Source organism: Acipenser ruthenus, chromosome 4 (genome assembly GCF_902713425.1).
Source record: "Acipenser ruthenus chromosome 4, fAciRut3.2 maternal haplotype, whole genome shotgun sequence".
Taxonomy (NCBI): domain Eukaryota; kingdom Metazoa; phylum Chordata; class Actinopteri; order Acipenseriformes; family Acipenseridae; genus Acipenser; species Acipenser ruthenus.
In genome coordinates, this window is record NC_081192.1 from 7,985,280 (window position 1) to 8,107,088 (window position 121,809).

The 121,809-nt window shown below is 39.7% G+C and overlaps 4 protein-coding genes across 10 annotated transcripts; 1 reads left to right on the top strand and 3 right to left on the bottom strand.

The window, feature by feature from the left end:
* Positions 1-1,911: 1,911 nt before the first annotated feature.
* On the bottom strand, positions 1,912-21,920 carry LOC131736422 (uncharacterized). 4 transcript variants are annotated; one of them, XM_059021912.1, is made up of 4 exons: positions 21,793-21,920; positions 8,836-8,921; positions 8,330-8,601; positions 1,912-3,955 (listed from the first exon to the last, which is right to left on the bottom strand). In XM_059021912.1, the coding sequence occupies exons 3-4, from the start codon at positions 8,415-8,417 to the stop codon at positions 3,366-3,368; spliced, it is 678 nt and encodes a 225-aa protein (XP_058877895.1). In that variant the 5' UTR covers positions 8,418-8,601; positions 8,836-8,921; positions 21,793-21,920; the 3' UTR covers positions 1,912-3,365. The 4 variants fall into 4 exon arrangements, 2 of the variants coding, with proteins under 2 accessions (XP_058877895.1, XP_058877901.1); XR_009328136.1 differs by lacking the exon at positions 1,912-3,955 and adding an exon at positions 5,398-6,780; XM_059021918.1 differs by lacking the exon at positions 21,793-21,920 and having other exon boundaries at positions 8,836-9,237.
* A 214-nt stretch (positions 21,921-22,134) lies between these two features.
* LOC117399721 (insulin-like growth factor 2 mRNA-binding protein 3) lies at positions 22,135-78,763 on the top strand. 3 transcript variants are annotated; one of them, XM_059021901.1, is made up of 16 exons: positions 22,135-22,507; positions 23,576-23,636; positions 40,646-40,694; positions 55,455-55,506; positions 55,596-55,659; positions 57,084-57,374; positions 59,434-59,568; positions 59,873-59,995; positions 60,089-60,224; positions 68,807-68,938; positions 69,598-69,636; positions 72,292-72,417; positions 73,117-73,191; positions 73,718-73,849; positions 74,242-74,355; positions 76,229-78,763. In XM_059021901.1, exons 1-16 carry the CDS (start codon positions 22,333-22,335, stop codon positions 76,325-76,327), a joined length of 1,803 nt encoding a protein of 600 aa, XP_058877884.1. In that variant the 5' UTR covers positions 22,135-22,332; the 3' UTR covers positions 76,328-78,763. The 3 variants fall into 3 exon arrangements, with proteins under 3 accessions (XP_058877884.1, XP_058877886.1, XP_058877894.1); XM_059021903.1 differs by lacking the exon at positions 69,598-69,636 and having other exon boundaries at positions 72,289-72,417; XM_059021911.1 differs by lacking the exon at positions 69,598-69,636.
* Positions 78,764-97,162: 18,399 nt separating this feature from the next.
* Positions 97,163-101,459, bottom strand: malsu1 (mitochondrial assembly of ribosomal large subunit 1). Its single transcript, XM_033999327.3, has 4 exons — positions 101,040-101,459; positions 99,708-99,889; positions 98,202-98,283; positions 97,163-98,077 (listed from the first exon to the last, which is right to left on the bottom strand). Exons 1-4 carry the CDS (start codon positions 101,350-101,352, stop codon positions 97,911-97,913), a joined length of 744 nt encoding a protein of 247 aa, XP_033855218.1. The 5' UTR covers positions 101,353-101,459; the 3' UTR covers positions 97,163-97,910.
* A 6,233-nt stretch (positions 101,460-107,692) lies between these two features.
* LOC117400777 (transmembrane glycoprotein NMB-like) lies at positions 107,693-116,438 on the bottom strand. 2 transcript variants are annotated; one of them, XM_059021922.1, is made up of 11 exons: positions 116,147-116,438; positions 115,390-115,521; positions 114,108-114,284; positions 113,813-113,974; positions 112,366-112,680; positions 111,992-112,063; positions 111,449-111,673; positions 110,846-110,948; positions 110,419-110,624; positions 110,215-110,305; positions 107,693-110,090 (listed from the first exon to the last, which is right to left on the bottom strand). In XM_059021922.1, exons 1-11 carry the CDS (start codon positions 116,214-116,216, stop codon positions 109,940-109,942), a joined length of 1,704 nt encoding a protein of 567 aa, XP_058877905.1. In that variant the 5' UTR covers positions 116,217-116,438; the 3' UTR covers positions 107,693-109,939. The 2 variants fall into 2 exon arrangements, with proteins under 2 accessions (XP_058877905.1, XP_058877906.1); XM_059021923.1 differs by lacking the exon at positions 116,147-116,438 and adding an exon at positions 114,490-114,635 and having other exon boundaries at positions 107,696-110,090; positions 115,390-115,524.
* Between the last annotated feature and the right edge of the window lie 5,371 nt (positions 116,439-121,809).

A 121,809-nucleotide genomic window follows, 5' to 3' on the forward strand; every position in this document is an offset into this window, starting at 1 on the left:
AGCAGACAGAGTATTAAAGTCCTGCTCATCCCGAATTTCAAGATATAGCTGTGTCATCAGCATACTGGTGGAAAGAAAGGCCATGTGCCCTGATCAGTTCCCCCAGCGGCTTAACCTAGATGTTAAACAGTAGGGGAGATAATACAAATCCCTGTGGGACTCCACAAGTGACTGGCCTGGCTGAAGAGGAATAGCGACCCATTGTTATTTTTGGGGAGCGATCAGTCAGAAACAACCTGATCCAGTCGATTACGGCCCCGCAGATGCCCATATCCTACTAATTTTATGTTTAGATTTCTAGTAGGTTCAATTATATTTTTTAACGTGTTTTTTTTTTGGTTTTTTTTACTGTGTTTCACTAAAAAATCAGCCCTTACCGCTTCATCTCTCCAGGAGGGAGTTTTAGAGGAGGGAGTTACAAGAGTAGGGAGCACATAATGACTTATTTTTGCCTAATGTACTTAAAGATGTTCTAATATGGACATCGTACATTTGGAAGGAGTTTGTGTTTTTTAATGGAGCTGATTTGGAGAAGATACGTTTTAAAGAAACTCGCACTTTGATTTTATCATTGGCAGTTCCACTCCTGCCCAACAGATGGTACTACACTCTGCACTCGATCAGGACACATGCTTTTGTAAAGAAAAGAAAAGCGCATGGGACTCTTGGAAGGATCCAATGTTTAAACCTGCCAGAGCCTGAGCAGGATTTTAAGAGCATTTTACAGAACAAAGGCAATCCCCAGAATTTGCAGCAACCATTTATTTGTAGTGCTTACACCTGAATGACCATGAATACTTGTAGCAGGCTATGGTTGCTAAAGTCAACCAACCTGTCACTGGTGTGAGCACTCAAATATGGTGGTTTTACAGTATCACTTTATTTTGGTCAATACCTTTTTTGTGGGGAGGGTTGGACATACATTTTTAAACATTTACATTGAAAATGAAGGATCTGTGAACATCAAGCCACTCTGTCCTGGAACTAATATTTACAGTCAAGAGACTGCAGATGCATGGACAGGGTGGCACTGTTGTGACTGTTTGATACTTCAGGAGTGGCAGTTATGCCTTTGAAACAATTTACCCATATGTAAATTAAACCCTGCAACCCATAGCTGCTGTTTCTCTGGTATGGCTTCAAAGTAACAGCGTGTGCACAAACCCAGACGGTTACACAGGATTGCAGGCAGCCACAAACTCTACCCACCCCAGAATTAAGCAGTTGACCAAGGCTTTGGTAGAGTCAGGAGCTATCTGTCATAAGGTGGATAAAATGAAATGCAGATGTAATGCCACTGACTATAAGTATTACAAAAAGAATAGTTTTAAAAAATAAACTTTGTTCTGTAGCAGAACTTTTGAAAATATGCTGTAACCATTTATTCTAAGGAGGGCTTGTTTTGGGAATATGCAATTAGTGTAATATTGTTGAATACGGCTATACATTTTGAAATATAAAGTTCTGTTGAATTGAATTAGAACAATGTTGGTTCTAATCAAAAGAGAATAAAGGGCTTTACTGCTAACAACATAAATGATGATGGTATAAAGGGAGATTTGCTGCTAGTTTTACAGAACGTGGGTGACACTAGTTATTAAAGAAGGACTAAAATAAAAGTTCAGCAAGACCATTGATTGAAACAACGAGGAAGGGCTCACAATCAAATTTACAAGAAAGATCTTTAAATGAAACAGGGAGGAAGCAAGATCATCTCCATAAAAATGTACAAATTCTAGATCTAACTCGGCTCTTTGTACATGTGAAATGTTTTAGACAGATAACACTGCTTTTTGTGTTGTTATTTTGCATATTCAAAAATGGTAAGTGTAGCAATATAGCTTCACGGCCCAGGCTGTTAGCCAACAGGAAGAAGACCCAGAAGCAGAAAGCTGCAGTTTAAACGCTGTCACACACTTTAATTAACACAAACAAACAGGGACCAAAATAAACAGAGGAGCAAACAAAACACAAGAACAAAAGCAAGGTTCAAATAAAAGGTTTAAACAAAAACAAATCATCGAAACAAAAACATTTAAACTCTTAACCCCATCCCTGCCAAACTTAAGTTCAAAATAATGAAATTTTATTTACACAATACACCAAAACCACATTATTTACATTACTTAACCAATGAACAATTGTTTTTTTACAGTGATGCATGTTAGTAACCTCAGCCTGAGCCCCGAAAATGATGAAGGTGGATACCTTGGTGGATAGACGTTTGATGAAGGTGGATACCTTGCTTACTGATTTTTTTATGATACTAATAATAGAAAGGTTGCTGCTGTGGTTGACCTGTGTGAGCTGAAAGCTTATTGGGACGAAGGTTTAGTTATTTTTAACTGACTAATTAGGAGCTAGCATGTTGTTACATTAAAATGCAGAAAGCAGCTAGCCTGCAACTGTACATATTTATAAATATGAATATATTAATGGATACACTTTCAAATACATTACTTCCCTTGATTTGTGTTGAATTTAAATCAAGGGAAGTAATGTTAAAACTTTACAATGGATTAGTAAGACCTCACCTAGAATATTGTGTTCAGTTCTGGTCACCTCGTTACAAAAAGGATATTGCTGCTCTAGAAAGAGTGCAAAGAAGAGCGACCAGAATTACCCCGGGTTAAAATACATGTCGTATGCAGACAGGCTCAAAGAACTGAATCTGTTCAGCCTTGAACAAAGAAGACTTATGAGGTGATCTGATTCAAACATTCAGAATTCTAAAAGGTATTGACAATGTTGACCCAGGGGACTTTTTCGACCTGAAAAAAGAAACAAGGACCAGGAGTCACAAATGGAGATTAGATAAAGGGGCATTCCAAACAGAAAACAGGAGGCACTTTTTTACACAGAGAATTGTGAGGGTCTGGAACCAACTCCCCAGTAATGTTGTTGAAGCCGACACCCTGGGATCCTTCAAGAAGCTGCTTGATGAGATTCTGGGATCAATAAGCTACTAACAACCAAACAAGCAAGATGGGCCGAATGGCCTCCTCTCATTTGTGAACTTTCTTATGTTCTTACAGTTCGACAACTTTTCGCAACTTTGTAACATATTTGTTTGAAGTATAAAAGGACAAATAACATACACAATAAAATCTGTTCTCTCTCATATCGTATTCTGTACGTCACCAGCTCAGTCGGCTACTCTGGATAAGTTGGCAAATGTGATATTGTTTATCAATATGTTTATTAGCGCTATTATATATTTATTAAAAATACACAACTCCATACCCATTTTCAAAAGATCTGGTGTCTCTGAATCTACAATTACATTGATAATACTATCTCCGTACAAGACAAGAAGCAAGTGCATTAAAGGCAGAAAGTTTTATTTAGAAGAGAAGAGTTGAGTTTTACAGGTGTTGTCTGAAGAGGTGCTTGAGGAGGCGCTGGAAGGTGGTCAGGGACTGGGCAGTCCTGACATTCGTAGAAAGGTCGTTCCACCACTGCCGGGCGAGGGTGGAGAAGGAGCGGGCTCTGGAGGCAGGGGAGTGTAGAGGAGGTACAGCCAGTCTTCTAGTGCAGGAGGAGCGGAGAGGTCGGGTGGGGGTGTAGGGAGAGATGAGCGTCTGGAGGTAGCTGGGTGCAGTCTGGTCAAGGCATCGGTAGGCAAGTACAAGAGTCTTGAACTGGATGCGAGCGGTGATCGGGAGCCAGTGGAGTGAGCGGAGCAGTGGAGTAGCGTGGGAGAAGCGAAGCAGAGAGAACAGCAGGCGAGCAGCGGAGTTCTGGATGAGCTGGAGCAGAAGGGTGGCGGACGCAGGGAGGCCGGCCAGGAGGGAGTTGCAGTAGTCTAGGTGGGCGAGGAGTTGCGTGGAGTAGTTGGTGAGGAAGGGTTGGATTCTTCGTATGTTGCTCAGGAAGAATCGGCAGGTGCGTGCTAGAGTGAAGATGTGCTGGGAGTAGGAGAGGCAGGGGTCCAGGGTTAATTCAAGGTTCATGGCTGAGGAGGAGGGAGAGAGCGTGGTAAATTACAGAGGAATGGAGATAGAGAGATCAGAGAAGGGGGAAGATGAGGAGGGGAAGAAAAGGAGGTCAGATTTAGAGAGGTTGAGTTTGTGGTGATGCGAGTGCATACAGGAGGAGATAGCAAACAGACAGGTAGAGATACAGGAGGGGATGGTGGGTCAGAGAGGGGGAAGGAGAGGAAGATCTGAGCATCATCAACATAGAAATGGTATGAGAAACCATAGGATGTGATGATGGGGCCCAGGGAGCAGGTGTAGAGAGAGAACAGGAGAGGACCCAAGACTGATCCTTGGGGGACTCCTGTTGAGAGAGGGTGAGGTGTGGAGGTTGAGCCACGCCAGGTTACCTGGCAGGTGCGGTCGGAGAGGTATACGCACAGGTGGCAGTAGTTTTAAAAATATATTTAATTCCTTTGGAAATCGTATACATTATCAATGTTTTTAACAGGGGCGTTTTGCCCCATCCACCTCGTGAATCTTTGTTCTTGTAACTTGTAAGGTATGAATAGTTGACAAACAGTGTTATTCGACATTGCCACGCTCTAATAAATAAAACTGTTAAGCTTTATTTAAACCAATGATTATAGTTTTCAATCTGGATGTTTTCAGGAAAAAATTAAATAATACAACTGGTTAATGGATATCCTAAAATTATAGGTGATGCAAAACTTTTGCCCATAGCTGTACTTAAAACTGAATCAGAACAAGAACACTTAGCAAAAATTGAGTTTCTAGAGATATTTGTATTTTTGCCCCAATGGCAAAAATGTTCTGGCTACGCCTTGCTCATGATATAGGCCTACTAGTATATCATCGACTCCATTGGTCTGGGGCAGGTACATTTCACATACTTGGCACATCAATTTGTATGTATTTAGTTATTTTGGTGCCTAAGGATGCAGGAACTGGGAGTGCTGTCTGTGCGGCCGAACACAACTGTACTCTTGTTAAGAAGTGTATGGATGATCTGCACTGGCTGTAATATTGTCATGAATCGGCTGTGTGTGGGCTGGTGTTTAGTGTTTCAACCAATTAGCACTAATCATTGCAATGTGAGGGCGTGTGCTTATGGTTTCAACCTATCAGCACCAAGGATTGTCCTGCAATAGAGTGTTTACTTTCCAAAAGTCTCGTAGCAGCTGGTTTTGCTGTGATAATTGAGCTCAGCAATGTCTGATGACAAAATGTGAAAAACATTCTCTAGCATCCAGCACTACATTTAAAACAAAGCTAAGCAAGTAATATTTTAAGTGTTAACATACACATGGCAATATATCTATCAATAAACAAGCCATATTATAACATGCTGTACATGTTATTGTTTGTGTTTGTTTAGCACTTCCCTTTAATAAGCTGCATGTTGGAATTCTAGGTACTGTACAGCATGCAGATATGTCACTGGAACTGGTTCTGCCATTTGGTGCTACTTGTGTTTGTACTTAATAAATGCTCAGTTAGTAGATATTCTATATTTTATGCTGAAACACCTGTCCAATTTTGTGGGTTTACTTCAAAAACTGTAACTTGAAAAAGATTGAACAGTAAAAATGAGGTTTACCAGAGCTTCTTAGCAAAGAAAATAATTATTTGCATCGCTACGCTCGGCAGTTCCTTACCTTTGCCCCCCACTATTAAACAAAGTTAGGTGCCCCTGATTGCTAGGCCATTGAGCCACCCATCAATGCAATGCAAAAACCTGTAAATCTGAGAGATACTCTGTCCTGTATCATACAAATCTTCACACCAGGACTAGTAAAGACAAACTTGCAAGACAGTAGAAACAGAAGCCAAAGACGCTGTGCTTTCTTTCCTAGGTAAATAAAAACAAAAAAGCAAGAAAGTACTGTCGTGAATATAGGTTGTCAACCAGTGGCAAAGCAAAATTTATTAAAGAAAAAAAAACTTGAGGATCTGATTAACCTTTCATGTCAGGATGATTTGGAATAAAAGATGAGTTTGGGATTCTTGCATGTTTGATTAAGATTTGGTGCACTTTGAAACAATTCGTGTCAGATTGATTTTGAATAAATGTTCAGCTTCAATTTGAGATTTGTGCTTTCTGCACTGCATTTTAATTTTTTAACGAATAGGATAAAGCAAAGGCAGAATACTGCATACATAATACAATTCTACTTGTAGTCACAATCTCATCTCATTACCTTACTCCAACAGTTTATCGTTCATTTTGATTGTCCTTTTGGTATAACAAACCCCTCGATATAACAAACAAAAGGCTTGGACCCCAACATGTTCGTTATAGCGAGGCTGTACTGTATTTCAAAAAAGAGCAATTACAAAAAATGTGAATACGGTTACCTTTCAGAGTAAAATCAAGTACATGATACAGAATTAATATAATTATGATTGAGAGTAGTAGTAAAATATAGCAAAGTGTGAAGCAGTTAAGTGCAAGTACAAGATGATGAAGGTACTGATACAGTTGGGTGGCTGTGGCAAAGTGGTTTGCAGTGCGCAGGTGTAGGGGTGATGCAGTGCTCAAGACAATGACAAGCAACACAGTACTGGTGAAATGATGGTTTATTTATAAACCAAAGTCTGATGACAACAGTAAACAATAAAGAGAACAGGCAATACACAACGATGTGTATTGCTCCATTTAAATCCACGGGTTCAGTCCCGAAATAATAAACACTGTATTAAAATAAACACAATAAACACAAACACGGTCACAAGTCCAAAGTGAGTGCTGTAGTGCTTGTGCTGAAAATACAATTAATCGTGAACAAGTGTAGTCCGGGTTTAGTGCTGGCCCGCGACAGCTCCGGATCGTGTTAGCCGTCTAATAAGAACAAACAAGTAGATTTTAGACATCACAAAACAAACAAAACACTCACGATAACAATACGATTCTCGTTCCGGTTCAGCGTAACCATAACAAATGAACAGATAACCTTGCTGCGTCCCCTTATATACCGTCAATCATGAGCCCTTGGTTAACGATTGCAACCACTCCCCCAGTCTGTGACTCACCATGCAGCCACCCAAAAGCTACAGCGTCAGAGGACAACGCAGCTCTCAGGCAGCTTACAGGCAAGCCCGCAGGCGCCCGGACAGACTACAGGGGTCGCTGGCCAGACTACAGGGGTCACTGGTGCGCGGTGAGCCGAGGTCACCCTGGCCGACCTAACCCTCCCTCCCCCCAGGTGACGCTCGGCCAATTGTGCGCCGCCCCCTGGGAGCTCCTGTCCACGGTCGACTGTGGAATAGCCTGGACTCGAACCGGCGACGTCCTGGCTATAGAGCGCATCCTGGAGCGCCTTTACTGGATGCGCCACTCGGGAGCCCTGCTGTATCACTTTTACAACATTATTATTTACAGGTTTTCGCAATAAGGCTCTGGACACTGAAACCTCAATAAACACCCTTGCATCTGAATATCATTGTCTGTCTGTTTTATTCTGCGCTGCTGCATTGCATTCACCTGTGTTCACTCACCACTTTGCTACACTGATAAAAAGATGTCCTGATGAGATGTATTTTTAATATTTTGTATACTTGCTGTAACGTATTAGACAGTAACTTAGTTTCATGATCACTCAATATCTCTTTGGGGATCCCTACACTAGACATAATCTGCACTAGTTCCTTGGCTATCGCAGCTGCACTAGTGGACCACAATGGAACCGCTTTCGGGTATCGCGTTGCATAATATACCATTTATTTTATTTATTTATTTATTTCTTAGCAGATGCCCTTATCCAGGGCGACTTACAATTGTTACCAGATATCACATTATTTTTACATACAATTACCCATTTATACAGTTTTTTTTTTTTTTTTTTTACTAGAGCACTCTAGGTAAAGTACCTTGCTCAAAGGTACAGCAGCAGTGTCCCCTACCTGGGATTGAACCCACGACCCTCCGGTCAAGAGTCCAGAGCCCTAACCACTACTCCACACTGCTACCACTACCACTAATATATGGGTATACCCGGAATCAGAAGGTAGCAAAAGGCCCACTACGTCCATTGCAATGCATTCAAAGGGAGTGGAAATAATCAACAGTGGGACCAAAGGGGTGGGGCGCACTCGACCTGGCGCTACTCTCTGGCAGTCTGGGCATGTGGCTGCATATTCTGACACTTCCTTATGAAGCCATATGCAATAAAATCAAGCCAATATTGGTTCCCTTGTTTTGTCAGCTCTGAGGTGCCCCGCAAAAGGGATATCATGCGCCAGCCTCATGACCTCGAGCCGACAAGACGGGGGAACCATCAATTGTGTTACAGGCTGTCCTGTGCCCGTGGCAAGGTTTACCCTATATAATATTTGCCCCTTGATAATGAAGTGTGGAAATACTTGAGGCCAAGCGCCGTTAACATCCTTACCTTCAATAGACCGGGCCTGTTCCCAAGCGTGCACCAGCGAGGGGTTGTTGCTTTGGCCCCATGCTAGGTCTGTGCTTGAGGTCCACATGTCTGGTATATTGAGAGGGGCTGGAGTAGCCTCAACCTGGATGGCCCAGTAACCTCGGCTTCTCGGTCACACTGCGTACCAACTCCCTTTGATTGTCGTTTGTTACCATCCGGGCATTCTCCCACCAGATCCCAGCCTCATCTCGTTGATGCTCCCTCCCATTTTTCGATATGTCTTTTTTTTTCTAGGACGAAACATAGGGGAAATAAATATACTTTTAACGTGGGGTACGCCGCCGTGTCTCCTTGGATACAGGAGATGGTCACCTGACCTCGTGGCTGCCACAACACACTGCCCAAGAGAGTTGTCCGAATTAAGGTCTGCTCACACCCTGTGTCCACTAATGCGTGGGTTTTCACATTCCCTAAAATCACATCAACCAGACAAGGTCCCTCCCGACCATTTTCCCCTTGCTTACCCGCTTCTGATGGCCAATTGCAAGGCACCACATCACACTCCATCACAGATGGGCGTTACCTGGCCTGGTGTCCCGGTTGGTGGCATCTAAAACAGGTAGGGGAGACAGAGGGAGCAGTGGTTAAATATCTGTCCTGTTGCTGTTGTGGCAACGGGGCAGGGGAAGCAAATCTACCCCAGCTGGGGGCCAACCTTGGCCTCCATGAAGAGGAGGTAAGATTGCCCATTGGGGTCGGCGGTCTGGATGGTCTTGATCCAGGTCCCGGGGCTAGTGGAGTGGAGAGAGGAGGTGGTGCTCGGCTGCTCCATTGGACTGGAACAGTAAGTAGGCTGGTTTTGGCAGGGACCAGGGAGTCTTCGAAATCCTCAGCCAGTTTCACAGCTTCTTCCAGGGTGTTGGGGTTGTGGCACCGTATCCATGCTTGTGTTTTGGCGCCAACCACATGGCAAAACTGCTCCACTACTATAGCCTCGCCCACCTGTAAGCTCATCTTCTGGGCAGTATTTAGCCAGTGGTCACACAACTTCTGAGCGTCAACCCTGGGGCATGTATCTGGGGATCTCTGGTACTCCCGGAACCATACCCGGTGTGTTTCCCACATATACAATGCTGATTTACGGTTATCTGGCTTGTGGGTAAAAATCGGATGGCACAGATTTAAAAAAAAAACAACAACTTTTTCAATTTATTTTTTTTATGAGGCGGGGGGGTAAGCTATCTATTCTATATTGGTCGGAATTTATTTTCTGTTATTTTCGGTTGGAATTTATCTACTTTTGTATGTATTTTAGTATGTACGATTTTAGGCTATAAATAAATACGTTTGAAGTGTCATTTGTGTTTGTAGTGGTTAGTTATTTTTTTGGGCTACACAGTATAGGTTACCTTCATTGTAAATAAAAAACGTGATTTGGTATAATTTAATGATAACACTATTGATAATAAATGAACCATGATTATAGACGCATAATATTCTATAAATATTTCGTCTAATACTTAAAAAGTATAATGTAGGGCTGTCAGATCTTGTTTTCAAAAAGTATTGGGACAGACATTATATGCAAACCAATGGAATACCGTGTGGATATGTATGTATGTGTGTGTGTGTGTGTGTGTGTTTAATAAAAAGAGAGAATACATGCATGTCCCCAGTCATATGTGGTTTTCATGATCACGTCGCCTTAAGTTCTAGTCAAATTGTAGATATTTGCCCCATTGTCACTGTACTTTATGCATCCATGCATCCCTTCCTGCAATGTCATTGGGCAGTGTGTTCCGGGCTTAAGGTTTTCTTGTCCAAAAACAAGCAATGGTAAGGTTTCTAAACTCGCTAAAGTCACAACATTTAGATTCAACATTTACTGGTGGTACAACATGAAACCCCCCAGGTAGCCCTTAGTTGACGTGATGAATATGGTGAATCTAACCCTTTTAGTCCTGAATATATTTTTATTTTTTTGTCGAGCTGAAGAATGCGAAATTAAGTTATATAATTGAAAAAGGAACTTCTTTATTTATACATGAAGACAGGACAAAGATGTTTTTTAACGTATATTTTGGTGAATGAGACTGTAAAGTCCTGTCAGTAGTCTACTCTCAACCCCTTGTGTAATTACAGCTGAGGATTCTTTGGCCTTAAACGTCAAAACAGGTTTGCACTCAACAAATATTATACAGCTGATATAATATTTTTCTTACTTGCCTTATTTATTTTTCTTGCCTTCTATCACTCCAATACAGAAACCTTCCTTCTCGCAGGCCATTGAATTCAAACAGTTAACAGGGAGATAACTAATGGCTTAAAAAGCATTTTTGTTACATTTGGATTGTCATTTTTAAGATTTTTTTTTTTTTTAATTAGCTGAAGACCATCTATCCTGACATCACATAGTAGATTCAATCCTCGTGCAGCAGGTATTAGGATCCAACCTGAAATTACTTACAATCCAATGTACAGCAAAGGGACTTTCATGTTTAGTTGTGGTCCCAAAGCTTGTTATTAGTCTATTTAACAGTGCGCTGGTAAATAGACTTCACCAGAGTTGAAATGAAAATAAAGTCTGGAAAACTACAGAAGCATGATAAGGGAACTCACAAGACAGAGTTTTTGCTAACGGGAGCTAAGCAAATGTTTCTAAAGATCTTGTTGTTCCAGTTATTTTTTTGGTCTGTCTGTTAATTGCAATACAATTGCTGTTTGTTTAGCATGTAAGGTTTTTTTTTCAGTTTCATGTTCATTTTTGTTCAGATACATGCCCACCTCAGGTAAACATGGGAATAGTGTATATTGCCAACATCGATGCTAATTCTTATGTTGGTCACCAAATCCAACTACATATCACACCCTCAATACCAGGCTAGGGATTATATATTCATTTTGATCAGAAAGCAGATGTGGTAATTAGGTCTTTAACTAATCTCTCATACAATTGAGGGGTATTATTATTTGGTGCTCAAGCATTTGAATCTGCAACACATTTATGTATCACATACATTAATTTTGTTTCTACTCTTTGGATAATGAAGGCTATGAATTATAACCACAACATACAAAAATGCATTGAAAACATTTCAAGTAATTCAACCAAATACCACTTAATCTATACGGTCAACATTTTAAGCCCAACAATCTCAAGTTTTTTTTGTTTTGTTTTTCTACGTCACGATCTATAAAATAACTAAAAGAAATGTCAAACAGAGTGTTTCTTGTCACGTAAAGTGGCATAAGGAATCTAATCTATGTTCATTACATCACAATGGAAGGGCCACCTGGTTAAATATAGGAAGGCTCTGGTGTTGGCTAGATCATCATATTATTCTAATTTAATTGAAACAAATGAAAATAATAGATTAATTAGCCCTTCCCCTAATAGTCCTACCCTTGACATTGGCTCCTCTCAGAGTTGCAATGACTTCTTACATTTCTTTAAAAATAAAATACTAGACATTAGAAATGAGATTCCACAGACACTTTCTATTAAGGAGGACTCCAGGACAATTTTACCAACTAGATCTATAATAAGGCAACTATGGGGGCTTTTTCTTTGATTACCTTACAGGAACTGACAGAGCTAATTCAACATATGAGAGCTACTGCATGCTCTCTTGATCCTATCCCTACAAAACTATTAAAATATGTTCTTGGTGTTATTAATACCCACATTTTAAAAATTATAAATGGTTCACTTTCCTCCGGTACAGTTCCCTCAGCACTGTGGTAAAACCTATGCTTAAGAAACACAATTTGGACCCTAAAGTCCTCATTAACTATAGGCCAATCTCCAACCTACCATTCTTAGATAAGGCTCTAGAGAGTTGTTGCAGTTCAATTACAAAAACTCTTAATGGTACATTCAACAAGTTTCAGTCTGGTTTTCGTGCTGCACACAGCACCGAGACGACCCTTATCAGAGTTGTGAATGATCTGCTGATAAGCTCTGACTCTGGCTTTCCATCAGTATTAATTCTTCTAGATCTAAGTGCTGCTTTTGATACTGTAGACCATTCTATCCTACTGAATCATCTTGAAAACACAGCAGGACTGTCTGGCCTTGTCCTATTCAAATCTTATCTTTCAAATCAGTTTGTCTTTATTGTGAGGTAAAATCGACATTATTGGAAGTTGTCTGTGGTGTTCCACAGGGCTCCATTCTAGGTCCCTTGCTGTTTTCATTATATATGCTAACGTTAGGTGACATTATTCATGGACACGGAGTGAACTTCCATTGCTATATTTATCCCTAAAACCAGGAATTTCTTCTGTCTGGGTGTTATTAGCTTCTTGCCTCACAGACATCAAGCATGGGCTGTCACAGAATTTTCATTGAATTCAGATAAAACAGAGGTTATGCTAGTGGGCTCACAGAATCAACTTAAAGGAATACATGAGCTCAACCCTTGCAGTCTCTCAGCAAAACTTAAACTAGAAATTAAGAGTTTGGGGGTCATCTTTGATCCTGATCTATCATTTGAGACTCATATTAGGGAAGTTACTAAAGTATATTTTTACCATTTGAAAAATATGGTTCTCAAGGTACTTCATTGATGCTTTATTTGAATTTGTCTGCAAGAACCCTTTTAAGTCCTACTTGGCAGCACACATTCTGCTATAGAGGTGGGGAAGAGGCCGTAACGTAAAAATGATTTTTTCAGAGAGGCAGTTTTATTTATTTTTAAAATAATTTTCTAGAAATTGATAAACACGTATGTATGTTAGTACTGATACATCCTCCGCCAGGTCTGTAAGTAAAAGCTACAGTATCATGAAAAAGTACAACTATGGCCAGAAGTTTTGCATCACCCTATAGAATGGACTAATTTTACTTCATAAAGTTGAATGAAACCTGCTGTATAATGTTACTTTAACATATTGAATTACATACCACTTTGTAGTTTTTTTATATACTTAAAGAAAAACTGACAGAAATTAAAAATGTGACATTTCAAAATCTAACATGAAATACTGTTCTACTATTATGGCTTCCGGAAGATTTTTGCAATATCATTTTGTAGTTTCTTTGATTACATGATGTTAACAAAATATCTAAATTATGTTCATATAGTTTTTTTAAAAAAATTATGTCTCAATCCTAAAATTCTAGGGGATGCTAAACTTTTGTCCATAGCTGTACCTCCACTGTATGTACATGTACAAATTTAAAGACAAATGGACAGCTTTCTCCATACATCCCCAGATTATGATGCTCTCATTAATTTGTGGTAAAGAATTTTGCAACCAAGTTTTATTTCAATTGGACAAGCAGTTCTCTACATAGAAGTAAAAATGTAAGTGTGACATCCAGCCGTCATGTCTTTGTATCAGGGTTATATGATACACAGTAACACAGAGAGTAGGGCACAGAATTAGACATCTGCTAAATTAACACGGATCGACAGAAGAGGAACACACATAGAGGCAGAAATAGGAAAGCATCAACCACTACATGCTTTCAATGGGAGCAGTCTTGGTGTGCGGATTGTTGATGTTTGTTATCTGTTGTCCTTACTTTAAACGTGGAAGGTATAAAAACCACCAATGGTGATTTTTGTATTTTCTTCTTTACTTTAACCTTCAATATGGCTGTATGACATTTGGAAACCATCTAAGTGGAGTAACTAATACCACAATTGCTCCAAAAAGGCAAATTCATTATTTATTTATTTTTTTATTGAGTGTGATTATCCAAATGTCCTCCTCTCATTTGTAATTGTTCTTATATTGGTGCACTGAAGATTGTTTTGGAGATGATCATATTAAAGGTGACTAACTAGTCTTTTTTTATGTATTTGGCAGATGGGCTTATCATTTTGTACCCTACTGTTTAGTAAGAATTCAATCATTTTCATTGGTTCAACTAAAAAAAAACCCTTTGCACTGCTCAATATAGATCTTTCTTTCATTAAAAAATGACTTTAGCGAAAAATTCTATTTTTAGATACAGATTTAATACGCCCAACTTCACAGCTTTAAAAGTTTAATTATTTAATTGTACTGCAGTTTTTAAATGCAAAACAAATTAATGAGGTACGACTTACTATCGATTTCTGAGTCTGTACAAGTTATTTGTTTTTGCACCACCGAAATTGTTCTAGTTTGTGCAGAATGTGTAATATCAAATATATACGCAATATGGTTCTGTAGACAAGTGATTTTCTTGACACATCAACCATAAACACACACCCATATATATATATATATATATATATATATATATATATATATATATATATATATATATATATATAATGGTTGTTATACTGTATATATTAACCATTTTATTAACAAGTGAAAATGTACCTTCATACACTTTTGTATGAATAGAAGAATGTTTTTGTTTTTTTTTTACTGCTGAACCACATCTTCTTGTGAAGGAAAAGAGGCTAAATAAGACAAGCAGGATCCTCGGCTGTCACAGTATTTGACAAAGCATTCACCTTTCACATACATTATGATCATGAAATCTCTGGTTAGGTGACTGGTGGCAAGAGGAATTGGTGCTTTTCTCTAGAGATCCTCAAACTGATGAGTTTATATTATTAAAACATACAAGGTATTTATTTTTCAACACAAAATTAGCCATCATCAATTTAAGCTGTGAAGGACAAACAGCAGCTGTTGTATTGCGTAGAATAAAGTACATTGTGCAATATGGACATTGCACAATAATAGCTAGAATAATGACGTGCAAATAAAAGGGTTCTTACAGTATTCATGAGCTTTCAGACAAGTCACATACCAAACCATAGGAATCCATGTCAAGTTCTTCCATGGACTAAATATGTGATACAAATGGAAATTTTGTTAAATGTAGTTTTGCTGAAAACCTGACATTGATACAAATTTAGAATTGCCGGGTATCTGGCAAAGTGTTATGGCAGAGGCTAATCCTCAAAAACCATACAAGCTTTGCAAACATTATTTTTGTTCTGCCAAACGTAAACAAGTAGGGAGTCATAAAGCAGTAGTGTATGTTATATTTATGCTAGTTAGGAAATATTTCTTCTAGAAAAGCAGTGGTGTGCCCAACTGAGTTGATAATCCAGAGGTTCTTTTCAAGGCATAACTGAAGTCTTCAATTGCACAGATGTTTGAGCCATTATCTAAAATGTAGATAACCTGTACAAAATGGTGCATCATTGCACTGGGAATTTTAAACCACACTCTACTTAGAATAATATAAAAATAAATCTGTAACCATTAAGTGAATACAAATACTTCTAATTATTGATCCAGACGCTTCCTTTCTTTAGAGAACAGGTTCCAATGCTTTCTATTTGGATGAAACCATTTTATAGGCTTAGAGTTAGCACTGTAAGTACATAGATTTCATGAAGTAACTTTTGATATACTCACTTTATTGCTCGAAAGTTACACAAAATGCTATTCAACTTTAAAAGAACAATTTACACTTTAAACTGTCCTTTTTTAATTAAATATAAAGTGCTTTAAACCAGTAGTTCTGTCCAAACATACACTTACATTTTTAATATAAAAAGTTTAAAAGGCACCAAGTAATTTCAGTAGGAATTTTTGGATTTTATGAGATCACTGAGGTACTGGGCAAGTAAAAATCAAATGCAGGATTACGGTGCTTATACCCGTTTTTAGATAAAAGAAACATAGTTAGATACAGGTTTCAATGAAAATGCAATTGACACATCTTTGTAAAAGAATACATATTAATGGTACAAAACTAAGAAAACAGTTTTGGCACACCTGAATTCTTAAATTAAAGTTACTTTTTATTTTTATTTTTTTTTAAACTGGTGCAAATAGCCTTTTGAAGCAGAGACCCCTAAAAATATGTCATAATGTTTTCAGGGGTGGAATGAATAAATTGTGATGCCATTTCAAATCTAGCAAAAGTTTCTTGTAAGCTATTTCTGGTTCTCTTGTGTAAGGCTACCTCATCAACATGTATTGCTTATTGCCAGCATTGCTCATACAGATTAGGTACAGTACAAATAATTAAAATACAAGACAGGTTTACAGAGATGTGTCACTCCGGTATTGTGTATTCTGTAAACTCTAGTAAACTGACCAGCAATTAGAATTATACAAAAGGTTAAATGAAGGTACATTGCTATAACTGAGAACTCTCGTCAGAATACTGTAGAACAGACAAAAGAGGTGTACATAACTTCATATGTGGACAAGAAATTTTATTTAGAAATACGTTTGTAAATCACTGTTCAAGAAACTTAAGAAATGGATATTAGTTAAAATTCTGTTTTATTAAAACATAGAAAGTTCAAATACAGCATGCTGATTCAACAGAAAATGTGCTTCCAAAGTGAGTCTGTAAAAGATATTTCTCTAAATGACATGTATGTTCTGTTTAAATTATCACATTTGAATCAAACTTTTTTCAGTTCTGTACTGCCATTATCATTGTTGTTTGACAGAAATGTAGTTTTTTTCTTCAATATGACTGTGCAAGAAATGCATATTAACCATGAAAATGCATACTTTTTTCAGCTTGTTTATTTTTAGGGCCAGGTTAACAAAGCTTTTTCTCCAGTGCAAAGCTTTCACTTTTTTCTCAATAGAAAATAAACCAGCCAGTATGTAATGTGAAGACCCCAAACTGCACCAAAACAGATCATTTTACTTAAGAATGGTGCAGACTTGGCAATGGAGGAAAACACAAGTATCAACACATAGACATCATGCTGTGTTAACATATGTATTCAGTTTTGTTTTGGGTGAAACTACCAATATAAATCTATATGCTGGCATTAAAAAAATAATGTGCTGAACCTGTGTGGCAAAAGTGTTAATTACATCTTATTTCATAAGTTTGTTATATAAAAATAATAATAATAATAATAATTTAGAGAGATCTGTAAAGTTAAAAATCCCCATTGCTTGCTGTCAACCTTCTTAAGTGCACTGTATTAACCAATTTTGCATGTGGTTTTATTAGACAAAGCATAGTTCACATATAATCAGGACTGAAAGTGTTTAAATCCATGTGAGCAGGGTGGTAGCAAATGACTTCACTAAATGTGAAATGTAAAAGTGCAAACACAGGTATTTGCAAAGTGTACAGATGTATTTGTCAATTTGCATAAACAAGACCAATATTTTGACACAATACATTACTAGTTACACACACACACACACACACATACATACATATATATATATATATATATAAAATACACACACACACAAAACACACATAAACACATTTTAGAATATTGCAATTATTTTAATTTAATGGGTTGCCTATAGGCTACATTATTTGTGATATTCAATAAACCAATGTGTTATGATCCTTACGACAGGCAGGAAGTTGACTCGCATTCACACTAGAAAGTTTATTGTTAGTTATATACATGTATATTTAGATTAATAGCCTACATTGACGTTTGAATGCTCGAGAATGTACTTTGTCATTTTTATCTAAGCAACCATTTTACAACGTAAAGTTCACAGCGCTATACGCATCAGAGCTGCTCTACCATGTTTCCTCTCAGTGTTTCTTCTATACAATATGGCTATGGATTTTGTCTCTCCTGGTAGCAGGGGATGAGGAAGTTACTTTAAATCTACTGTATATTGTGATGCATAATAATTCGTTATTAGAATATTAATACAAACAACAGCAACAAATACCTAAGATTGCACGTTTACATACACAGCGGCGACCACTTCCACTGCCTAGTACTTTGTGCAGCTGTTCGTCTTTGCATTGTTTTCGTTAAAAAAATGAATTATATATATACATATATACATATATATATATATATATACACACACATATACATATATATATATATATATATATATATATATATATATATATACACGTGTGTGTGTGTGTGTGTGTGTGTGTGTGTGTGTGTGTGTGTGTAAAATAGAAACGAATATTTGTTTCCCTAGTTTTTTTTTACATATATGAAAAGTGGTTGGTTTTAAGAGAACATAACGTTGAGTACTTTTTCACCTGTCCATGAAACGATTTTAGTGTAGAATAGAAAACATCTAAAACAATAACACAGTATTTACCATGATACCAACCAACACGAATAATATATTTGAGATGATCCCGCGATACGTTTTATATAACGCATTATTAAAAACGACCGTTTGTGTTTATAACACTAAAAGAAGATGTTCTTTCTAATTAAATCTGTAAAACAATTAAATGGTATACCTGTATTTTCCCAGCTCCGTCGCCATCGGTTAAAGACACTTCAACTAATTTTTGTACAAAGCGCTGTGTTTTTAAATACCGTATATTTTCGTTTTTTTTTTTTTCTAAAAACTTCGTTTGTAACCATATTAGTTCAAATAAATAAAACAAATACCCTTTCGCGCCGTTAGACGTTAAGAACTGAATTTGTATGGAAAGCAAGTAAATGGGTCGAGCACAAAACAGAATCACTGAGTGGAGAGAACCGAAGTGAGGCTGCAGAGATCTGATAGGAGCACGCCTTTCACCAATCTGAGGGCTCCAAACAGCAAGAGCACTCACAAAAGCCAAGAAATACTAGTACTGAAAGCATTTGTCACTGGTTCTGTTGGGTAGAAAATGTAACTTGCTGTTTTAAACGTTCGCCTTTAAATGTGCTGGTTTGTGCACCAAAACAGATTAATAAAGATTTCTAATAAAGCTTTTTTTAATTTTTTTTTTATTTTATGATGTGGACAGGGGCGTTTACATAAAAATGTACATAGCAAAACAGGAAACTGAACGCAATATCCCCTTTACTAATAAAATATAATTTTCAAATGTTTACATTCAGACCCTAAATAATAATTCCTATATTTTTACATTATAATGTCTGCTTGGTTTGTCCACAATCAAAAAAGAATGATAACATTGTTAACGTAAACCTATTAAGGTAAGCTAGTTGAAATACTTAACGTGCGAGAACAAACATTACGTAAAATGTATATCTAGCCTTCCCCTTCACTTTTTAACCCCAAAAGGCATACGAAGATTTTAGTCTTTAGTTCATTGGTTCTGTCAAGTAATGTTTTGTATTAATAATTCCAAATTAAAATACAATGTTTATTTGTTATTTGTATTATCGTTGTTACTTTAATATTTTAATTTACAAATGGAAGCTGTGTTGGTTACTTTAGTAACTGGAAGATTTTATCATGCAAAGAGCACAACGTGTAAATAGCTTATACTCTGGTATAGAATGCAATGTACCTCAATTAACCTATTTTACAGCATTGATCATCAGGCATGTTTATAAACGTATTGTGTTATCTGCCCCTTCACTGTAAAAAAAAAATAGCATGTGCTGTTCATAATCACTTATAACAAATGTGTGTGTGTGTGTGTATATATATATATATATATATATATATATATATATATATATATATATATATATATATATATATATCCCACAGTAATCTAGTAGAAATGTAACATTTAAGAAAAGTAATTTAACTAACATTTGACTTTTTATGCAAAATATTTTGATATATTGCTTATAATATGAGGTTCAAAATTACAATCAGTCTTGTATGGCATTGCACACATTTTTAAAATGTACCTTATCAGGATACTTCCTAAGAAACCCATCTCTTGCAGTCTGAACAGATGTTTTAATAAACCGGAATCCAGCTAGTCTTCACATTCTGTGTAGCATTATGCTAAATAGAGGCCCAAAACAATAATACATCAGATGATTTTGTTAATTTATAATATATTTTTTTTAATCTCTGGAGTTTTATTTTACTCTGAATTAAGTTCTGGTTATACTCACTGTTTTTATCGTTTTAGCACGTCATCTTTTAAACTGAAAATACATTTTCCTCTGTGGGTAAATGCATGTAACCATTTCCCTCACTAACAAATCTATAGTGTGGATCTATGAATTTGCACTTGAAAATTGTCTATCCCAAAGAACCTCCCAATAGCAAATGACACTCCCAGTTTAAAAGTACCATGTCTTCAAAATGGATGAATGACCCGATTGGCTGTGCCTCAGAGTTTAAATCATCTGGTTAGTGAACAAATGTGGTCATAGCTATAGTCTGGATTGTGTGGGACTGACTGGAGGCCAAAGGGAAGTTCAGGTTTGTTCTACATAAATCTCAAGTTAAATAAACTTATGCAATGTGTATTATGTTTATTTTTTTGTTCAATGACTAAACAGACTTAAGATTGTCACCAAAAGCTTTAGTCAAAATGAGCGGAACTAAAAAAATAAATAAAACGTGTGGCACATGAAACTTAATTTCTAAAGATATTTCAAAACTGAAATATTACAAATAAACTGACATGATACTTCGCTGGTGGGGAAATTTTCAAAACATTCTAAATTATAATTAAAAAACACTGATGGAACAATTCACAAATATGTAAAATTACTGTTCATTCTTAAATACATAATTAAAACTCAAACTTAAAAAAAATGAATACCTATTTACAACTGGAAACCTGCATGTTTTTAGCAATTAAATGCAACTATGATTTGATTTTCTTATTACAAAAACAACAACAGTTTTACAACTAATGTGATTTCAGAAGCTGGTTCTGATTATAAAACATCAAATGAATTATTACATCAACAACAGTATTTTTAATATGCATTTTTCCTATACCCACTGGTTTTACTGGTGTGTGTGTGTGTGTGTGTGTGTGTGTGTGTGTGTGTGTGTATACAATTTCAGCAGTTTAAAATGAAAAATAATGCTGAAAAATAATTTAATAGGCAAAAGTGCAACTTAATTATCAACCAAATGTAGGGTTACTATTTGGATTTATTTGAAGCATCCTACTGGGTAGTTTAGTATTATAATTAAGAGTTAACTTAATTAAGGTCTGAAACAAACTACTGCAATCAATTTCATGGTTTACACCATTAAGGGATCTTCATAAATTACTAATCAATAATGTTGCTATGTATTGTTGACCCCTTTAGCTCGTGTGTTTGTGTGGGGTGAAGGGATTGCACGTTTAACCACACACTTGAGCTTGTTTGTAAAGCCAGAGAACAGCCCCCACCCCTCCCCCAACAGCACAAGGCAGCCTTTACATTGTGGACATTTCTAGTGTAAAGGGATCCCCCAATGATTGAGAAAAAAAAAATGCAAGGATTCTATTTAACAATGTAACACAAAGACACAGTAACTGCAGTCTTGTCTTCTTAGTATTACACTACCAATCAAACGCAAGAAGATGGATACCAGTGGAAGTTAAGAAACATGAACTGTCTGTACATCTCATTCATTCTCACTTGCCTGAACATATGCAGTATAGTGCGGCTATTTCCCGTCTCTTCACTCGAGATGTATGTGTGTATCTATAGCTATTCCCCATCTCGTGTGTGTGTGTGCCTCTACATGGGATCATATTATACACTCACTTCTATTTCATAACATTTATGAATGATGCCTCTTCCACCGTTATGTAGCCTCCTACCCAGAACCCCGCAGTCACATTTGCATAAACCCCTTACCCGCAATATCTTGCCACTGCTTACCTGCAATAACGTTTTACTATTCCAGCATACAGCCAATGAGAAGCAAGACATAATAAGACAGGCACACTCAAATCAGACCAAAGAGATAGCACGTAGGTTTCCAGCACAAGATACTCCACTTCCGAATCCTCTCTTGTCCCCATGCACTTCGCGTACCATTTTACCAATCTAGTATATAATTGAGGAACTGCGATTCCTCACGTGAGAAGTTGATTTGTAGTTTGAACACGTGGCTCATTCAAAAAGCCGGACTAGTCAAGTGATTTTTTTTTCCCTATCGAATTTATGTAGAGGCGGCGCCTAGCTAAGCGTAGTGTGACATTTTCACAGTCTAAAAAGTCATTTTTACTCTTGTTTTTTTTTTTTTTTTTTTTTTTTTTTTTTGCGCGAAGCCCGCCATCCTTGGTAAAGGCTGTTCTAAAATATTGTAGGCTAACTTATTTTCCGGGACTGGAAAAAAAAAAAAAAAACACTCTCATCAGAATTTGAGAGTATACTGCTTTTTTTTCTAAAAGGGTTGCATTTTCAGGGCTAAACACAATGAATAAGCTTTATATCGGCAACTTGAGTGAAGACGCGAGCCCCGTGGAGTTAGAAAGTCTCTTCAAGGAGTGGAAGATACCTTTCAGTGGCCAGTTTCTTGTTAAAACTGGTTACGCGTTTGTAGATTGCCCAGATGACAACTGGGCAATGAAGGCCATCGACACACTCTCAGGTAAGAGAAAATAACAGAATGACGTGTGGCTATAAAGCATTGGTTTTTGTTGTACGTAAAAAATAAATAAATAAATAAATAAAAATTGCTGCACCAAACACGTTTAAAAAAAACAAAACAAACAATGGGTTCATTTCAAGGGAGGGAGGAGAGGCTAGCTTGTTATCTTTACAAAACAGATCACAACTGAGGCCGAGCACGCTGTCCGATATACAGTCACGATCTTTAAATCAGAAAACAAACATTTTAATGTACATGTCGTCTGCGCAGCAAGTTATATTTAACCACTTTATTAAGAGCGCAAGACGTCCGTTTTATTTTCTTTTTTCACCCCTAACCTAACTGGCACAAAGGCCAGTTAACGGTGGCCGTGTATATTTTAACCTGTGACGGATATATTCAGTCAATCACTTGATGACTATACGAGGCGTTTAAAAGAATTCTGTACACACGGGCATTTCAAACTGTATTATTATTGTTATTATGATTGTCCTTTAAAAAGCATAAAGGAAACGGCAAATGGTTCGACACCAGTACACATGGCAGTATGCTGTTGGTTACACTACTAAACGTTATGAGTGTAGTCTATTGTATTTGATACATTGTACTGTTGGGTCATTGTAATAAAGTACGGCACGATACATTATTTGTATTTAAAACAGAGAAATGCTGTACTAAATTAAAAAATGGGTACAATTTAAATTTGTATGTTAAGTGCCCCTTTTGAGTGAATTGTATCTTTATAATTCTGGTCACTAGTAGGTTTTGTGTGGGGCAATTGTTTCGGCCGTATCTGCTGCGCTTTTACAAAACATGGCTGCAAGCGGACAGCACATACCGATATTTAATTTTATATTGTGGGATATGTTTTTACAGTAGGTTGCTACAATACACATTTTTACCATATAAAAAGTATTACGGTTTTTGCAATGCTGATTATATTTTTACAAAAAAAAAAAAGTTCCTCAAAGTTTTCTTAAACAGGGAACATAAAAAGGGTTTTTTTTTTTTTTTTTTTTTTTAGACTAAACATAGATTGACTGGAAAGGTATATATTTCTATTTACAGGTAAAGTAGAACTCCATGGAAAACTTCTAGAGGTGGAACACTCGGTCCCCAAAAGACAAAGGTAAACATTTGCTTTAACTCAAAACATGCTGGTTGAACAAGAATGTGCGTGCAGTAATGTATTGGTTAAAATAGTAGTATAGCCTTGCGAGTAAACTTTAAAAAACAAACAACAAAAAAAAAAACCTTTCACCGTAATTCGGACTTCACTTTTTACAAGTGCATTTATTTGTTCAACGCCTGCTGTTGACTTTTCTGGTTTTATTAAAATTGAGTTTAAGGTCGATTTTAATCATTGTAGTTCCTGAAAGAAAAGCAGATTGTCCTCACCCAACAGTTATGGGGCGTTAGCAAGAAAAGATAATGGGGTGTTTGGCATTAAGCTAAACAAGCACGTGTGCAAGCAGTTATAAATACGTGCAATAAATCATCTTTCTGGAGGTAAGTTTGTCTTCGCTAACTAACTGTCGCATTAAGTTTTTTTTTAAAAAAAAGCTTAATTGGGTTTATATATATATATATATATATATATATATATATATATATATATATATATATATATATATATATATATAATATTCCCGTAAACCTATAGATTAATTGTTGCATTGCCTAAAACGATGAAAAAGTGGTGCTGCTAATTACACAACCTACCACGGTTATTGAGCGCTTTCGTGTTGTGTGTTGATTCATTTGTTTAAATTAATTCCGTATAAAGTGTGCTATTAGACAGTGGATTTGGAGAGGGCCTACTTTGACCAATCAGTTGGGCCTGTAATCTAAATTATGAAAGCCTGATGGTACTGTAGTTTAAATACATTTTGACACGTGTGCACAATTTATAACAAGTAAGTATTACATTTAATTATAACTCCTAGTCTTGTTTTCTTGTTTCAACGATGCATGCGTAAAAGGTAGTTGGGATGTACATTTCAACATATGCAAAATATTTAGATACCGACTCCTAAAGGGCTATTTTCTTTAAGTGTGTGTGTATATGTATGTGGGTGTGGGTGTGTGTGTGTGTATATGTGTATATATATATATATATATATATATATATATATATATATATATATATATATATATATATATATATATATATTATATAATATAATATAATATAATTATATATATATATATATATATATATATATACATACACACACACACAAAATTATACACGTACCTATGTATGAAGTAATGACATTAAAACCGGCCATAACTACATCATTTGAATTTGTTATTTTTATAGTTTGACGTCCAGGGCCAAATGTGTTTTTTTTTGTTTTTGTTTTTTTTTGATTACCTGATTAATGAAATCCGATTGAAATGCCTCCATCATCCAGTGGTTGTACTCTTACTATATAAATAAACCAACGCAAAAATAAACCATTGTTTCTCATTCAGTATTTTCTAAAGTTACTCATATAGAGGACTTGAAACACTCTTGGCACAGTAGAAATTTGTATGTTTTCAGATTGCAGAGTTATGCAATTAAAGCATTTGTGTGTGTTTTTTTTGTTTGTCCTAAACTGTATAAACGTTTGTAGTTCTTTTGTTTGTGCATAGTAAGTAAACCCGCACATGCGCACACTAAAGGTCTGAAATGTGGTGATACGTTTGTGTAGTTTGTGGAGAGTCCTGTGTGCTTTGGCTGAGAGGCCCACCCAGATGGCTGGTATGTTACCATCCTTTTTACATGCACATCCCAGCTTGTATGAGATTGATTATATTTAATTAATTTGAGATATTTGGGGGGGGGGGGGGGGGTGATCAAGATATTATGTTGACTGTTCATGTATACATAAATGAAAGTGTGGAGGTGGGTGGATGAGACTGTAGTAAATTCCCCCCTTTCCTGTCTGCCTTGCTTAAATTCCACTGCTCCGCTGGGGGGTTGAAATCCGTATCCTCGTCACGTAAGAAAGGTCAGGAGGTGCTGTTGGGAGGGTTGCTGTGAAGTTGAGTTTAGACTGTTGCGCCAGTCGTGGCAGAGTGTTCTAGATTTTTCTATTCAAAGTGAATTCTTGGGCCCAGCAGTCACTACATTCCAACCCTGGTTTGGATCTGACTTGTCACGCCCACCATTGCGAGAATGACCTTTGAACCTGCTGTGAAACGCAGGTTGGGAATATGGTGCTGTAGAGCAGTGAGTGAAGCGTTAAAAGGCTGATGAGTGGGCTACATTGCTGGGGGGGGGGGGGGGTCAGTCAACCCTTTTGTAAAGTTAAAGGCGGTTTGGGAGGTGCCCCTTCTGAAGCCTGTTTTTGTTTGTTTTTAAAAAAAAAAAAAAAAAAGAAAAGTTTGCGTTGCTGATCGTGATCCTCATGCCTTTTGGAAGTCATTCCTAATGTATAATATAAATAAGACCTTTACTTCATGAGCAAGTTTTTTGGCTAATCTTTTTTCAACTGTGTAAACCAAACCAACATGTGGGAGACGACAACAAAAAACAATGACCTCACATAAATGTTAAGCTTTTGAGACCGCTACAGGTTACCCATGCTGCACTGTTGCTAATGTGAAAGAGCAGCTGGTTTTAGTGGAGTGGTTCATGTAAATGGGACAATTTGATTATGCAAGTACTCTGGCTGTCATTTGGTGGTTGTTTGGATGGGGGATGGGAGAGGAGCTGACATGGGCCACCTGGGGAGAGGGTAGGGGGAGTTTGCACACAGACTGAAACACTGCATGAATTGAGTGCATTCTTGAGCCACTGTGTAAGTGATCGGAGCCTCCTTTTAATCTCCTTGCGGCTGTCTTATTTTTCTCTTTGTTTTGTTTACTCATACAGCAGCTCCACCCCCAAGTCTGCTTTTGTTGCAGTGTTGGTGGGAGTTTTCCCTATACATTATTTAAATTAAATACACATTTATATCAGTTAAATTTAGCACTGCAAAATTCCTATATTGGTGTTTTTGTTTTTTTGTTTTTTTCTTTGCACAATAGATACAACTAGATTTAAAATAGAGAAATCATTGTGGTGTCTGTTCTAGTGTTAACTGTTTTTCCACAGAGTATATTGATCATTTTTGGGGGTAGAGAATCTGGAATCGTAACGCTCTGTGCTCTTATTTTAAGTTTCAAAATGTTGACAATATCGCCTTCTCACTAACTTGTTAGACGACCACCTCAGAGAAGGAATGCATGTTAATGGCTCCTCCTGAAGTGTACATTTCTGCAAAATCTGTGATCTGTGTGTAACTTTCTGTATACTGTAGTTTTTTGAGTAGTGCATGACCCCTGACCTTAATAACCAACACTGGCAGCTGTTGCGTTTTTGGTGAGCCTGTCTTTGTAGCAACTGTGGGCCTCCTGGTAGTAACTTGCTTAATGCTTTCAGCTAAAACTTCTAGTTTGTTCACTTTTATAAAGCATACTGGGTTGGATTTTGGCTATTTGATAGAAGTCCCTACATTGTTATTTGAGCGCCCTAACCGTGAAGAAAGCTTCAATACATGATATAATTGCATTGTTGTTTTCGGCATAATTATGTGATCCCTGAATGAAAGGTTACCTGAAGTTTAGGGAAATTATCATAATCTGTATTAAGATTTTTTTTACACCAATTAGGCACAGTAACATGGCTTTAAGGTAAGTAATTCGCATGAAGTAGATTTATCTAACTGTTCTTTTTTGGTAAAGAGACATTTTGCAGGAAACAGAAGTGGGTGCAATTTGCACTTCCAGTGAAAGAGGGAAACATTTTGATTTCAGGATATTGAATTATTACCCACTTCCTGCTAAATTTAAGTGAGTATTTAATTATGTTCTATAGGTAAGTACACTTTTTAAACATTTTTATAAATGGAGTTAATTAAAATAATTAAATTAAATTGGCAGTGCAGTTAGTTGGATAACCTGTAAATAGCGATTCCTAGTTGAAACTTGCTTCTCAAAATGCAAACTTAGGTCTTTTCACAAAATGACAGTAATGTCTCCTCCAAAACTATGCAGTGAGTGTTCAAATTAGACACTGGAAACATAGTCACTGGTGACGCAAGTATACAAGAACAGTCAATGGAATTCCTGTGCTTGCATTTTATCTGCGATATTGCATGTTATTATGCATTTGTTTGCCTTCTAACTGTTCTTTTGAAATATTTTAGTATACATCTGCACACAGTTGTGTTGCAGGACATATTTATTTGGTGTATTGACGTTTACCGTTGGTGCTGAGGTTATACCACTTAAGTTGCGGGGAGGCCACAGAATTGGTATTCCAGATTGGTATTTTATTTCTCTGCAGTGCTGTACTTGCATACATTGACAAACTGTATTCAAATAGACTGACCAACTCCTGTATACCATTGGTCACTTTATGTGAAATGCACTTGAATTTGAAATATGAAGTGAGGCTGCTTGGGGGCCCTACATCCTCGCTACAAAATCTTACTGCAAGACTTTGGAACCAATCATTTGTTTTGACTGTTCTAGCAAGGGAAACGTGGTTGTTAGAATAGGGAGGCACCCTTCCCCCACCCCTAAAGGGCACTTGAAGGCCGAATTCCTACCGATTTTTTTCCTCTGAGGCCCCGTCCCATGGAGCCGCAAAATTCAGAATTTTAGAAACCTCAAGTATTAAATAAACACTTCTAAATTTGCATATACATGTTTGTTAGTAGTCGATCTGTACACATTTAGATTTCTTTTGAGATGGAATATAAACAAATGGCTGAAATAGTGGTTTGGGGTTGTTTTTGTTTACCAGCAAGTAAAAGGAAATGGTGTGTGTGATATATATATATATATATATATATATGTATATGTGTGTGTGTGTGTGTATAATATATATATATATATATATATATATATATATGTGTGTGTATAAATATATATATGTATGTGTGTGTATGTATATATGTATATATATATATATATATATATATATATATATGTGTGTATATATGTATAAAATATATATAGTGTGTGTATATATATATATATATATGTATATATATATATATATATGTATAATATATATATATTGTGTGTGTGTGGATATATGTATAAAATATATATATTGTGTGTGGATATATGTATAAAATATATATATTGTGTGTGGATAGATGGATGGATTGATAGATAGATATACTTTTTACTTTTTGAAAACTTTATTTAACAATTAAATAAAATACACAAAATCAATATTTATAAAACATATTATCACAAAATCAATTCAGATCCACCCAAGGTGAACAAAACAATACATAAAATATTATGGACACATAAAAAGTCACATCAGATACTCCTCCAGATCACCATCCTTAACAGCACACAACACACTGTCTACACACCAGACTTCCTCAAACATTGCTATATTATGCATTGCTTTATAAAAATTAAAATCCAGTCTAACCCGTGTTAATACAAGCATTCTAAAAATGACAAAAGGATCAGTATTTAAAACGTCATTCATTTTGTTTTTTCTGCTCTTTAAAATTGCTAATTTGGCCTGTCCAATAAAAAAATTCACCAGCTGGATTGAGTACTTTCTCTTTTTACAATACTTAAAACCAAAAATAAGACACCTCAGAGAACACAAAAACCAATCCAGCAAGCAATTCCTTCAGAGCAGCAAACAAAGGTTTTAATCTGGTGCAGAACACAAAACAATGGTAAACAGTTTCCCTTTGTGAGCAAAATGGACAGGAATCTTTCACCTCAGGGTTTATGATGCTCACAAAGGAGTTAACGGCAATGATGGTATGTAAGATCCTCCACTGCAGATCCCCCGATCTTTTTGGCAGTGGTGGCTTATACAGGGTTCTCCAAGCTGGCACTATCTGTTCCGCCACCCCCAGCTTCTCTCTCCAGTGTGTGTCTGGTATTGCCCTGAGCTGCTGCTGGTAACGGCCCTTTACACACACCCTATACAGCTGTTTCCCCTCTACTGTACACAGAGGGAGATCTCTCAGACCCTCTACAGTCAGTAAATAACCCTGCTCATCAGAAGCCTGACTGATCGCTGGGGACACTAACAGTGATGGAAAGGGGGAATCCATGTGCGGAACTCTCTGTTCCCTAAACAGCTCGCTTAAGAGCTCCAGCCCCTCACCGGGGAGAGCAGCACGCACCTGGGCAAGGAAAAGCTCAGCAGTGCGGACAGACGCTAACCACTGAGGAGTCACCCAGCTGTAGGTGTTGAAATCTAAAAGGGCTTTAAGCTTTACAACACCTGCCTTCACTAACCTATGTATAAAAGTAGCAGACTGAACAATATCACACTTCAAGAAAGTATTATATATTAATGGCTCTTCTAGGAGCCAATCAAGGCTAATGTTTTCAGTGCCCCTCTGCTCAACACGCACCCACTGCCATGCCCTCAACAGGCTCCTATAATAATCTGGCAGTCGGTCCATCTCCAGTTTACCCATTTCTAACAAAAAAAGACTCCTATCCAGACCCAGCCTCCCCACCTGCTGCAGGAAGGCACAAGCAAACTGCCTCCATGGGAGGTCCTCCGTGCAATACAGCAGCCTCTGCAGGGCCTGTAACCTAAAAGCCTCTGTCCTGCTAGAAAGGTCTATGAGTCCCTGCCCCCCCCCTCAGCCAGAGGCAGGTACAGCACACTGTCTGATCCAATGCACTGCATCCCAGAAAAACTCCAGCATCACAGCCTGAACCTGTTTCACTAATGACTGTGGGGGCTCCAAGCAGATGAACCTGTGCCACAAGCTAGAGGCCACCAAGTTATTAATAACACTGTGTAACAAATTTTTATTTATTTTTGGTTCCTGGGTAGTAAGTGTTATTTCCTAATTGCTTATGCCTCAAAAGTATAGAAAATGGCTATTATTCCCCACAAACTTTGCTTTTGTGACCAGGACAGTGATATTTTGAAATGTACCTATTTCCAATGAGAAAACGGGCGAATTTGTGTCTCTTCGTTCACATAGTCAGAAAAAAACAACATATGAATCCAAATTAACATGTATTTATACTAAAGTAATACAAAAATGACTACAAAAGATTTAGAAGCGAGTAGTTTTTCGAGATTTACAATTATACTGTAAATCACTTTCACGAATCAGCCCCCAAATGTAGCCCACCCCTGCTCCACTGCAATCCAGCAGGTAAAAATGGAGGACGACAACCCTTCCAGTCACCCAGAAGCACTGCACTACTCTTATTCCAGTTTACTTTAGCAGATGACAGCTTCTCAAACAGTCTTTGACAGGTGCCTACACTGTCAACATCAGTTTGGTTTTTAACAAATGCAGCAATGTCATCTGCATAAGCTGTTACCTTCACTGGTTTACCGGGACACTGAGGAATGGACAGTCCAGTCAAAACCCTCCTCAGCTCATTTATAAAAGGCTCTATTGCTAAAGCGTAGAGCATACCAGACATGGAACACCCCTGTCTAATACCTCTCTGAACGGGGAAAGGGGCGCTTAAGCCACCATTGATTTTCAATAGACCGGAAACGTCACCATAGAGCAGCTGAACCTTCTCTAAGAAACTGGTCCCAAACCCAAAAGCTTTAAATGCCCTCCACAGGTAGAGGTGATCTACCCGGTCAAAAGCCTTTTCCTGATCCAATGACACTACACCTGCATTGAAACCAAAAAGCTTGAAGGCTGCCAGTATATCTCGGACTAGAAAGATATTATCGAAAATGGATCTGTCTGGAACGCAGTATGTTTGGTCTCCTTGCACCACCCGCCCTATCACAGTCCTGAGACGGTTTGCGAGGGCTCTGGAAAGGATTTTATAATCGGCACAGAGCAACGACACGGGTCTCCAGTTTTTAATATTACACAAATCTCCCTTTTTAGGGAGAAGAGTGATGACCGCTCTTCTGCAACTCTGAGGCAGAACTTTATCCTGCACACTCTCCCTGAAAACATCCAACAAGTCCTCTCCCAGCAGAGACCAGAACTTTTTATAAAACTCCACTGGGAGTCCAGGTGTCTTTCCATTGTTCAGCCCCTGCAGGGCATCAGAGAGTTCAGTCAGTGTCAGAGGACTTTCCAGCCCCTTGGCTTCCTCCTCAGGCAGCTGAGGGAGGTCCTGCAAGAAATGCTGTGATTCCCCAGTTTCCTCCCCCGCCTCTGCTGTAAACGGGTCCTTATAAAAACCCACAGCCAGCTTCCGGATCTCTGCGTGCTCCCTGAGCTCCTGCCCAGCCGCTGTCCTCAGGCAATGAATCACTTTGCTCTGTGCACTCTTTTTCTCCAGCCCAAAGAAAGTGAATGGGTGCATCCATCTCCACTAAGCTCTGGAAACGTGGTCTCACCAGAGCCCCCTGCACCTTTACGTCCAGCAGATCCGCTAACACCCTTTTTTTTACATTTTAGGCCCTCAATCAGCCTTTCGTTTGGGCTGGACTCCAGAGCTCTCTGGAGCTGTAGGATGACCTCCTCCAGCTCTCTCATGGTTTTATTTAAGCTCTTTGTAACGTTTCTAGTATACTGCTGACAAAAAGATCGAGTCTGCACCTTCCCTACATCCCACCATTGCCGCAATGAGGAGAAGTCTCTTTTTTTTACTTCTCCATCTCTCCCAAAAAAAAATAAAACTTTCCTAAAATGCTCGTCATTAATCAAAGCAGTATTAAAATGCCAGTATGCACTTTGTATTCTCAGAGAGGGGAGCAACACGCTGGCAGAAACTAAACTCTGATCTGACAGGCTTGTGGGGCTGATAAAACAAGATTTAAAAATGTTTAAATTATGTTTAACAGTATAAAACCGGTCCAATCTAGCCATGGAAACATCAGTGCCATGTGTTTTGACCCATGTATATTGCCTATCCTTTGCATTAATGTTTCTCCACACATCAACTAGTTCCATATAGTTTTCAATTCTAACCAGCTCCCTGGCAGACTGAGGATGTAATCTACGATTTATCAGCTGTGCAATTAAAATCCCCACCTAAAACTAACACCTCATCAGTTTTACAACCAACATACCTTCAAGCCTCTGGAGGAAGCTTACTCTCTCCCTACCATCAGTAGGTGCATACACATTAACAAAAACAAAGACTCTGCCTTCAACAACCGCTTGGACTCTGAGTAACCGTCCTTGTATGACTTCACAGGCAACTACAGAGCTCAGTTTAAACCCCTCAGAAAACAAAATGCTAACCCCAGCACTCATTAGTTCCATTACTGAAAAAAAACTCCCCTTTCCAATCCTTTTTCCAATCAACCTGATTTCTCCCATCTATGTGAGTCTCCTGCAAAAACGTAACATGCAGATTTTTCTGCAAGATAAATTCAAACAATGTGGCTCTTTTACAAGCATTTCTACAGCCATTAATATTAAGGCATCCGATATTAAAGCTAGCCATTGCAGAGTTTGAAAAGGAAACACATTGATATTCAGAAAAGAAAAACAAGCAGACAGTAAAGAGAAAGAGTATTAGGAGTGTACTGGCCATCAGGACTGACTGTGTTTAACATTGCCACGGAGTTTGCTCGATATGTATTTGAGGCGCACTAGCTCCTGAGTACTAAACGTTTCTTGAGCAGAAACAATTTGTTTTAAACCTCGTACTGAGCTCAGAAACAAATCAATATCGGGAAAAAAATCCTCAACATCAATTCCCCTTCGCCCTTTCGTCTGCTCCAGGAAATCTTTGATGCTTTGAACACTGTACCCTCCCCGGGGTTTATACGCACCCAGCGATTGCGATGCTTGAGAGGAGTCAGTGAGACTGCCTTCATCCTCACTGTCTACAGCGGGATTGTCTGTCACTGTGCTGGCAGCCTGCGCGCTGCACGTCTCTGCAGAGCTCCCAGGCTCCACACCAACACTGCTGCCGTCAGAAAAAACGCTGCGTTTTTTTTGTGACAGCACTGCCCTCTGTTTTACTCACCCTTTTTTTTTCCCGGCAATCTAAAAACCTCACTATCCTCGGCGAACTTTACCCCTTCTACCTGTATCTGAACATCACCCCACACACTAGCAACCGTCTCTGTGTCCATTTGCTCACTCGCTCCCTCCGTTCCGTGACTTTCTGTGCTCTCATTGTCTTTTGCTGTATCTTGTACTTTGGTTTGGCTTTCCGCCCCCAACACAGCATCTGCCTGCCTCCTGGGGCTCAGCTGCCCCCCCCCCGTCACTAGCCTGCTCGCCCTCAGAGCTGCCCGCAGGTACTAATCCGTGTCTCCCTTACTCCCATCCCGCTCCCTACTCTCTTTCTCGGGACAGTTTTTCACCAAGTGCCCTTCAGTCCCACATCTGAAACACTTCATTGAGTCAGAGGTTGCAGAAATGACATAATCACTGCCATCCACCTTAAATTTAAGCGTGATGTTAAGATCTTCATCAATGTTTGTTTTTTAGAATCATAAACAACTGCCTTCTGAATGACATAACATGTTTCAAATGTGGTGACTTGCAGCCTAAAGGGATTCTCTTCAGCCCAGACATGAGCTGCCCATATCTAGCCAGCTCCCTCTCTATCACTTCATTTTTCAGGAACGGGGGAACATTAGAAAGGGTGATTTTCCTAGCGGGGACAGCTAAAGGAATTACGGGGAGAAACGTATTATTGACAACAATCCCCTTTTCTACAAACATAGACACTAGCTCCACTGTACCTAAAAAAACCACGATCGATCTGCTCATGCGAGAAGCCAATTTTACGTTTTCACAACCGACTACCTCCCCAATAGCGAGCACACATTCCTCCAAAGGGATAAACTCCTCGGCGGAAACTTTAACTCCATGCCGGCGGGTTAACCTTTCAAACGAAAAGTTTGGCGGCGGCCTCCCTCCTGTGCCGGCCATCCTGCCCGCTGTCGCTGACAGAGTGTCGGCTCAGCACGTAGAACTGTTCACCAGTACACTTTAAACAAGAAATGCAAAACAATATAAAAACAAAACAAGAGGAAAACACCGACAAACCTGCCAGCAGCGCTCATGCACACACCACCACTCCACACCGCTCTCACTCCGCCAGGCAAAACAAGTCGAGATAGATAGATATTACACAGTGCCTTGCATAACTATTCACCCCCTTGGACATTTCCACATTTTGCACTGTTACAACCTGGAATTAAAATGGATTTAATTGGGATCTTTACCATTTGATTTACACAACATACTTAACACTTTGAAGGTGCAAAATATTTTTTATTGTGACACAAGTTAATTAAACAAAAAACAACATTTGTTGGTTGCATAAGTATTCACCCCCCTGAGTCAATACTTGGTAGAAGCACGTTTGGCAGCAATCGCAGCTGTAAGTCTTTTTGGGTAAGTCTCTACCAGCTTCGCACATCTGGATCCTGCAATTTTTGCCCATTCTTGGCAAAATTGCTCAAGCTCTGTCAAGTTGGATGGGGACCGTTGGTGAACAGCAATTTTCAAGTCTTGCCACAGATTCTCAATCAGATTGAGGTCTGGGCTTTGACTGGGCCATTCTAAGACATTCAGGTTCTTGTTTTTAAACCACTCGAGTGTAGCTTTGGCTGTGTGTTTTAGGGTCATTGTCCTGCTGGAAGATGAACCTCCGCCCCAGTCCCCGGTCTCTTGTAGACTGAAACAGGTTTTCTTCTAGAACTTCCCTGTATTTGGCTCCATCCATCTTGCCCTCAATCCTGACCAGTTTCCCAGTCCCTGCCGATGAAAAGCATCTCCATAACATGATGCTGCCACCACCATGCTTCACCGTGGGGATGGTGTTCTCAGGGTGATGAGCAGTGTTTGGCTTTGCGCCACACATAGCGTTTTGCGCTAAGGCCAAAAAGTTCAATTTTGGTCTCATCAGTTTCTCCCACATGCCTTTTGGCAAAATCCAAACGGGATTTGATATGGGTTTTTTTTCGCCATGCTTCCATAAAGCCCAGCTTTGTGGAGCGTCCGGATTATAGTTGTTCCATGGACGGTTTCTCCCATCTCAGCTGTGGATCTCTCCAGCTCCTTCAGTTTTACCATTGCCGTCTTGGTTGCTTCTCTGACTAATGCCCTCCTTACCTGGTCACTGAGTTTTGGTGGACGGCAGAGTCGCGGTTGTGCCATATTCTTTCCATTTTAATAATGGATTTAACGGTGCTCCGGGGGATGTTCAAAGTTTGGGATATTTTTTTAGAACCCAACCCTGATTGGTGCTTCTCCAGAACTTTATCCCGGACTTGTTTTGATAGCTCCTTGGTCTTCATGATGCTGTTTGTTTAGATATGCTCTCTAACAAACTGGGGCCTTCCAGAAACAGGTGTATTTAATCTGAGATCATGTGACACTTTTTAATTGCACACAGGTGGACTCCATTCAACTAATTATGTGACTTCTGAAGGCAACTGGTTGCACCAGAGCTTATTTAGGGGTGTCACAGCAAAGGGGGTGAATACTTATGCAATCAAGACTTTTCAGTTTTTTATTTGTTAATAATTTTGAAAAATATGTAGGTTTTATTTACCCACTTCGACATTATGGACTATTTTGTGTAGATCAGTGACAAAATCCCAATTTAAATCATTTTTAATTCTAGATTGTAACACTACAAAATGTGGAAAAGTCCAAGGGGGGTGAATACTTATGCAAGGCACTGTATATGTATGTGTGTGTTTGTGTATATATATATATATATATATATATATATATATATATATATATATATATAATATATATATATATATATATAAATTTTACTGTGAAACTTTTACGCTCTTAACAATAGTCAGTGTTGATGGCCTAATTGTGTTCATGAATTCAACTACATAATTCTGCATTAAAGCTGCATATCCTACATTGAATAGTTTATACATTAATGTCAATTTACACAAGGATTATCCTTTTAATAACAAAGGACAAAGTACACTATTTGAAATTAATTATTCAGTAACAATGTTGGTGTACAATGTGAAGCTATTGAAAATAAAGTACTTTTTTTAGGATTCATATTTTATTGGTGTTTACATGTTTTACAAAACCATTGTAACCTTGGTCTAGCACAGACCTATTAAAATGGCTGTTTACTGGTGAAGTTAGATGAATAATTTGGATTGTTTTTATAGTCATGACTTTCATCCCATTGTCTTATAAAATGTGGTTTAGTTGACTGCTATAATACTAATTGGGAATGACCAGATCTACACTATGCTAGGCACCAATAAACAAATGATTGGCAAAACAAGTTTCATGGATTTAAGTGGGGTCTCTGCAAATCTTTGAAAAACAGAACAAATATATGTTATTATTGTATTGATTTAACTTGCTTATTAATGTAGGAGGCTGTGTGGTCCAGTGGTTAAAGAAAAGGGCTTATAACCAGGAGGTCCCCGGTTCAAATCCCACCTCAACCACTGACTCACTGTGTGACCCTGAGCAAGTCACTTAACCTCCTTGTGCTCCGTCTTTCGGGTGAGACGTAATTGTAAGTGACTCTGCAGCTGATGCATAGTTCACACACCCTAGTCTCTGTAAGTCGCCTTGGATAAAGGCGTCTGCTAAATAAACAAATAAATAAAAAATAATGTGCTTTTTCAAATCCTACCCTACTCTGCTCCCTTCATTGTCTGTTGCATGCAAATGTGAAATGCTTTTTCTAGATATTTGTGGTGGAATAAATTTCAAAAGCTATTTGCATGATCAGTAAGTAGTTCAGTGTTGACTAACAAACTTATGCCTATTGTGATTTGCTGCCTTTTTTGTGTGCAAAACATATTGTACCAATCTTTGCTCGTATGCTGTTGAAACTTGATTTTAGATGGAGCCTTTTATATGCTGTAGCTAAACATTTATAGTGTTTGTTTGCAAGGTGTGTTGCAGAAAAAAAATAGGCATCACTTTCCGTTAAGTGTTTGGGAACACCAAAACCTATGCTTTTTTCATTCTTGTCTCAATTTTATTCTTTTTAAATTTACATAACTGTTCATGAATAATTCAGTGTGGTGCTGTTTCAGATCATTTCACCAAAGCTGTATACCACTTGACTTTGTATTTTAGAAGATTTAAAAAAAAAAAAAATTCTGAAATTGATTGCCAACTTGGAAGTTCTAAGATTTGTCAAAAAGGTTGTATTCATTTAATCTTGACACTTGTTTCACATAACTACATTTTTTTGGGGGAAGGGAAGGTGAAATAGGCTGTTCATCATATAAGGTGCCTACTCCTCAATGCTCAGTTACATTTTGTCCCCATCCACATTGGTCATTGTTGAGGGGTGTTCTTCAAATGGACACAATTTACTTTTGATATATGTACTTGAGTTGATTTAAAGTATTTTTTTACAGTTGAAATAGATCTGGATAATAACTGTTCCTTTCAGTGTAGTTGGGTTGGAACTATGCAGCAGGCAAGTGTTCAAATACTATCTTGCTTGAGGGGGATGAGCATTAAAAATTAAATATTCGTTCACATTAGAATTGGAAATTGGTAAAGTCCATTTTAAACTGGCCAACTACACTGTACATTCTCTAGCTGTGCATCAATTGGGTCTGAAACCAAATTCCCTTTGCCATGCTCAGCCCTTTGGGTCTTATCAGCTAGGATCATGCCTTGGGTACGACCAACTGCATGTATACAAAGTTTAGTAATCTAAATCTACAGAAAGACAAGAGATTGCAAGACGTTCTGGGTTATTTCTCCTTCACGTGAAAACCAGACTATGACTCAAACCACTAAATCTGTTGAAACCAATGCCGCAACTCTCGTGTGTGTGTGTGTGTGTTATTTAAATCCGGTTAAATCAATGTAATGGATTTCCTTGATTCAATCAGTTCATCGGTTGAATTGATGTAGAACAACCTTGCAGTATCATTGCAGTGTTTTTCTTCAACACATTCTGTTAAAGAACAAATACTTGGTGGGTTTTTTTTTTTGTGAGTTGTGTGTTCATTAATTCAATGTTTAATATCCCTTGGTAGTATTACACTTTCTGTTCTGTGTTTTTTTATTTTTATTTATTTATTTTTTTTTTTTAAGAACCATGCTTTTAAGATACAACTGCATGCAAATCGAGGTCTTGCTTTGTTCGAGTTGTAATGTGTGAGATTACAAGAATACCCATATGACTTCATGAAGAACCTATCCCCTACTAAATTGGATACAAATATACAACAGGCATTTAACAAGAATCATAATTTGCAAAATACACACAACAGAAAATACAAGCACATTAACACATTTGTAGTCTGGATTTGGGGAATGTAGATAAGTCAAATACTCAATTTACTCTAATTGTATAAACTCTGTATTTTAAAGAAAACACACATCAACTCGCATTCATGGAATAGTTTATATATTTAAAAAAAAGGGCATAACCTGCCAGTTCATATATATTTGACATGGATTTGCAGCAAGTTTCATAATGTATTTACATTAATTTCCATACTTTGTTGCAGAACACGGAGCTCTTTTATGTGAGTTGTGCTGCCCACTACCTAATATAATTTGGTGTACCATCTTGCAGATTCCTAACAATCTGTGGGGCTAAGAGGAATGTGTGGTATCTGTTTCTATTAAGCTATTGTTGCAAGTGGGGGATGATTTAAGGCTGATTTTAATGCTTGCTGTGTTTCCAGACCAGTACTTGAAGAGTCAGATAGGAACTCATGTCTGCTGCTGTTTTGATTGGGAAGCACACATGGAACAAACAGCTTTGACTTGACTGGTTTGAGATTGGCCCTTGACAGAATATTTCCTTTGTGTCTTGTAATGAATGATATTCGTTTATTTATTTCTTTATTTCTTAGCAGACGCCCTTATCCAGGGCGACTTACAATCGCAAGCAAATACATTCAAGTGTTACAATATAAGTCATACAATAAGAACAAGAAATACAATAATTCTCAAGTGTGACAAACCACAATTCAATAATACAGCAGATAATAGTGAAAGTTACATCAGGATATGATTAAATAGTGATAGTTACATCAGGATATGATTAAGTACAAAATACTACAGATTAAACACTTGGCAGATTACAGTATTCTGAGGTACAGGATTAAATGCAGTAAAATAGGGGGCGGATAAGAGCAAAATAAAGCATATTTAAATGAAGGGTGATAGTGTCCCAGGATACAACAGAGGAGTTCTACAGGTGCTGTTTGAAGAGGTGAGTCTTAAGGAGGCGCCGGAATGTGGTCAGGGACTGGGCAGTCCTGACATCTGTAGGAAGGTCGTTCCACCACTGCGGAGCAAGGGTGGAGAAGGAGCGGGCTCGGGAGGCAGGGGAGCGTAGCGGAGGTAGAGCCAGTCTTCTAGTGCAGGCGGAGCGGAGAGGTCGAGTGGGGGTGTAGGGAGAGATGAGGGTCTGGAGGTAGCTGGGTGCAGTCTGATCAAGGCATCTGTAGGCTAGTACAAGAGTCTTGAACTGGATGCGAGCGGTGATCGGGAGCCAGTGGAGCGAGCGGAGTAGTGGAGTAGCGTGGGCGAAGCGAGGTAGAGAGAACACCAGGCGAGCAGCAGAGTTCTGGATGAGCTGGAGCGGACGGGTGGCGGACGCAGGGAGGCCAGCCAGGAGGGAGTTGCAGTAGTCTAGGCGGGAGAGTACCAGGGCCTGGACCAGGAGCTGGGTAGCATAGTTGGTGAGGAAGGGTCGGATTCTTCGGATGTTGCTCAGGAAGAATCTGCAAGTGCGTGCCAGAGTGGAGATGTGCTGGGAATAAGAGAGGCAGGGGTCCAGGGTGACTCCAAGGTTCTTAGCTGAGGAAGAGGGAGAGAGTGTGGTAGATTCCAGAGGAACAGAGATAGAGAGATCAGAGGAGGGGGAGGAGGAGGGAAAGAAAAGGAGGTCAGATTTAGAGAGGTTGAGTTTGAGGTGATGCGAGTGCATCCAGGAGGAAATAGCAGACAGACAGGTAGAGATACGGGAGGATGTAATACAACTTAAAACTTGGGTCTTGCCAACTAACGGGTCCAAGTATGGCTTGTGTCCCACAAGGCAGTTATTTTGTTGCTACTGAAGTAATTACTGTTTTATACAGCATTATTTATTAACTTTGAGAGCAGCACCAACATTTAACAGATTTGTCACATTGTATTTCCTGAGTTTCCTGAGGTTCTTTTGCTAAAGAAATGTTTAAATGTCCCCCAGGGGACCCTGGTATTGCATTGCAAGGGTGGATGAGACTTGCAAATAAACTTGTTTAATGTCTGTCCTCTTTCACAGGAGTCGCAAACTCCAGATAAGGAACATCCCGCCACACCTGCAGTGGGAGGTAAGTGTGTGTCTTCATTTTGGGAATTATTTAGGGCAGGCTGTGAAAAGCAATACGTTTACAAGATTGTTCAACAAAAATAACCAGTTTTTCTAATAGAAAGAGATGAGTTTCAGAACTAAAATGTTACTGTTGGGGATTTTCAAGTTCTTAAACATTAGCAGTGGGTTTTTGTGATTTGTCTGTCTGGTCCAAATATAGTTTTTAACCTTTTAAGGCAACCTAAAAACCTGTATTGCATTTCCTGAAGGAACCAATTCTCTAAACTTGGGTGGTGAGTATCTTGCATTAAATCTTCAAACATGTAGGCAAACGCACAATTCTATAAACTTGCCTGAGATTTATTAGTAGTTTTTAAAATTAAGTTCTCCTGGAGGGATTTCCTTCCAAACCGTTCCTTTGTTACAACATGTAACCAGTTTGTTTAGAAGCTCAATGACATGGAGTTAGATGGCATATTGCAACCGAGGTCTGTAGTACATGTGGATTGGTAGGAGTTGCGTCTTTGAGACTGGTGGGTGTAGTTTTCTGAAGGGTTTGCGCTACTCCAGTATAAAGTACAGCGCTGAGCTGGCACCACGCCTCTGGCGTGTGCAGTGACTTGCTATCTTTTGATTTGCGCTCAGGAAATAAAAAAAATGTAATAGGCAAGTATCCTTTCCTACTTTGAAAATAAAGAAATATTTGTTTGAATACTTGCCAGGAAGAAATGGTTTAAAGTGTGTTATTCATAAAAATGTTGTTGCGGTTTTTTATTTATTTTTCTATTTTTTACCCACAAGCACAATCTGTTAAAGGCCTTGTTTGCTACAGGGATTATGTACTCTGTGGTTTACAGTGTAGGAGAAATTGGCAATACAAACAGAAGAGTAAAGGAGTAGATGGCTGCTTGCTTCTGAAATGCTGGGAAATTCAAGCAGCTGCTGTCCTCTCCAGACTTTTATACTCAATGTTTTGGCCAAATACAGCCAAACATTGGAACGTAAAGGAAATTCACACCTGTAATACCTATAACACAAATCCGAGTTGATGTGCTTCATCTGTGCAGAATTTAGTCGGATAATCTGTACTCCTGGCAATTTTTGTGGTAGAATTTCCTCTTTTTTTTTTTTTAGTGCTAAACCCAAAAATCATCTCCTGCATAAACCTTTTGAAAAATGGCATAGCGTACCCCCCCCCGCCCCCCTCCCCAAATAAATTGATTAAGGGGGAAATGCCTGTTCTTCTTTTGAATTGCATATTCTCTTCTGACCATTCCTATTTAGTGCACTGAGGCATCCATAGTACTACCGCTGAGCCTCGTTCTTTGCTTGGCTACTGCGTCACATTTGCGTGCTAAAACATGTAACTGAAAGTTAACTTAGTCCTCAAATATTGGTGAAATGACTGCTGTGATTTGGAGATTGATCTGACCAAAGATGGCACACTAAGTCACGGTTTCCCCAAAACGAATGAATGGTCTAGATCTTGCAGGCAGTGTTATGTTAACATGAAACTTAAAATACTGGTTTATAATAAGGGTGTGCTGAAACTCAAACACCTTTCTAAACATGTTAATTACTAAACGCCAAAACAATGCGGTCCTTCGGTTTCACACACACAACTGAGAATCCATAAATAACAATCTGACATTTGTTACTTTTAATAGTGAACCTGTCATGATCAAACGGTCATCCTTTAATATGAAATCATTTTTTCCACCTCTTTACTTAGTTTCTTAAATGTCACCTCTGCAGTGAATTTTAGTCTTGAGCAAGATGTTGTCTTTAAACTTGGCAAAAATATATATTTTTAGATTGCTAAAGGCAGCACCTTTTACCAGGATCATTGTGGATTCTTTCTATTTTGACCATAGAGTAAGTGGCTGTTTTCAGCAAAAAATAAAGGGGTCCCAGAAGAGGAACTGCTTTCTTGAGCAGTGTTTTCAGTCTGTAGGAAACTGTGACCTGTATTGCTGCAAATGCAATGGAGGTGGTTATAGTTGTCATCCACACAAACTGCCCCTTCATTCTGCCCCTCCCACTCCTTGGCTCTGAACTTGCTGCTGTTTTTATGCATGTTTGCAGATTCTCAACGGACTGTTACGCTATCCAGTGATCAAAGCTGCCCCTTATTCAGAATGCTGCAGCCGCGCTTAAATAGCCAACGAAAAGGGGTGGGGATTGGTTGCAGGCAGATGTCTGTATAGGAATGGAAGATGGCAGTTTCCTCTGCTGCTGTTGAAATGAATCCTCAAATGGAGATAGGCGGGAACTGACTGTTGTATCTGTGTTGGGTCACTATGAAGAATCCCCAATCCAATCGGTGGTCTTTAAGTTTTACAACCCACTCACACATTATTTAAGCCTCTAAATCGGCTTGATTTTATTTGGCTTGTGATTTAAGGTTTGGTTGTTGGATATTCTGATTCACAAATATTACTGTTTTTATATTATATACTTGCTGTTTTATTGGAAATATTTGTGCATTTTGTGGGTCTCTATTGTGCAGTTTTTCATTCATAATAACCAAGTTTGAATTGCACAGTTGTGCACGAAGGACTTCATTGGAGTTATTTCCAACTTTTACATGCTTGGTTCAGTTTACATTGGTTTCTCTTGATGGGCTTTTGAAGATGTACACGTTTTATGAGCTGTGCTTGGTACACTGATTCGATTTTTTGTGTGCTGGGTAATCGCAGATCCAGTAAAGAAGTCCTGCTGTAGAATGTCTGTGCTGCAGCAGTCGGGAACAAACAAGTTGACAGCAACCCAGGGACTGTCAAACTGGGAGGGTTGTTTTTATTTTTAAAATCCTTAATTATGAAATGCACCTGTAATTTTCTGTTAAGATGTATCTGACTAATCTTTTTAGTTTGGAGCCTTGTAAAAGATATCTAATTGATTTTTGGCTGCCTGATGTGTTTAATTTTCAAATGGGGATAAGTGAACTAGCAAAGTACAGATATGTGGGTCATAACTGACTGTTAAATGGTGGGTGTATTTCAACGTAGTATCCCTCCTGACTGGGATGCAGTGGAAGTTCCCATAGGTAACATTTTTAAATACATCTGGTGGAACTTCTTATCCAATTTTTATCATAACTCGATTAGGAAATTCTTTAGCAGAGCCAATACATTTTTGTATGTCCTGTATTATCGCTTGTATGGAGGAGGCTTCTAAGATTACCTTGGTGTGTACAGCACCTATTCAAGCTTACTGGCACACCAGACGACCGTATTTTATTAGATTACAGTAAAACCTGCAATGGGGAACGTATATGAAATGTTCTTTTTAAATGTGTGTTTTATTTTAAATATGCTATGCATTTGCCTTGCTTTTAAAATACTTTAAATTTGAAATGTGGTAGAGAAGCTACAGTGAGGCTTGTGTGTCTGACCTGTTCAAGATATATTGTGGTCTGTGTTTTAATAGTTGCCAATTTTTTTTTTTCCTTGGATTGATAGTGGCAAGATATGAGTTATTTTAGTAGTGTGTGGTTTATGGAATGCAAATTATTGCCATTTATACTACAATGGAAAGATTCCCTGCACTCTGATTTGCTGAGCTAGTGGGATGTCATTCCTAGTATAGCGTTGTACCAATAGCACTGTACCAGTTTTTTTTTTTTATTTTAAATGTGACATTTTAATAACATGTCAATTGAAAAATGGGCAAGTCAAAACTTCCTGGAAAATAATACAAGCACCTCTGTAAAAGGTAGAGAAGAGAAACTGAAAAATCTACTAATGTTGCAATATTTTTACATTTAAACAAATCTAAATGGGGTTTATTAATCTGGTTTAACCTAGCAAACCATTTTTTTTTTTTTTTTTTTTTTTTTTTTTTTTTTTTTTTTTAAATGGGCAAAAATTGGCTCATTTAACCAGAAGTCTGCCTTGCCTTTAGTGTGCATGTTAAACTGACTGAGTTTCAGTAAAAGCATTTTTTTTTAATCATCAAAATGAATATATTACAAGAACATAATTCAAATAAAGTGAACATGTGCTGGATTGTTTTGTTGAAATAGCAAGTTGCTGACTTGGTTGTACAATATGTGCCTCTAAACAGTCCTGCTGTAAAACGCCTTTTGAAAGTGGAAGGCACAATTGAGCCTGTACTGTAGTAATGCATAAGAGTCCTATAAAAGCAATAAGACCCTTTACATCTGGCATTACCAGACGTTATAGACTGTTTGACTTTTGTCTTGGGCCCCATTACCCAAACGGTCCATAATTTTGAAACACTTTTTAAAACCTACATTTACCTTGAAATTGTAATGATTCATTGGGTACCCTTCCTCCTGAGTTTTAGAAAAATAGCACTAAAAATATTCAAAGGATCACATACATCATTATTGGGGGGAGGGGGGACGGATGACAAATTATAAAACAAATAACTTCTTCACTTGTCAGAGTTGCTTATAGTTTCTGGACAGTGCCATATATCTGAATGGAGCAATATTACTGAATTGTCCGTGTCTTGGTTTGTTGAATGAGGCTCTGATTTTAGCTGATTTGGCAGTTGCAAGTACAGGACTGGTTGCTTTTCATCTGTGCAAAAGTATTGACTGGCAGTTTTTGGTGGATAAAATACATTTGGACCAATTTTGTCTTCAGTATTTGCTGTCCACTAGATGGATTATGTATTGATTCACAGTTGATGCGGTGATGCTGGTTGGCTGATACCGAGTTGTGTTCCAATACCCTCTGTGTCGGGTCTATTTCTTACTTGTAATCCAAGCTTTAATACAGTTGGCTATCATGAAAATTGTATTCTTAAAAGGCAGACAACCTCGGTTTGCCAAACCTATATATCGTTGAGACTTTTTGTTTTATAAAATCTATCCCTGTGGTGGTGTGATTTCTCAGTTGATTAGGACTGTAACGAAGGGTATATTTTGCCCTTTGGTCGGAAGGAAGATACATGTTATGTACACGCAATTGATGCTGCTTGCAATACTCATACAGTAGTGTTGGACCATAATGCAATGTTCTTGATTATCGGCTGAATAAATGAAATGTATAACATTACTTGTAAGGTGTCTTATTGCGAACTTGTTGTTATGAAAACGGTGTTCAAATGCTTTGCAGTTCTTGGCTGTTAAACAGTTTCACATTCCAAACACAGATCGTTATTACTGTAACCCCTAGCTGGGATCTTCATATACAGCTCTTGCTAATTTTATTTTTGAACCCAAAAAGTAGGGTTGCAACCTGTTTATAAAATTAATACTTACACTTTTTTACTTGCAACTTTTTTTTTGCACAATGCAGAGTACCCAGGTCCATCTTTTTATAACATTTACTGCTGGTCCCACCCTAGTATGTTGAAAATAAAAGCTAATTTTCTCAAATGTATCACCCCTCAACAAATACTTCAAACTGGGTAACCATCTTTTTGAAAACTGTAGATAAACGAGAAGTGTTTTATTTTCTGTATTCTGAAACCCGTTTTCTTACGCAGTCTGCCTCTGTGCTGTGACCAGCAGTTCTGCCGTTTTTTACTCGTTAGAAATACAAACTACATTTAATGTGTAAAAAATAAACATGGCAATTTTGCTGCACAGCTTGTCTGCCTCCCCTAAAACTTCCACAAACTACATCTCCGAGTATTTATTCCTTGACAGACGCCCTTGTCCAGAGTGACTTATAATTGTTACAAAATATCACATTACAAAGTAACTTGTTATAAAATATCACATTACAAGTTATCACATTATAAAATATCACATTAAAAAATATATAATCTAGATAAGAGCAGTTATGAAAGTACAACAGGCAGAGGTGTGCCATGCCAGGACAAAAGGTCTTTAGTTACTAGGAAACTACAAAAACCATCCCAAACATTATCCAGCCCTTTTGTCTTTGCAGCCAATCACAGTAAGAATAAGAAATTCAAAGCTCCACAGGCAGTGTTGCCAACTTGGCGAATTTGTCGCTAAATCTAGCGACTTTAATGGCTGACTTGGCGACAATTTTTATCATTATTATTATTATTATTTATTTCTTAGCAGACGCCCTTATCCAGGGCGACTTACAATTGTTACAAGATATCACATTATTTTTACATACAATTCCCCATTTATACAGTTGGGTTTTTACTGGAGCAATCTAGGTAAAGTACCTTGCTCAAGGGTACAGCAGCAGTGTCCCCCACCAGGGATTGAACCCACGACCCTCCGGTCAAGAGTCCAGAGCCCTAACCACTACTCCACACTGCTATCAAAAGTGTTGTTACAAATTTAAAATTGCCAAAACGCTTGTCCTGTATTAGCAACATCCTTTTTTAATCTAACTGTCCTTTAACTGTACATGCAATAAATTTGTGAAATCTTGTAATGTAATATTTTAGATGGTGCTTCTGTTTATTTTCTGTAAATTATCAGGCTACCATTTTTTTTTGTACATGAGACATGGTATGACTTTAAGAAAGCTAAAAATATTGTTGGTGGTTGTCCATGTGAAGACTATAAATGTTTCAATATTTGACGTACCTGTTTTCTGCTGTCAATTTTTATTGACTCCTTTTTGTGACGTTTTTTAGCTGGAAAAAATGGTTAAGATTTTTGTTTTTGCAGTTACAGATGTGACAATCTTTCCCATACTCTCTGGGGTTTGGAGCGCAGCTGTTATTAATTCTCTTTCAAAATGCATCCCGTAGCCTGTTATATTTGATATCAACACCAGCTAACCGTTGTACTTCCAATATAAAATAACTTATTGTTTCCCTATTTGTATGGCTTAGTTTCTTTAAACTGAGTAAGAATGTAATGTTAAAAATAAGCAATGTAATTTGCAGACAGTAGTGGTTTTAGGCACATGCAGCCAATGCAATTGCATGGGGCTCAGTTCCTATATATCTATCTAGTCTGCACCAGAATGAGTGACTTGCTATTAGACTTTACCATTTGTATCTATACGCCATAAACAGAAGCCGTGCACAAGTTTGTGGGTATGTGCCGCATAATCATGCAACCCATTATTTAAGATAAACGTCAGTGCTTTAAAAGCTAATGAACTAATTTCGACACAGTACAAACCAAGTTTGTTGCGCATGCCGTCAGTGCTGCAAATGCGAGGGGAATACATGTATAGGCGTCTCGCACATAGGGCTGCGTGTTTTTAAATGAACCTGGAAACAAATTTAAAATAAATGCTTTATCGTCCTCACCTCTTGCTGCGCTCCGCTACATCCTAAGGGAGATTTGTTGGACCTGTATCCTAACCTCAGTATTGTCTTGCATCTGTTTTGACTGCCTGTCATGTCAGGGGAGAGAAGCTTTTCATACCTGAGCATGAAATTAATCCAAAAATATTTACTTTCTACAATGTCCGAGAACAATGTGCAGCAGATTTGCCAAAAACTTAATTATTCAACTGTAATACACCTTCACGCCAGACTCAAAACGAGGCTTGGAGTGCAGCTGCTAGCTTCCGGTCGCTGATGTCTCCAACTGCAGTGGAGAGAAGTTATGGCATTGCACTAGTGCGTTCCGTTTTGTGGTTCCGATTTAAGTAACCCAGTGCACATTGCCCTTTTTAGATGTTAAAACTCCAAATTCTGTACATGTATTACACCGTGTAACAAATTTTTTTTTTTTTTGGTTCCTGGGTAGTAAGTGTTATTTCCTAATTGCTTATGCCTCAAAAGTATAGAAAATGGCTATTATTCCCCACAAACTTTGCTTTTGTGACCAGGACAGTGGTATTTTGAAATTTACCTATTTTCCAGAACATTCCAGATAGATTCAGTACTGAGTAAACTTGAACCTTCTAGAACTTTCCAGTAATATAAATAGTAGTACAAATACAGGGACCTTAAGCCCACCAGTTCAGTTTAGTTCCAGCTGCCTAAGTGGATACATATCTGCATTTTTCTGAGATGGCATCAAGGTCATAGGAGACTTCAAAATGGTGGCATTCCTGATGGGTCTCCAAGGCGGTTTTACCAAGTTTCCCTGCTATCTTTGCCTTTGGGACAGCAGGGACACCACCACAGGCGGGACTGGCCACAGCGGACCGAGTTCTCTATGGGGAGGAACTACGTCAAGTGGGAGCCACTGGTGGACCCCCGGAAGGTGCTGATGCCACCACTGCACATCAAATTGGGCCTTATGAAACAATTTGTCAGAGCTCTAGATAAGGAGTCGGTAGTCTTCAAGTACCTTCAAGACTTCTTCCCTAAGCTGTCTGAGACAAAGGTCAAAGCCGGTGTCTTCGTCGGACCACAGATAAAGAAGATCCTGGAGTGCAATGAATTCCCCAAGAAGCTCACGAGTAAGGAGAAAGCGGCTTGGAACAGCTTTGTCGCAGTGGTTCGGTGCTTCCTGGGCAATCACAAGGCCGAAAACTATGTGGAGCTGGTTGAGACTCTGGTGAAGAACTACGGCACAATGGGCTGTAGGATGTCCCTCAAAGTCCATATCCTTGATGCTCATCTTGATAAATTCAAGGAGAACATGGGAGCGTACTCGGAGGAGCAAGGCGAGCGCTTCCACCAGGATAAACTGTACAGGAATAACAGAGAGGGACGTTTGATTTCATGTTTTTAAAATATCTTTACTTGCCTTATTATACTTACACTTGTTCTACACACAAAACATTGAATGTGCTACTGGAACAGTGGATTAGTATACAACTGAACAGAATCTTAATAATGGGATTAATAACTGAACAGAACTAAGCTTGGAGAAACAAACCAAGCCTAGGTTTTTGGATATGGTGTTACCTGAACTCTGTAAAGTGACTCATTATTTTTCATTGACTGGAACGCCTTTAGCCCTAATGCTACATCCATTCTCCTGCCTCTAATTGTATTTAAAAAACAATTAACACATGCTTATACCAAACCAATAAACATGAAACAATACAGAGGCTTGATATCAACATCAATATTAATTAAAGTAAACGTTCTCTAACTAAAAGAGATCTAAACATATTACAAATCTAGTATAGGTTAGTAACATTCACTTTCCGATCACAAATACGCTTGCTAATTTACCGTCTACTTCATGAATATAACCCTCGATCTGATTTTCTGTACCCTTTCTGCTGTGTTTTTTGGAGTCCTCGCATTCTGCCCAATTATCAATTTCTTCAACTTTTATTTGAGGAACACATATTAAAGATTTCTTCCACATAGTGATATTATCAGGAGCTGTGGCGGCCATGACAGTTGCTCGCACACCAAGCCTCGTTTTCAACCAAACATGGCCGCTGTGTGAATAAGGCGTATTGCAGACTTTGCCAGTGGTTCATTTCTAACTGTTTGCGAGGTTTCTGTAGTAAAATGCAATGCAAATAGTTGTTGCCCTGTTTTGAAAGTCATGGTATACTATAGTACTGGTAAGAATAGGGAACAAGGGCCCCGGAATAGAGCTGTGCATGGGGACACCGGGGGACCAACGCTGCCACTGTGTGGTAAGTCATGCGCTGAGCCGACGAACCTTGTAGAACACACGCGTGATTGTACAGTAGTTCCTACAGATGTCAGGACTGCCCAGTCCCTGACCACATTCCGGCGCCTCCTTAAGACTCACCTCTTCGATTTTACTCATGACTTCTAGGTAATGCTGCATTTTACCCCCTGAAACTACATTAAATTAGAGGGCGAGTTACTCCCTGACCCAAAACCTTATCTTGAGCACTGGCTGTGACATTTCAATTTTTTTTTTTTGTGATCATTTTTTGAAATAGAAATGGTTAGTCTATACTTTGTTTCATACTACTACTTCTACCATAATACTATTTCTTTTTTTTTTTTTTTTTAATTGAAGCAATATTGCCACTACAGGTACTCCTCCAGTACTTTTTGTATTATATCTTGGTCCAATGTATGGCGGTGGTATTGATAAATAGGTGCTACATACAAGGATCTGGTAGTGGATTTTAACTTGTTTTAAGTAATGGGCATTATACAAATCAAAAGATCAATTTGCTTTGATTTAATGTGTAATTTTTTTTTTATGGTATTCTATTCGCACATTGTCAAACGTTATTTGTTAACAAGAAAAACATCTGACATCTGAATGCTGCCTAACCTTCAAAAGTCCAGAACTATCATAGAATTGCTGGCTAGCGAACAAACCTTTTGAACACAGCCATACAATTGATCATAGTATAGTAAGCCTGAAATAATAATGTTAAATTCAAAATAATAATTCACAATAATCCTATCAAACCTATGGGGTTGCAACTGCTGTTGCTATGACCCAGATGGCTATTTTCTGAATTAAAGATCCAAAAATCATGCTCTCAAGGTATAAATAAATGGTATCATTCAATCTATTTAAATTTTTAGCTGAGACAGCAATTTGGAGGATCGATGTCTGCAGTGGCAATAAAGATGTTGGTAGGCTCCAGACCAACTTTTTTTTTTTTTTTTTTCATGGGGACCAATGACTCCTAGGTCAAAAAAGTTGCCAAATTTTAGGTGCCCCTTCAGGTTGGGTGCCTCTTCAGGAGTGAGTTGGTTGCTACCATATTCAACTACTTAAAACAACTTTAAAACACATTTAACAAAAAAAATAACTGCCACACAAAAATTGTAGAATGGTGTATGAGGACTTTCAATAATGCATTCTGTCCTGTACTACATTTAAAAACAGCCTGAAACTTTCCAGCTGTCAAATTACTTACTCGGCGCCTCCAACATCCCCTACTAGCTGGAACCAATGGGTTTAAATGACCTTGGTTTAAATGACCTTAGTTCAAGGATATCCAAGCAGAGCAAATAGGTGGGACTATCTAACAGATACACAAATCATTCAAGATCTGAAGGTACTGTTCATATTCCAGCCAAAGCTGGGCTTGAAACACTGTAAATGTCCAGAACGGGTCACCAATAAGGTGTCCATCAGAAGCTACTGGCAAGCGAGCCATGAAGAAAGAAATAATTGGTCCTTTAGCTTTACTGGCAGTGGCACCAAATTCAAGCCGTCCTTCATCCACACTTGATATGACCCGAAGCAAAAAACTGAGAAACTCCTGTGTCTACACCAACATCTCCACTGCCCTCTTTCAGTAACATACAGCAATAAATATAGTAACACACATGGGCACAGCTCACCTGAAGTCATTTTTAAAACTGCTGAAGGACACGCCAAAGGAAATCATTAAGCGTGTATATGCCTGTGTAAGTAAAGATGATCAATGCCATTTTATAATCCAGTTGTGGTACTTCAAGATGTGGGGAAATGTTACAATGGTGTGGGTGTTATAGGCACTCTGCCCACAGCCATAATATTATATCAGAACACCCTGGTGTACTAGAATTGTTTGAACTTTAACTCCATATAAAAATAAATAAATAAAAATGAATAGAACATAGGCACTTTGGGTGTTTTAGTCCCTCCCCTTGTCGACAGGTTTGATCAGCTTTGGCACTTAACTGAATCTTGCATTTTCCCATTGGCACAGACTTCCTTCTAGATTCCGGTGTCTCACAAGTGTAACTTCCATCGCAACAATTTGTGCACTTTGCAGCTTTCTGTACTGCAGTAGTACAGGTAACAGTGGGTACTGTTGGCTGAGAATCTGAGCTGCAGAAAGTACATCTGGTAAGGGGTGTGCGTCTGCTGTATTGGCATGAAATGCAGCAAGGTGAGAATTGTCTAAAACCAGCTGATTTCTGCTTCTCTTATTTAGATTACTTTTGGGGTGTAAACAGTTAAGATTACTTGTATTGTAACGCTTGAAATGTTTTTGCTTACGATTGTAAGTCGCCCTGGATAAGGGCGTCTGCTAAGAAATAAATAATAATAATAATGTGCATTGTAATATGCAGGTTACGGGCTATTCAGTGTTTGTATGAGGTGTAACCATATTCGACTGCTTAAAATTACTAACTTTGCAAGACACTAAAGTAATCTTAATAGTAACTAAATGTCTGTACTTGTTTTGTTGCCTCATTCTGCTGAATGTAGTCATCAGCTGCATCGATTGACCAATGAACCTGGAATGTTTATCTGTCGTCTTGTGGAATTGGTAGCTGTACCTTTAGTTGTGTACATTTGTAACATGGGGAATGGCATCCGTGTTAGTTGGTAAAGTCCTGATCTGAGAGCATGTAACAAACAGCTTTTATGTTAAATTTTTTTTTTTTTTTTTTTTCCCCAGTAGAAACAAGCTTGTTTCGAGTGTTCAGTTATTTTCAATATTAAATACACCACGGCAAGCACATTGGTTTGGAAACATGACATTCTTTTCATTGCCACAATCGGAGCTACATTATTGTGACTGGCAGTGTTTCCTACTGCAGTCAAGCAGTGGCCACACGTTTGGTCACAATCACAGCTGGGGTTATTGTATTCTGCTGGTGTTAACACAGTAACTTATGGATTTCCAGGCATTTGTTCGGTCAGACCATTACCGTCTTTCATTTTAAAACGTGATATGCAGGCTTTTTCTTTACAGTCCTAGCACATTCATAAATATTGTAAGGTTGTGGTTTTATTTTGATTCTATTATCTACTATAATCAAGACTCAAGTGACTCCTGACTAAAACTTCAGCAGAATTGTACATTTTATTGATTCCAAGTTACAAAGGTTACATGTACAAACTAGAGTTGCGAGCAACTTTACAGCTTCCAAGCAGTTATCATAAAATTTAAGCGCATTGGTTATTATAGATGAAGCGTTATCACAACTGTTAATTTTGGCACAAATATTGGAATTATTGGTTAGTAGCCAATTTAAATTATTTGGATGCACACAATTCTAAATAGTGTGCATACTTTGAAAATAATGCATATGAGGCTAACATTGTTCTAAATTGGAAATCGCTCTGTTTGAGTTTGTGCATGTGGTGACCTATTCCTAATTTTGCAATATAAAGTCTACAGCATGTATTGGTTCTTGTATATTTTAATGCAACTATCATTTAATGTGCATTTTTAAAGCAATAGAAAGTGATAGTGTAACAATTGGCTATCAGGGGTGTCTGGCAAATACACAATTCACCATATTTAATTGTCACCAAACCACTACTAGGACATAACATGTGCACGATTTGAGTAACACCACTCGAATCCTATGCCGAGGAATTATAAACAGGACAAAGGAGAGAAGAAGCTGGAACAGAACCCAGAGAGACAGTATTGGTTCTTGTATATTTTAATGCCACTACTGTGTACGTCTAAATATAATCCTTTCCACTGTAATTACTGTTTTTTAAGTTACATGTGTTGGTAAAACTGTTCTTGTTAAACACCAGCGAAAAATGAGTTTTACATGTTAACAGTGGTGGGAATGTGTCATTTCAGGGTAAAATATGGGCAAACTGGCATGTCAGCCATATTGATTGGCTCATGGCGGTCATGTTTGTTGATGTAGGAACTTTTCCTGACTAATTTTTTTTAGAGGACGGTATAAAGATAACGTATAACCAAGATTCACATCAATCGGCCAAAGGGCTCATGAGGAGTTGTTTAAGTGTTTTACGCAAAATCCAACATAGCTGCCACACCATGTGACCGATCCATTTTTTAAGTAGAATCAATTGTGGACATGAGCGCACTATGTACACAATTTCACAGCTGTACTATTTACCGTTCATGAGAAGACGACTTTTGAATATGTCCAAACTTTTCATTAAATCCAAGATGGCTGCCACACCATGTGACCAAAGGCCGCCATATTGACCACGATACAACATCATAGTCCTCAACATCCGTGTCAAATTTAGTGTGTTTTGGTGCAGCCGATAAGAAGTTATACGCAGTTTTATAGCCAGTTGAGTATGTTGATGTCATGCAGCGTGGACGCCATGATTTTCACAGTAGCAACTTCCCTTGAACAAGCGTAACAGATGACCATACTGAGGTGTTTTATTCCAATTTGTTTCAATCAGATAAGCGGTTTCAGAGAAGATGTTTGAATTGATGATTTTATATTTTTATGGTAATTTTATGTCAATCAATGTGGTTGCCAAACCACAGAACCAATCGGCTTCATATTAACAACAGTTAATCATGGACTATCCCTCAACATGTATAGCAATTTTCAGAACTCTGCAGTAAGCGGTTTCCGATACATAGGAAATTCCGCAAAATCCAATATGGCTGCCGAACCATGTGACTTGCGCAAATTTGCTGAATATCACAGACTGTCATCCATAGGCATCTACCAGTGTACCGAATTTCGTGAGTTTTTGAGCATGTTTTGGCAGAAAAATAATTAATAATAATAATCCTAACAAACAATAGGCTTCCCCAGCCTACAGCTTGGAAGCCTAATAACCCATTAAAATTAGGCATGCAATGGAGCCACTAGCGTAACAGTAGTTTGAATAACCAGCCTTGTTGCCACCTGTGTCCTGGGAGTTCACGTGAGCAGAGCGCTCGGATATGCAGCGAGATGCTTGAAGGTCTTCTCTGGGCGTGTCTCAATGAGCAGCTTGCAGACTCCCCATATTTAATATATAGACCAGTTTAGCACCTCAAATCATCACAAGATTTTGAATTCATAAGCCATTGTGCACTTTCCACTCCCACCACAGTGGTGTTTCAGTTGCTTCAGGCTAATTCTTTTTAATATACTTTTGACCACACCAAAGTGTCTCTAGTCCTCACTTCTCTGTTTTTACTGCACTTGCCCTTTGTCACCCCTGCAAATAACTTTCAATATGGACACATGTTTTTAAAGTAAGAGGCAGCATTTTTCTGTTTACAGGTGGTAATGGAACCCAAAAATACAGTTGCCAATAAAATGTAGTCGCATTGGTGACTGTCAGTCTGGAGCCCTTTGCATTTGGATAAATGTTCTCTGTTTTTCTCTATAGGTGTTGGACAGCTTATTGGCTCAGTATGGCACAGTAGAAAACTGTGAACAAGGTATGTATGTGAATTTATCAAAGTTACATTCAATCGAATACAACAAGTGCCATTGTCTAACTTTGTAAATGTGGTCTTAATCTTCATAGTTAACACTGAGACAGAGACTGCAATAGTGAATGTTACATACGGTGCCAAGGACCAGGCCAGGCAGTGAGTATACCAACTAATTCTTTTTGTTTTATTTTTCCGCTTTGTATGGTTACTTTATTCATTCAGTTGAAGTTTTCTAGATAGTGCTGTAGTTTGACTTTTTTTTTTTTTCATGAAAACCTGAAAGTATTCCTGTAGAGTTTTTTTTATTTTGTTTTTTTTTCACTCTGGATTTACTTGCTACATTTCATGCATTGCATCCATTCTGTCTGCAAGCTTAACAAGAAAAGGAATTTCCCACATCCTGTTACATTTGCCGTCCTGGTTCCAATTTCTGGTTTCTAGGCGGTTTTTAAAATGTGTATGCAGAGGCATTATCGGCTGAATGTGTAAAGCTTGATCTTCATTAAGCCTCAAGTCTGGGTAAAAATCATGTCCTATCTGTCAAATAAAATAGAGGTACTTGGATTGGGTATTTGAGTTGAAGGTGCTCTACAAAAGGACCTGACAAATGATTTTGCATCTTCTGGGGTATATTGGTGCACTGGAATGTGTAGGCATAGTTAACAATGGGACATGTTAAAAATCCAGGGTCATGTTCTGACCTCGACAGCAACGAATTACGGTTTCATTTTCAGTCTATCTAGTGTAGCGCCTTTTCGCAATAAATTGCTGCAAAGTGCTTTACATGGACAAAACAGTATATTGACAGTTATAAAAGGAGTAACAAGCAATAAAAAGATAAGACAATAAAAGCAGTAAATGCAATAAAACATAAGACAATAAGTAACAAGAGAAACACTCATTTTAGGATAAATAAGGTAAATTATAAAAAGGTGTGGTGTTTTTTGTCTGGATTTAAAAGCTGCAACAGTTGGTGCTTCCCTTCCAGGCAGATCATTTGCTAGTTTAGGGACCCTGTAGCTGAACGCGCTGCCACCTGTGGGGTTGTTTTTTTTTTTTTGTTCTAGTTTTCAGGAAAGATTACAGTTTGGACATATAATATGTTCCAACAAAATGGGTTTAAAATACAAAAGTAGAGCATACAGTAGAAGCCAGAGCAGACTGATTAACAGTTGTACTCTGCATGGTGATGGGATTGGTTTGGTACCAATTGCATTTAATAAAATCTATTAAGGAATTTTGAAAACAGATGTTCAGTGGTATGTGTGGGGGTTATTGAAGGTTTCTTTTAAGGAAAGATATTTGAGAAGCGAGTCCCCAAATTTTAGAAGATCAATGCCCTTTTTAACTCTGCATGTGGGATACATGCATACTTGTCCAAAGTTTATTTATTTATTTTTTTTTGGTCCCGAACCTATGTGAATAACTGCCTCCTAGTGGCTATCAAAATACATTGAAGATTTTAAAATTGTATTTCCAAAGATGCAAGTGTCCTTGTCATTCATCATTCAGCGTGTGTGGGGTGTGTTTTTTTTTTTTTAATTTTTTAATTTATTTTTATTTATTTATTTTTAAAATAGAGCAATAGAGAAGCTCAATGGCTACCAGCTAGAGAACTATGATCTGAAGGTGACCTACATCCCAGACGAGATGACTACGGCACAGTCCCCCCAACAGCAGCCCCCTCAGGGAGGCAGACGGGGGTTTGGTCAGAGGGGTCCTCCGCGGCAAGGCTCCCCTGGTGCGGGTGCCCGGCCCAAACAGCAGTCAGATGTGCCGCTGCGTGTGCTGGTCCCCACGCAGTTTGTAGGAGCCATCATTGGCAAGGAAGGAGCAACCATTAGAAACATCACAAAACAAACACAGTCCAAGTATGTTGACTTTCACAGATCATCTTTTTTACATTGTAAACTATTCCCTTCCTGCATGGACATGCATTGTAGTGGAGCCTAATCAGTGTAACAAATTTTTTTTTTTTTTTTTTTTTGGTTCCTGGGTAGTAAGTGTTAATTCCTAATTGCTTATGCCTCAAAAGTATAGAAAATGGCTATTCCCCACAAACTTTGCTTTTGTGACCAGGACAGTGATATTTTGAAATTTACCTATTTTCCAGAACATTCCAGATAGATTCAGTGCTGAGTAAACTTGGAGTAACTTCTAGAACTTTCTAGAACTTTCCAGTAATATAAATAGCTGCTCCATAATGGTAACAAGTACCCGTCTCTTCCCCTGGCTCACTCGGTGCACCTCAAAGAGGATTACAACAGCATCAAGACCTTGCTGGACGCCTTGAAGTATGATGAGTACGGCTGGGAGGTCATAGGAGACTTCAAAATGGTGGCATGCCTGATGGGTCTCCAAGGCGGTTTTACCAAGTTTCCCTGCTATCTTTGCCTTTGGGACAGCAGGGACACAAAGGCGCACTACCACAGGCGGGACTGGCCACAGCGGACCGAGTTCTCTGTGGGGAGGAACAACATCAAGTGGGAGCCACTGGTGGACCCCCGGAAGGTGCTGATGCCACCACTGCACATCAAATTGGGCCTTATGAAACAATTTGTCAGAGCTCTAGATAAGGAGTCGGCAGCCTTCAAGTACCTTCAAGACTTCTTCCCTAAGCTGTCTCAGGCAAAGGTCAAAGCCGGTGTCTTCGTCGGACCACAGATAAAGAAGATCCTGGAGTGCAATGAATTCCCCAAGAAGCTCACTAGTAAGGAGAAAGCGGCTTGGAACAGCTTTGTCGCAGTGGTTCGGGGCTTCCTGGGCAATCACAAGGCCGAAAACTATGTGGAGCTGGTTGAGACTCCTGGTGAAGAACTACGGCACAATGGGCTGTAGGATGTCCCTCAAAGTCCATGTCCTTGATGCTCATCTTGATAAGTTCAAGGAGAACATGGGAGCATACTCGGAGGAGCAAGGCGAGCGCTTCCACCAGGATATACTGGACTTTGAACTCCGCTACCAAGGACAGTATAACAAGAACATGATGGGAGACTACATTTGGGGGCTGATTCGTGAAAGTGATTTACAGTATAATCGTAAATCTTGAAAAACTACTCACTTCTAAATCTTTTGTAGTCATTTTTGTATTACTTTAGTATAAATACATGTTAATTTGGATTCATTTGATTTTTTCTGACTTTATGTGAACGAAAAGACACACATTCACCCGTTTTCTCATTGGAAATAGGTACATTTCAAAATATCACTGTCGTGGTCACAAAAGCAAAGTTTGTGGGGAATAATAGCCATTTTCTATACTTTTGAGGCATAAGCAATTAGGAAATAACACTTACTACCCAGGAACAAAAATTGTGTTACATAGTGCTTTGCATAGAGAACAGTGGAACATTGCACTCCTCGGGAGCTAGAAGGAAACCATCATTTTATTTATTTATTTATTTATTTATTTATTTATTTATTTATTACCTTTGCATTGTAGAAGACTTGGCACTGTCAGACCAGGCAGTATGGGGAGTCAATTCAAAAAAGGCAGTGGAAGGCTTGGATTTCTATTTAAAAGGATAGAGTACACAGGGAGGATGTACTAAGGTTTTTTAATGTACTGATTTTCTGCAAAAATGACCTAGCGAATCTAGCAAAGAGCTTTAGACTAATCACATGGTTAAATGGTATAATTTAAATCAGGTTAAAAGAACTGAACCTATTTGACAAGAAGGAACATCTTTGTGTTAAAGTGCACACATCTTGGAAGCTTGTGCTGCAATGTGTCTGCCATGCCCTGCAGAGAACAGATTTATACAGAATGAAGACTGTGTTCTGGTGGCTGCAGCACCTCCTATCTGAAGACCTCCAGCAGTCTACTTGTGCATATAGTGCTGGATTATTTTTCATCCATAATCCACGGAGACACTTGGCAAAACCAGTCTGTTTTTGGTAAGGCATGGTAATTTATTTATTTTTTCCCAGGATTGACATCCATCGGAAAGAGAATGCTGGTGCGGCGGAGAAGCCGATCACAATCCACTCGACTCCTGAAGGATGTTCCTCGGCTTGTAAAACACTCATGGAGATCATGCAGAAAGAAGCTCAGGATACTAAATTGTGAGTACTGTATGACCGGACATAATGACCTGCTGTATGACTTTCAAATGCTTATAACTTTTGCCAATACCTTGATTTACAGTGCAAAACCCCATCTTAATCTGCTCTTCCAATGGTTTTGGGGTGTGGTGTGAAATGTTTCAATTTGAGGCTTGTGTATATGGAGATGCTCATCAGTCTGTGGCTGTGTAATTCTCATTTACATTTGGATACAATGAAAGTCCTGGTGTGTGTTGTATGTTTTATTGTTATGATTGCTCCAGTCAAAGTGCAGATTAGAGCATGGTCCATTTTTATTTTTCAGCACTGAAGAAATTCCTTTGAAAATTTTAGCACACAACAACTTTGTTGGAAGACTAATAGGGAAAGAAGGCAAGAATTTAAAGAAGATTGAGCAGGACACGGACACCAAAATCACCATTTCGCCGTAAGAACTTTATTTATTTTTTACATGCTGGTAGTTGCTAGGGTTTGCTGTCCCAATTTATCCATAAATTGAACAACATCTCTGTTTCATTAGCTTGCAGGATCTAACCCTTTATAATCCAGAGAGGACCATCACAGTCAAGGGCAGTATTGAAGCCTGTGCCAAGGCTGAAGAAGAAGTCATGAAGAAAGTCCGAGAATCCTATGAAAATGACATGGCTGCCATGAATGTGAGTTTTCAGTGACTTAAAGTAATTGAACGCAGCCCATTTCCTGTTTTTTGTCCAATCATATCATATATAGCCACTTTCTTTATTTATTTTTTTTTTTTTTAGTATTTTACAAAATTGGCTTCCACTACGTCCCCGATAGCAAGGGGCACACGCTAGGTGGGCTGCTAAACTTGCATAGTTGTGGAAACCTCTCCCCAAAGTCGGTTGACCTGTGTGAACCCAAATCATGCTTTTTATGGCATAGTGAGACAGCAAGCCGTAGCAGGGGTTTCAAACATGACGACTAGTACAGATGTTGCACAGTCCCAAATGATGTACTGGGTGATGTTGGATATATATATATATATATATATATATATATATATATATATATATATATATATATATATATATATATATATATATATAATATATAAATTAGTGCCTTGCAAAAGTATTCAGACCCCTGACCAATTCTCTCATATTACTGAATTACAAATGGTACATTGAAATTTCGTTATGTTTGATATTTTATTTTAAAACCCTGAAACTCAAAATCAATTATTGTAAGGTGACATTGGTTTTATGTTGGGAAATATTTAAGAAAAATAAACTGAAATATATCTTGCTTCCATAAGTATTCAACCCCTGTGCTGTGGAAGCTCCCAGTTTACACCGATGAAAGAAATTGCCCTAACGAGGACACAATTACCTTACCATTGGCCTCCACCTGTGAACCATTAAAGTTGCTGTCACATTTTCTGGATAAAAACCCCACTGTTGAAGGATCATTGGTCAGGCTGTGAATCTGAAGGAAAATGAAGACCAAAGAGCATTCTACAGAAATTAGAGATAAAGTAATACAAATGCATAGATTAGGGAAAGGGTACAAAATAATATCCAAGTGTTTGGATATCCCAGTGAGCACAGTTGGATCAATAATCAGGAAGTGGAAGCTGCATCACACCACCCAGGCACTGCCAAGAAAAGAAAAGTACCATCTGAAAGCACGTCTGGAGTTTGCCAGAAAGCATGAGAGTGACCCAGCTGCGATGTGGGAAAAGGTTTTGTGGTCAGATGAGACCAAGCTGGAGCTTTTTGGCCAAAACTCAAAGCGCTATGTGTGGCGCAAACCTAACTCTGCCCATGCCTCAAGACACACCATCCCTACAGTGAAGTATGGTGGTGGTGGTGGCAGCATCATGCTGTGGGGATGCTTCTCATCAGCAGGGACTGGGCATCTTGTTAAAATTGAAGGAAGAATGGATGGAGCAAAATACATGGAAATACTGCAAGAGAACCTGCTTCAGTCTGCTAAAAAACTGAAGCTTGGGAGGAAATTCACATTTTTAGCAGGACAATGGTCCCAAGCACAAGGCCAAAACCAACATTTGGAGTGGCTCAAGAACAAAAAGGTGAATGTCCTACAGTGGCCCAGTCAAAGTCCTGATCTCAATCCCATTGAGAATCTGTGGCACTATTTGAAAATTGCGGTCCACAAGCGTCGTCCAACCAACCTGAACAACCTGGAGCAAATCTGCCAAGAAGAATGGGCCAAAATCACTCCGACACTGTGTGCAAAGCTGGTACATACTTACCCCAAAAGACTTAAAGCTGTTATTGCAGCGAAAGGTGACTCTACCAAATATTAATGTGTGGGGGTTGAATACTTATGCAAGCAAGATATTTCAGTTTATTTCTTAAATATTTCCCAACATAAAACCAATGTCACCTTACAATAATTGATTTTGAGTTTCAGGGTTTTAAAATAAAATATCAAACAGAACAAAATTTCAATGTACCATTTGTATTTCAGTAATATGAGAGAATTGGTCAGGGGTCTGAATACTTTTGCAAGGCACTGTATATTATAGAGGGCAGGTGGCTCTTTGAGCTAAAATATTTAGAATAATATATATATATATATATATATATAAATACAGTACTGTGCAAAAGTTTTAGGCAGGTGTGAAAAAATGCTGTAAAGTAAGAATGCTTTCAAAAATAGACATGTTGATAGTTTATATTTATTAATTAACAAAATGCAAAGTGAGTGAACAGAAGAAAAATCTACATCAAATCAATATTTGGTGTGACCACCCTTTGCCTTCAAAACCGCATCAATTCTTCTAGGTACACTTGCACACAGTTTTTGAAGGAACTCTGCAGGTAGGTTGGCCCAAACATCTTGGAGAACTAACCACAGTTCTGTGGATTTAGGCAGCCTCAGTTGCTTCTCTCTCTTCATGTAATCCCAGACAGACTCAATGATGTTGAGATCAGGGCTCTGTGGGGGCCATACCATCACTTCCAGGACTCCTTGTTCTTTACGCTGAAGATAGTTCTTAATGACTTTCGCTGTATGTTTGGGGTCGTTGTCATACTGCAGAATAAATTTGGGGCCAATCAGATGCCTCCCTGATGGTATTGCATGATGGATAAGTATCTGCCTGTACTTCTCAGCATTGAGGAGACCATTAATTCTGACCAAATCCCCAACTCCATTTGCAGAAATGTTGCCTGCAGACGCTCATTTGTGTACCGCTTTCCAGCCCTTCGGCGAACAAACTGCCTTCTGCTACAGCCAAATATTTTACATTTTGACTCCTCAGTCCAGAGCACCTGCTGCCATTTTTCTGCACCCCAGTTCCTGTGTTTTTGTGTATAGTTGAGTCACTTGGCCTTGTTTCCACGTTGGAGGTATGGCTTTTTGGCCGCAAGTCTTCCATGAAGGCCACTTCTGACCAGACTTCTCCGGACAGTAGATGGGTGTACCAGGGTCCCACTGTTTTCTGCCAATTCTGAGCTGATGGCACTGCTGGACATCTTCAGATTGCGAAGGGAAGTAAGCATGATGTGTCTTTCATCTGCTGCAGTAAGTTTCCTTGGCCGACCACTGCGTCTACGGTCCTCAGCGTTGCCCGTTTCTTTGTGCTTCTTCAAAAGAGCTTGGACAGCACATCTGGAAACCCCTGTCTGCCTTGAAATTTCTGCCTGGGAGAGACCTTGCTGATGCAGTGTAACTACCTTGTGTCTTGTTGCTGTGCTTAGTCTTGCCATGGTGAATGACTTTTGACAGTAAACTGTCTTCAGCAACCTCACCTTGTTAGCTGAGTTTGGCTGTTCCTCACCCAGTTTTATTCCTCCTACACAGCTGTTTCTGTTTCAGTTAATGATTGTGTTTCAACCTACATATTGAATTGATGATCATTAGCACCTGTTTGGTATAATTGTTTAATCATACACCTGACTATATGCCTACAAAATCCCTGACTTTGTGCAAGTGTACCTAGAAGAATTGATGCTGTTTTGAAGGCAAAGAGTGGTCACACCAAATATGGATTTGATTTAGATTTTTCTTCTGTTCACTCACTTTTGCATTTAGTTAATTGATAAATATAATCTATTAACATGTCTATTTTTGAAAGCATTCTTACTTTACAGCACTTTCACACCTGGCTAAAACTTTTGCACAGTATGTGTGTGTGTGTGTATATATGTGTGTGTATATATATATATATATATATATATATATATATATATATACATACATACACACACAGTTGTAGTCAAAAGTTTACATACCCCAATCGAAATTTTATAATTTCTCAAATTACAGGAAATCTTTTGTAGCAAAAGATTTTGCTTTTGTGGATGAGGGAAAAGTTACAAGAGGTCTAAATTATTTCATTAAATTTTTTACAAAAAAAATGTTAATTAAAAAGTATTCATACCCCAAAAAGGAAAATGTAAATTTAACAGCTAGTTGATGCTAGTTTAGCAATAATAACATTTAAGAACATAGTTTACAAATGTTTTGATTAATAGCTTATTGATCCCAGAATCTCATCAAGCAGCTTCTTGAAGGATCCCAGGGTGTCAGCTTCAACAACATTACTGGACAGTTGGTTCCAGACCCTCAATTCTGTGTGTAAAAAAAGTGCCTCCTATTTTCTGTTCTGAATGATGCCCCTTTATCTAATCTCCATTTGTGACCCCTGGTCCTTGTTTCTTTTTTCAGGTCGGAAAAGTTCCCTGGGTTGACAGTCAATACCTTTTTAGAATTTTTAATGCTTGAATCAGATCACCGCGTAGTCGTCTTTGTTCAAGACTGAACAGATTCAATTCTTTGAGTGTTTGCATACGACATGCCTTTTAAACCCGTGATAATTCTGGTTGCTCTTTTGCACTCTCTTTCTAGAGCAGCAATATTCTTTTTGTAACGAGGTGACCAGAACTGAACACAATATTCTAAATGAGGTCTTACTAATGCATTGTAAAGTTAACGTTACTTCCCTTGATTTTAAATTCAACACTTCACAATGTATCCAAGCATCTTGTTGACCTTTTTTATAGCTTCCCCACATTGTCCTAGATGAAGACATTTTTAAGTCAACATAAACTCCTCCTAGGTCTCTTTCATAGATTCTTTCAATTTCAGTATCTCCCATATGATATTCATAATGCACATTAACCTCCAGTTGCCCTTTTTAAACTCATTTTTCTAGCGGAGGGTTTCAGATGATTGGCCAATATCTTTTGGTATGCTATGGAATCCATTTTACCATGTATTCGAACTAAATTTCCTGTGCCATTAGAGGAAAAACAGCCCCATAGAAGGGTATTGCCACCTCCATGCTTGACAGTAGGTATGGTTTTTCTTTGTATGCCTCACCAGACGTAACGACTATCCTTTTTTTGTTTCATGACTCCACAAAACCTTTGACCAGAACTCGTATCAATCATTCAAATACCGTTTTGCAAACTTTAAGCGATTTGTCCTTGTGACGTTTTCCTAAGTGTTTTTCTTCCTTGACCTGTGACCATTGAAACCTTCACTATGCAATACTCGACCCTATGGTTGAAATGGAAACCCCAGTCCCTCTTGCAGCCAATTCACTTGCTGCTTACTTTGGCAGTCAATTTTGGATTATTAACCTTCACCAAGAAAAAAAGTAAAAATTGAGGAAAGAACCTTCCTGATCCAAGGGAGCATTGTGAGAGTACCATGAGTCTTGTACTTCTTGATAATAGAAACAGTAGTTGAAATTGGGATACTGAAATGCTTGGAAATCTTCTTGTATCTTTGTCCAGCTTTGACAATAAATAATTCTGCCTTGGGTCTTCAGATAGCTCTCTTACTTTTTTCCCCATATCGACTTATTGGTAATGACCGCAGTCATCCTATGCCTAATCCTTTATACTCTAGAAAATGCTGGATTTTAGGTGAACATTTTAAGAATTGGGTTATGCATTATTTTGAAATTTCTAGCACCTTGTAGACAATACTATCATTGCATCAAAAGGTATAAACACCTTTTTGAATTGGTATTTTTTGAGTTTTGCCAAAAATTGCTGGAATAAATTGTAGCCATCTCTTTTTGTGTAACTTTTTTTTTTTTCTCATCCACAAAAGCGCGCATATATGTATATATTACTGTTTAATTAATCTATTAATTACACACGCTTGCTACAATATGCAATTGTAGTGAAATACAACTGAAAGTAACACTTGGTATTAATGCTATTTTTTGCAAGTATTTATTAATGACCCCTAAAGTTTTACAGGCAACTTTAATAATTTGACAATAAGTGAAAATGTTTACTTGCCTGTAATCTGAAGTTAGACAAAACTCTTAATATAATACATAACACTGTGCCATTTAGCAGCGGTACTACAACCCAATACTCCTGGGTATGTTGGGATGTTTTTTGTATCAACTTTAAACCGAACAGGTCATTTGAGTGCTTTTATTTGTTAATTTTAGTTAAGATCTAGACTTAGGCTAGAGCTGTAAATGTACTGCTATGGTACAGATTTAAACTAATACAACTTAGTTGTGACTCAGAAGGTAAACTCTTTTAGTATTGTAGTGATAGAATCTTGTAATTTTTTTTCCTTCTGAGCCAGTGGTTGCCCAACTTTAGCTGGGCCCCCTTCACTCACACACACACACACACACACACACACACACACACACACTATATATATATATATATATATATATATATATATATATGCTCCCAATCCCCTTCTAATAAACAAACAATAAAAATAAAATTTATATATAAGATGGATACACCTTATTACAATCGCAATTCTGCACCAATACAAAAACTAGTCACTTAAATGTTGCACTCTCCTGTTCCTCATTCCACTTGAGAAAGTAAGAACATTGGAGGGTTTAAAATCCCATTTAATTGTTTCACAGCAAAACCATGTGAATGAAACCAGATTTTACAATTACGGTATTGTTGGAAGTATACCTTTGACTAGCCTTTAAACAATGTTAATGTAATTACGAATTGTAATGTTTGTCCAGCTTATTAGAATTAGGGCTTCTGTTTTTTGGGTTTTACTAATTGTATGTTTCGGTGCTAATTTTTAGCGATTTGAGTTTTATGTAAATCGTTTTTTTTTTCGGGGTTTTCGTTTTTGATATATGAAATTAGAATTTTCGGTTACTTTCCAAAAATGCTTGAGGGGTTTTTTTTTTTTTTTTTTTTTTTTTTTTCTGTCAAAATATATAGTAACTTCAGTACTTGCACACTGAAGTTGTACCTTCTTTCCTTTGCTGTCTTCCACAACGAAATCCCTATGGTCACGGGCACATTCTGGGGTTTGTGTGTGTAGGCATTTTTATACATTTCGCCACAATTCTGTTTTAAATCCTCTATCTTCCCGCTAATGAGCCTCCATACTGATTGTAATCTCGTTTTAAATCTCGTAAGCAGAGTCTCCAATAGAAATGTAGGAATGTGCTGTCACTCAGTAGTTGGGGGGGATTTAAAGTATTGAGAGCGAATCACTGATAGATGCAAGTCAGGAAGGCGGGACATTGCACAGCAGCACTGAAATGTGTGTGTTATTTTTGTAGTAGATTTTATTTTTTAATGGGAAAAGGGTAATGTAAACATGAATAGATTAACCATTTCCAGTTTTTTCCAGTGTATTGGTTATCCACCAATTTCATTTTTTTCTTTTTTTATCTGGGAGGTGGGGGGCGGTTTTATCGGTTAAAACCGAAAAATCAGAAGCCCTAATTATCTCTTTATTAAAGAGAATTAGATTTGTTTTTAATATATTGTTGCACCCTCGTTTGCTTGGCGATGGAGGCGCTGAGCTACAATAGGTCTGAAATGACACAAGCTCTGTGGACGGGGGTTGGTCAGATTTTAAACATGATCCCTGCCTGGGTAGCTGATTGAGTCAATCATCCTGGAGACCCACTGAGTCTGCCATTTTACCGTGGAGCTTTTACAATCGACAGGAAGTCAGAAATGTTTTTTCCAGTCCGATCTTGTTCTGAGCTTTGACTAATATATATATATATATATATATATATATATATATATATATATATATATATATATATAGTTTGTTTATTTAGCAGATGCCTTTTTCCAAGGCGACTTAGAGACGAGGGTGTGTAAATTATGCATCAGCTGCAGAGTCACTTACAATTACGTCTCACCCGAAAGGAGGTGGTTAAGTGACTTGCTCAGGCTCACACAGAGTCAGTGGCTGAGGTGGGATTTGAACCGGGGACCTCCTGGTTATATATATATATAATGTGTGTATGTAGATATATAGATTAATTACACACATATATATATATATATATATATATATATATATATATATATATATATATATATATATATATATAGATATATATATATATATATAGATATATATGTGTAATTAATCTATATATCTACATACACACATTATTTTATATATATATATATATATATATATATATATATATAATCTGTACACACACACACACACAATGTGTGTGTTTGTATAATATTAGTGTGTGTAAGCGCCTATATTAAAGGCGCTATAAAATTGTAACTAAATAAAAAAAATAAAAATGGGGTCTTGGTTGTAGACTCCAGTATTAAAGAAACCTGTTAACACCATCATAACACAATCAGCAATACCATATGATTTTTGCTTTTATTTCCACATAAATAAGAGCTATGTTTGTATGCCAAACTGACAATTCATCTACTTGGATTGTCTGTTTACTTAATATCACTATCCATTTGAATAGGTAATCCTCTCCCTATTTTAAAGTGTAAGCAAGAGATTAATAGGCAAGTAGTATCAAGAGCATTGGTACCCCCAGTGTCAGACTGACGACATACAAAACCTACTAAATAGGGAAAATATTTTAATAAAACACATCCCCCAACCCTAGTGGTGACTATTTACAAATGCAGAATGGCTGGATGAGATATATTTACCTGTCAAAAATGGTACAACATGCACTGGGATTCTTCTCTTGCCAGTCATTTCAAGAAAATGTACCCTATCGTTTTGCTTTGGTAAATGTTTTCAGGTGTGCAGGATAACCCCAGTGTTCTGGTTTTGGTGGAAAGGCTTGCAGGACCTCAGTTGGAGGAGCCACAGCTGACACCATTGCTGTGGGCTTTATCACGTGGCCCTTTGTGAAAGCTATTCTCTTGGCCAGGAAGTTTAACAGTTTTGTTTTGAGGTAGCAAGTGTTACTTAAGTAATGCAATTTTGTTCTCAAATTTAAATACAAATGTTCTAAGGTCCTATTTTTTTTTTTTAAAACCCTCTACAGCTTCAGTCGCATTTAATCCCTGGGTTAAACCTGAATGCCTTGGGTCTGTTTCCTCCCTCGTCTCCCGGGGTGCCACCCTCTCCAATGAGTGCTGCTCCCCCCTCTGGCGGAGCCTCCTATCCTTCATTTGGGGTAAGATCTAAAATCGGTACTCTTCTTGCCATGAAGTGCTTTTGCAATGACCAAGCCTTTGTCAAATGGTCATATTTGTATAATGGAGTTACTAATACTGCTGTTGGCTTGCTTGTTTTAAAGTTCTGGAAGAGCAGGTTGGTATTTGATTACTGTTCACTCTAAATGGGATACAGAGGAACGGTGTATCTTTTTACACTAACTAGTACTTCTCTCTTGTGGTGTAGAGCTGCCCATATTTTAGCTATCCCTGGTTTCTGCTGGAGGCCAGCAATTTGCTGTCCGTGACTTTCTTGAGTCGTGCTGTGCATGGCTTCTCGCCTGAACTTCTCCATGCAAGACACCACTTTGCCTGTCAGTTTCAAAGTGAACCATCCCTTTTTATCCAGTTACCTAGAAAAGATGCCATTTGGATAAATTGAGGTGTGGTTCACACTATCTACCCAACTCTGTTTTGCATTTTTTATATATATATATATATATATATAAAAAACATCTGCTTCAACTACCCCCCACATTAATAACGTTTGTTTTATCCCTAATTGCTTCTGTTCAAATCTAGTAAATATTTAAATATAGCGTTTTAAAATCTAAGAAATATGGTAAATGGCAAACCTAGGTTAACAACATAATCAAAAGAATCACATTTTTTTTGCCAGGGAAAGTGTCTTGAAGTGCTTCTAAACGGTGAACTTCAGGTGTGTTTTTGTGTTTTTTTTTTCTTTGAAACTTTGCTGCATTGAAATGCCAGGTTCATGTATTAAAACAGTATCACTTATTTAATAATTTTACAAAAAATGTAATTAATACCTTCTAAGTTTTAAAAGATTAGTCTGGAATGTAAACACTTAACATTTGTGTGTAGGTGCTAGACTTCCAGAATTTTTAGTTTTCAGAAACTTGTGTGGCTCTCTAGAAATATACCCAGTTTTTCTAGCAACATAATGAACATAGAAAAAATAAACTTTCTTCAACAGTGCAAAGTAGAACCAACCTTGTGTCTGGCGATTTTATGAATTGCACAACCCTGTGTAGTGTTAGGTTGTGTCTTAACCTGCTCAGTGCAGCTATTACATAATTGAAGATTGTGATGTCGTTTTTGTTCAGCGTGCTGTTAATCTACAGTACGATGGGTACTGTGGTGTGTGTGTGTGTGTGTGTGTGTGTGTGTGTGTGTGTGTGGCTTTTTTTTTACAAAATTGTTTTAGTTCTCCTTTTTGGCAGAATCAGGTGCAAATATATGGCAACATGTTTTAGCCAGCTTATGTTTTTTCTGTTTTGTGGGAATGTTTAGGAATGTGTCCTTGCATCCCCTGCACTGATTGCTTCCTGTCTCTGGTTATGTGGGAGTAGTGCCAAGAATCTGGTCTTTACATAATCTTACATAATTTGGCTCATTGGCAGACTAAAGCTAGCTGTTTACCATTTCCAGACACACCCACATAAGTGCTGTAGTTATGTAACTGGAAATTTGTTATGTAATCCTAGAATAGGGGTGTTTTTTTTTCTTTCCACTTCCACTGCTTGGTTTCATTCACACACAAATGGAAAAATAAAGGTTAATTCCTCTGGCGATTTAACACCAGTTTCAGCAGAATTCTCTAGTTCAGGGAGGCATTAAAGGCATGCTTTTTAGGGAAGTTTTATGCTGCCTGACGAGGGGAGGAAGGAAGTCTCTGCTTGCTCTCTCATAGGTTCTGTTGTAAAAGGAAGCGCTTGTAGCTCAAGTGCAGGTCATCTTCTCTCTTCTACCTTATTACTTAGAATTAATGCTGCAGCATTTATTTTAAATTGCTAAACAGCTGCCGCGCTTATTCAAGGGCTGTGGTAATTAGTACCATGGCTTTCGAAAGGTGTGTGTGTGTGTGTGTGTTTTTTTTGTAATTGCGGTATTTGAGGGAGGCATTGTGACTGGGAGCCCTACCGCTGGTTCGTAGTGTGTGTGCCTTTGGGGAAAGCAGCTGCAGACACGTTGCTAGGCGACCATTTGAGCAGTCCACTGTATAATGGTGTTCTCTTTAAATGCATTTTATTCAATTAATTTTCTATTTAACGTTTTGCTGTACTGTTTTTTTGTATGTGTTTAAGTGCGAATGGGGGTGGGGCATGTTTAATTGAGAGCAGTGTTTATTTGTGGGTGGCGTCCATTACAAATCTGACATCTAAGGGCGGCGCTTATTCAATACCGCTGGTAATGCAAAGTAATATGGTATTTCCTGTGCCACACTGGCAGCAGATCATATACTTAGCAAAGGCAGGCTGGTAACTACCTTCCCCAACAGTGGTTTAGTGGCAAAAAAGCTATCCGAGTAATGGAGCAGTCCATAAATCAATAACGGTAGTTGCATTACAAGCAGTCAACCTTTACTTGAGTTAAATGCCAATGCACAAGTCAAACGTGCAAACTAAGTGATGTTTACTTCCACTAATTTACTACCAGTGTAAATAAATTGTACAGATTCAGGCATTAATATATTTACTGTTCTCATAGCCATTAAGAGCAAGCACCAGTATGTACTGGCTATTGATTGTGTTTAAAAATGAGAAGCAGTCTTCCCAGTTCTCTTTTGGGAGTATCAGACTGAAGACCTACAGGGCATAGTTCAGTGAATGAAGGCTATATTGTCACCTAAATGGTGGTAACTTTACATGGACATTTTCCACAAGAAGTTGTTCCATGCATTAAGCTGTACCTTGGGAACTGCTTGTCAGATGTTTAACCTCTGCATGACCATTTACTTATATGATTATTCCAAACGCTGTGTATGTAACTTGTATAACGTGTTGGCGGATTGTAGTTGAGGACTGGGAGTAAGATTTTATCCTGGGTGTTGGCCCTTCCTATTCCTCCACTGCATTCTTAAGATTCCTATGCTTTGGCGCTACCCAGGTGGGAAATAGGACACTAGGAATCGGATTTAAAATTGAGCTGGGGGATTCTTTGTCTGCATCGAAGGTAAAACGTGACTTTTTTTTTTTTTTTTTTTTTTTTAACTGGGCCAGTTGGCTATTCCTGCTCGGTCTCTAAACCCCTGCCCCGTGGTCAGAACCAATCAGTTCTGTGTTGGTGTAGCAGAGGGAACCTTTTTACTTTTGCTTTAACCAGACTGCTCAATCTCCTTGAACCCGTAAGAAGTATGCACATTGAAATGGCAAACAACTTCAGGCTCAGTGTTCTCATTTTATTTTATTCTGAGGTGGGTGGGTGTGAATAAAAGCCATTTCCATTGTTTTGTTTAAGAGCCATTGCTAGATTTGTATATATTTTTTTTTTATTCCATAGTGCTGGAAGCTAAAATTGTTATTGGCAAGTTTGTATTGGTGTATGCAGATTTCGATGTTTCTCTCAGCAGCAGCAGCAGCAGCCAGAATCGGAGACAGTACATTTGTTCATCCCAGCCTTGGCTGTGGGAGCCCTCATTGGCAAACAAGGGCAGCACATCAAACAGCTCTCCCGCTTTGCAGGAGCATCTATAAAGGTATGAAATGAGCACATCTTTTGACTGCTTATCTTCTCCTGTTGGTTGTCTGCCTGTAAAAGTGCTGGATTTTCTTCATATGATGCATTCATGTCTACCTAGGAATATGTACCACCTTTTTACATGACACAACATATATTTAAACTGGTTTTAGGTGAAAACTGGTTAGTGTTTTTTACTTAATATTTGAAATTGCAGCATGATAAAGTAGTCCATCTTTCCAGTGATTTGGTAAAATGTGCTATTGAATCCCACAAGTGTTCAGTGCGTAATAAAAGCACAGTAATACATGCATAATTCCGGATGGCTTGTGTAAGTTAGACAGCAGTGTTTTAAGTGATGTGGAGCTTCCCGTGTGGAAGACCAGAACTTGATTTTACACGCCCCGTGTCTCATGCATGCACCCATGCTGTAGACCTGCAGTGGCTGTAGATCAAGGTGTTGGTTGAGTCGCCAGCTACCATGGAGAAGAAACAATCTGGAGAATCTGTCTATGTTTGGGGAAACTGGAAATTTTATGTTCATGGTGCATGCTCTGCATCACAATGGCACAGGCTGGTTCAGAAGTCCTGTGCTGCATCATACTGCTTCATGACCTGTTGTCAGACTTGTCCAATACTTTGAGTTTATTAGAGCTTTCCTGCAGATGCCTGCTTTTTGAAAAGGCACATATCAGACCAGCATAACTTTCTAATTTAGATTGCTCCAGCCGAAGGACCAGAGGCCAAACAGAGAGTGGTGATAATCGCAGGACCACCAGAGGCTCAGTTTAAGGTATGGAGTGTGTATTGTACGTTCTGCGTGAAATACCACTGTGCACTGAAGTTCTTGCATTCAAACTGATCCAACACCATGGTGTGCGAATACTACATTAAATGTGCATGATTTCATTCTTCCCCACATCTACAGATTGACTTCATTTTGCTTACTATTACCATCAAACTATTTCATGGAAAATAAATACTTGACAATCCACGCACCATTGTATTTGGTTGACAATGGGACACAGACAGATTTACCTAAAGAAAATAGTTTCCTAATTGTCATTATCCAATATGAACCAGTTTCCAGTCATTTCTGACTTCAATGTGTCACTTCAGTCAAATGTAGCAGTAACCTGAACCTCTGACATGGCTGCCATATCTTCTGATGTGACACTGTCATTTTCCAGATGAGACAACCCCACTCCAGCTGCACTACCACTACATCTGTTCACAATAACAGCAATGTCTAGTTTCTTTCTGCTCCATGTTGCAACATTTTGTTTCTTAAATCAATTGCCCGAAATATCCTTTTTCAGGCTCAAGGAAGAATCTTTGGGAAACTAAAAGAAGAAAACTTCTTTGGCCCCAAGGAGGAAGTAAAACTGGAAGCCCATATAAAAGTGCCGTCTTATGCTGCCGGCAGAGTTATAGGCAAAGGAGGCAAAACGGTAAGCGCTGCAAGGACTGGAACATTCACGTTTTCGGCTTCACGCAACAAGTTTGTTTCCATTTGAAATGGAAATTCTGAATGCTGCTGTTCCTGAACTCCAAGTCTTTGTACATCCAGTGATGCTTCATTAAACCTGCCACTTTGTTTTTTTTTAAAAAAAAGTGATGCTTTGTGTTTTAAAACCTGCTTGTGTACAATATCAGTGCTGATATGCTAAAAGCTTTGACTTTATACCGTTCATGGAAATGTTGCCCAAAATGACTACTTGTAAAATAACTAATTGAAATGTGTGCTTATTACAGGAACGCTTGTAAAAGTCAAGCCCCACAAGTTTAACACTAACTATTAAACTACGTATATGATATTCAGTTATCTGATCTCGTTTCACAGGTGAACGAGCTGCAAAACCTTACCAGTGCAGAAGTAGTTGTTCCCAGAGACCAGACCCCCGATGAAAATGATGAAGTAATAGTGAAGATAACAGGTCATTTCTATGCAAGCCAGGTAGGTCTAGTTGCTTTCTATAAGCTTTGAGCACCATTTCATTTTGCTAACTGAACTGTCTAATTTTACAAATATCGAATGTGTTTAATGACCAATCACTTATGTAGTCCAGGGTTGATTGAAATTGAAGCATTGGTCTCAAGAGGCTACTTTTTTTAATATCTTAACCAAGTAAATTCCCTAACATTTTGTTTTAATATGGATTTGTGTTGCTTTTTCTAATTACATTTTTATTGAAATGAAATGCAGTCATTAATATGGTATTGTATTACATATTGAGTGTTTCTCTTTATAAAAATATTTTACTGGTTCTGATGCACTCCATCTGTACCCCCGGGCTCGTTACTAGCCCAGGAGAAAGTAACTCAAGCTTCACGGAAGTTGATGCTGTGGTGCAGTGCTGCATCAAGGTATGCCCAACTTGGAAGCAGCCCTACAAGACTACAATTCCAGGCAGCCCTTGACAGTGTAGACTGCAGTGCAAGAGCAGCAGTCTCTTAAAGCCCCAACATAAGTCCACATTGCCAGTAGAACTGCCCCGAAGGTGATCTGTTTAGCGCTGACCTGAAGTCAGAGCTCGCACAACACAAGGAGACCAAACAAGCCCTAAAAACCCATGCTGAACCAAAGTAAGTTTTACAATGGTTACCAACACAGGGGCTCATTCTCCCTGGCAACCAGAAGTGTGTCGTTTCTAAGTCTGCTGCTTCCTAGACCCAAACCATTGAAGCGGACCAGCAAATAGATGGCCTGTTCACTTCATGGCCAACAGGCCTGATGTATGCATAGCTGCCCCTGCCACTTATCCCCTCGGTACTTGGAAGGTAAGGAGGAACAGAGCCTTATTCTAATTGCCCTTTGACCCAAGAGTTTCTGGTTCTGGAAGTGGCTAAAGCCGGGTCCCTGCCCCTACCAGTGAGTTGATCTGCTGTTGTAACAGCTGCTTGAAGATTGAACGGTAAATACTGAGGAACCAGGGGCTGAAGAAATAAGAATCCTACTTGCTTAAAGACAAGCAAATGGAAGGATTTTGTCTGCATGCCAAACCCCCAGTTCCTAGCATAAATCTGAAGAGGCCAGACACCACTTAATTTTGATGTCTGAAGAGCCCTGAATTTCCACATACAGTGGACTCTGTCAGATCATCAAGCCAACAGTTTATCTCCTTCAGCTTGCAAACCTGTCTCCAAGTAGACCATTTAAACTGGATCACAGCCACAAATAAACCCGCTCAAGGATCTATCAAAGCCCACTCGGTAAGGGGAGTGGATACTACATGGGCACAACCTCAAATCTGTCCCAATACCACACATGTAACGGTGCTACCTGGGCTGCTTTCGACACTGTTAAGCATTATGGCTTACTCTGTTTTGTTTGGTTTTTTTGCTGTTACTTGTGGCTTCTACTAACAAATAACCCATCACCCCTTTTGGTATGGTTCACGTTTGTGTATGGAGTTCAACATATGAGGTAAGAATATAAAGATTAGCTGGAATATGGTTTCTTTTGAATGATGATGAACGCCACTCACCTCCAGCAAGTCTACCTTTTCTATACCATCTTATTTTAATTTGGTCAATGATGCTGGAAATAACATCTGGTTTTGTGGAAGGACACCTGAGTTTGGTGCCAAAAAGGTTTATGCGAAGAGATTGGTTTTGTTCTCGACCCAAACAAGATGGGGACTGGGATTTCCTGTGTGTGTGGAGTTAATCATCCTATGAAGAAACTGTTTTGCAGGTAAGCTTTGTAATCTCTCTCCTGGGATAGCAACAAGACAGGAGGTTAATGTGTGGACCTGAAAGAAACACAATTGCAGCCAAATTTGCATACAGCTTTTTTTAACTTCTTTTTTTTTTTTTATTTGTTTCAGCTTGCCCAGCGAAAAATTCAGGAAATTTTGGCCCAGGTAAAAAGACAACAGCAGCAGAAAACTGTGCAGAGTGTACAGCCCCAACCAAGAAGAAAATAAATGAAAGGTTCAGGACCCAGGCCCATCACAGACAGGTGCCAGACCAAGAGAAAGCTTGACTGTTGCCAGCAGCAGAGCCACAAATTCCTGGTGGCCGCTCTTGACAATTCCCATCTACTTGGTCACCTTTTATTTTGGACCAGGCAGCCTTGGAACTGTCTCCTGAGAATTTGCGTTTTGGCTTTGAAAACTATTTTTGAAACACAGCTTTAAAAGAGAACAAATCTCAGACCCCTTCGCTTCCCTTTTTTGTTCTATTCTCGCCACCACAAATCCTGGTTTGTGTGTGTTTTGTTTTGTTTTTTCCCCACACAAATGTTTTATTAGACCTTTGGTTTAATGAAACTTTTTCTTTTGGTTTCGCTGGTTATTAAAGGCATGGCTCTTCTAGTTAATTTGTTGATGTCTGGAGGGGGAGGATTAGGGTGGGTTTTTGATTAGGGGAGGGGGAACAGGAAAGACATCAATTATTCACGTGGCATTTTATAAATTCGGATGCTTTTCTTTTTATAGAAAACACTGCTATATTAACCTAAGGGAAGTGTTGAATGGTGTTGGCCAGGATATGAAATTTAATATGCATTTTACTAAACTACCTCAGGCATATAGTACCTCAGCGCAAACACTTTTTTTTTTTTCTTTATGGTATTTTTTGTATACTTTATAAAGCTAATAGTTCTTGAACATTTTCTTATTTTTTTTAATAAAGATAAATTAATTTTAATCAGTTACCAACCAGGAGTGCCTTTTGACTATATTCTCACCACTATATATATTTAATATATATATATAGTGTGTGTGTAAAAATGTGTATATATAAAAGTAAAGTTCTATAAAGTGAGGAAAGAGTTGTGGTGCTCCTTGCTGATGGGAGTATTTAAATAAAATAATTGCCTCGGTTTTCCTGAGGTCAACAGCACCATCATAGTGAAAAAGATATAACTAATATAAGATGCCGAAATAATGCCAACATTAACAGCAGCAACGCCATTTTATTTTTGGGGATATATGAAATTTTTAGGTTTGGTAGTTTTTTGTTTATGGGGGGGGGGGGATGGGGACTGACAGGACTGGACATAAGGAAGTGATCGGAGGCTTTTCTTTTTTTTAATCGGATATTTTTGCTGTGCACTTTGGTTAACTGTGAATCCTCTGTGCTTTTGTTCATCACTGCCTCCTTTTTTTTTTTTTTTAAATAGGAATTTTGAAAACAAAATAAACCGTGCAGCCGACCTGGATTAGCCATTCTGTTTGACGTGCACGTTTTCATGTTCCGTTGCTTGATAGAATATTGATCAGTTGTGTGCATGACTAAGACAGTACTGCATGTCGAACAACAATACATCATTCTTGTTGCAATCGTGGTGGTGGGGGGGGGGGGGCAAACCGTTTGATCACACTAAAGATGTCAACTAAAGGATAAGTTTACATATCCAGCCTCTGTAAAAGGCCACAGTAAGCCACTTGGAAGGTTTGGAGCTCCTTTTTAAGGCCTTCTGCTTGGTTTACTACGGGTACAGCAAGGTTTATGCACATTCGCAGACACAAATGGTGAATTCTGTAGAATTTAGTTTAAAAAAACGAAAGCTACCAGTTTTTTTTCTTGCAGAGTGTAAATGTAATTTGGTTGTTTTAACTTATGCATTCATGCTTTTACAATATAACTCTTCTCAGTCTACCTCAACTCTCAAATTATGGCAGTGCATAAAAACTGCTGTGTGGTCTTACCAGAGCCATGCTAATACCTCTGAACCGTTTTGTGATGTTTTTGTACATAAGATCAGAAGCATCATGCTGCACTGATTTGAGGGGCACACATTTGCATAACTATTTTTTTCACCATTTATCTACCTCTTAGACATATATATTGAAATAGAGGCATTTCTACTTTAGACTGGATAATTTCCCAAAGATCATTGTACAGATTAAACATTTGAAAAAGATGGAAGTTTTGTTTTGCCTGCATTTTTTATATTAATTGATTTAAAAACCTTAAACTTATGATGTAGCTTTAGCAAACAAAACACAAAAAAAATGGCAGTGGCTTTCTTCATGTAGTTTTTTAGACTTTTTTTCCTTACATAGATTAAAAAAAAATGGTTGGTTAATAAAGGACACTTTTGAATTCTGTTAAAGGCTCATTCAAAAGCCAATCTGTTAATATTGAGGGGGGGAAAAAAAAGGATTTGACTAATTTTTTCATTAATTTGTTTTCAAACAGGTGCTGCATTTTGAATCTGCTTTTTTTATATATAAGCCTGTTCTATTTACATTTCTAGGCTGTATAGTGTGGTAAATCATGTTTTCCAAATGAGATTTAAAGTAAAATGAGTTTTGGTATCGGCAAAGCATGGATCATTTCTCATCTATACTGTGCCTCTAATGCAGCTCCACTTGTCAAATGCCTCTGAATGAAATAAAGAATTTGCTCCCAAATTTGTCAAAGCTTGCTTCTGTCCCTTTTTGGGGGGGGGGGGGATCCACCCCTCCACATACCATCGAATTTTTCTTAAGGAGTAAGGAGGAGCTATTGGAAGGTTGTGAAACTTCAACAAAAAAAGAAATGGTTACTTTGGTTTATCTTTTTGAGGCAGTTCAGCTTCAAGTAAAATAGTTTGTCTTCTATGATCTGATTTAAGTATGTATGATTTTTCTATCCTCCCCCAGTTCTAAGACCAAATCTGCTACTGGTGTGTCAAACCATTTCAGCAGTATGTTCATATATTTTCAGTTGGGGACACTCCTCGGGTAGCAACCTCATCCTTCACTTTGACCCGATACCTAAGAAGGCTGGCGTATTTGAGGCAATGTCTTCGTGTTATGTTATTTAAAAAAAAAAAAAAAAAAAAGTTCCAAGTGTCAAAGTTGTATTGAAGACTTACTAACCCTAACCAAAAAATGCAACACTCTGTAGACTTGCATCTGGATCTGGAACAGCATAAGGGGGTGTTGCTTGCACAAGCAACTAGAAATAGCCAAGGAATTAATGTTTATCAAAGGGAATTTGTGTGTGTATATACAATGCTGTTAAAGTATTTGCCCCCTGTCTGCATTTTTGCATATTTGACACTGAATGTTATCAGATCTTCAACCAAAACCTAATATTAGATAAAAGGGACCCTGAGTGAACAAATAACACAAATTTGATGCATATTTCATCTATTAAAGTTATGCAACACCCAATGCCCCCATGTGGAAAAAGTAATCTCCCCCTTGGGCTCAATAACTGGTTACGCCACCTTTTAGCAGCAATAACTGCAACCAAACGCTTCCTGTAGTTATTGATTAGTCTCTCACAGCGCCGTGGAGGAATTTTGGCTCACTCCTCCATGCAGAACTGCTTCAACTCGGTGACATTTGTGGGTTTTCGAGCATGAACTGCTAGTTTCAGGTCCTGCCACAACATCTCAACTGGGTTTAGGTCTGGACTTTGACTAGGCCATTCCAAAACTTCAAATTTCTTGTTCTTCAACCATTCTGATGTAGACTTGCTTGTGTGTTTCGGATCATTGTCTTGCATGACCCAGCTGCGCTTCAGCTAACAGACGGATGGCCTGACATTCTCCTGTAGAATTCTCTTATACAGAGCAGAATTCATGGTTCCTTCAATGATGGCAAGGCGTCCCCAAACCATGACACTGCAACCACCATGCTTAACTGTTGGTATGAGGTTCTTGCTGTGGAATGCAGTGTTTGGTTTTCGCCAGATGTAACAGGGCCCATGTTGGCCAAAAAGTTTAACTTTTGACTCATCTGTCCATAGAACATTGTTCCAGAACTCTTGAGGATCATCCAGATGCTTTTTGGCAAACCTGAGAGGAGCATTCGTGTTCTTATTGAGCAATGGTTTCCGCCTTGCTACTCTGCCATGAATCCCATTTTTGCCCAGTGTCTTTCTGAGGGTGGAGTCATGAACACTGACCTTAGCCGAGGCGAGAGAGGCCTGCAGATCCCTGGATGTTCTAGGGTTCTTTGTGACTTCCTGGATGATTTTACACCTTGCTCTTGGAGAGATTTTGGCAGGACGGCCACTCCTGGGAAGATTCACTTTTGTCCCAAACTTTCTCCATTTGGATGATATGGCTGTGACTGGTTCGGTGGAGCCCCAGAGCCTTAGAAATGGCTTTATAACCCTTTCCAGACTGATGGGCATCAACAACTTTTTTTCCGGAGGTCTTCAGGAAATTCTTTTGTTTGTGGCATGACGTGCCTCTAGAACCTGTGTGCTGACAACTTCACTCTGATGGTAAGGGCCAGTTAGTTAGATTTATATTGGGCAGGGCTGGCCCAAATCAGGCCTGGTTGTTAACCAAAGTACTCAAACAGCTGACCCTAATTATCCCTTTAATTGGGTTTAGTTAACTCTTGGGGGGGCAATAACTTTTTCACACCTGAAGATTGCATGTTTGATTACCTTGCACACCAAACAAATGAAAGAAGCGCCAAACTTTGTCTTTTTTTTTTTTTTTCTCTCTGACTCCCTCTATGTACTACTACAACCCACAATCTGACCAAATACAATGTGAAAAATGCAGAAAATCAGACTGGGCAAATACTTTTTCACGGCACTGTGTATGTGTGTGTATATATATATATATATATATATATATATATATATATATATATATATATATATATATATATATATATATATATAATCTATATATATATATAATCTATATATATATCTATATATCTATATCTATATATCTCACAGTACTGTGCAAAAGTTTTAGGCAGGTGTGAAAAAATGCTGTAAAGTAAGAATGCTTTCAAAAATAGACATGTTAATAGGTTATATTTATCAATTAACAAAATGCAAAGTGAGTGAACAGAAGAAAAATCTACATCAAATCAATATTTGGTGTGACCACCCTTTGCCTTCAAAACAGCATCAAATCTTCTAGGTACACTTGCACACAGTTTTTGAAGGAACTCGGCAGGTAGGTTGGCCCAAATATCTTGGAGAACTAACCACAGTTCTTCTGTGGATTTAGGCAGCCTCAGTTGCTTCTCTCTCTTCATGTAATCCCAGACAGACTCCATGATGTTGAGATCAGGGCTCTGTGGGGGCCATACCATCACTTCCAGGACTCCTTGTTCTTCTTTACGCTGAAGATAGTTCTTAATGACTTTAGCTGTATGTTTGGGGTCGTTGTCATGCTGCAGAATAAATTTGGGGCCAATCAGACTTATTGCATGATGGATAAGTATCTGCCTGTACTTCTCAGCATTGAGGAGACCATTAATTCTGACCACATCCCCCAACTCCATTTGCAGAAATGCAGCCCCAAACTTGCAAGGAACCTCCACCATGCTTCACTGTTGCCTGCAGACACTCATTTGTGTACTGCTTTCCAGCCCTTTGGCGAACAAACTGCCTTCTGCTACAGCCAAATATTTCATATTTTGACTCCTCAGTCCAGAGCACCTGCTGCCATTTTTCTGCACCCCAGTTCCTGTGTTTTTGTGCATAGTTGAGTCGCTTGGCCTTGTTTCCACGTCGGAGGTATGGCTTTTTGGCCGCAAGTCTTCCATGAAGGCCACTTCTGACCAGACTTCTCCGGACAGTAGATGGGTGTACCAGGGTCCCACTGTTTTTTGCCAATTCTGAGCTGATGGCACTGCTGGACATCTTCCGATTGCGAAGGGAACTAAGCATGATGTGTCTTTCATCTGCTGCAGTAAGTTTCCTTGGCCGACCACTGCGTCTACGGTCCTCAACGTTGCCCGTTTCTTTGTGCTTCTTCAAAAGAGCTTGGACAGCACATCTGGAAACCCCTGTCTGCCTTGAAATTTCTGCCTGGGAGAGACCTTGCTGATGCAGTATAACTACCTTGTGTCTTGTTGCTGTGCTCAGTCTTGCCATGGTGTATGACTTTTGATAGTAAACTGTCTTCAACAACCTCACCTTGTTAGCTGAGTTTGGCTGTCCCTCACCCAGTTTTATTCCTCTTACACAGCTGTTTCTGTTTCAGTTAATGATTGTGTTTCAACCTACATATTGAGTTGATGATCATTAGCACCTGTTTGGTATAATTGTTTAATCATACACCTGACTATATGCCTACAAAATCCCTGACTTTGTGCAAGTGTACCTAGAAGAATTGATGCTGTTTTGAAGGCAAAGGGTGGTCACACCAAATATGGATTTGATTTAGATTTTTCTTCTGTTCACTCACTTTGCATTTAGTTAATTAATAAATATAATCTATTAACATGTCTATTTTTGAAAGCATTCTTACTTTATAGCATTTTTTCACACCTGGCTAAAACTTTTGCACAGTACTCTCTCTGTGTGTGTGTGTGTGTATATGTATGTGTGTGTGTGTGTGTATGTATGTATGTATATATATATATATATATATATATATATATATATATATATATATATATATATATATATAATTTAGTGCCTATAGTAAGTCTACACCCCTTTGAACTTTTTTCACATTTTGTTGTGTCAGTGCATCAGTTTCATGCATTTAAATCTACACACCATACTCCACAGTCTGAAGGGGGGAAAAAAGTTTAGATTCACGGGGCAGCTGCAGGGACTAGTGTAGTACAGAGAAGGCAGAAAGGAGGTGTTAGTGTGACAGTAACAAGCGAATGAACCTGACTTTAGAGAAGTGGACTGCGGCCTGGATAGAAGAGAGATCCCCCACCAGCGAGCCGTCCTCTGCGGAGGAAAGGGCTTGGTCTTGAAGGCTGCGGCCCCGGGGATCTGAAAACAGGAGAAAAAAAACTCTGCTGTGACAGAGCCGCCTCGGGGGGCGAGAATAGGTCTCGCGGAGACCTGAAAGGAAGTAATACTAAAAGGGGTTCCCTGACTGATGTGGTGCTGCCCTCGGAAGAGGTGAGACTGTGTTCTCCAAAGCCGGAAGCGGAGGATGGTCCCGCAGGGAACCTGTGAAGAACAAGAATAGGTGGGTTAGTTGGGACTTGATCACTGAGAGATCAAAGTGGGACACGTCCCAAAATATTAAATATAGGATAGAGCTTCACTGCGATGAGGTAAGAAAAACACATGAGCTGTGAACGGAGTGTGGCCAGGGGTCCCCTTTGACTCATGCGGTGAGAACCTCCCTTAAATAAGGTTGAGGAAGCGCAGTTTGCCTAAGGTCGGGGAAGTGAGGCTCACTTACCCCCCAAAGAAATGGATCCCCGGCTCCCCGCAGTACCTCACCGTGAGACATACAACAGAGCATGTGCCAATGCATAACATAAATTCGAGGATGAAAAGACATACAAGACAAACAGAGAGGGGTTAGTGTGTAATAGTTTATGTATTCACCTGCCGCTCAGTGGAGAGAAAAACAACCCCTTCTAAAAGGGGGAAAACCTCTGGTAGCCCCTAAACCGGGCATGCTAACAATTTTCTGATGAGCCATGGCAATGTCGGTGGGAGATGGCGAATGTATGTATCCACTGCTGATGAAGGCCGGCGCCCCATACTCTTGATTAGGTGGACATTGATTTTAGCGCAGGCTGCTGAGGTTGCTGCTCCTATCTACAACGATGAGCCGATCTGAAAAGGGAGCCAAGATTATTATTATTATTATTATTATTATTTATTTCTTAGCAGACGCCCTTATCCAGGGCGACTTACAATCGCAAGCAAATACAAATACATTCAAGTGTTACAATATAAGTCATACAATAAGAACAAGAAATACAATAATTCTCAAGTGTGACAAACCACAATTCAATAATACAGCAGATAATAGTGAAAGTTACATCAGGATATGATTAAATAGTGATAGTTACATCAGGATATGATTAAGTACAAAATACTACAGATTAAACACTTGGCAGATTACAATATTCTGAGGTACAGGATTAAATGCAGTAAAATAGGGGGCAGATAAGAGCAAAATAAAGCATATTTAAATGAAGGGTGATAGTGTCCCAGGATACAACAGAGGAGTTCTACAGGTGCTGTTTGAAGAGGTGAGTCTTAAGGAGGCGCCGGAATGTGGTCAGGGACTGGGCAGTCCTGACATCTGTAGGAAGGTCGTTCCACCACTGCGGAGCAAGGGTGGAGAAGGAGCGGGCTCGGGAGGCAGGGGAGCGTAGCGGAGGTAGAGCCAGTCTTCTAGTGCAGGCGGAGCGGAGAGGTCGAGTGGGGGTGTAGGAAGAGATGAGGGTCTGGAGGTAGCTGGGTGCAGTCTGATCAAGGCATCTGTAGGCTAGTACAAGAGTCTTGAACTGGATGCGAGCGGTGATCGGGAGCCAGTGGAGCGAGCGGAGTAGTGGAGTAGCGTGGGCGAAGCGAGGTAGAGAGAACACCAGGCGAGCAGCAGAGTTCTGGATGAGCTGGAGCGGACGGGTGGCGGACGCAGGGAGGCCAGCCAGGAGGGAGTTGCAGTAGTCTAGACGGGAGAGTACCAGGGCCTGGACCAGGAGCTGGGTAGCATAGTTGGTGAGGAAGGGTCGGATTCTTCGGATGTTGCTCAGGAAGAATCTGCAAGTGCGTGCCAGAGTGGAGATGTGCTGGGAATAAGAGAGGCAGGGGTCCAGGGTGACTCCAAGGTTCTTAGCTGAGGAAGAGGGAGAGAGTGTGGTAGATTCCAGAGGAACAGAGATAGAGAGATCAGAGGAGGGGGAGGAGGAGGGAAAGAAAAGGAGGTCAGATTTAGAGAGGTTGAGTTTGAGGTGATGCGAGTGCATCCAGGAGGAAATAGCAGACAGACAGGTAGAGATACGGGAGGAGATGGTGGAGTCAGAGGTGGGGAAGGAGAGGAAAATCTGAGCATCTGCTGTAGTATGAAGCAATTGACAGTAGAGGACAGGATCTGAGAAAGTAAGCGATGGAGTGCTGTCAGTGTGTAGTGGCCTGCTGTAGAGAGCCGAGATCTTCTGAAGTGGTGATTTCCATTACACGAGAGTAGATGTTAAAACTTCATGCTGATTTGAACTCGGCTCTCGCCAAGATAAGCACCAACTAAGACGTAGCTTTACAGTAAACTAATGTGATCCATATGTGTCTCCATCCATTTACGTTTCCTTCCATATGATGATGTAGATATCCTTCTGTCTGGTGTTAATGGCTGAAGTGTAATGCTGGCTCCAGGGATCAGCTTATTTTGCCTCCCTGGCGCATCAGCACACACAACGGCTGCGATGCTGGCTCCGGGGATCAACCAAAGTGCGGCCTCCCCAGCGCATCAGCATGACAACCGTCTGGATTGAGCTAAGTAGGGTACATCTCTGGGGTTTTCAAGTGGGCACCTTCCATCCTCAGTGTTTCGTCGACTAGCCCACGACACCTCAAGAGGGCTCGACGGTGATTCTGGCGTCCCAGCATCACCCCCCTCCGTCCCCCACTCAACTCAGCCCAGCTTACTTACCTGTCCCCAGCCAGAATCTTTCCGTCTCAACCACAGCCAGTTGCTGCTCCTTTCTGCTGCTTCAGATAAGTTCTTCACTGTGCGACGCAACTCTTGGCCACTGAATCCGACGTCTCTGAGAAACCGGGTTGTAGAGTGTGCCACAAATCCTCGACAACCCACTTCCACTGGGTAAACCCAAACTCTCCATCCTCGCTGTTCCGCTTCAGTGGCTAGTTGAGCATACCGCAGTTTCTTCCTCTCATACGCCTCATCTACAGCATCCTCCCATGGCACTGTTAACTCTACCAGGTGAACAAGGCGTGCTGATCCAGACCACAAGACAATATCTGGTCGAAGGTTAGTGGTGGCAATCTCAGGTGGAAAAATAAGCCGTTGACCAACATCTGCCAGCATTTTCCAGTCTCTAGCAGCTTCCAGTTGTCCTGGGCGAGAATTGGTTTTAACACCTTTTCTTGGTGGTTGCTCTCCTGGGCGGAGGAATGTTGTCTTTTGTGTGTAATGTTTTGATGGAACAGGTGGCAACTTATTGGTCATGTTACGCTTGTCTTCCAATGCTAAGGCCAAACATCGCAGCACCTGGTCATGGCGCCAAGTAAACCGTCCTTGGCTAAGAGCCACCTTACATCCTGTCAAAATGTGCCTTAATGTTGCAGGTGATGAACACAAAGGACATGAGGGATCCTCTCCTACCCAGAGGTTTAGGTTCTGTGGTGATGGGAGAACATCATATGTTGACCTGATGAGGAAACTGATCCTGCTCTGTTCCATTGACCATAGGTCTTTCCAGCCAATCTTGCGTTGTTCCACACTCTCCCATCTCATCCATTCTCCCTGCTTGGCCTGGGAAATGGCCTTTATACACCTCATCCTCTCCTCCTGCTTTTGCACCTCGTTGACTACCAGCTTCCTCCTTTGAGCTGGGGCCGCCTTGTGCCATGTAGGAGGAGTTGAACTGAAACCAAGACCCCCTCTTCCATGCTGAACTTGCCCCATGATATCACCAATTCGAAGGGCAGCCTTTGCATCTTCCACAGCTTTCTTTGCCGCCCACTTTCTTCCAGTTTTCAACACAGGTGCTGCCTCCCTTACGCATTTATCGCGTGACTCTACTAAAGTCATTTCCAGTCTGACCTTGGCGCACTTAAACTCCTCGGTTAGAGCAGAGACTGGTAGCTGCAGTATTCCTTTACCATAAAGTCCCACTCTGCTGAGGCAGCGTGGAACTCCCAACCATTTCCTGATGTATGAACTGATTAAAGCTTCCAGCTTCTCTACTGTTGTCAAAGAAACCTCGTACACAGTCAGTGGCCACAGCAACCTCGGCAGTAGACCAAACTGAAAGCACCAGAGTTTTAGTTTACCTGGTAGAGCGCAGCTGTCTATGCTCTTCAACCCTTCCACTGCTTGTTGTCTAACTTCTCCCACACGAACTGTGTCCTTTAGATCCCCGTCGTACCATCTCCCAAGACTCTTCACTGGCTTCTCAGACACTGTTGGTATTGCCTCACCATTAATGAAGAATGTTTTATCTACTACTTTGCCTTTAATTATAGAGATGCTCCTTGATTTAGTGGGCTTGAATTGCATTCGTGCCCATTCAATGTTATTGGTTAATTTGCCCAATAATCGATTAGTGCAGGCTACTGTTGTAGTCATGGTTGTCATGTCATCCATGTATGCTCGAATTGGTGGTAGTCGCATTCCAGAAGCCAAGCGCTCTCCTCCTACTACCCATTTTGATGCCCTAATGATTACTTCCATTGCCATGGTAAAAGCCAGTGGAGAAATGGTGCATCCTGCCATTATTCCAACCTCTAGGCATTGCCATGTAGTGCTGAATTCTGAAGTTGAAAAACTGAATTGCAAATCTCCAAAATAGGCTTTCACTAAATTTGTTATTGTCATCGGTACACTGAAAAAATCAAATGCTGCCCAAAGTAGTTCATGTGGCACTGAACCATATGCATTAGCCAAATCCAGGAATGTCACATGGAGCTCCTTCCTCTCCTTTTTAGCTGATTTAATTTGTTGCCAGATCACATTGATGTGTTCTAAGCAACCTGGGAAACCTGGAATGCCCGCTTTTTGTATTGAAGTGTCAATGAAGCAGTTCTTTAATAGGTAAGCTGACAATCTCTGAGCAATAATGCTGAAGAAAATCTTGCCTTCTACGTTTAATAGGGAAATGGGACGAAACTGACTGATGCTTGTAGAATCTTTTTCTTTAGGTATAAAGACTCCACCTGCTCGGCGCCATGCTCTTGGTACAACCTGTTTTTCCCATGCCACTTTCATCAATTTCCACAGAATTCGTAGAACTCCTGAAGCACTCTTGTACACTCTGTACGGAACTCCATTAGGCCCTGGAGATGATGAAGCCCTTGCTTTTTTCACAGCTTGCTCTATTTCTTTCCACTTAGGTGCACAGTCCTCCATTTGGTATTCTGGTGGATTGATAGGTGGGATGTCTGACGGAATTGACATAGGCTCCTGCCTTTTTGAATCTGTATGTGTTTCCTCCAAATATCTCTCCAGCTCAACCTTAGATGCTTTTAGTGTGCCATTCTTCTCACTGGTGAATAACTTCTTTACAAATTTGAATGGGTCTTTATAAAAGTTAGCTCTCGCACGCTCCTTCTTTTTGTAGCGTTTCCGTAGGCGCTCAGCTCTGCGCAATGTTGCAAGCTTATCTTTTATGACCCTTTGTAAGAGATTGAGTCCCTCCTTCTGACTTTGTTCTGCTCTTCTCCATTGGTTCCTCAGCTGTCTCCTTTCTCTAACTAAGCGTTCAATCTCTTGCTGCCGTCTAGACTTTCCAGGAATAGTTTGTACTTTTTCCTTCCTTTTTTCAACTCCAAACCTCTCACTTCCATATGCGTAGATGATGTCCCCAAATTTATCCAGCTTCTTTTCAACTGTTCCACTTAATCTTTCCAATGCAACGCAGAGATCTGTGTTTACTGTGTCCCATGCAGTTTTCTCACAAGCTCTTGGCCATTTAACTCCAGGCTTGTGCCCGTTGAGGTTCTTTTCTCTCTTATGCTGGTTTGTCTGACCGGGTTCACAAGGATCATTAGGTTCATCACTAACTGTGTCCATGCAAGTCCTCCTCACATCTATGACAGGGGTGCTGATATCCTGCGAACTGTGGTTTGCTTCCCGTCGCTGGATTTCATTCGACTGACTTGACTGACTTCGTAAGAAGTACTGATCAATGCGAGGCCCTTGTCCCTTCTCCCTCAAGCATTTCATTCTCCCTTGATGGATCTTCAAACCCCTGACCGTTGTCGCCTTGCTCCAGCCGCAGACACAAACCTGGAGTTCCATGTCTTTGTTAACTGCAGATCTTGAACTAGTCTTTTGTGAAGTACTCTCCATACTCATATCCGTTTCCGTTCCTAAGTCGTTCACCGTGTTGTCCAACGTTGAGTCATCTTCCGCCCCCGCTCTCGCAGACTCTAGGGGTATTTTTCTCTTTAATTTCTTAGAAGCCTTGGGCGGGTGTCTCCAGCATCCTGTAAACACAGAGCTGGATACTGCCGACAAGGGTAGCTAACCCTTACCAGCCCCAATGGGGTCTCTCCAGGCTGTCACAAGGTCTTTCCCTTGTTGCCAGCTGCACTATTCACAGCAGTCACTGGACGTATCCAGATCTTCATGATTTCCATTACACGAGAGTAGATGTTAAAACTTCATGCTGATTTGAACTCGGCTCTCGCCAAGATAAGCACCAACTAAGACGTAGCTTTACAGTAAACTAATGTGATCCATATGTGTCTCCATCCATTTACGTTTCCTTCCATATGATGATGTAGATATCCTTCTGTCTGGTGTTAATGGCTGAAGTGTAATGCTGGCTCCAGGGATCAGCTTATTTTGCCTCCCTGGCGCATCAGCACACACAACGGCTGCGATGCTGGCTCCGGGGATCAACCAAAGTGCGGCCTCCCCAGCGCATCAGCATGACAACCGTCTGGATTGAGCTAAGTAGGGTACATCTCTGGGGTTTTCAAGTGGGCACCTTCCATCCTCAGTGTTTCGTCGACTAGCCCACGACACCTCAAGAGGGCTCGACGGTGATTCTGGCGTCCCAGCATCACCCCCCTCCGTCCCCCACTCAACTCAGCCCAGCTTACTTACCTGTCCCCAGCCAGAATCTTTCCGTCTCAACCACAGCCAGTTGCTGCTCCTTTCTGCTGCTTCAGATAAGTTCTTCACTGTGCGACGCAACTCTTGGCCACTGAATCCGACGTCTCTGAGAAACCGGGTTGTAGAGTGTGCCACAAATCCTCGACAACCCACTTCCACTGGGTAAACCCGAACTCTCCATCCTCGCTGTTCCGCTTCAGTGGCTAGTTGAGCATACCGCAGTTTCTTCCTCTCATACGCCTCATCTACAGCATCCTCCCATGGCACTGTTAACTCTACCAGGTGAACAAGGCGTGCTGATCCAGACCACAAGACAATATCTGGTCGAAGGTTAGTGGTGGCAATCTCAGGTGGAAAAATAAGCCGTTGACCAACATCTGCCAGCATTTTCCAGTCTCTAGCAGCTTCCAGTTGTCCTGGGCGAGAATTGGTTTTAACACCTTTTCTTGGTGGTTGCTCTCCTGGGCGGAGGAATGTTGTCTTTTGTGTGTAATGTTTTGATGGAACAGGTGGCAACTTATTGGTCATGTTACGCTTGTCTTCCAATGCTAAGGCCAAACATCGCAGCACCTGGTCATGGCGCCAAGTAAACCGTCCTTGGCTAAGAGCCACCTTACATCCTGTCAAAATGTGCCTTAATGTTGCAGGTGATGAACACAAAGGACATGAGGGATCCTCTCCTACCCAGAGGTTTAGGTTCTGTGGTGATGGGAGAACATCATATGTTGACCTGATGAGGAAACTGATCCTACTCTGTTCCATTGACCATAGGTCTTTCCAGCCAATCTTGCGTTGTTCCACACTCTCCCATCTCATCCATTCTCCCTGCTTGGCCTGGGAAATGGCCTTTATACACCTCATCCTCTCCTCCTGCTTTTGCACCTCGTTGACTACCAGCTTCCTCCTTTGAGCTGGGGCCGCCTTGTGCCATGTAGGAGGAGTTGAACTGAAACCAAGACCCCCTCTTCCATGCTGAACTTGCCCCATGATATCACCAATTCGAAGGGCAGCCTTTGCATCTTCCACAGCTTTCTTTGCCGCCCACTTTCTTCCAGTTTTCAACACAGGTGCTGCCTCCCTTACGCATTTATCGCGTGACTCTACTAAAGTCATTTCCAGTCTGACCTTGGCGCACTTAAACTCCTCGGTTAGAGCAGAGACTGGTAGCTGCAGTATTCCTTTACCATAAAGTCCCACTCTGCTGAGGCAGCGTGGAACTCCCAACCATTTCCTGATGTATGAACTGATTAAAGCTTCCAGCTTCTCTACTGTTGTCAAAGAAACCTCGTACACAGTCAGTGGCCACAGCAACCTCGGCAGTAGACCAAACTGAAAGCACCAGAGTTTTAGTTTACCTGGTAGAGCGCAGCTGTCTATGCTCTTCAACCCTTCCACTGCTTGTTGTCTAACTTCTCCCACACGAACTGTGTCCTTTAGATCCCCGTCGTACCATCTCCCAAGACTCTTCACTGGCTTCTCAGACACTGTTGGTATTGCCTCACCATTAATGAAGAATGTTTTATCTACTACTTTGCCTTTAATTATAGAGATGCTCCTTGATTTAGTGGGCTTGAATTGCATTCGTGCCCATTCAATGTTATTGGTTAATTTGCCCAATAATCGATTAGTGCAGGCTACTGTTGTAGTCATGGTTGTCATGTCATCCATGTATGCTCGAATTGGTGGTAGTCGCATTCCAGAAGCCAAGCGCTCTCCTCCTACTACCCATTTTGATGCCCTAATGATTACTTCCATTGCCATGGTAAAAGCCAGTGGAGAAATGGTGCATCCTGCCATTATTCCAACCTCTAGGCATTGCCATGTAGTGCTGAATTCTGAAGTTGAAAAACTGAATTGCAAATCTCCAAAATAGGCTTTCACTAAATTTGTTATTGTCATCGGTACACTGAAAAAATCAAATGCTGCCCAAAGTAGTTCATGTGGCACTGAACCATATGCATTAGCCAAATCCAGGAATGTCACATGGAGCTCCTTCCTCTCCTTTTTAGCTGATTTAATTTGTTGCCAGATCACATTGATGTGTTCTAAGCAACCTGGGAAACCTGGAATGCCCGCTTTTTGTATTGAAGTGTCAATGAAGCAGTTCTTTAATAGGTAAGCTGACAATCTCTGAGCAATAATGCTGAAGAAAATCTTGCCTTCTACGTTTAATAGGGAAATGGGACGAAACTGACTGATGCTTGTAGAATCTTTTTCTTTAGGTATAAAGACTCCACCTGCTCGGCGCCATGCTCTTGGTACAACCTGTTTTTCCCATGCCACTTTCATCAATTTCCACAGAATTCGTAGAACTCCTGAAGCACTCTTGTACACTCTGTACGGAACTCCATTAGGCCCTGGAGATGATGAAGCCCTTGCTTTTTTCACAGCTTGCTCTATTTCTTTCCACTTAGGTGCACAGTCCTCCATTTGGTATTCTGGTGGATTGATAGGTGGGATGTCTGACGGAATTGACATAGGCTCCTGCCTTTTTGAATCTGTATGTGTTTCCTCCAAATATCTCTCCAGCTCAACCTTAGATGCTTTTAGTGTGCCATTCTTCTCACTGGTGAATAACTTCTTTACAAATTTGAATGGGTCTTTATAAAAGTTAGCTCTCGCACGCTCCTTCTTTTTGTAGCGTTTCCGTAGGCGCTCAGCTCTGCGCAATGTTGCAAGCTTATCTTTTATGACCCTTTGTAAGAGATTGAGTCCCTCCTTCTGACTTTGTTCTGCTCTTCTCCATTGGTTCCTCAGCTGTCTCCTTTCTCTAACTAAGCGTTCAATCTCTTGCTGCCGTCTAGACTTTCCAGGAATAGTTTGTACTTTTTCCTTCCTTTTTTCAACTCCAAACCTCTCACTTCCATATGCGTAGATGATGTCCCCAAATTTATCCAGCTTCTTTAGATCTGTAGTAGTGAACGGAGGACTGCCGTAGAGAGCAGAGATCTGTTGTATGTGGTGGATATTGGTCTTTGAGTGTTGAGACATTTTAGCTGGAGCCAGAGATGGGGCTGACTTTGGGCAAGGATGAAGAATGGGTAGATCTGAGGCTGCTGCAAAACACATTTATTTGATCAGGCGCAGACTATGAGAATCCCTCGAAGTGACAATGAACTGCAGGAATGGATAGAAAAAGTTGGAGTGTGCGAGATTCACAGCGATAGCAAACCAGCTTTGAATATGTATAACTTGTGGTGTTATACTGCCGTCTAGAGGTTGCAATGGGAATTAAAACCATTGGCTTCAGTGAAGCAGGGTAGAATATATTTGGGTATTGTGATTAAAATCTTTATGTATAAAACATTTGCGTATTCTTTTTGGATTTGAATAATAAATACAATTGTTGCTTTTTTTTTTTTTTTTTTTGGAACAGTTAGTCATGTATATAAAGGAGTTAACATAGGTCTATAAGACAAGCCAGCAGTATATAGATGTCCCAATTGGGTGAGTTGGACTCGCTCTCACCGGTTGTGAAAGTGCAGCAGCAAGAAGCCAGAAGATTGCAGTACTGAGGCTCAGGCTCCCAGTGCCTGTTGAAGCTGCCTGGTCGCCATGGCAACTTACCGCTCCCAGTAGTCACTCGATGAGGCGTTGCCGTGGTAAGTGGTGTGTGAGGCGCCATTGGAAGAGAGTTGCAGTACGGCAGTGTCGTTGGAGCATGTTAAATGACTCGTTGCAATCACGAGCTACCACTTGTCGAAATAGAGTTTGTAATGGGCTGGATAGGTCTTTAAAACGTTGGACATACCTGATGGAGGTCCATGACAGAATCTTCTGATGGAACGGTAAATTGTGCTGGCTCTGTGAGAGCGGTGCTGAGCGGGGGAGGGGCGCCTGATTGCAGATGAGGAGTGAAGACGAATTCAGCGGGCAGTCTGTTTTTAACAACCCGTTCCCTTCTGATACAGCCGTACTGCTGCAGAACACTGGACAAAGCTTAGTGGTAGATATGAATAGAGCGAAGGCCAGGCAATCGCTGACAACGGGGATGTCATGGAAGCACCTTTGGCAGCAATTACAGCTAGAAGTCTGTTGGGATAGCTCTACCAACTTTGCACACTTAGATTTGGCAATATTTAACCATTCTTTACAAAACTGTTAAAGCTCTGTCAAGTTCCTTGGGGAGCGTTGATGGACAGCAATCTTCAAGTCATGTCACAAATTTTCGATTGGATTTAGGCCGGGGCTCTGACTGGGCCACTCAAGGACATTTACCTTTTTGTTCCTTAGCCACTCAAGTGTAGCTGGCTGTGTGCTTTGAGTTGTTGTCATGCTGAAAGGTGAACTTCTGTCCAAGTTTCAGCTTTCTTGCAGAGGGCAGCAGGTTTTCCTCAAGAACTTCTCTGTACTTTGCTCCATTCATTTTCCCTTCTATCCTGACAAGTGCCCCAGTCCCTGCTGATGAGAAACATCTCCATAACATGATGCTGCCACCACCATGCTTCACAGTAGGGATGGTGTTCTTTGGGTGATGCGCTGTGTTGGGTTTGCGCCAAACATAACGCTTTGCATTTAGGCCAAAAAGTTCCATTTTAGTTTCGTCAGACCACAAAACTTTTTGCCACATGGCTACAGAATCTCCGGAGTGTTTTTTTGCATACTTCAAACGGGATTTGAGGTGGGTTTTCTTGAGTAATGGCTTCCTTCTTGCCACCCTACCATACAGGCCAGATTTGTGGAGTGCTTGGGATATTGTTGTCACATGCACACTTTGACCAGTCTTGGCCATAAACGCCTGTAACTCTTGCAAAGTCGCCATTGGCCTCTTGGTAGCCTCTCTGATCAGTCTCCTCCTTGCTCGGTTATCCAGTTTGGAGGGACGGCCTGATCTAGGCAGGGTCTTGGTGGTGCCATACACCTTCCACTTCTTAATAATCGCCTTGACCGTGCTCCAAGGGATATTCAAGGCCTTTTGATATTTTTTTTATACCCATCAACAATTTTGTCCCGCAGTTCTTTTGAAAGCGCCTTTGTGCTCATGGTTGAGTCTTTGCTTTGAAATGCACTACCCAGCAGAGGGAACCTACAGGAACTGCTGAATATATCCTGAAATCATGTGAATCACTACAATTTAACACAGGTGGAGGCCACTTAACTTGGTGTGTGATTTTGAAGGCGACTGTTTACACCTGAGCTTTTAGGATTGTTTTTACAAGGGGTGTGGACATTTATCCAACCAAGCTATTTCAGTTTTTATTTTTAATTAATTTTCTACAAATTTCTAGAATATTTTTTTCACGTGGAAGTTGTGGGGTAGGATGTGTAGATAAATGAAAAAAAAAAACTATTTTAATGCATTTTGATTCCAGGCTATAAGGCAAACAAAAGGTGACAATTTTGAAAGGGGGTGTAGGCTATGTATGTATGTATGTGAAAATATATAATTTTCAGATTTTAAATGACTCTAAAGAGAAAGTGTAAAGGAGCTCCTATTACGCTCCCTTAATTCTGAAAATAATCTCTTCACTCAAGAAAGAAACAAAACATGCATGTGTAAAACTTGTACAAAATTAAAGCAATGTACTACATCACCTACAGTACATGCACTGAATTCACGACAATACACCTCCGTATACCCCCAGATTATGATCTGCTGAATGTGTGCCTCAGAAGTTTCTCTTCAAGTTTAATCAGAATTGGAGAAGCAACTGTATGAAAATGTGTACCATTATTTTCAAAATCTGATGTGGACTCCAGCCGCTGTGTGCATGACTGAGCAGTTTTATTTCACATCCTTTGTAAAACTCAGTCCTTTGGTCGTCTAACGTAAGGTGGCCCTGAAGTGTAAAATAAAAAGTATGCAAAACAAAGTGCCTCCTAAAAGTAGTGTGCATTTATATATATAAAGAGTGCGCCTTTTTAAAATGTATACCAAAAAAACGAATGTCTTAAAAAAAAAAAAAAAAAAAAAAAAAAAAAACATTTTTGAAGCGAATGCCTAAAAAAACATATCAAGTTGTATCGTGCATCTTTGAAAATGCATGCCAAGAAAAATGTGTGCCGGAAATAAGACCAAAACGGATGTGACACGTACTTTCGACCAAACTCGTGTAATGGTCGAAAGGTGTCGGTAGCAAATTCAGGTTTAAGTTTGATGGAGCATTTTATTTTGAAAATGAGTACTTTCGGTTAAACCCAGCACCTTATACCTTATTAGTCCTTCTAAAAGATTGTAGCTGTGCTTTGTTCTATAAATGTTTTGACAAGAATACTGTGGGATTTTTTTTAGAAATTTCAAGTCGTGCCTCCTGAATTTCGACCTTCATTCCTTAGCATTTCTTTAAATCAACGTAGCAATAAATACAGTTTATATTAACACATATACATTATTTTATATATATATATATTTATATATGTTTATGGCTTAATCTCCTCCAACTTTAAAAAAAAAAAAAAAAAATCCCAGTGTTCTTGGAACAGAGCACGGCTATACGCTTTTAGAAATTCATATAAAGGTTATATGTCTTATTGCTTCTTGCTTATCACTGCGTCTCTAACATGTCGGCAATAAAGTGACTTTTAAAATAGTGTGCTGCTGGTGCTGGCTAATGATTACAGCAGGAAAGTATCTAACTCCTTACATCTAGCGTCTTGAAGGCCATGTATCGTAACACACTTTATTAATTTTGAACTCTACTGCTTCCAAAACGCAGGCTTTGTTTATAATTAACAAGGTGCTGGGTTTAACTGAAAGTACTAATTTTCAAAATAAAATGCTCCATCAGACTTAAACCAGAATTTGCTACTGACAACTTGTTTTGGATTATTACACGAGTTTGATTGAAGGGACTGCATCACATCCATTTTAAGTCTTATTTCCGGTACACATTTTTTTGGGGCATGCATTTAAAAACACAGACTACTTTTAGAAGAAACACTTTTTTTTTTGGCATATTTTCTTTTTGTTTTCATTTTGCACTTCTGGGTCATAGTACTAAAGAGCTGAGGGGCGAAATCAAAGAATAATACTAACTAGGATCAATCATACTTTCAATTCTTAGCAATGTATAATCGAGCATAAATTATATTTGTTATAAAGTCAGGTTACTTTTCATGTTGCTTGCAACTTTAGATACACATATAAATTTCAAGTTTACAAAACACATTGCATAAATAGGCATCCTTTGTATATCCACCCCCACCCCCCCAAATTGAAATAGTCAAACTATATACACTCAATAACTATCAACAATCTAAAGTGTGACATGAGTATGGCTGCCAGCTGGGGAAATCAATGTGTGTTCTGGAGAATCTAAACCATTCACAGCATTCTGTATCAGACAAACAGATCCTGAATTACTTCTACAAAATGGGAATTGGCAATGTCTCTCTACATTATGTTTTTATTTATAAAACCACCAGCTGATTATGATAATACATATGTTAAAAAAAACAACAGACAATATGGCAGTGACCTTTTCATGCATTCTTTCACCTTTTACATTCAGAAACCGAGTCAGGGAAGAAACGATTGGAACATGTGGTTTATTGATACAGCACCATTCCTAGCAGCATGTCCATATTCACTTTTTTGTTAATTTTTAATTCTGTCACTGTAGCCCAGTTTGTACAAATATTTAAAATACTTTAGTTTGTTTGAATAAAAATACAAACCCATATATTCACAATTGTGTAGCTGTTAGCAAAGTAGGCTCCAGTACCTAACAAATTCTTCAGTGGTAGTTATGAATAAATACACTTATGGCTTGCTCTCATACCCAGATTAGCACTAATCTTGGACGACCTTACCAAAGGTTTTTGCTAATTGTAGGGTCTCTGGAACCAGGTGTAAATTATTATTTAGTACAATAATAATTGCAATTTTAACAAAGCATTACCTAGGTTTGCCAAGTGTAGTGGGCTATTGTCCTGTTCCTTTCATGTAGGAGAAAATGTGGTGCAGAGTTAATTTTTTCACAATGCTGTGTGGTAGGTAGGCTTAAAGTACTGAACTCTCTTGTTAAACACCATGCAAGCTTAATTCATAACACTACACTTGTAATGGAAATAATCTGTGCACTTTTTAGATGGTTCATTTGAAGTGCAGCTCTTACTTCAGATTGCTCAATTCAATATTATTTCGCAGGTTCTGAATCCAGGACTGGCCCATAGATGAAATCTTCAGGCAGTGTTTCTGGAGATATCATGGCTAGTTGGTCATCATAAGAACCGAGGGTCCACAGCTTCTCCAGTTCATACATTTCTCTTGTTTCGGGAAGCATAAAATGAACCACAATGTTCCCTATACAGGAAAACAAGAGGACAAATGTTTGTTGTAATGAAACACTCAGGACCAATATATATTAAAAAAAAAAAAAAAAACTGAAAAATATTAAGCATCTGAAAAAAGGTTATTTTTAATTTACCAAAATCTATGCACACCCAGTCTTCTGCATCCTTTCCTTCAATCTGGACATGGGGGTCACCTTCTCTCTTTGTGTGCTTGTACTGGAAAAACAGATGCCGAATGTTAGCGGAAACCATTAACCGTCTCTCAGCCAATCCATTAACATTCCAAAACATCTTATTTTTTTCTTTGTGCGGTCTTGTGCATGGAAAACCAACAACAAGCATGTTATAGCTGGCACAGTGGCTGTACTGCCGCGAGATGCGTATGATTTTACTCATCTTGTATGTCTGCTTGTAAAGAGCTCTCCCATATCTTCTTGACTGGTGTCTGTACCGGAGCTGCTAGAGTTACAAAGAGGGTAACTTTGTAAAGCTTCTAAAATAAAACAAATCCTAGTTTCGCAGAAGAGAGTAAATCAGGACACCAAGCCAAGTAAAAAAAAAAAAAAAAAAAAGATTAAAATCCTCTATTAAGAAGTATTTTTTTACCTTCGTAATCCAAAATCCTTGTTTTAAGTTTCAGATATAAACAGTTACGGTGGACTAATGCATAACAGCCTAATCAAAGTGATGCACCTTTATGTCTAAGTAGCAGTCATTACCAGCGAGTTAATGACCACTGCTGCTCTATTCTGAGACGGTGGGTTTATTATAGATGTCACAGTCTGCAACTATGAACTTTCTAGATCAATCAGCAGTTGCTTCTGACTACAGTAGACTGGTAACATTTAGAATGCGTGAAGCCAGCGTTCCTGAATTCCCCACCACCACATTATATTGTTTACACACACTTAACCCAATCATTTAAAAACTACGACAGAGAACTACAGAATTAAAACATTTTGTATTTATTCTCCTTATCCTCTGTATAAGACCAGCTACTGAGAAACTAAAGCACTAAACACTGCTTCATTCTTTACAACTGCATCCCACTGTTTCATACAGCTGCCCATGTTGTTCCGCAGTGGTTTGGTTGGCCTGGCATTCACACGCCTGTGCCTGGTTTATGAAAGAGGAGATTCACAGCCCAGTTTCTGTTCACTTGTCATGTCCCTTGCTTTGTGAGGCATTGGCTTGCCACAAAACAAAAGATGACAGCATTAATTAATTTCCAGGGAACATTTTATTCTGACTGCGCATCAAGCTGTTATTGCTTTACCTTGCACAAGATGATGAATTATACAGTAAGGCAAGTCAAAGCAGTAATAGAGGGAAGTCTGATTAATTCATGCTAAATTCCTTAAACTGAATATCAACTAACAGAGGGACACAATTTATTATTATTATTTTTTAATTATTATTCAAATCTGCCCCATTAATTATTTTGATTAGACGCAAATGCACGCTATATAAGCACAGAAAGCAACACACATTTTGGAAATAAAAAGGTTTGTTTTTCCAGTCAAACAAAATAGTTTTATTATGATTTGTACATGTGGTGTAACCAGTCAGTCCTACATTACATCCCAGACTATAAGAGACTTGAGGGTGCATCCTAGTGTGTTAAACCCAATATCACTTACCACTTTTATTGCGTAGTGTGCCATAGCGCTTAGATGTCTCGCCGATGAACCGCTTACCACAACAAAGTAATCTGTATACTTCATTTCTTCTGGTACTTTGATCACACAAATGTCTTTGGCATTCTCTTGCCTTAAAAGAGTCACCAAAAGATCAATGTTAAACACAGGGCTGGAGTTTGGCCCTGTTAAGAAAGAACACCAAATAAACACATTTTACATTCCATCAGGAACAACCAGTGCCAGTGCTAGGATTTACTGGGCTCTGGTGCAAGAGGTGAAGGAGATTTCCAAACTAAGGAAAATCACAGCAAATTAAACATATGCCAGTCATACCTGATGCATTCCCATTGTTGTTTTTAAGTATGTATGTAGATGGGAGTTTTGTATATTCTCCATATTTAAATTGTGAGTGTTCTACATTCTGAATGCAATTTTGTTACAGAAACAATTTGGGGGAAATGATCTTACATTATTAGAACAAGTATTTCCCCTACCATGACTGTAAATTCTTAATTAGAGCCATCAGTAACGACAACATCTAGATCGTCATCATAACCCCACCACTGTAAGCACGAGCACATATAATACACGTTACACACAGACAGGTGCCCTCTGTATCCCATATTCTAATACTGAAGATCGCTATACGAGATAGATAATCATATCTACCTCTCTACATCCCACATATAAAATTAACCTAACTTCCTTCTTTTTTGCAATGAGGTGCACGAAACGAGGTTTAAAATGTACTGACAGGTTGGATCTGGTCGTTCAAATGGTCAGTTTCCTCTTGACACTTGAGGCACACTCAAATGTAATTAGAAACCGTTTTAACAATCGCTCAATGCATTATCCTTACAACGTCCTACATACAGCAGTTGGCATGCCTCGGTCTAGTTTGTCTTCTGCAAACTACAATAGTATTTTATTTATAAAATGAAAACAGAACGCTTGACTGATATAGATTTAAAGTGTAGTGCTAATGAGATCCGCCGCTGTTTAGACAGATTAATAAAATAGAGCCCAATGGGTGATACTGGAAGTAATTTAACTATACAGTATCTCACCAGTTTATAGCAAACAGCTTAAGGTTGGTTAACTACTTTAAACCTTTTAAATTTCACAGTCTGTACTAAACCTATTAAAATGAAAATATTACATTTTTTGTATTTATTTCTTAACAAACCCAAGGTGAATACACCAAGGTTGCTGGATTTCTTTCATTAACTGTGATGCTGAAGAACTTTATTTCTAAATTTAAAAGCAGGTGTAAATTTAAGGCAATGCCACTATAAATAAAAGCGTGACAAAGGAGGAATAGCAATAACTTACGCGTTTCATCATTCTCTGTCTCCGAATCCACTGCCACCGTTTCCTGTGGATATTGTGTACTTTCCCACACTGCGGTACTCTCTAGGTTAGAAGAAGCCTTTGCGTCTCTGTGACAGTCTGTGAAGAATCTCTTCATTACTGATTCGCAAACAGATACACCTCCCCATGCCTGTTGATTTTGAACCGGTTTGGTGTACCCAGAATTAATAGCTTTTTTTAACAGGCAAACTGTGCCTGTCGACAGCACTGAACTATCTTTAGAAATGAACGAAAAAAGCCTTTTAGTACAATTAAAAATGCTTGCTTTACTCATTTTTGGCCTACTTCTTTTCCGACCCTATAATAATCTCCTAAAGGACAGCGTGACACTCCAGGAAGAAACTCTAACAAACATGTTGCTGATCTTCTATTGGTTCTTAGGTCAGCGAATCGCAGCTGGGTTTCTACCACCAATGAAGTCACGTGAACAGAGTACCGTATAATAGCACAAATTTGCGCACCTACAAGCCGGTAATATGGTGTTGCATAGTAAAGAACATTTGCAAAGTAGAAGACCTTACCTCCCACTTATCTCCAGTAATAGGGCTTATTCACAGCTACTATGAACCCTATGAGAGTGTAAGAACCACTTGTCCACGAGTGATGAACCTTGCTAGACCTTGCTCAAGTTAAGGAGCTATTATCTTCAGGCCCACAGAGAGGCTGGGGATATTTCCTCGGAGGCCACTGCCCTGGAGAAGGTAAAATATAAAATAATGCTGGCCAATCAATACCGAACATTTCAATTGTAACATAGCAGGGAGGGGGTTAAAATCCTCCCTGCAGAAAACATGTGCGTAGGCACATTTGTTTACTTTAGTTGTTTATTGTTTGATTAAATTTGTTAATTGTTTTATTGTTTAATTACCCCCTGCACCTGGTGATTATTACTAAATTAGAGCCAGGTGCAGGGTATAAAAGAGAAGCAGTTAGTTCACTCAGGGCTGCTGAGGAGAAGGAGGCAGAAGAGGTGCTGTGCTTCAAAGCAGTCGTGAAAGTTTACAGAATGGAGTGTTTTGTTGTCGGGCAGTGTGACAGGGATGACGAGTGGTCTGACGTCAGGCAGAAGCAGGAACAAAAATACTGACACCGGGGCAGTACTGCAGTTCAAAAGGCTTGCGCCGTTTTAATTCAAAAAATAAATAAAATATTTAAACACAAACACTTGCTCACAGAGCGAAAATAAAAGGTTTAAACAAAAACAAATCACGGACACAAAATAAATCAAACACAGGTCAGATTGCCTTCACTGTTCCTATGTTATTTTCTTTTAGTTTCGTTTTTAATCTCCGTCTCGCTCTCTCCGCACCTACAACACCCACCCCGAGCTAGAGAGCTGCAGGCTTTTTATAACAGGTGACCATCTCCCGATTAGCAACAAATTAAATCACTTAATTTAATCACTTAAATCACTTCTGCACGAGTTTTTAAATACTGGGTGGATGGGGCTTCCCATCCACGCTACTAAATAATAACACACATTCGGCTACGCCGTCCTAAATACATAAATAATAAATCCCGCGGCGCTCGCCGACATACGTTTAAATACAATAAAAATAAATAAACAATACAAAACAATCTGCACAGGGGCGGAGGGGGAGACCCCGATCTAAAAATAAATAAACAATATACAGGGCTGCTCGCCCTGTTACAGGCAGGTAAACGGCTTAGCCGTCCTGCGGGTTAGTTAGGTTCCCGTTTGTGTTTAGTTAGTGCTCATTTAAGAGCTAGGTGTTTATTTTGAGTTTTGTTTTTGTGTTTATTAAAAAAATAGCACATCCGCGCTTTAAAAACTCCATTTGCCGTGTCTGGGTATGTTTTAAAAGGGGCAAAGAATCGTGAGTGGTGCGAGTTCATTTACACAATATATATATATATATATATATATATATATATATATATATATATATATATATATATATATATATATATATATATATAAATAACAGCGCCTGTCCTGCACAGGACTATTGCGTTCGCGCTCACCATCGCATGAAAAGGTTTGTTTTTTTCAGGGTAAGGCTGCGTTACACTATTGAACACGTCTACGGTAGTCTACGCGGCAGTGCAGGTGTGCCAAAATACTGTTCATTTATTTTAAATTCTATATTTGAAATATATAGTGAGCATCATTGGATGTGTGTTATTACTTCCAGGTCTTGCTCTATGAATGCATGTTACACTACTTTTTCTTTGAAAGTGTGGATTTATTGAATAAATTGTTTTGTCAGTTTTAATGTTATTTCTTTGTTGTGTAGTGTAGCAAAGCTTGGACCCTGGAAAGAAGGGTGAGCGTGTGTATTATTTGGACATTATTTGATTGAATTGAAACTTGGACAAGAGATGGTGGTTTGTGCATAATTAAAACATTAATGAATAGGGTTACATGTATCTGATGGTCTTTCACCTTTGTGTCTTTTTTGCTTTTAAAAATGTTAAGTTACTTAAAATATAATGATAATTTAAAGACAGATCAGCAAAGAAAATACACAAACAAAACCAATGTTGGCTGCTGCAACAGAACATAAAATATTTAACAGCACGGTAGTCAGGACAGAGCACAGTGACAGTTTGGACTTTGTGTTGGACCCTGTATGGGAATACACTTGTAAACTGTAAAACCACGCCGCAACCCAGCTCCAAACCGAAACCGATGCGGGTTACAAGCGGCTGGCTAAGTTCCATCTTTCACCTGCTTCTGCCAGCGACATGACAGCGTCACCATCCCCACGCGCAGCTCAGCTGCTCCGGGATGCAGTCCCCTCATCACCGGCACCAGCCGGACCTGGATCAAAGCTTCCCCGCTTCTCTAGCCCAGCTTCCCTAGAAACCTTCCTGACCCAGTTTGAGCTCGCAGCCACTGAGCACGGCTGGAGTTCCGCCGCCACTGACCCGGCAGCATCATCGATCCCAGATGTAGTGTTTCCGCTCTCAAAGATGACCCCATCGACCACCGCTGGACCCAAGCCGAAGCTTCCCCACTTCTCTGGCCAAACCTAGCTAGAAGCCTTCTTCGTCCAATTTGAGCTTGCAGGCACTGAGCATGACTGGGGTTCCACTGTGAAAGCTTCCTACCTATTAGACTTAGATCCAGATGAAAGCACCAACTATCGAGCCCTTCTAAGGGCCCTGAAGAGATTATTCGGTGAGCACGAATCATATCTGCTACTCCAGGACCAGTTGCAGAGCATCAGATGGATCTGTGGAGAATGACCGGAAGCTTTGGGAGCTGACGTTGCCCACCTGGCCAGGAGAGCATACAGCGATGAGAGCAGCATCTTCCTCCACAGTTTGGAACCAGCCGAACGATGTCATCAGGTCCGACTCGCCACCCCGACCACCTAGATGAGGCTATCGACCGAGCCATGGCTATGGTCCTTCAAGACGAACCACCCCCGACCTGCAGCCTTGCCAGTTGACCGTTTCCTGGACGCAATCTGAGCTAGAAAAAGAACGAGAGAGAGGAGGATGAGAGAATCACCCACCCCTAAGAGCAGAATGATAGCCCATGATGGGGTTGTGATGAGGACCTCACAACCCCATCCCCACAACACTACGTTCACACCAGCGCTTGCCATTGTAGGGCACACAGGAGAGGGGGCCTTTCTATACACGATCAAGATTGAAGGAGTGCTGTGTTCAGCACTAATCGACACAGGGTCTTCTATCACAATCTGGAGGGACTGGGTGCCACCCCTGTCCACCAGCGAACAGTAAGCGGAGAGCGGGTCCCGATAGATGGGAGAGGATGGCTGAAGCTTGAGCACGGAGGTTCCAGTTACTGCCACGAAATCTGGATAGCAGCGGTACAAGACCCATGCATTCTGGGGCTAGACTTCCTACAAGGCGTAGGGATGCTCCTGGATCTCCAACACAGCAACATTGGATGGCCGGCCGGCCCCTTATGACCACATCACTACAGCAGCACCCGCCCCAACCTACATCCTCTTCTGCTGGCTGTGCAGTCACAGACTCCAGTAAGCCTGCCAATAGCCAGCAAAAAGCACCTCATTAACCCTCTACCAGCGTCACCATCACCCCCCATTCCATCTGGATGTAATGAAAGTGGTCTGGTCCCTTAGCTGCTAGGGGCTCAGCCTAGAACAGTGCGACCAGCTGTGACACTGCTGACCGAATTCCCAGGCATTTTCGTCACCTGCCCTGAAGAAACTGGCCGCACCCATCTAGTACAGCATTCTATTGACACTGGGGATGCCCGACCCATTTGTCAACAACCACACCTTCTCCCCTTGGCCAGACAAGGAGCAGCCGACCGAATGCTCACAGAGATGCAGACCGCGGACACCATTGAACCATCCAACAACCCCTGTACCTCAGCAGTGGTTCTGGTTCCCAAAAAAGACGGTGAGTGTCAGTTCTACGTAAACTATCATCGCCTTAATGATGCCACAAAGAAAGATTCCCAGCCCCTGCCGCGTATTCACGAGTCCCTGGACCTGGTTGTTGGATCCTTAGTGGTTGTTTCAGGTAGAACGAGCCCCAAGACCGCCTTCTCCGCAGGACGAGGACTGTGGCAGTTCAAGGTGCTCCCCTTCGGATTCTGTAATGCACCCTCTACATAGAACGGGTGCTCACTTTCCCCCTCAACAGTGCCTTGTCTGTTTGGATGACGTACTGGTCTACACCGCCACCTTTAGCTTAGCCCTGACTAACCTGTGGGCTGCGCTACTCCACTTACAAGCTGCCGGGCATCCTGACAAGTGTCGTCTGATGCAGTGAGAGGTTGATTCCTGGGCCATACTGTGGGCAAAGATGGGATCAGGCCTGACCCAAACAAAGTGGAGGCCATACAACGCTGGCCAGCCCCTGCCAACGTGAGACAACTGCGAGGGTTCTTAGGATTACATCCTACTACAGACGCTTCATTCCCCAGTTTGCCACAGTCTTCATGCCTCTCTATCAGTTGCTTCACAAACAGCAAGCATACATGTGTTCTACTGCTTGTGAAGATGTGTTCAACACCATGAAGGAGGCCCTGATCCAAGTATCTGTCCTGGTTCCCCCTGCTCTCGATGTCCTGTTCATACTAGACACTGAAGTCAATGATCAAGGCCTGGTCAGCTTCAACTTGCTCGCTGGCTGGAACAGCTGCAGGAGTTCGATTTTGAGATTCAACACCGTGCTGGCAGTAAACACACCAATGCAGATGCCCCATCTCGCCGCCCCTGCGCTCCAGAAGGTTGTGGCTACTGTTTGAAGAGGGAACAGCGAGAGCAACAAGAAGGAAGCTGCGGTGAGTGCCTCATTCCCCTCCCTGCTTGCAGCGAGATCTCCACCATGTCCACCACTGAATGGAGAACCCAACAGGAGCAGGACCCAGAATTGCAGCCTCTGTTTCCCTGGCTACTGCAGGACACTCAACCCCACTAGGAAGACATATCACCATGCTCTCCCGTACCAAGGCGTTGTGGTCCCAATGAAGGTGACCGTCCCTCAGAGATGGAGTGCTACAGCGGCGCTGGCTGTAGCCAGCCACACGGGTGGAGAGATGGCAGCTGGTGGTCCCCCTCACCTTACAGCCCAATGTCCTGGCCGTGGTCCATGGACTTCCTGGGACTGGACATTTCGGAGTACACAAGTCTTTGCGGCAGCTACAGCAGAACTATTACTGGGGCCACTGCCGTCGTGACATGGAAGACTACTGCACAGCTAGAAAAGGCCCCCCTGGTCAGTCCCGCGCTCCCTTGCAACATCACTAGACTGGAGCTCCCATGGAATGGGTGACCATCGACATCCTAGGACCCCTTCCCCTCACTGAGTCTGGCAACAGGTACGTGCTGGTGGCCATGGATTACTTCTGCAAATGGCCTGAAGCTTACGCTCTAGCCAGCCAGGAAGCTGTCATGCTTGCAAACACCCACAGTGAGGGATTCTGCCACAAGAGCTGCACTCGGACCAGGGGCGAAATTTTGAGAGACGGGTGTTCAACTGTCAACGGTTGGGGATTAAGAAAACCTGTACCACTCAACTCCACCCCCAGAGTGACGGATTGGTAGAGCGTTTTAACCGGAACCTTTCGGCTCAGCTTGCCATTACCACCAGCATACACCAGAAGGGTTGGAACCTCTAGTTGCCCCTCGTCCTGCTAGCCTAAAGAAGCATGGTGCAGGAGTCAACCAGCTGCACTCATGCTGGGCAAGGAACTCCAGACGCCTGTGGATCTGGTCTTCGGCCGCCCACCAGACCAATGGCACCCCCCACCGAGTCCAGAGTATGCCCGCCAGCTGCAGGATGGGCTGGACACAGCCCCCCAGTTCACCAGAAGAGAAATTATGATGTGAGGGAGAAAGGACTGCATTTCAAACCAGGGGAGTGAGTCTGGGTGTTTAGGCCAAAGCGGAGGAAGAGGCGCTGCCCAAAGCTGGATAGCCCATGTTCTGCAGTGTAATTAACGCCTTTCCGAGCACAGTGTCCTGAGTCAGATTGGTTTCCTACCGAACCACTGCACCTTTGAACACATTTACACCCTACGCACCCAGATAAACAAAGATGTCCACCAAACAAACAAGGGATAAAGATTTTCATGTTTTATTGATTTAAAAAAAAAACCATTTGATTCAATTTGGCACAACAGACTATTTTATCAAATTCTCCAAAGTGATGTAGGGGGTAAAGTATATGACATAATAAAATCAATGTATCCAGAAAATAAGTGCAGTGTGAAAACTGGTAACAAAACAACAACGAGTTGGCTACAGTGCCTGTACAGTCTGCAGTCCCTGGTCTCACTCTACACAAGACAAAAATTAAATTCCTGCTCTATGCAGATGACCTGGTCCTGCTGCCACCCACAGAGCAGGTGTTGTTTTAAAAATAAAAGGTTAGTTGGAAGTTAGTGCTCATTTTTCCTTTATGCATCCATCAGTATAAATAATTATTGTGATTCCAAACTCTGTTGTAGATTTCAACAAAGACTTTTTATTCAATACAGTCAAACAGTTGGGTATCGCATTTTCCCTAAGCACAGGTCATAACAGAATCAAAGATCGAATACATAATAATATGTGTGCAGTGTTATACCGTTTCTTAACCAATCAGAAAAAGACATTCCCCTTTAATGACCTTTCTTAACCAACCAGAAAAGACAATGACATACTGATGCAAGTTTTACAAGCCTCGTATGAACCAATAATATTATTGATCACGCGGGTCCACTATTGTTTTATTACCTTAAGTGATTGTAACATCAAAGCCCGTTTGATGTTCCACTCAGGAAACCCTGATGTTATAAAGATAAGGAAGGAAGGAGATTGTTTAAGCTTTTGAAGGTTCTCTCTGATGAAGTTCAGGGTCCCCTTTTAAATTGCCATTTGGTGCTCTTAAAGCTTTCCTCTTACCATATGTCTTCTTGCTCCAGTAAATAATATTAAATCCAAATTGTCTTTTACTAACTCAATCTAAAACTATACAGTTAATCTTTCAAAGTATAGTTTCTTAAAGTGCTTGTTTCTCCAACAGCAGGGTCTTCAGCAGAGCCGGTCACTGCTAGAGCAGTACTGTCAGAAATGGGCACTGGCAGTAAACCTGGACAAGGCCAGAGTTATGGTCTTCCAGAAAAAAGCCATATCTCAGGGAAACAGGTACCGCTTCACTCTGGGCAACACCACACTGGAGTACAGCACCAGCTACACCTACCTGGGTCTGACCATCAGCGCATCAGGGAGTTTTAAACTGGCAATGAATGCATTAAAAGAAAAAGCATGCAGGGCTTTCTACGCCATTAAGAGGAAGCTGTATAACATGAATCCCCCATAAGAATATGGCTGTAATGGGGTGATGGTCTGATCATTTAGGACTAGATTGACATCAGGGTCTAGAAGTTGGGTCAAACATGCAGTTCTGCTTACTAGGATAAGTTGGGCTAACTGGACTTTCTTTCCATCAAATTTGTATAACTGTAAAGCAAATAAATACATTTAGCTATACTAATGCATTGTTAGCAGTATGTGTTCAAAGGTCGACTTTGGTGAAACGGTCTCCCAACACTAAATAGAGTTGGTCATGAAATACTGTAACAAAGTGTTAATTTGACATTTTTGTATACAAAAGCTACTACTAATTATTTGGAAGATGACATTTATGTACCGTACCAGCTATGGGTCTGCCCTCTGGTGACCCCATGTACTATTGCGTATCCAGTTAAACTTAAGAGTCTGACTAACAGTTGTAATAGTCATTTAAATGAATTTTTACCAAGCAAATCCTTTTAAACCATACTCTGGCAGCAAACAAGGACACACAGGGATTTGTAGGGTCCAGGGGACAAAACCTCTGTCATTTAGCAAAGTGTAGTACTGAGTGAAAGAAAGTAAAAGCATGCAAGCAAGGGTGAATGCTTACTATAGGCACTGTAGATATAAACTTCAAAATGCCAGAAGGCTATATAGAAATTGGGGATCTCCAAAGCAATGAAATACACATTTATTTGATCGCCTTCCTTGGCAGATTCTCCTGACTGGAGCCAAAAACTCTCACAAAATTGATGCATCCCTATTATCAGTATTTTAGACATAGAGGCTCCAGACATATTGTGAAATTTTTTCAATGGGTGGAACATGATTGATGAATAAGAGCAGAATCTGGCTGATGTGCCAATTTACGTTTAATCAATTTCATAGTTAAAAGAAAAAAAAAAATCAATAATAAGAATGGACAGGACAAGGCCTTTTGTACACAATCGTATAAACATGTGCTAGTACAAAAGTATTTGATTTCATTGCTTACAAAGACACACACTACATATAAAATCTGTTAAGGATTCACAAGTATCAGGTGCATACACAAATCTCAAATAGCTGTATATGCAAAAAAACAAACAGTAAACTGGTAGGGCTCCGACACTAGTCAGAATCCGTTTTGCCCTGCAGCAGTGGGTTCCTCTCCTCATTCCCAGGGAACAGGGCCACCTTCAGCTGACTGAAGTAGATTGTTACTCCTTCAACACTGCCATCCCCTGGATGTCCGTTCACAGGCTTGTATTCCTTGTAGCGCCTGGAACAAAGTCATGTAAAACTGAACATGTACAGGTCCTGTGACATTTCAGTAAAACAGAACCACTTTACGCAAACGTCTCTTTGGCTCAGAGTGACAAGCAGGTTTTAAAGTAAATACTTACTTGTAGAGAACAAGACCTGCTACTGCAGTAAGGACCACCAGGACGGCGCCAGCTATGACAGAAGCCTCTTTGGGCACAATGTATTTAGTCTCTATTTAAAAAAAAAAAAAAAAAAAAAAAAAAAGTAGAGAGGATAAAAGCACAATATAGAACACAGAGGACCAAAAATAGTAGCCATCAGCTATTTAAAATCAATTTGCTTACGTTCTCCAATAGTCAAATGTGTACTGGCTAGGGCTAGACTGGCAGAGTCGCTGAGGGTAATATTCACACAGAATATCCCTGACTGATTGAAGGCCCTGTGTAGGGTCAGCTGGCACTGGTCAGCAGCAGGGACTTTGTCACAAATTATGTTCTTTGTTACCTTGCATGTAGAGTCCAATATTATGGTGCAAGCAGATGTGGGAATACTGTGTAATAAATTGAAGACAGGTTATTCACATCAGTGTTTTATAGCCTTGTAACAGAACAAGTATCCAACAGGGAAAGGCAGCAGGCAGAATATTTCACATGAATACAGAATAGCTAAACAAATCCAGAGGGGAAAGTGAAACTAATGCACAGCAGCTGCGCTAGTATCCATTTTATTAATATTCTTGGCCGCTTTTAAAAAAAGAAAAAAGCCACTTACCTGCCGTTACATTTCACCAAAAAATCCACGATGACGTCAGTTACAGATGCAGTAGAAACCTTAATGCTGGTAGTTCTGACACTCTCCACTGTAATGATCCCAGCTAGCAATATCAAATAGAAAAAATCAGGATCTCTAGTCCCAAAAAACAGCACTACGATACAGAACAAGTGACACAAACCTGGATGCAAGTTAATACATCCCCCCCCCCCCCATATCCGTTAGACTAGGGTGTAGTTAGGATTTTTTCCCTTGGGGGCACCAAAATAAATTTGCAGGAAATGTGTCAAGTGAATTAGTGTTATACATAAAATTTACTGCTAAATTTGGCCAGGACCATGTAGAAAATTCATAGTACAAGGAAATTAGGCTAATGCAAGTTTGTTGAATGGGCAAATCTACAATTTAAAAAGGAACAAGTTAAGATGTGATGATTGCTGCTTTAGACTCTGTGGAGAACAGCAATCCACACAAATCCAAGCAGCGGTTTCTTCACATGGATTGGTAAATTAGCCCAATGAACACCAATAACCCTCATCTGTGGAGAGCTCTGTCTGAATTATTGATTGTGCAGCACTACTGTAAGCTTCTGTTGTCTCTTGCCTACAATGCTGAGGTTAGCTATGAAGCTTCCATGTCTGTAGAGCTTGCATTCTAGACCACGTCGTCGCCTCTGGAGCAGACGCAGTTCAGTGGTGGTTGCCAAGGTGGAGGCAGTGGTGATAGTGTTGAAAGTCTTGGTAGTAGAGGCTACCCTGGTGGTAGGGGGTGCAGTTGTCTGGGTGACAGCATCAGTAGTAAGGGGGGCAGTTGTCTGGGTGGCAGAACCTGTAGTAAGGGAGGGCGCTGAAATCAAACACCTATAAAAAAAAACTTGCACATACTAGCAACTCTTAATCTAAGAGACCAGTTTATTCCATTGTAGTTTGTTTTATTTTTTAGAAAGCTATGCAAATTTTGCACTAGAGCAAATTAGTGCAGTAAAAAATAGCCCATAGTGCAAAGCACATTTATATATCATGAAACTTAACCAAAGCGCATTCTAGATACAAGCAACAGTTTTACATTTATCATTGCAGTCTGGATTTCGCAGTTTGAAGCTAAAATGTCAAATATAAAAAAAGGTCAAGGAGGTAGTGTACTTGCCAGCAGTCGCAGTCTCCCGACTTGTGGGCTCAGGACTCTTGGTGGACGAAGGAGCAGTCGTTGAAGGCATTACTGCATTCAGAACAAACCTGTCAATGTGCTGTATGTGTCGGTGACATGCAGTTAACATGGTCTGTATGGACCAAACAAAGGGATTTCAAATAAATTTTAACCACCACGGAAGCCCATTGCACCTATTCAAACCAGGAACTTTGCTTAAATCACCCACTATTGTGACCTGCAGGCCCAATTACTAGCTCTTCGGTCAAACTAAGACAACACCTGGTTTACTCAAATTATTTTGGCCTGCTACCAGCAGCATATTTCAGCAATATAAAATTTCTATTGGCCAAAACAGGATTGGGAACTCTTACCTGTCACTGGATTTGATGTAACAGATGTAGGTGTTGGGGTAGCAGGTCCACAGGGCACTTTGAAGATTGCTTCAACTGTAAGTTTCACAGTGTAGTTCATCAGCTGGTTGTAAGCATGGGTAGCAACAGAGCTGGGAGTAATAAGCATGTTGCCATCATTGAAATCCCACTTGTAGGACACTTCCGCCACCTTCAGGTAGTAGCTGGGGTCATGGATTTTGACGTTGAAAACGATGTCCGCGTCCTTGATGAAGACATTGTCAGAGGCGTTGCGGTCGTTTTTCTGGGAGATGTTGACAATGAAAGGAATCTGATCTATTATAAAAATATGAAATAGTCAGCACTCCAATATCCTTTACCCAGGTACACGTCGGTGTAATATTAAATTTGATAGATTATATATATATCAAATTAATAGGATTGCCTGTCACACGCAATTTGACTCAGTCATCCCCCCCCCCCCCCCCCCCCCAAATACCAAATCAGTCTGTCTATTGTGCAGTGACACAGCGCTACCTCCAATTTCACATGACGAAAATGCAGCAAAAACAAAGTGAACAGAAAAAAAAAGTTAGTTTTAGATACTGTGATGCATTTTTTTTTTTTTTTAAATCTGATCTTTACTTGCTTTTGTGCATTTGCAAGTGCACTGTGACATTAGGGTCTTGGAGCATTATATTCTGCAATTTTGAATACGACTTGACATTTAATTCTGGAAACTTTAATCTTGCTAAATTGCATTGCGTTTTCCTTTCAGCTATGTATTTAACATTATATCTGTTCCCTGAAAAACCAGACAAGGGTTGGAACAGGCCAAAATGAAATAATCAGATATGCGTCACACTCGTTTAACCATCACAGTCAGATATGCGAGTGCTGACTGTATATACTGTAACAAACCAGGCATTAGACACAGGAACACAATGCAAAATACCAAAGAAAAGTATATAGTAGTTCAGTCAGAGCCATATTTCAAACCAGACTGCCAGCTGTATGGCGCCAGTAAAGCAATAATAGCAGAACCTCAAGACAGGACTGTTTTTAATATATAGGCAGCATAAGCTAATCTGTTGAATTCACAATTTAAGTTTGTCACCCTTCATGTAAAGTGTACAGGATAATAGTTGTACATGGTAGCATGGCTACTCAACCCTGGTCCTGGGGGGCCGCTGTCCCTCCTGGTGTTCTAACTTCACACTAAATTCATTAATTGGACTAATTAAATTTCTAACAGTTCATTAGTCCAATTAAGTAATTTATCATAGTTCGAACAAAAACCAGGAGAGACAGTGCCCTCCTGGACCAGGGTTGAGTAGCCCTGTGGTAGGAGTGTAGGTGGAAACAAGGCTGTCAAACCAAGGAAATAATATTTGAGCAACAGAACTCTGGACAATCATGATAAAGCTGTAATGGAAAAGAAAAATAGTCAACTCCACACTTGGCTTACCTGTAACAAAATAGATGCCACTTGCAGTTGCTGCAGGACTATACTTTCTGCGATTACTTTTGCGATAAACTGACAACTCCATAAGCTGTGCACCAAGGGTGATGTTGGTTGTGTTGAGAGTGATGCTTGAAACAGAGCGATCATGCTTCTGGTAGTACTGACCTGGAAAATAAGGATGGAAAATTTGCTTTGGACTGACTTAGCAGGAACTTTCCCTTGGTATATAAACCCAAATCCTACTCAATAAGGGAGTTAATGGTCACCACACACACTTCCTTTAATCCCCAGGACTTACCCATGGTATGCCACACATAAACATAGCTGTTCCTCCTCCAGTCTAAACGCTGAGGAAAGGGCTTCCCGTCTGGAAACACATTGCAGTTTGACTTGTTGCTGCAGTTTCCAAAGCCATAATCATCAATCCAGGAAGTCCCATTGTACACAGACTCACCTGGGTGAACCGAAGCATCTACTGTAGAGACAAGGAGCAGCTAGTGAAGCTGGACTAGACAAGCGATTAAACAAAACCATTGGCTTACAAAGGCTAAGTAAGCTTCCAGAAACCAAAGAGTGGAACAACATTTACAAACAGGTACAGGCCTTTTTACTTTGTCTAGTAGAAGCTAACCTGTTACAATGCATCAGAGTTTTTGGCAGTTGTGCTTCTTTCAGCTTACCATCTTTGCAGTGTTTCTCATACACTGGGTCTCCGTTTTCATCTTCCTTCTGGCATTTAGGAATCTTGCAGTGAGTCTTGCAGTGAATGTTATATTTGATCCTACCAAAGCAGGACTGTCACTGGTCAGATGAGCAACAATTTTCCCTGTGGGGGTGGAAGGAGTGATTCACTTTGCACTCACATGGCCTGCACAGGTACATTAGTTAGTCTCATTAATTAAGAAGAAGCCAACAAGGGCTCCCAAGTGGCTCCCAAAGGTACGCAGGATGCACTCTATAGCCTGGATGACGCCGGTTCGAGTCCTGGCTATTCCACAGCCGACTGTGGACGGGAGCTCCCAGGGGGCGGCGCACAATTGGCCGAGCGTCGCCTGGGGGGAGGGAGGGTTAGGTCAGCCAGGGTGTCCTCGGCTCAGCACGCACCAGTGACCCCTGTAGTCTGGCCGGGCACCTGCGGGCTTGCCTGTAAGCTGCCCGAGAGCTGCGTTGTCCTTCGACGCTGTAGCTCTTGGGTGGCTGCATGGGGAGTCCGCAATGTGAAAAAAGTGGTCAGCTGACAGCATATGCGTCGGAGGACAGCGTGTGTTTGTCTTCACCCTCCCGAGTCAGCGCAGATGTAGCGGTGAGCAGAGCCTAAAAATAATTGGCCATTCCAAATTGGGAGAAAATAAATAATTGGCAACAACTAAATTAAAAAAAAATATAGGCCAACAGCTGTTTTTTTGCAAATGTAGTTAACTATTAATTAGTGTATTATCAAGATGTGAGGATTATAGAAAAAACAAACATTCGCTATAATACACTGCATGAGACAATACCAAAACTTTAAAAGGCACTAGAACTGAAATTAACAATTTTACTACATATACCAAATGAAAACAAAGATGATGTAAATTTACCCGGGCCCCTTCTGTAGTTAATGGAAGGGTAGAGCCCCTCATTCCAGCCATTGGTGTCCAAAGACCAGCCCTGTAACCAGGCATGCTTCTCCGACCCCATCCAGACCCCAGATGGCATCATATCACTAACACCTGAAACAAAAAGGAGATTACAAGACTAACCCTAGGTGGTAGACGGAGGGTATAGGAAATATTGCCAAACCCTTAATACAGAAATTCTTAATTTTATAAACAGAAAATCGTTGTAACCAATTATTGGCTATAAATGCAATATGCTTGAGAGGGAGGGAAAACGGGCAGTGTTCAGCATAGGACAATAGATCTCAAACTTAACATGTATTATCTTTCACTGGTTGAATGGCAAGACGTCGATCTCTGAGCAGTGAGGCTCTCCGTTTGACCAACATTGTATCCTTTAAGAACCCTGACCCCTAATGGAAGTGTGTTGCAGATACAGAGGTACCTGCTCTTGGATATACGTTTTCATGAGCAGCATGTATTTTCGTGTAAGTTACACTGCGGCAGGTGTTAACCGGTACGTCAACAACAGTAGTTAATTATAAATGTAAAGATTTTAGATATCCGTAAAAATTGTAGTTTTTTTGTATATAAAGTCAAATAACTTCAGTAACAATTGGGTGAACAATTCTAAGTCCCCTTGTTAAACTATGCTATAGCTGTACAGTATAACCGTAAGACAAGCCACACTCCCTGAAATGAACCTACAATCTTAAAGTAAATAAGATAAAATACTTACGTTTGCCTGCATGAGTGTCTGGAATTATTAAAATCAAAGCCAGGCATAAAAGAAAATGCAAAGCTCTCATGGTGTTTATTTTGAAGATCCAAACTGCAACAACTTCGACTTCTCCGCGCAACTACTGCTCAACAAGATGGGAGGTTTATTTATTTTATTTTTTGCTCGCTCTTTTATAACTGATTAGATTGCTCGGCCCATCATGTGATAGCTGCAATGAGACACATCTGCTTTCTTGTTGCCAGCCGTTTAATCTGCTCATTCTTTTCATGCATGCCCTTGAGTCAGCAGTTTAACCTGTTGCATACTTAATGATCTGTTAAACAGTATGTAGTCATGGAAACCCAAACTTCTGATTTATAGTTTTGTATAATATCTATTCTTCGTTCCAAAATCCAAGAAGTATAATGCGAATTATATTGTTATGTAGCCTAGTTTAATTGTCAACGAGAGCCAATGAAAGCTTTATTATTATTATTATTATTATTATTATTATTATTATTATTATTATTATTATTATTATTTATTTTTTAGCAGGCGCCCTTATCCAGGGCGACTTACAATTGTTACAAGATATCACATTTTTTTTTACACATTATTTTTACATACAATTACTCATTTATACAGTTGTTTTTTTTCTGGAGCAATCTAGGTAAAGTACCTTGCTCAAGGGTACAGCAGCAGTGTCCCCCACCTGGGATTTAACCCACGCCCCTCCAGTCAAGAGTCCAGAGCCCGAACCACTGCTCCACTGGCTATCATATCTAAAATGGTATAAATGGGCGGTCTATTTACCTATTCAGGACGGCTTTGTGATAATGGGATCACAAATCAATATTTTGTTTTATGAATGTATTATTGTGTAATATGCAATACAATCAATGATGAGTGTGTAATTTGCAATAACCCATTGCAATTAAAAAGCAAGCAGAAAAACTTGATTTAGGAAATTGTAAGTATTTGTATACCAGTATATTTTTTTCTCAATATATTTGTGCATTGAAAATAAACTCATATGCATGAAGATGTGCCTATTTTAACCAAAATGAAAGACATCAGGCTTTGTAGCCTTTTATAATCTCAATTTTGGTTGTGATTTGCATAAAAAGACAAACTCGAATAAACCCTGTATGCTTTTGTTTTACTAAATGTGAAAACAGGACAGTGAGACTGGTGTCCTGGGTGTCCTGCAATGTTACAGGACAGTGAGACTGGTGTCCTGGGTGTCCTGCAATGTTGCAGGACAGTGAGACTGGTGTCCTGGGTGTCTTGCAATGTTAGAGGACAGTGAGACTGGTGTCCTGGGCAGTGTCCTGGGTGTCCTGCAATGTTACAGGACAGTGAGACTGGTGTCCTGGGTGTCTTGCAATGTTACAGGACAGTGAGACTGGTGTCCTGGATGTCCTGCAATGTTAGAGGACAGTGAGACTGGTGTCCTGGGCAGTGTCCTGGGTGTCCTGCAATGTTACAGGACAGTGAGACTGGTGTCCTGGGTGTCTTGCAATGTTACAGGACAGTGAGACTGGTGTCCTGGGCAGTGTCCTGGGTGTCCTGCAGTGTTACAGTGTCCTGACTCTCCCGCAAGTGTCTTGATCAGATTCTGATGGATTCCTGATTAAAATCCCACATTTTAGAAGAGATACATTTTATTTTTTTAATTATATCTAGAGTTTCTGGTTTGGGGAGTTTATTTCTGACCAATGTACCGCCTTTAAATAGGCCTATGTTTTTTGCCAACTCTATTTTTATTAAAAAGTGAAACGAGCCGATTAACTAGGACTTATTTATACTCCAGCGAATAACGTGCCGAATTGACGAGTTTAGCAGAGGTGATGACTTTGTTTTATGAAACAGGCAGTTTAGTGTAAAGTGAGGGTAAACCGATCATCACTGAGGTCTTAGGAATGTAGAGGTAGAAAAATATCTGATCTTGTTTTGTCATTATTATTTGTCTATGATTAATTAAGAAACTGAGATGGTTTAATGATGCTAAATACAACATTAAAGTCAGACAGAGCACCCAGAAATAAAACCCTAAAACCAGAAACCCTAAATATCCGTTCTGGGGTATTTAGAAGCATTTTACTTTTGCATTTGAAGTAAGTAGGATTAGTTCAAGGTTTATTTCAGACACTGCGTGTTTAACACTGGCTCACTCAACACACTGGTTGTGTTGAGTTCATAGGGCTGCGGTTTGCAAGGAGCCTTGCAGCTGGCCAGTCACATTAATAGAAGTCAAATGCACATTCATCACGAGTATAAGTCGGAATGCAGCCTGTCAAATCGACTGGTCAGCGGAAAAGCTTGAGCACCAACCCACTGAACCACACATCACTGGTTATGATGTGCTTACAGCTAAACTCACACAGCTAAACTGTCTCTATCTTGTCAACCTGCTTAGCTCTTTTTATTGTGGAATGTGATTTTATAATTAACATCAAACAAAACGTCATGTATGCTAGTAGCATGTTTGTCTTCTCAGTATTTGGATAATGACATCACTGTTAAGCTTACAATTTCATAATGATTTCCATTACATGAGAGTAGATGTTAAAACTTCATGCTGATTTGAACTCGGCTTTCGCCAAGATAAGCACCAACTAAGACGTAACTTTACAGTAAGCTAATGTGATCCATCTGTGTCTCCATCCATTTGCGTTTCCTTCCATATGATGATGTAGATATCCTTCTGCCTGGTGCTGATGCCTGAAGTGTAATGCTGACTCCAGGGATCAGCTTATTTTGCCTCCCCAGCGCATCAGCACACACAACGGCTGCGATGCTGGCTCCGGGGATCAAGCACAGTGCAGCCTCCCCAGCGCATCAGCATGACAACTGTTTGGATTGACCTAAGTAGGGTACATCTCTGGGGTCTTCATAGATTAGGATTTAAAACTAAGTATAGTGTCCACAACAAATATATTGGCATTGCTACATTTCTTATTTTCTTGTAATCTTTTATATTGAATTTGAATTTTGCTAAGAAAAAGCTACTTGTTTGTATTTAGTATATAGGCTAATCAGATTGTTGTGACAAGATTGATCTCTCCAGAACAGAAATTTGATGCCAGGAAGATTGGCAAACTACATTTAAAATCAGATGCACATGGTGCTGTGTAATAAAGGCCAATCAGGGTGCTGCATTTCCTGAATGAGAGGACTTTCTGTAATATTCCTGTATGCAGGTGCTGTGTCACAGCACTGTACAGAACCACAGGTGCTGAAAATCCCATAATAGTATCTTATTCAGAAAACCTGTTAACTAAACTTTTGTATTTAAAAAAAGAACATATAATAATCTCCTCATATCGGTTTTCCTCCGTTATAAAGGCATTGGCAAGTGCCTCGGTAATTCTTCATGGTTGGCTACGGCCCTGATTATATATATATATATATATATATATATATATATATATATATATATATATATATATATATATACATATATATATATATATATAAAACGTTTCAAGGTGCAGGTCTGAGGCAGTATCCTGGGTGTCTTATTTTCATAATCATTGATTTACACTGAGCACATTAAAAAGTAAAATGATTGTGTACAATAACAACAACAATAATAAGGTCTGAATGAAGTTAATTGGAAACTTTCCAAATTAACTCATTGTTTTTATTTAAATGCGATTCTAAAAGAGTTGTTGCACTACGGTAATGGTACCCAGGTAACGCCCCTGCCTATGTATATATATATATATATATATATATATATATATATATATATATATATATAGTTCATGTTTACTTTTGTATCACATTTTCTCTTGCACCCTAAACGTGTTTATGACCTTCAATGTTTTTTTCCTTTTAAATCATGATACCAATCCTTTTCAAAGACTTCATGCTAAAAACGTTTGAAAATGCAGTACAGCTACTTTGGACACCAGTGTTGCTTTTGCGTGCTGTGTGCCTCAAACCACAGCACACCCCTACAGCAGTATGTGTGCCTTTCTGATGCCGTTTTTGCACCTTGCATGTAATCTAATTAAAAGCACATGATTTTTGAATATATGTGGTTCCTTTTAGCTACCATGTGAACGAGTGCATGGGAATCACATGCAATGGGAATACTGCCGGCAAAAAGATGTAATCTACAGTAATTGGGTTAAAGCAGTAGTCTTTAATCACCTCCCTCTGGCCGGCTCAATGCCTCAATACAGTATCAACGAAAAGAAAGGCTACCGGAGCCGTGATACGAAAAGCACGCCTCTTTACCAGGAGCTCTGTAAAGCCATCCAGTTTAACCATTGTAAATACTACAATTTAAAGTATGAATGTGCTGTATAAGGCAGTGAACGGTTGTATATTGTAGAAAACTGCAGTTCTGTGTTGTATAACAAAGTGCTTATTCAGATCATGCACTATGTTATTAAATGCAGCATCCTACAGTAAATACTACAATATACAATAGTAATTGGTTGTCAATGCATTTTGAAAAATAGTACATTAAACTAGAGCTCATAAAAACTTGTAAGTATGGCTATAGTATTTTTATTTGTAAGGGTAGTCTGTATTAGACAAAGGTCATACTCACAGCTAGTACTTGCAGGATTGGGTGTTTCTCAGAAAAACTGAAGTTTAAAATGGAATCAAACGGATATTTTCAATACAAACCTGTTGGGTAACTCTTCTTGAATTTATACATTTGTGCCTCTAGAAAAGACTGCAAGCTTGCAAGCTTTGTAACCAGTTAGCAGAGCAAAAATAAAGAGACAAAAAATGAGACAGATTAGTTTAAATGAAATGAATATTCTAGAAATCTGTATAATCCCCTTAAGCAAAGGGATTGTCAATGCCGTTTGCATTAAAGTCTTTTGTTTATAGATACCAACAAAGCCTCAGATTACTGTTCATAAATAAAGACAAACAAATCGTTATATTGTCAAATAAAAATAATAATACACATGATAAAAAACAAATTCAAGTCGGAAAATGTTTTAACAGTCTTCTTCAGAGTGAAGTTTGTACTTTAGCTTCTGGAGACGATCAATTGTGATGGTATTATTTGAGTGAGCAATAAAAAGAACAATGACTGGGTTTACCTGCATGTGAAAATCGACTCTACAGTCATGACTGCGTGCCGTTGTCATGCAAATACATTGTGAAACAGCAAAAGAACGTCCTTTGGTCAGCACGACTTTAAGGGCAGGGTCAACCGCTTTCTCACGATAAAAATAGCTGTAAAAACCCATGTAAACCGGAGCAGGAATCGTGCTTGTGGCTCACGAGATTTCAGCAGTCAAGATCCCGTTTAACTGGCGGAATCTCACGTTGTTCCTCAGCAAAGCCGTACCAAACCACACACAAGAAAGAATGCAAAAACATCTTGTATAGCCTAATGTTTGTATAAATGCATGTTGTTAAGCACAACTAACCAAACTTTTAGCCTCATATTATTATTATGAGTAGTAGTAATAGTAGTTGTATTTTCTTTCTATAATTCTTTTAAGATGTCCCAGGAATAACAGAGCTCCACCTCTTCTTCCACCGCACAGCACTGGAATTAATTGTTAGCATCAATTGGCATATTGTGTAATAATGGATATAGTAGTTAACAAGCAACATAAATGTACCGTGTCGCTTTAAATAAAGACTTTTGTTTGAATGTTTATTATATTACAAGACATCCATGTTTCATCATAATGTGT

Excerpts from the sequence above, each read along its gene's own strand:
- LOC131736422 (XM_059021912.1), bottom strand. The coding sequence starts at position 8,417 with ATGTGGACCTCAAGCACAGACCTAGCATGGGGCCAAAGCAACAACCCC. Across the intron at positions 3,956-8,329 it reads ACAGGCCCGGTCTATTGAAG|CCATGAACCTTGAATTAACC; the intron begins GTAAGGATGTTA and ends CCTCCTCCTCAG.
- LOC117399721 (XM_059021901.1), top strand. The coding sequence starts at position 22,333 with ATGAATAAGCTTTATATCGGCAACTTGAGTGAAGACGCGAGCCCCGTG. Across the intron at positions 22,508-23,575 it reads GGCCATCGACACACTCTCAG|GTAAAGTAGAACTCCATGGA; the intron begins GTAAGAGAAAAT and ends TTCTATTTACAG. Across the intron at positions 60,225-68,806 it reads ATGACATGGCTGCCATGAAT|CTTCAGTCGCATTTAATCCC; the intron begins GTGAGTTTTCAG and ends AACCCTCTACAG.
- malsu1 (XM_033999327.3), bottom strand. The coding sequence starts at position 101,352 with ATGAGTAAAGCAAGCATTTTTAATTGTACTAAAAGGCTTTTTTCGTTC. Across the intron at positions 98,284-99,707 it reads CACACTACGCAATAAAAGTG|TACAAGCACACAAAGAGAGA; the intron begins GTAAGTGATATT and ends CTGTTTTTCCAG. Across the intron at positions 98,078-98,201 it reads CTGGGTGTGCATAGATTTTG|GGAACATTGTGGTTCATTTT; the intron begins GTAAATTAAAAA and ends TTTCCTGTATAG.
- LOC117400777 (XM_059021922.1), bottom strand. The coding sequence starts at position 116,216 with ATGAGAGCTTTGCATTTTCTTTTATGCCTGGCTTTGATTTTAATAATT. Across the intron at positions 115,522-116,146 it reads AGACACTCATGCAGGCAAAC|GTGTTAGTGATATGATGCCA; the intron begins GTAAGTATTTTA and ends TTTTTGTTTCAG. Across the intron at positions 110,625-110,845 it reads TTGGTGAAATGTAACGGCAG|TATTCCCACATCTGCTTGCA; the intron begins GTAAGTGGCTTT and ends TTTATTACACAG.